At 39.4% G+C, this 121,896-nt stretch overlaps 1 protein-coding gene and 1 pseudogene across 2 annotated transcripts; one reads left to right on the top strand and one right to left on the bottom strand.

Annotated features, from left to right (window-relative positions):
* Window positions 1–4,170: 4,170 nt before the first annotated feature.
* On the bottom strand, window positions 4,171–34,005 carry LOC140502718 (dimethyladenosine transferase 1, mitochondrial pseudogene; annotated as a pseudogene).
* On the top strand, window positions 33,493–76,298 carry GCNT4 (glucosaminyl (N-acetyl) transferase 4). Of its 2 annotated transcripts, none has more exons than XM_072606360.1 (2): window positions 33,493–33,839; window positions 71,393–76,298. In XM_072606360.1, exon 2 carries the CDS (start codon window positions 71,394–71,396, stop codon window positions 72,756–72,758), a length of 1,365 nt encoding a protein of 454 aa, XP_072462461.1. In that variant the 5' UTR covers window positions 33,493–33,839; window position 71,393; the 3' UTR covers window positions 72,759–76,298. The 2 variants fall into 2 exon arrangements, with proteins under 2 accessions (XP_072462461.1, XP_072462460.1); XM_072606359.1 differs by lacking the exon at window positions 33,493–33,839 and adding an exon at window positions 33,955–34,214.
* Window positions 76,299–121,896: the final 45,598 nt, after the last annotated feature.

Below are 121,896 nucleotides of genomic sequence, written 5' to 3'. Positions count from 1 at the left end.
CTGGAGAGCAATTTGGAACTATGCCCAAAGGGCTACAAAAATGTGCATACCCTTTGACCCAGCAATATCGCTACTAGGACTATATCCCCAAGAGATCATAAAAATGGGAAAGGGTCCCACATGTACAAAAATATTTATAGCAGCACTCTATGTAGTTGCCAAAAACTGGAAGTCAAGGGGATGTCCATCAATTGGGGAATGGCTGAATAAATTATGGTATATGAATGGAATGGAGTACTATTGTGCCATAAGAAATGATGAACAAGAAGACTTCAGAGAGGCCTGGAAGGACTTATATGACCTGATGCTGAGTGAAAGGAGCAGAACCAGGAGAACTTTATGCACAGCAACAACCACAGTGTGTGAGAGTTTTTTCTGGTAGACTTAGATTTTTGTAATAACACAAGAACTTCTTACCAAAAAAAAAATAAATCCCAATGGAGGATCTCAAGGAAAAATGCCTGCCACACTCAGAGAGAGAAATATGGAAGTCACTCACATATTGTAGCAGATCATGTTTGTGTATGTGTATGTGTTTGTGTATCATGTTCTGATTTGTTATACGATTTCTTTCATTTATCTTAGTCTGACTACATAGCATGACTATAGTGAAAATATACTCAATAGGAAAGTATATGTAGAATCTATACAGAATTGTATGCAGTCGCAGGGAGGGAGGGGGGGAGTGGGGGGTAGGTGGGGGGGGATAAAATCAATTGTATGGCAGTGATTGTTAAACATTACAAAATAAAAAAAAAAAAAGAAAAGAAAAGTAACTGGGAAGAACCAGAGGTATAGCAGTGGGAGGAGACTGATAGATTAATAAATCATAAGGTCTTTGTATTTAGATCTAGAAAGAGCTGGAGATTACCTTATCCAACTAGTTTATATGTAGCAGCTGTGTTACCTGCTCACACATGTGGGAGATTCAGAAGAGCATTTTAAGGTTCACATGTTGTAAGGGACCACATTCACTTGAAATGACAGCTCATGAGCCCTCATCAATGTGTCCCCTTTTTTCTAGTCAGTCAGAAGTCACAGTTAATTCAAAGCAAAGGCATTGAATGGCAGTTCGGTAAGACGACCTGCATTAGACTATTGCCCCCATGCGCAAAAATAATAATTATCAAGAGATCATAATTGAGGGGGCCATACATAAGAAATATGTATGAACAGGCAACCACACTGCTAACTGATCCTTGTCTCTTCTCCCAAGGGCTCACTGAGCGGGTTCCTAATTTATTACAGTATGATAACTAAACCTGCCCTGATAAGAGCAAGCTGGCAGCTCCTTAAGTCACAGCCACCACACTCCACTAAAAGAATTCAGACAGAATGTTCACAGGCTAAGATCAAAGCCTTCTAATGCAGACAGATAACTATCTAACTTGGGGTTAAATAATAACACACACACACACACACACACACACACACACACACACACAGAGTCTCTGATTTTGGTCACGGAAAATTTTGAGCTAGGACAAAAGATAACCTAATAGGCAAGGTCAAAGTTGTTCACTCATGGAGCCCACATTTCTGTTCTTTTTTTTTTTTAATTGTTATTATGTATATAGGTCAGGAGCAAAGTCTACGGTAAAAAACTTCACTCTTCTTACATCTAAATGAGGAGAGAGACCTGAAGAAATGAAGTGACTCACCCAAGGCCACGTTCCATACCAAAACTAAGATCCCATCTCCCAGGGCATAGGAAGCAATAGTTCAATTTAACTCAAAAAGCATTTACTGAACATTTACCTCTAAAACTGAAGAACTGTCATGTCTTCAAAGAAAGTAAACCTCCCAAACTCTAGAGAGTAGGGTGAAATAGCCCAGTATCTCTTTACAAAAATATAATTAGAAAATTATAAATTTTAAAGAAAACTGAAATCTACTCCACCATATTACATGATAAAGCCAAGATAACATCATTAGAATGTGATATGAGTGACAATCTGAATGTAATCAAGAAAAAAAGAAAGTCAAACCCTAATAACTTCATAATATCACAGAATTTGAGTGAAAATTGGTCTGCCCTTGCTGGCATGTTCCATCATCATATGGCATGGTCTCCAGTGCTCTCATTGCTTCGGCTACCCTCTTCTGAGCGTTCTTCAGTTTGTCTATGTGCTTTCTAAAATGTGATCATCACCCCCAAGAGTAAATATATTTCTCCAGATGTGGTCTGACCAGGGCAGGGTGTAACTGAACAATTAACTCTCCCATTTTACACACTATGCCTCTCTTAATGCACCTGAAGATAGCATGCTTTATTACCAGCCCTCTCCCTGGCTTCCCTCTCTCCCCAAAGTCTTTACTAATTCATTCAAACAATTGTGAATCTACCTAGCCATTCCATCACCCAGTCCATATCTCTCCATCTTGTTTACAAGAATACCATGACAGATCTTGACAAATGCTTTGCTAAGTATCCTGTGTCTATTGCATTCTCTTAAGCTACAAGTCTAGGTAATTGGTCCATAAGAGGATATGTTATTGTGACAAGACCCGTTCTTCAGGAAGTCAAACTGACTTTTAATGATTACTGTTTCCCTTTCTAAATGGTCATAAACCATTCTTTTAATAATATACTGTAGCATTTTACTGAAAGTACAGGTCAAACCTACTGGTTAAGGGTTTAAAGATTCTACTTTTTTCTCTTTTTGGAAAACTGGTTAAACACTTGTCCTCTCCAGTACTTCTGCACCTCTCCTATTCTCAAGGTCTTTCAAAGATTATTGACAGTAACTCAGAAAAAAAACTTCTGACTATTTTTCCTATACCCTAGGACATGGAGGGTCCATATCTGATGATTTGGACTCATTGAAGTCAACTTGGTGTTTTGTGTGTGTATATATACCTTCTCCTCATATCATCAGTTTCAACTTCTTATTTAAGTAATTTTGTCTGACCTTGTCAAGTCAAAGAAGTATCCTCAGAGACTCTCCTAATCTCTTTAAGAGTACCCCTCTTCTCCAGACATCAGAACAGGGAGCAAAAGAAGTCAGTTTCAGAAAGAATGCTGGTACTCAAAAGACCATGAGTTATAAAGGTAGGGGACAGCTCAGAATCTCCCAGCACCAGTGTCCAAAGAGGCCACTCTCATCCTCAGAGAGAAATGAAGCCCATCCAAATTGAGTTTCTGATACAACAGAGAGCAGGCAACAAGGGCTAGGGGTAAGCAGAACAGTATTGAGCCTTCTGAAGATAGAGAATTGATAGTAAGCAAAACTTCAGCAAGGACATCATAAAACAAATTGATAGAGTGATTGAGAAAGACAAAAGCCAACTGAAGGGAAGAAATGTGCCAGCATTACAAGAAATGTTTCCTGTTTTCACTAAGAGAAGGAAATATAGAATATTTCCTTAAACTTTCAAGTTCTTTTGATGTTGTATCTGAAGGCATTCTTTAAAAAATACTGATTTTATATTGCAAATTTAACACTGACCTGACAAATTGGCTTATCATGCCTATATTAAGCATATATACAGGTCATTCATTCAATAAAAATCAATTACTAAATGAACAAGGATTTGTGAATATAATTATGAAGAAGGATTTCTCTGACATAATTCAATGAATCAACATTAGCAAAGCAAAATTAGTGGCATGTGCTGTGAGTGAGGATGTGGAAAGTCTCATACTAGACCTGGACATTACAGTAGTTTTCTATATTATAAGAATCTACTAGTATTATATTCTAAAAGTATATTTCTTATCTAACAATGAGTATATAAAAGTAAACAACCTATAAAAAAAGTAAACTTAATTTTATGTAATTATGCCAAAGTATAATTTAAACAGCAATCTCAAAGCATGTACTTGGAAATACAAAAACTTGTCATTTACTACCTTTAATCCACCTTTTCAACATGTTAACACCAGCTCCTCTATCACAACCTGCACACAACAGAAGTTAGCATTTGTGCCATTTTCATATTTATTTTATAATCAACAAATTGTAAGGGCAATCTCAGTATGAAAGTACTTTGCAACAAAAGAAAATGAGTTATAATTGCCTAGAGAAGATGAAGATAGCATCAAAATCTCTGCAAAGACAGAAATGTAGCAACTCCAAGGATCTCCTGCAGAGTTCTGAAGAACATCTAGAGAATAAATAAAAATGTCAAATAGGCAAGCAAATACATTAGAATTCTTATTTTTCTTATTGGATTGTATTTATTTTCTCTATCAACCTGTACAGTAAAGGAAAAATAAGTCACATCTGAGTACTGGTATTTTTATCAACACTTCGTATTGAAACATTATCACGATGAAAAAGTCTTTACGTAATCTGTGTAACACAATATCTCTATCCCAATTAGAGTGAATGTTAAAAAAAATCCACATCTGAAATTTGACATTATGAATATGCACATTATTATAGTCCAAATGACAGCCACATGTAATCTAAGTCATTATCCTCATCTGTATGCTTTATAGACTTCTTGCTTTTCTTTTGCCTGAGTTCATCTCTGAAACTATAAGTGAAGAGATTTGGGTCATCATCACACATTTTTCTGTAAACATCACAGAGATTCTTGAAATGCAAGATGGAGAGCTGGGCTGGCCATAAAGCAGGGTCCATGTCAGCCAACATTAACATTTTTTCAGTGTTTTTTGAGCATCCAGCTTATTTCCTTCGGAACTGAAAAGTACTCTGAACAACTTTTTCCGCAAAGCTTGAATGGCTGATTTATCCATGGCTGTACCAGGTCCGTGAAATGAACCACTTTCACATCTACCTGTGGTTTGGAAACAAAAGCTTAGCCTGGAATCATAAACGAATGCTGAATCTTGCAGAGATACTGGGCCATGATGGAAAGTTGACTTCATTATTGACTTCCTGTACTGGCAGTCAGTCTCTCAGCCACTTCCTTTTGAAAAGTCATTGTCATCTATGTTCTTCCATAAACAAAAGTCCATCTCCTTTGGAAACATTTTCAAGTCACTTAATGATCAGTGAAGTGGACACACTGAAAGGCAGATTGCCAATAATATACACTCCAGGAGCGTCATCTCCCCACATTCTTTCAGAGTGTTCTGGAAAAGCTTTTTCTACTTTAAATGTCAGCACATTCCCATGGACAATTCCCAGTTTTCCCGGTGCTGCATCAGATAGTATCTATAACCCTGGAATAAACAGGATCATTTTCAACCACAAGATCAGCTACTTGAGGACTTAGAATGAAACTACTTCGTAAACATGAGTATTTTTCAGATTCTCAGTCTTTTGTGCAGTCTTAACTGCCAGCTTCAAGACCCAGAGGAAGTTCTGGGATGGCTGTTTCTGGGCTCAGACTCTGAGAAGTTTCATGAGCTCTCTGGTCGTGGGCAAAGGCAGGAGGCAGAAAGCAGCTAGCTTCGCCTGGACGGACACCCAAGAGTCTGGTGCAGGATACTCCACAGATGGGCCAGGGCCCACCAAAGAGCCACTAAATTAGAATTCTTAAGAGCAAACCCTCAAAGCAAACTAGAAATTAGAGACATTAGAAAAAAAAGAAGAAGAAACTATCTCAGTGGATTCCCTGAAAAATAAAAGAACAGAATTGAGAAGGAAAAATATAGACAGAAGGAAAAATAATAGAACAAAATCAGAAAATAACAATGTGAAAACATATGAGAGCTCTACAGAACAAGAATAATGAATCCAAAGATAGGATAGAAAGAGATAGTCTAAGTAGGGGTGGGGAACCTGCAGCCTCAAGGCCATATGTGGCCCTCTAAGTCCTCAGGTGCAGCCCTTTGACTGAATCCCAGGTGGCTTTGAGAGTGCAGGTTCCCCACTCCTGGTCTAAAGCATAGGTTCCTAAAGTGGTCGATACCATCCCCTGGGGAGCAGTGGAACAATGAGGGAGGGGAAGAGAAGGCAAGGAGGGGAGGTGGTAGTAGTTTGAAATGAGGCAAATTTTTTTTTAACTGTTACAGAGTTAAAGAAAGTACATTCTGGGGAACCTAGAGTAATTTGTTTTTTGCAAAGGAAGCAGTAGGCCACATAAGTTTGGCAATCTCTGGTCTAAAAATTATAAATCTTCCAGAAAAACATCATGAAAAATAAAAACTGACTACCACATGCCATTCACACCAAAAAAATTGCTCAAAAATATCAGAAGCACAGGGTAAAGTTAAAAGTCATATAATCTATAGGACAGCAACAGAAAGAAAATATAAATTTAAGTTGCCACGTAACACTTAGTTAAATTTCACAACTACAGCAACAAAAAAACAAATCTTGCAGACTGAAAGGAAAAATATTCTTCAAGTAGCAAAAAGAAAAAAATCAGAATAACACAGAATTATTCCATGGTTACAAGAAAGCAAAGGGAAAATTGTTATAGGATATTCTAAAGAGCAAGAAAATGGATTGTCACCCCAAAATAATATCCTTCTGCCTAGACTTCAAAGAACACAACTGAACGTTTAGTAACAGGGAAGAATTGGAATCATAGCTTCAAAATTACAAAGCTAACAAGGTATTCAACTTGTAAAATGAATAAACAGCAGGAAGTTAAATACTTTCCAATAACAATGGAAGAATAATAAATGAAATATTTATTTGCATGCAGCTAGGGATAAATAATGTAGAATTATCATGTTTCTGAATTTAGCACCAGAATTAGCATGTTTCTGAAGTTGTTTGATTTTCTTTTTTTAAAAAAATCTCACATCATGAGCAACAGTTATGACAACTAGTATCAATATACTAAAGAGTTGAAAGAGTAAAAATGTGATAAAAAATAAGATGGAAAGAAGGCAAATGAAATGAATAATTATTTCAATGGGTAAAATTTCATCTTTTCATTAATGAATTTTTAAAATGTAGGTGGGAAATATTTAATGAAATAAATAAAAAAAATTTAAAAGGTGATCAAATACCTCTCACAATTAGGACTAAGAATTCTTAGTCAATATTAAATTTAAAAGTTTTCACACAAACAAAACCAATACAATCAAGATTAGAAAGAAAACAGAAAGCTGGGAGGAAATTTTAGCATGTGTCTCTGATAAAGGCATCTCATTTCTCAAATATATATAGGAACTGAATCAAATTTATAAGAAAACTAGTCATTCCCCAACTGACAAATGGCCAAAAGATATGAACATCGGTTTTCAGATGAAGCAGTTTTCATATGAAAAAATTCTCTAAATCACTATTGATTAGAGAAATACAAATTAAAACAACTCTGAGGTACCATCTCACACCTATCAGTTTGGCTAATATGACAGAAAATGAAAATGATAAATATTGCAGGGGATGTGGAAAAATTGGGACACATGCACTGGTGTTAAAGTTGTAAACTAATCCAACCATTCTGGAGAGCAATTTGGAACTGTGCCCAAGGGGCATCAAACTATGTATATACTTTGATCCAACAATACCACTACTAAGTCTGTATACCAAAAAGATTTTTTTTAAAAAGAAAGAAAAAGCACCTATTTATAAAAAAAAATATTCATAACAGCTCTTTTTGTGATGGCAATGAGTTGGAAATTGAGGGGAAAGCCATCAGTTGGGAGATGGAATGGCTAAACAAATTGTGGTATATGATTTTGATGGAATACTACTGTACTATAAAAAATGATGAGCAGAATGATTTCAGAAAAATCTGGAAAGACTTACATGAACTGATGCAAAGTGAAGTGAACAGAACCAGGAGAACAGTGTACACAGTAGCAGCAATGTTGTACAATGATCAATTGTGAATGACTTAGCTATTCTCAGCAATACAATGAGACAATTCCAAAGGATACGATGAAAAATCTATCCACCTCCAGAGAGAGAGCTGATTGATAGAGTCTGAATACTGATGGAAGCATACTATTTTTCATTTTATTTTTTGTGGTTGATATTTTTGTCTGTGTTTTCATTCACGATATGATTAATATGGAAATATCTTTTGCATAATTACACATGTAAAAACTATATCAAACTGCTTGCCGTCTTTATGAGGGGGGATGAAAGGGAAGGAAGAAAGAATTTAGAACTCAAAATTTAAAAAAAGTTTAAAAATTATTTTTACACATAACTAGGGGAAGTAAAATATTAAATAAAAATATAATTGGGGAGAAATATAATTTTTTTTAATTCTTAATTAAGGGGCAGAGCCAAGATGGCAGAGCAGAAAGACAGACTTGTAGAAGCTCCCCCACATAGCCCATAAAATACCTGTAAAAAATGACTCTAAACAAATTCTAAGGCAGCAGAAGCCACAAAACGACAGTGTGAAAGAGATTTCCAGCCCAAGACAGCCTGAAAGGCTGACAGGAAAGTTCTATCGCACAGGGCATGGAGTGGAGCACAGTCCAGAGGGGGCTGCGCAGTGCAGCAGGGACAGGATCTGGAACAGGCTTCAGGGAGCCACAGGCAGCAGCAGTTCCCAGATTGCGCAACCCACAAATGTCACAGACACCTTCAAAGGTCAGTGAGAAAGCTCCCTCACCCAGGAGAAGGGAAAGCAATCTGGACCACCAGCAGCAGCCACTGCAGTGGCAGTGTCCATTTTTGGAGCCCTCTGCCTAAAGCCCCTGGGGGAATTGAGCACCTGATCTGAATCTCAGCCCTGAGCCTGGCCCTCGGGTCAGGAGGAGCACTGGTGTGGTTGAAGTGGAGATGGTTGTGGAGAGGGAATTCTACTCACAGATTCTGGGCAGAAAAGGTTTTGGTTGCTCCCAGACCACTGTGCAGGCCTGGAGAGGAGTAAACTCCTCTCCCTTGATTGTGCCACCTTGAGGAACTGAGAACTTACAGATTCCCCAGAGTATACCCTCCTCTTGATAAAGCACTCAAAAGCCAAGTAACGGGCTGAGAAAATGCCCAAAAAAGGGGAAAAAAATAAAACTATAGAAGGATACTTTCTTGGTGAACAGGTATTTATCCTTTCGAATGAGGAAGAACAATACATACCATCAGAAGAAGTCAAGGCTTCTGCATGCAAAACCAAATAAATATACAATGGTGTCAGGCCATGAAAGAGCTCAAAAAGGATTTTGAAAATCAAGTAAGAGAGGTGGAGGAAAAATTGGGAAGAGAAATGAGAGAGATGCAAGAAAATCATGAAAAGCAAGTCAACAGTTTGCTAAAGGACACCCAAAAAAATGCTGAAGAAAACAACACCTTTAAAAATAAGCTAACTCAATTGACAAAATGTCCAAAAAGCCAACAAGGAGAAGAATGCTTTAAAAAGCAGAATTAGCCAAATGGAAAAGGAGATTCAAAAGCTCAGTGAAGAAAAGAATTCTTTAAAAATTAGAATGAAGCCGATGGAAGCTAATGAATTTATGAAAAACCAAGAAATTACAAAACAAAGCCAAAAGAATGAAAAAAATAGAAGATAACATGAAATATCTCATTGTAAAAACAACTGACCTGGAAAATAGATCCGGGAGAGACAATTTAAAAATTATGGGACTGGCTGAAAGCCATGGTCACAAAAACAGCCTAGATATCATCTTCCATGAAATTATCAAGGAAAACTGCCCTGATATTCTAGAACCACAGGGCAAAATAAATATTGAAAGAATCCATCAATCATCTCCTGAAAGAGATCCAAAAAGAGAAACCTCTAGGAACATTGCAGCCAAATTCCAGAGTTCCCATGTGAAGGAGAAAATATTTCAAGCAGCTGGAAAAAAACAATTTGAGTATTGTGAAAATACAATCAGCATAATACAAGATCTAGCAGCTTCTACATTAAGGGATCGAATGGAGTGGAATAAGGTATTTCAGAAGTCAAAGGAACTATGATTAAAACCAAGAATCACCGACTGAGCAAAACTGAATATAATACTTCAGGGGAAAAAATGCTCATTCAATGAAATGGAGGACTTTCAAGCATTCTTGATGAAAAGACCAGAATTGAATAGAAAATTTGACTTTCAAACACAAGAATCAAGAGAAGCATGTAAAGGTAAACAGGAAAGAAAAATCATAAGGGACTTTCTAAAGTTGAACTATTTACATTCCTACATGGAAAGATAATATTTGTAACTCTTGAGACTTTTCTCAGTATATGGGTAGTTGGAGGGATTATACACACACACATACATACACACACACATACACACACACACACATATAGACACAGGGTGAGTTGAGTAAGAAGGGATGATATCTAAAAAAATAAAATTAAGGGGTGAGAGAGGAATATATTGAGAGGAGAAAGGAAGAAATGGAATGGGGCAATTTGTCTCTCATAAAAGAGGCAAGAAAAAGCTTTTCCAATGGAGGAGAAAAAGAGGGAAGTGAGAGAGAAAAAGTAAACCTTACTCTCTTCACATTTGACTCACTCAATTTGGTATGAAAATCTATCTTATACTACAGGGAAGTAGGAGAGAAGGGGACAAGTGGGAGGGGGATGATAGAAAGGAGGGCACATGGGAGGAGGGAGTAATTAGAAGTAAACACTTGGGGAGGGACAAGGTCAAAAGAGAGAATAGAATAAATGAGGGGCAGGATAGGATGGAGGGAAATGCAGTTAGTCTTACATAACATGACTATTATGGAAATCTTTTGCAAAACTATACATATATAGCCTATATTGAATTGCTTGCCTTCTCAGTGGGGATGGATGGGGATGGAGAAAGGGAGAGAAGTTGGAACTCAAAGTTTCAGGAACAAATGTTGAGAATTGCTTTTGCATACAACTGGGAAATAAGAAATACAGATAATGGGGTATAGAAATCTATCTTGCCCTACAAGACAAGAGAGAAGATAGTGATAAGGGAAGAGAGGTTTGTGATAGAAGGGATGGCATATTGAGGGAAGGGGCAATCAGAATGCAAGGCATTGTGGGATAGAGGGAGAGGAGAGATGGGGAGAAAATTTGGAACTCAAAATTTTGTGGAAATGGATGTTGAAAACTAAAAATAAATAAATAAACATTAAAAAAATTCTCAATCAAACAAGGGATAGAAGGGATCATAAAAAAGAAAAAAGGCAATTTTGACCAAGAAAATTTAGAAGCTTTTGCACAAATAAAGTCAAAATAGAATTAGAAAAAGATAATTAGAAGAGGAATTGGTAAAATGAGAAAATATTTGAATTAGTTGAATACCCAAAATATATGGAGAGCTGACACAAATAAATAGTACTGTGAACACACCAGTCCGCCCTTCTGGTACTTTTTGGTTCCCTTATGAATATAAAGTGGAGGTGATGAAGATATTTAATGGATTATATCTACTAGAGTGCCTGAAGAACTATGGACAGAGATTCACAGAAGACAATGTACACAAGACAACAAAAAAAAAAAACATTCCAAGGATGTTGTAACAAAATTATATTCACTTATTGGACTATGGCCTCTGAGGTCCATTCCAGCCCTGGGATTCCGCAATTCTACATATGCCCTAACCAGGTGACTCATAATCCCATTATTTTGGCAGCTACAATTGTCACCATAAATATCTAAACTGGCATTCTGATTTACAAATCAGTCTCTTGTGAATGAGTTCCCTAAAGCTTGTTTACAAATCAGCTTTCTGAGTCTGCAGAGTTGATTACCACATATTGTCACCTTGACATGACCTCATCAGGTTGCCATCAATGGGGGAAGGTCCTGTTGATACAGCCAGCCAACCCCCTTCTCCTGGTCAGATCTCTACATTTATAGTATCCAGATTACCTGACTCACCTTTAATTGAACAATTTAGATACATCAATTTCATGTTACTAGTCAATCCGCTCAGTGGTTATTTCTAAGGTCTAAATGAGGAAAAAATGTGAGTACTGCATATTTTTATGTAACGTTTTTTTCTCTTCTAGTTCAAATGTATAGAATTATTTAAAATATATCATAAAAATCATGGGCAATAAATATGCTTAGAATTCTTGTTAATACAACTTTAAAGAGATGCATTAAGTCATCTATATTTGTTCCTTTGAGAGATTAATGGCAAAGCTTCAGGGTGGCTACCTTTCCAAGAAGTAGTGCGTAAGGCCAAAGTAACCTACCTACGTTAATGAAACTAACAGTGTCCATTGTTATAAGCAATTCTAAATAATCTCAATGCTGTTCTATGATTTGGCAGAAATTTTTAAAAAATATTTAAACTGTAGATCTTTTATTGTAATCATACATTCCAGTTTGTGATACAGTGGAACTTTATGATTTCTATCTTTAAATTACAAGTTAAAAATTTTAAGCTTCATTTTCTGTTTTAAACAGAATTTGAATTTAAATTTAAACCTTAAGTCAGTATTGCGTAATGGAAGGAGTCCTAGATTGTGAGTTACAAGACTTGGGTCTACTGCTGCTGCTACAAGGTCTTGGCTCTACTATTTACTAATTGACTTTTGAAGAAATCACTCTCTGGGCCTGAGCTTCCTCATCTACAGAGGACAGTGACTAAATCTCCAGGGTCCCTCCCAAATAGGAGGCTCTGTGTACCTATGGGCCCTGTTGTTAAGTCATTGGCAATGATACTAGAGTGGTTTGCCATCTCCTTCACCAGCTCATTTTACAGATGAGAGAACTGAGGAAAACAGGCTTAAGTGGTTTTCCCAGAATCACACAGTTAGTAAGTGCCTGAGGCCAGATTTGAACTCATGAAGATAAGTCTTTCTGGTACCAAGTCCCATGCTCTAGCTTCTAGTTAGCTAGCCATCTAGATGCCCAGTGCCACCCGGCTTGTCTCTTTGGGTTTAGAGACAAACTAAAAGCTGAGAAATTCTCCTGTAGTACTCTGTTTGCTGAAGTTGATCTGTTTCTGATTATATTATTTTAATCCGAGCTAGGACAATGGCCAGCGGAAAATGAGCAGATGAAACAGACTGGAAAGAGACAGCAGAAATAGAGTACATAGGACCTAGAGTGTGGATTTATGAGGGGATGAAGGAAGCCCTTGTGACTTCTTTTTGTCATTTTGGACTTCCTTATCTATACATGTCATTCTCCCCCCAAAAATATAAGCTTATTGAGAGTAGAGACCTCATCTATCTTTGTATTCTTGGCAGTTAACACAATGACTGGGATATAGTAGATTTTAATAAATGCTTGTTTATTGATTTAAGGTGCATTCAAGCTCTAATAGTCTGTGAGTCCATGGTTTTGAACCAAAAGACTAGGAGAGTCACTTAATGGAATTCACTTTGTGGGTTTTCCAACATATACCTACCAGGCAAACAGCCATAGATGCAACCCTAATCAGAACACAGTGTGGCTCCTGATTACCTTGAAACCAGAGAATTCCTGTAACTATGAGGCAGCCAGGTATCAAAACTACGTTTTTCTACTGCCCACAGATACCCCACTGTACCAGTCCTCCATTTACAGAATCATAGGATTTGGGAGTCAGTTAATAGTCAGCCAACATTTACCATGAACTTACTGTGTTCCAGACACTATGTAAGTGCTGAGAATACAAAGAAAGGCAAAAGCACAGTCTTTGCCTTCAAATAGTTCACATATTAATAACACTGGGAAGGTCTTTATTTTATTCTATCTCTTCGACTTATATTGAAATAATTGAGGCCTGGTATGACTTAGAGCTTTGTTCAAGGTCACAGAGTGACTTAGTGGGAACTGGGAAGAAAATACAGATCTCCCAAATCCTAGTCTGGAACTCTTTGTATCTTAGTACAGTGGGAAAAATACCAGATTAGCATTGTGGATAAAAAATCATGGGCAATAAATATGCTTAGAATTCTTGTTAATACAACTTTAAAGAGATGCATTAAGTCATCTATATTTGTTCCTTTGAGAGATCAATGGCAAAGCTTCAGGGTGGCTACCTTTCCAAGAAGTAGTGCGTAAGGCCAAAGTAACCTACCTACGTTAATGAAACTAACAGTGTCCATTGTTATAAGCAATTCTAAATAATCCAGGAAGACTGGAGTTCAAATCTTATATCAAACACTTACTAACTGTGTGACTATGGGTAGGTTGTTTCATTGATCTCAATCTAATTTCTTCCTCTGTGAAGTAGAAATGACTGTAGCACTTACCACACTGTGTTGTTGGGAAGATCAAAGCGGGGGAAAAAAGGCATCTGAAGACCTTTGCAACTCTTCTAAAACACTATATAAATGCAAGTCCTTACATACATGTTCTCACACACACATGTGAATATTATAGCGTGCTAAGGAGAAAAATGAGACTAACCTTTAAGTGGTGGCATCTTTTCCCTACCTCTGGGATAACTAACATAGAGGGGATTGAACAGAGTCCAGCTGTGTGTCGCTTTCTCCCATTTTGTCTCTGCTTTAAAAATGGTCAATGGATAAAATTTCCCTAACTATGCTGAGGTAGTGAGGGAGCTGGGGGGAAGGGGAAGGGAGAATGGACTGAAAAGAGAGGGAGAGATAGGGCTCTGAAGAAAGGAAATTAAAATAGCTATTAATATTAAAGTACTTATTTTTAAATGACAGGTAATAAGACTGTGCATTGAAAATGTTTCATATGACGAGACAGTTCTCCCACCAGAATCAAGGCTTCATTGGAATCCAGAAGACTAATTTAATGTGCCATGACTTCAGCATATCTGAACGCTACCATTTCCAGCCCAGTCCCAGCCAGAAACTATCTAGTTCTAAGACATTACCTTGCACACGTCTGTCAGTTAAAAAAACTTCAGTAAACATTTATTTCAGACCTACTATGTACAAGGCACTGTTGTGATGATCAGTACTGCTGCTGTTGCTGTTCAATCATTTTTCAGGAGTATCAGGCTCTTTGGGACCCTATTTGAGTTCACTGGAGTGGTTGGCCATTTCCTTCTCCAGTTCATTTTACAGATAAAGAAACTGAGGCAAATAGGGTGAAGTGCCTTGTCCAGGGTCACACAGCTAGTAAGTGACTCCAGGCCTGGCACTCTACCCACGGTGCCCCCTAGCTGCCATTCCTCCACTATTCCTATGTGGGCTCCTGATGACCACTGATCTGTACAGCAGGTCTTAAAGTGTGGAGATTGTTTCAGATTGTTACTTCTGCAATAAGGCAAAGTACTTAGGCATTCTGTTCAAATCCTACTTTCAGATCCATGTCCCTGCCACATCAACATGAAGCTTTACAAAGGGCTGTATATAATATTGGTTGGTGATTAACCTCTCCTGCTCCAGTTAAAAAAAAAGTAAGCTATTCATCTACTGTGGAGGCCCTAGACTGACAGAGGAATTTGAATTTTAGTTAGGAAGCATAAGAAGTCTCTGAAGGCTTTTGATCTGAGATGTAAGATGACCAGTTCTGGGAATGGTGTGCTTGTTGTTCATGTGGGTCATGTGTGTCCCCATGGGTCTGCCTAGACATGAGTCAGGGAGGCATGAATCTCTGGAGTCTCTTCCACCTACTTTTCTCCAAGGGAAGATTTCTACCCAGAGTGGAACAGGAGTTTGGGGCCACAGACTAGATACTCTGCTTTCCTCAGACAGGCACTGGGCTAGTATTATTTCTGTCTACCCTCCTAAATATTGTTGCTCTAGGGGAAATCATTTTAAGGCTCAAACTGCTCCCTGAATCACCATTCCTTACTAGGGAGTGAGATATCTCAGCTCAACTGAGAGTCTTAGATTTCATCCAAGAGAAAAATTCCCTGAAGTCTCTAGTGTGGTAAAGTGGAGATAAGGATATGATCATTGTGCCAGTCCTTCAACATATTGGCTTCCTTCCAGAGTCTCTCTACCTTTAGGGACCTCTCCTTAAGAGAATCTAGAATGTGGTCTCTTCTCTCTTGAAGCTGCGGGGCTGAAATGGAATTTGCCTTCTCCTAAGCTCTCACCAATTCTGCCTCCATCACAGGAATGGAGCATCGAGTAATCACTCTGCACTAATGTGGAGTCTTATGCACATGGACTTGAGCCCCTGGTAATATGTATAACAGAGTCAACCTTGACCCCTATTCATGTTATTCCCTCAGTTGTAGGAGGTGGTGGCCTGTACCCAAATCCATTAGCCATTAACAGTCAGATTAGCTTTTATGCACAAATATTTATTTTAGAAGGTATAAAAATAGATCTATAAACTTACTCCCACATGTAGAAAATCAGGGAATCACCAGAGTAACGTGGGAAACATAATCATCCTGACCCTTTGCGCCACCTCAGTGTCTGGGGAGAGAAAGCAGATTAGGTTCATGCTTCGTTCAGTTCCCGTAGAGCACCCCTCTCAGGCTTGGGTCGGGCTTCCACACTGGATCGACTAGCTGCACCATCCCACTTGCCATCCTGGCTCCAAGGCCGTCAGGACTCCCAAGTTCTGTGGAGATCACCTCCAGTGTTTAAAAGTGAGGAAGACAGGAGAGAAGGGAAACAGCTGCCCCCTTCTTTGCCCCTGCTCCTGGGCCTGTTGGGAGCAAGTCCTTCCCTTCTGATTGGTTCAGCTCCTATCATCTGTGCTGTTGGTGAACATGGAACAGGGGCCCAAAAAGAAAATGGCAGAAAAAGTCTGACTGCTCCATCTCATGAATTTTAAAGATGCAGTCAGCCAAACTAAGGAGGCTACTCTCAACCTAAAAGCTACGTATCTAAGTTAATAGTGAAACAGAAACTAGATAATATACATCGGAGACAATATACCACAGAGTGACGGCTTTCTCCCACTGGAATGGAGGTTACTCATCCCAAACAAGAAAGAGCCCCAAATCTCACCCAAAGGGAAAACTCCCCCAAATCTCTGGTGTAACAAGCTGAGGACAGGAATATAATGAGGCTGATAACTCCTCTCATGCCAGCTTCTTCCCAGAGTCTTATTCTCCCTTCAGCAAACTGAGGTGCCGTTAGCATGGCCCCTCTTCCCTCTCAAAGTTAGAAGTCAAAAGTTCCTGAAGTGATTACAGAGGCTGAAGAGCCTATAAGACACTCCCAATAGACTGAAGAATCTGGAGCATTCCTCTCATTCCTGCCAAGCAGGTCATGGATCTCCACCAATGAGGAGAAACTCCCATACCAGTGGACTGTGGAATTCAGACTACCCTGAGTCAAAACTCTTTGCAGTCCCTTGCAAAGAGCAGCTGGTGCAAGTCCAAAACTGGAAGTAAATAGTATGAACACAAGCATCAACATTTTAAAACAATAACCCTGGTTTTCTGGGCATTCTAGCTAAAGAACCTACATGTAGATTTGAGAATTATCAGCACAGAGATGGCGGTTAAATCCATGGGAGGTGATGAGATCAATAAGAAAGGGGATGATTTCCTCCACGGTGACTTCCTTCCCAAGCCCACTCCAGCTTCCAGAAGCTAGATCAAAAAATTTTAACTTGTCCATGACCAAAGCTGTATTCTCTTTGCCAGTACATCCAGTATAAATATGGCCATCTGATCTACAACTGTAGCAAAACTGATGATTACCTGATGGAATTGTTCTGTGCTTGGTCTTCTCCCTCTCCAAGGAGAATGGGATTGTTTGAGGCTGTATCTCTCATCCAGTTGTCTCAGGGTCTGCGACTGGAGCTCAGCACTGATGGTGCCATGGCCCTGCTCGGATCCTGGGGAGGGAACAAAGGCCTGGAGCCTATTGATAGTTGAAGCTCAGGAGGACCTGTCTCAACTCATACATTGTTGGCAATGGTATCTGTGTCTGCATAGCTCTATGGACATTAGATGTATAAGGGTCATGTACCCAGCCTGGGAACAGTCTCTGCAGTACAGTTTTTCCTACATTCTCAGTCTCCATGGTGTTTATTTGTATATATGTATTTTATTTGCTCTAAGGAGGGACTCAGTGGGCTTTTTTCTTTTTTCTCAGTATTAGAGGCAAAATTAGCATAAGGATTTTCTGATCCACTCCCCTCAAATATCTCAGCTAAAGTTTTTATACATTCTTGTCAGGAAACATCTGGCCTTGCCTCTATGACATTATCCACTACCTTTGTAGTTATCTCCCTTAGGCCATCTGTCAGACTCATCACTTTGTCTGATTTAGGGGCTTTCAGTGTCCCAGGTGAACTTTTGCCTGTCAAACCCATCTTCCAATATCATTCTCCTGGGAAATATGGTTCATGTCCAGAGAAAATGTGAGTTTGGGGCCCATGGTATCTGTATACCCCACCTTATTCATAAATGAAGTGAAGTTCTTGGACATAATTGGGACATTCAGTGTCTCTGTAGGAACACCTCCCTTGATTAAAAGGGCTCCTACTTCTTCAAGTAATTTGTCATCCTCAGAGGGTAAACAAATCTGAAATTCCCAGGAATAACTTCCTACTGTCAATTCCTCAGGTATTTCTACATGTTCAAATTCTCAGGTAGAATTAGAAAAACTCTCTGAGCCCTCGTACATGCCTTAACATCAATGGCCTTAATTTTACTTTCTTCGAATCCTTTCACATTCTGCCCAGTATTCTTTTTTTAAATGAATTTATTTATTTTTAGTTTTCAACATTCACTTCCACAAGATTTTGAGTTCCAAATTTTCTCCCCATCTCTCCCCTCTGCCCACCCCAAGAGATCATGCATTCGGATTATCCCTTCTCCCAATCTGCCCTCCCTTCTATCACACCTCTCCCTCCTCTCATCCCCTTCCCCTCTATTTTCTTGTAGTGCAAGATAAATTTCTACACCCCATTGCCTGTATGTCTTATTCCCCAGTTGCATGTAAAAACAATTTTTAACTTCCATTTTAAAAACTTTGAGTTCCAATTTCTCTCCCTTCCTCCCTCCCCACCCATCTCTACTGAAAAGGCACACAGTTTGATATAGGTTATACATGTGTAGTCATGCAAAACTCTTCCATAAGAGTCATGATGTGAAAGACTAACTATATTTCCTTCCATCCTATCCTGCCTCTCATTCTATTCTCTCTTTTGACCCTGTCCCTCCTCAAAAGTATTTATTTCTAATTATGCCCTCCTCCCATTTGCCCTCCCTTCTATCATCCCCCCACCCTCTGCTCATCCCCTTCCCCCCTACTTTCCTGTAGCATAAGAAAGATTTTCGTACTGAATTGAGTGTGCATGTTATTCCCTCCTTAAGTCAAATTCAGTGAGAGTAAGGTTCATTCTTCCCCTCTATTGAAAAAGCTTTCTCTTGCCTCTTTTATGTGAGAATTAACTTACCCCATTCTATTTCTCCCTTTCTCCTTTTCCCAATATATTCCTCTCTCACCCTTTAATTTAATTTTTTTTAGATATCATCCCTTTGTATTCAACTCACCCGGTGCCCTCTCTCTATAAATATAATCCCTCCAACTACCCTAATACTGAGAAAGAAAAAGTCTTCATTGTTAAAGTCTGAATCTACTGCCAATATTAGGGCCTCTCTATGCTTTTGAACTGCAAAAGTAAGACAGTACACCTCAATTACCTTAGCTGCTCTCATTTTAGACATTGCTACATGTGTGCCTTTATTAATACACAAATATCAATGCTCTTAATAACTGTACAGTGTTACAGCAGCAATGGACTAATAGATTGGTATACTGGGCCCAAACAATGCAATAGTATAACAAAAGACACGAGTTCAAATAATGAAAACAGTATCAACGACTTTCTCAGGTATCAACATAGAGCAATTCACATTAACACATGTACAATAGTATTCAGACTTTTAAGCAATACATCATATCAATAAATTCAGCACTTGCATAACAGGATGAAGCCACGCCAATCCTGCTTCGATAAACTTGGTACCTCCAAAAACAATAAAACAGAAATAAATTCTGCATTAAAACATAAATACAGGATATAGCCAGAAAGAAACAAAATTATGTATGATTAAAGTAAAGCCAGTTACTCAGAAGAAAAAAAAGAAAAATACAAACACAAAGTGTTTTCCAGAGTGGGGAGGCAGAAACTGCTGCTGAAACAAAAGCTGAGGGGGTGAGGGTGGGGGAGAAGGAGGGATGGGACCTCGAAACTTGCTAAGTCAGGAAGTTTCCCAGCATCATACTACCTGCCTGAGGCAATGCCTATTCAAAAGGGTAGGTAAGAAATGAGCCAAAGGAAATGGCCTCCCACTATCATGAAAAAATCAGTCTGAGAAAAAATCCAGTTTATCACAAAAAAATTGTTAGCATCCTAACAGTAAACCAGGTTATTTGTAGAAAATGATTTCTATGTATACTCATTCCAAGCCAGCAAAAGTATAAACACACCTAAAACAGTGAACCTTATAGGATTTAAGGTTGGAACTTTGGCTTCTAGCCATCTAACAAAAGCCTGAGATGGTTTGGCCTAAAAGGTATATTCAAGTGGCACAATCTAAAAAACAACAGACTGTCTTTAGGAAAAAGGAATACTGAAGAAGTACAAAAGGACAGAGAGAGATAATTGTCCTGGATTTTTAGAAAAATTAGCAAAACCTCCACAATTTCTTATATAAGTGATCAGAAATTATATTTTTATAGACAGAGCCCCTATCTGTAACACGGCTGCCACCCCTACATGTAGCATGGGGGTTTTGTTATGTGGCTTGAAAAGGGGGTTGCAGGAGCAGAAAAGACATCTCTAGCTTTTCCCCCTGACCCTTACTCAAGGGAGAGTTTCATTCCTACCAGGAGGAAAAGCAGGAAGTTGGGGCCAGATCCTTGGCTTCTTGATTCTGAATGAAAGTGGTTTTCCATTGCACCATATTCTTTTTCAATAAATACCTGCTGATTGATTAATTAAAATGGCATAACCATTCTGAATAATGGGCAGCCTTGAAAATCTTACCATTTCTACCCGTGGTTGTTGTCTTATGTGCTGGAAGAGGACCAAAATGATATCACTATGTTGGGATCAAGGTACAGTGTGTCAGGCTGTGGCTGATGAGACCAATATCAGTATGAAAGCCTCTACCAGACAAGTCAGGCACAAATAGTCCATATGAACATTTGGAGCACAGAGGTCTCTTAATGTGCATGTCTCTCATTTCTTCTGAGCTACTGCACCTTCTTTGTTGTGGGCACACCATGCTAGGTGGTCCTGTGTCAATTAATGTCTCCCACGGCTCACAATCAATTCCAAAGTTCTTTAGAGAGACCTTGAGTGTGTCCTTGTATTGCTTCTTCTGACCTCTGTGTGAGCGCCTACCTTGTATGAATTCTCCAAAAAAATAGTCCTTTAGGCAAATGTACAATTGGCATGTGAAATACACGTCCAGCTCATCAGAGCTTGATCTCTGCAGTAGAGTTTGAATGCTTGGCAGTTCAGCCTCAAGCAAGTGTCCAGTACCTTATCTTGCCAGGTGAATTTCAGAATCTTCCTATGGCAATTAAAATGAAAATGATTCAGTTTCCTGGTTTGGAGCTGGTAGACTATTCAGATTTCACAGGCATACAAAAAGGTTAGCACAACAGCTCTGGAGACCTTCAGTTCGGTAGGCAGCCCAATGCTTCTTTTCTCCCACAGTTTTGTTTGGAGTCTCTCAAACACTGAGCTGCTGTAGGTAAGTTCGTTTAACTTGGCAGTATAATTTCTGTCCTTGGAAGCCAAGTCAAGAACTACTCACTTTAGTGAAAAATATGGATTCAGACTAGACTGAATGTACTCTTTTTTTTTTTTTAAAGTTGTGACCCCAGAATCTTTCAAGATGAGTTTCATCTTGATCAAATCTTGAATGTTCTGGAATCAAACTCACATGAAACTCTTTTCTTCTCAGGGAAATTTCAGGTAGAAAAACAGTCCTCCTGGCCTGAGGTATTTTCTGTAGGGAGTTGCAATGGGCTTCAGCCCACATTTTGCTTTTTTGTGAATGCACATATTGAGCAACCAGACACAAGTACTATGCTTTAAGCTGCCTTGCTGATTATAGTACTATCTAGGTCTATTCCTTCAAACTATACTTCCCTCCACCCCATCCCTGACCCAAGCCTCTCTCTGTGTTAAATTAAAACATAGTCTCAAGGGGGTGGGGGAAAGTTTGTGCTAATGAACCAAAGATTGTGGCAAGGTACTGTCTTAACTTCATCACATTCAGAGTTTCAACATGCATGGGCACATACAAATTCCTTTGGGGCTAACTGTTTATTTCTGTTGACCTGAAAACTTTGTTAAGAAAAAAGGCAATAGGCCAAATGCATACATTTTATGATTTAATTAATTAATCAATTCCCTATTAAAGAAAACGGTAACATAATGCATTGTGGAGCCAGAAATGTTCTGGCTACCCAGTGCAGAAATCTTCTGGCTTATGTACATTTTGCCATGAGAAAGGAACTCTCCTAATTGAGCAAATCATAAATTCAGTAAGACAGGACAATTAACAAAGCAATGTCAGTCAAGTCTTGAGATTCCAAGCTGGGTAAACATATGTCCCAGGTGGTAAGGAAATCCCACCACTAGTAAGTGGCAGGCTTCCTGCCCCAAACAGGTAACTGATGCAGGAAGGGCAAACAATGTTCAATAGAAACCCAGGATGCCTATTTTTTCTTTACCATTAATATGCCATAACATAGTATGTGTCTATAGATAATAAGATACAAAGGAAAGTCCCATTATTCAAGATATGTCATAGGTTAAAGGTCTCCCAAGGAATGCAGAGTCAGCTTTGGCTGGCTTTTGCTGACATAGGAAGAGGCATTCTCTGAGTTTACTTCAGAGAGAACAAAGAGATTATTCTAAAATTTTATATTAAACATTATCATTTCCTATCTCCTTCTGATAAAATGCCAGTAAAGAAGGTGGATTTGAAGTCCTATGAGGTAGACTACCTTGTCCCAGATTTAAAATGAATCCAGAATGCCCTGTTTTCCTATAAATCCCTTTGGGTGCTTTGCAAACTCATATTTGCTCATTCACATTACTTTTCCAGGTATCTCAAGGTAGGAGCACAGATGCCAACACTGAAGTTAAAAACAAATGATGCCGTGTCCTTGCTGAAAGATTAAAATCATTCCCTTCAGTTGTATCAAATGGGAAACCAGTATGCATGTAGGGCACTGGCTTAATGATGTTTTTGAAATGTTTGTGAAATATATCTATAAAATGCCTTTGCCATGATGTCAAGAATCCTCCTTCTACCTTCAGGGTGTCTATTCTGCCTGGCCTCACCACTAATCTTGGCAGGAGAAAAAAAGAAACTGATGGAAAAAGGTATTAGTACCTGTCCACGCTCAACAGACTGGGTAGATGACTGACTGTGAATGTGTTTGTATTGAGGGAGGAGGCGAGGAGAGAAAGGCAGAACTATCTAAACATAGTGTTTTTTTTTATTTTCTCAATTATTGTAAGGAGAGATGGGGCATCTACCTGTCAACCCCAAAGTTATATATAAACTTATGTATATAAACTATAAACTCTAAACTCTACTGCACGTATCCTAGTTATCTCTGGAACCTATTGCCTAAAGGACAGCTGTATATTACATTGCACCTCTCCTCATACCTTGAGGGGATTGAGGAAAGTCTCTCATTTATGCCACTGGCTAGAGTCTCCACCAGTTGTGTGCCCCTCCCTCCCCCAGTGTGAGGGATCCAAGTACTCTAGTTCTATTTAAACACTTAACTCTTCCAAGGTGGCTCTGAGGTCAAAATGAAGTTCAAGAGCCACAAGAAGCATATCAATGCCCCTTCCCACATACAGAGGAAAATTGTGTCTTCTCTTTCTAAGGAGCTAAGGCAGAAGTACAATGTCTACTCCACGCCTATTCCAAAAGATCAAGTCCAGGTTGTTCAAGGACACTGCAAAGGACAGAAAAGTGGCAAGGTAGTCCACGTTTACAGAAAGAAATATATAATCTACACTGAGCATGTACAGAGGGAGAAGACTAACCGTCCGTGTGGGCATTTATCCCAGCAAGGTAGTTATCACAAGGCTAAAGCTGGACAAAGATCACAGAAAGATCCTTAAGCAAAAAATCAAATCTTGTCAAGTAGAAAGGAAAAGGGCAAATATAAGAAAGGAATTATTGAGCAAATGCAAGAGTAAAAATTACATGGCTGTATTTAAATTTCTAGAATGATAAAAAAAAAAACAACACACACACAACCATCAGATTAGGTTTCTTTTCCCCCCAACACTTAAAGTATAAAATCTCCCCTATGCCACCTCAGTCTCTGGTCAGGATCTATCATGTGCCAGGCACTATGCTAAGCACTTTACAACTACAGCTCAGTTGATCCTCACAACAACCCTGGGAGGTAGGTGCTATTATTATCCCCATTTTACAGTTGAGAAAACTGAGGCAAACAGAGGTTAAGTGACTTGCTCAGAGTCACATAGCTAGTAAGTGTCTCAGGCCATATCTGAACTCAGGTTTTACTGATCCCAGACTCAGTACCCTATCTACTGTGACACCTAGTTGCCTCCAAGAAAATATCTGTATCTCCCCTAGAACCTAGCACAGGCTTATGCATCTAGTATGTGCTTAATCAGTGTTTGCTGAATAAGTGAAAGCATGAACAAAAGTTTCCAATTTGGTGACTCACTATTTCATGGACTTTCATAAATGCACAATTTGAATTATGTGGAAAATAAAATTACATTAAATAAAACCTCAATATCATCATTATCTTGTAATTTGACTGTCTTCTTCCTACAATGCCAACATTTTGAGAAATACAAATTAAAACAGCTATGTTCAGCTTACACCCTCTGATTGGCAAAGATGACAAAAATGGAAAATGATAATTGGAAAAGAGGTCCATTGAGTGCCCTGTTTGGTGGAGCTATAACTTACCCACCCATCCTGGGAAGATGACACTCTCCTGTGCAAACTCTTTCACCTAGTGATATCATTACTAGTCACATACATGGAGAGATAAAAGAAAGGAGAAAGAGATCTATGTGTACAAAATATTCATAGCTTTTTGTTGAGGAAAGGACTGAAACTAAGAGAGTACACATCAGTTAAGGGATGTCTAAACAAATTATAGTTTATGGACCGAGTCATCACTAGTCTTCTTGACTTATGTCTGGTCACTGGACTCCAATGACTTTGGAGGAGAGAGGGAGGCTGATGACTCTGCACAGCTCTGCCTTACTTAAATCCAATTCACTCACAAGTGACACCACCCTCCTGATGTCAATGGTCCTTTTTGAAAACGAAGGATGGACAAGCAGCAACCACAGCAATAGTTTATGTCTGTAATGGAGTATTATTGAATTATGAGAAATAACCAAAAGGACTGATTCAGAGAAACCTGGGAAGACTGACATAAAATGATACAAAATGATGCAGAGTGAAGTGTGGGGAATCCCCAGCATTTCTATAACCTTCTGAGGTTTGCAAAGATCTGTACAAATATTATGTCATTTTATCCTCACAAGAATTCTGGAAAGTAGGTCCTATTATTATCATCCCCATTTTATAGATGAGAAAATTGAGGCTAAAAGAGATTAAGTGAGTTGCCCTGTAGCATCATACAGTTAATAAGTATCTAAGGTTAGATTTGAATTCAAATCTTCCTGACTCCAAGTCCAGCATTCTATCTACTTCACCAACCAGCTGCTTATTTTTTCTTTTGTTTTAGTTCAGACCAGTGATCCATTGATTTAGAGAGCTCCTAATGAGGAAAATCCCTCTACCAATGCAACAACTGCCCCATATCTTACACTTGTAGAGAGTTGCCTAGGGACTAAGAAGTTCATTTGCTTGCCTGTAGTCACATACTAAATATAATAGAGGTTAAATTCAAGCCCGGGTCTTCCTAACTCTAAGTTTAGCTCTCTTTCCACTAGCCTCAGAGGCATAATATTGAATTTATGGCAATTAATGATAATGATCATCTGGAGTGGTCCTGAGGAGAATAATCTAATTATAGCTTATTTTAGATTTGAGGATCCCTATAGAGAAATCTTTCAACGCAGCCCCTGGCTTCAACTCTCCTGCGTTACAGGGATCATATTCGTTCGCTATCTGGGTTCCCTGTGAAGAGGATGGGAGATATGTTACTGAGTCATTTCAGTTGTATTCAACTCTTCATGACCCCATTTGGGATTTTCTTGGCAAAGATACTCAAGTGGTATGCCATTTCCTCCTTCAGTTCATTTGACAGATGAGGAAATTGAGGAAAAGTTGCCCAGGGTCACAGAGCTAGTGAATGTCTAAGGTTATGTTTGAACTCATGAAGATGAGTCTTTCTGATTCCAAGTCCAGTGCTCTATCCACTGTACCACCCTCCGCCACTATTCCTACACAGGATGTTGATGCAACTTGGGCCTCTTCTAGCCTTTTCTGCTTTGTATTTTTAAGGGATGGAACATCATTCTTAGGATGGACATAGCTATGGACATAGAGGCTAACTTGTGAATTTGAAAGGTCCCATCAGGTTGGAGCTGGCTATCTGCAGAAGAAGTTTTAGTATCAGAAAAGACAAATGCTGACAATAGGACTAGCCCAAACTTGGTCATTTTACCAGCAGATGTATACTGGGAGTTATTTGGACAGTGCAGATCCAAGGTAAAATATAAAATACCTAATTAATATAATTAGTTCTGTAAGTTGCTATATGTTCTAAAGAGATTTAAGTACTAGCATTCCAAGAGTTAGCAGTAGATTTAAGTTAAATGACTGAATCTTGTATTTAAGTTATTCTTGTTAATGCACACTGTGATTCTTTATTTTTAGCATTTCTTTTTGTGTAGGAATAAATTACTTGTCCCAGACCTGATTCATATTGTACATGAAGTACAGTTCTATTCCTCCTTGTTTTGCTTAGACCCTAAATGTGAGCAATAAACTGAGCTATGAGTAAAATCATCCCTGGGCCACTGGGGTGGGAGAGGAGTAGATGAGTGTGAGGAAAAGGACCCTATTCCCCTTTATTAGAGGCAAGCTTCCCAAGACTGAACCCAGTCCAACTATATGGCTGGATTCAGAGCAGAAAGCTCCTTGGGAAGAGAATGGAATGCCATATTACCCCAGCTCCTACGGGACCAACAATGGTTTCTCAAGGCTATTCAGAATGTATTAGCTGCCATGTCACATTCATGACTCACAGTGAAATAAAAAAACAGATCTTTTACTCATGAACTAATGCCTAGTTGTGATATTTCCCATCCTATACTTGATACAGTTGATATTTGAATATCCTAGATAGATAGACATGTAGATAGATAGATAGATAGATAGATAGATAGATAGATAGATAGATAGACAGATAGATAGATAGACAGACATGTAGATAGATGGATGGATGGATGGATGGATGGATGGATAGATAGATATGTAGACAGACAGACACAGAAAGACAGATAGATAAATAGATAAATATAGGTGACACAGATATAGACATGGATGATATAATTATAGATAGATATATGTATGTATATACAACCTGAATATGCAGATATATAGTCACAAAGTATGATATTTGTAAAAAATGAATTGCAAGCATGGTTCTAGCCATTAGTGATATGTATATTTAAGAAAGGAAAGGATGGAAGGCTTCATGAAAGAGGTAGAATTTGAATTGGATCCTGAAAAATAGGTAGTTTGCCAACAGGTGGAGATGTTGGGGGTGGCATTTTAAGTATGTGAAACTATGTGTGAAAAAATGAGGAAGCAATGAAATGAGGGATATGTTCAAGGGAGAGTAAGTGGTTCAGTCTGGCTGGTGCACAGATTACGGGGAAAGCAGAAACAAGTAAATAAGTCTTCAAGGTAAGATTGCACCAAGGTGTGGAAGTTTATAAATGCCATTGGAAGGAGTTTGGGTTTTCTTTAGTAGCCATTGGGGAACAGTGGAATATCATATTCAGTACTGTTGTTATTCAGTCATTTCAGTTGTATCCACCTCTTTGGGACCCCCTTTTGGGGTTTTCTTAACACAGATCCTGAAGTGGTTTGCCATTTTCTTCTCTAGTTCTTTTTTCAGGTGTGCAAACAAAGGCAAGCAGGATTAAATGCCTTACACAGCATCACACAGCTAGAACAGTGTCTAAGACTGGATTTGAACTTAGGTCTTCCTGACGCCAGGACAGGTGCTCCACCCACTCTGTGACCTAGCTGCCCAGTCAGTGCTAGACTGTAGGAATATTAATCTGGCAGGGTTCACATGGAATGAGAGAGTGAGAATGAAGAAGGGAAGTCCATTAAGAGGATAAATCCTTGGTCTAGGAGAAAGGCCTTATCCACAGGAATGGTAACCATAGGATTACATAGGAAAGCCATGGCAATACCTGGTAAGTGGTTAGATGTAGGAGCGAGCTAGCGTCCCCATTCTGGACACTTCCCTTGTCCATGTATACAATGTCTTCCCTTACATGGGGGATCCAAATGGAATATAATATTCTAGGTTTAGTGTGACCAGGGCAGAGTCAGATGAGACTAGCACCTCTCTTGCTGTGGACTCTATAATACCACTACTCTGGTTCATCAGTTCTCAAAGTGCAATCCAAGGGCCCCTGGAGACCCTTGAGACTCTTTCAGGGGGCCCGTGACATCAAAACTATTTTCATAATAATATTAAGATGTTTTCATTTCTAATATTATGGTAAATATATTAACAAAAAGCTCAGGGTGGTGTGGTAGTTCAGTTATTTTAAGACATAAGAGGGTTCTGAGACTAAAAAATTTTAATGTAGTTTAACATTGACTTTTTAGTTACCATGTCACATTCATGGCTCACCATGAAATACAAAGTTTAGGTCTTTTTCCATGAACCATTACCAGTTGTGACTTTCCCCATCCTACACTCATGCAACTGATGGTGTTTGAATCCAAGTGAATGAATTTACCTTTAGTTCAATATTTCAAGGGATCCATAACCTCATCTCTGTGAGTGCTTCTTCCAGTAGCGCAGATCCCTATTTACTTCTACCTTCTCATCATGTGTAATTCATAGAGGCAACTAGGTGATATGGTACACACATCTATGAGTTGTGTGACCCTGAGCAAGTTCCTTAGCTTCTCTAAGTCTCAATATCTTCATCTGTAAAATGGGGATAATAATAGAGCCTATCTCACAAGGTTGTTGTGAGGATCAAGTGAAGTTATTCATGTAAAGAGCTTTGCAAATCTTGAAGCACTCTGTAAATACTGGCTATCATTATTATTACCCACGTTCCTCAGTAGATCCAACACGCTAAATCTTTCAAACACACTGAAGACATCCATCCTCTAAGTCTGTGACATTAACCTCTATTAAATTTTATCTTATGAAATAATAGCTAACATTTATGTAATGTTTTAGGGTTTACAAAGCACTGTACAAGTATACACACATCTACATAATTTGATTATAGATCCAATGTTGTCAAAGTATTTTTGGATTATGATTCTGGTCTCCAAGTTATCTAACTCTTGCAGTTTCATGTCATCCCTAATACCACCTCAGACCCATCATATTAGCTAAGATAACAGAAAAAGAAAATGACAAATGCTGGAGGGGGTGTGAGAAAATAGGCACACTAATGCACTGTTAGTGGAGTTTTGAACTAGTCCAACCATTCTGGAAAGCAATATGCAATTATGCCCCAAAAGCTATTAAACTGTGCATACCCTTTAACCCAGTAATACCACTACTAGGTCTATACCCCAAAGAGATAAAAGGAAAAGGACCCATATGTACAAAAATATTTATAGCAGGTTCCTTTGTGGTGGCTAAGAATTGAAATCTGAAGGAATGCCCATCAGTTGGGGAATGGCTGAATAAGTTATGATATATGAATGTGGTGGAATAGTGTTGTGCTATAAGATAGAAGAAGGAGATGGTTTCAGAGAGACCTGGGAAGACTTACATGAACTGATACAGAGTGAAATGAGCTAAACAAGGAGAACACTTTACACAGTAATAACAATATTGTAACAATGATCAACTGTGAAAGACTTACTAACTCTGATCCACATAGGATTCAGCATAATTCTGAAAAGTTCGTGATGAAATGTTATCTACTTCCAGAGAGAAAACTGATGAACTCAAAGTGCCGATTGAAGAAGATTTTTTTCTCTCCCTCTTTCTTTTTCTTGTTTATTTCCCCTTTCAGATTATGGCTAATATGGAAATTTGTTTTGTGTAACTTCATATTTGTAAGGGTTTTCTATTTCTTGCCTTTTCAATGGTTAGGGGAGGAGATGGAGGAGGAAAAGACTCTAGAGCTGAAAATAAAATTGAATTTGATGTTATCCCCAAATCTGATAAGCGTTCCATCTATGCTTCATCAGTCAATCAGCCAACAAGCATTTGTTAAGCATCTGTTCTGTGCCCAGGTATGCTACTAGGTGCTAGGTATACAAAGACAGTAAAGAAACAACCCAAGGAGCTTACGTTCTACTAGGGCAAGACAGCAAGTACATATGTAAGTATACACAGGATAAACAAATTTAAAATAAATGCAGGGCCACTAGGGAGGGAGGGCAGGCACTACTAGCATTTAGGGGGAGATAAGGAACACCTTTCTTCAGAAAAACCCAAAACACAAATTCAACAAGTTGTCAAGAATTACATTAAAATGTCCAAAACCTTTAACAGGCAGAGAAATATAAATTTATCCATCTGCATCTTGTACGGACATAGTTGTTTACATGTTGTCTTCCCCAATTGCACTTGAGCTTCTTGAGAGCAGAGACTGACTTCTGCATTTCTTTGTATTGCTAGCACTTAGTGCAGGGACTGGCACATAGCAGGCACTAAATAAATGTTTTTGACTGACCAGCTGCAAGGGCTGGCACTCATCAAGGACTGTAACAGTCTATGAGGCTAGCTTATCAGTGCATGGTCTCAATTTACAAGATGGTAGAAAAGAAATATGGTCACAAGACTAGAAGTGCTTATTGTAAGATGTACAAAAGCAGGTGAGCACCAGCACTCTTGTGGTCTAGTCCTGCTATTTCTGAAACAAGCAGCCCATCCAGTGCCTTGCCCCAAGTCTCAGTTTTCTGCACTATGAAGTATGTTGTAAACTCCACTGACATTTTTAAAATGTCTACATATGGGAAGGACACTAGTCCTATCACGGCAGCATCAGCCAATCTAGATCACTTGTTGCAGAACAAGTCACTGGTCAGAATCCAAGAAGCTCCTACCCTGAGAAGTAAGCCCATGTCCTGACTCTGTATCAGGCCTATGTCCAGCATGTGGACCCCCTAGGACCCCCCTAGACCAACGAGGAGGGGTGGGTTTCTTCTTCCCTTTCATTCATTTATTCATTCGCTCATTCAGTCATTTAACTAGCATTTATTAAGTACCTGGCAGCCAGGTGGGTACATCAATCTACACATTTTGCTATTACTAATTAGATGTGACTTGGAAAAATAAAGCAATAAGATATATAAGATACACCATCCATCACCCCAAATGAGGGATTACTGACCTCTTTGTGGCTAGGCATGAACACCAAGAAGTCTGTCCCTACCCTGCTTATGACTCGTTTTATTTCTCTTCAGATAGTCTTGAAGTATATCTCTGAAATGATGCCACAAGGCTGGAGCTGGAGAAAAGTGATAAAATACATTCATAAACCCCACTCCAATCAGAGTATACCCCATGGAGCTGGACTCCTTCTGGGGTCATCTTTTCCCATTTTTCCAATGGGAAAGACTTTCCAGTGAGAAAACTCATCTTCTTGAATTCAAATCTAGCTTCAGCTACTTAGCTGTGTGTCTCTGGGAAAGTCACTTAATTCTGTTTGCCTTAATTTTCCTCATCTGTGAAATGAGCTGGAGAAGGAAGTGGCAAACCACTCCAGTATCTTTGCCAAGAAAACCCCAAATGGGGTCACAAAGTCAGATATGACTGAACAACATATAACACTGATAATAATAAAAATTTATTGGCTCAGCGCTGAAAAACGTTTTTGGATTAATGCAGAAAACCCGGTGGTCCCTTGATGACTTTCCCCTGCCCTCCTCTAGGGCCTCCTGCTCGCCCTTTTCTTCTTCCTCTCTCTAAAACATGTGGAATCCCTCTCTCTGGGATTTCCTGTGAGGGGTGGAATAGTCCTGTGATACAATCATGCTGTTTCTGAAGCAGCTGGTCACCTAGCACAGTGGCCCAGGCCTCAGTTGTTTGAAGGATGAACTATGCTGTAAACTCCACTGCTGTAAATCCCCAGCAGAAAAGTTGAGCTACTTTTCCATGGCAGCCAGCACATATACTGGTCTAAGGAGGTTTAAGACTGGATCTCAAAGCCCTATTTGCTTTTCTCTGCTCTGTAATTCTTTCCTGAACATAGGTGGCCAAATGACAATCCTGAGATGTGTATTTCCAGCTTCAGAAGAAACCTTGTGAGTTTGAGAATTAAGGAGTTCCTGGGTCCCTTAGGTGGTTCTTGGCTACATTTTGGAGGTTGGCCCCTATATCTATTCCATCATTTTTTAGAGAAGATGACCCTAGTTGGAGGATAAGGTCAAACCCTAACCTGATTTGCCAGAAGACATGGAAAAAGAAGGAATTATTTGTCCAGTACAGAACCAGAGTAGAAGTAGCTCTAAATTACTATATGGAAGGTCTTTAATTCATGGTGCTGCAAAGGCATATATAACACACACAAATAAAATGCTTCCAGACTTCCCTTTCCGTTTGGTTGCTGTAGAAGATGTTAATCAAGAGCTCAACATAGCTTTATTTTCTACCTGGAATACTTAAAGAAAATACTTCAAATACTTAAAACCATCTATAAGTGGTGGCAAACTTGTCAAAAGGCTCGTTTGCTGAAGAAAAAGAAGCTCTAGGGAACATCAAGGATTCATGGTGCACTTTGGGACAGAACTAAGCTGACTGCCAGACCATGTTCTCACCAATGCTCCCCTCCCCCATAGTGAGTCTGAAAAAGAGAAGCAGCAAGGATAGCGCCTCCAAGAGGCCGGGATGAGGCCCATTTTGTAAATGAGGTGGAGGGGAGAATGGGTAAGTCTTCTTGGACGCTGCTGGGCTGAAGGAACATGTGAACCGGCAAGTTGAATCTCCTGCTTCCGATCTATTTCCAGGACACAAACTAGAGTCTGGAAAAGGAGAGAGCTGGAAATGGTTCCTTTCTCTCCCAAAGAAGAGCTGTCTGAGTCTCCTCAACTGAGCAAAGTGCTGGTCTAGATTATGCTATTTATGGACTCTTTATGGAGTCCCTGGGTCCCTGTCTAATTGGTCTCCCTGCTGGTCTCCCTTTATAAGGCTCCAAGGGCTGCCACTCTAGACGCCATCCCACCTCCCCTACTGCCCTGCATGTGAAGAGGAAGAAACTTCTAATACTGTTATGTGATGGCCAAATTTTTTTAGGGGAGAAAAATCCTCGCTAAGTGCTGGCATATGCTGCAAAGCAGTCTGCTACAATCTGGGAATGCAGAGAACCAGCACCGGCCCTAAAGATCTTAAAATTCTCCAGGGATTTTCTTTAATGTGTTTCAATTCCTTAGAGTCCAACAATTAAACTTCCAGACTTCTCTGCCGTCAAGTTAGTTGCTTGCATAGGTAAACATTGCAAAGTTAGTTATTGTAGCCGCACTCTGGGGCTAGAAGTGCGAGTGGGTGACGAGAGATGGCTGGGGAAAGCTGAAAGCACGCTTGTTTAGTCGGTGCCGTCCTTGCCCGCTCTCTCGATTCACTTCCCTCAAAGGGAAGGGTTTTCAGTCTAACCGAAAGGGCAGACTCACTCAGAGACCACTTCCTTCTTTCTCTCTCCTTACGCCCTGCTCCTCCTCCCTCTCTCTCCAGCCCCGACCCTTAGCCTCCTTCCTCCAGCTAGAATCCCCAGGGCCCCAGCTCCAGAGCCAGCGGGTCCCTGTCCAGTGCTGCAGTGCTCACTCGGACTGTTTCCGCACTGCCCTCGGCTGCCCGTTAAACAAGCCGGGGACGCGGGCAGCGTGTGGCCGCTGCGGATCCCGGGGATCCGGGGGGCAGAGCACCCGAGGGGCTGGAGCCCGGAGGCGGGCTCCGTCCTTCCCGAGGTCTCGGTGATCAGAAAGAAAAGCTCCTCCTATCGACCCTAAAGGTCAATGGGAGAACCGAGCCGAGGCGTGGAACAAAGGACGGGGAGAGGTCGAGGCTGCCAAGATGCGTCCCAAAGTTTCTCCTAAAGTGAAAGGGGGCAGCGGGGGCAGCCTGGCTCAGGTGAGAGGGGGCGGGTGGGAGGCGGACCTAGAATCCAGAGCCGGGGCGCAGCTCGGAGCTGGGGGCGGGGCGGGGTGCCTGGCACCGGTTAGGGTGTCCCCATTAGAGCACCCGAGGCGAGGAGGAGGAGGAGACGCCGGCGCCCCTCCTTTTTCCGACACGTCATGGGGTCCGCCGAGCTCCCCCGCCGCCTCCCGCCCACCCCAGGCGGAGACACCGAGGCAGCTCCCTGGCAGTCCGCGCCGAGGACTGAGGGCGGGCGGGAGAGAGCCGGAGAGAGCCGGCGCCGCGGCGGCCGCTGTCGCAGCCGAGAAGCCTGCGCCCAGCTCTGCGGCCTCGGGGACCCGGGGGCTCGGGGAGCCACCGCCTCCTTTCGTAAGTCCTGGGGGTGGCGCCGGAGTGGGCGGGAGGGACGCGTGCTCCTTCCCCTCTCCCTTCTGGGGTCGCCGGGCGGAGGTCCGAGGAAGGCAGCGGGGGCTAGCCCAGCTGGCCCGGGGGGTTGGCGAAGAGCCTCCGGCCCGCAGGACTTTGGCAGAAAACTTTGGTGCGGCGCTCTGCCCTGCGCTGCCCGGCCAGCCCTGCTGTGCCCTCACCAAGTCCCCGGCCCTGCGCTGCCAAGCGGGAGGCGCGGTGGGAAGTGGTACCGCGGAGAGCGCAGACTGGGAGCTGGCCCGGGGACGGCTGTCCTGAACCCCCGGAGCCTGCCGTGCCCGCTCCGGCCGCACCTGTGCCCGGGGCTAGGGGGCTGCCTGCCAGGGGAGAACGAGCGTGGCTTCCAAGAGGAGCCCCCACCCCCGGACTCCACCAAGCTCCCCGCAGTTGGGAAAGAGGGGAAGAAAGGAGGGAAAGGAAGGGAAGGGCGGGCTGGCTGGCGGAGCCGGGGGGCAGCGGACGGCTCTCGGGGCCGCCAACTGAGGTCCGGGGGCTCTCCGCCTGGGGATTTTCGAGGGCGCCTGGCGGGGAGATGGGACTAGAGGGTGTAGACTAGCGACTTACCCAAGGGCTTTCCTTGGACTCCAATTAACTGGCTACCTTGCTGTCCAAAAAAACTGTTTTTGGCAGCCACACCTCCCACCTGAGGCTCCTGAAACCCGCCACTCACTGGAGCATGAATGACCACTTTTCTGTGCTTGCTTTTCTAACCTCGCGGTCTGAACACGTGCATTTGCCATTCAGCTTTCTAAAACTTGCCCCCAGATTCACCCACCCAGGCTGGGGGCGGGGAGGAGGGGGAGTGAAGGAGCGCCTTCGTTCTTTATCTACCCGTCTTCCGAGCCTGGAGAACACCTGATGAATGCCCCCTGACTGAATTCGTTCTTTCCAAGAAACGCACCCCAGGGGGACCTCATCCTTTCTTCCTAGAAAGAACTGTAAACCCACTAAGGTTGGGGTGGGGTGGAAGATAGCAGGACCTTTCTATCACTTCTCAGATATGAATGCTGAATTGCAGGTGAATTATAAACTAAGGGTTTCCTTTGTTTGTTGTTTTTGAGAAAGGAGGAGAGTCAGGGATTAGGAAGTGGTTCTTTAGTCACTGCTTCTCCCAGACCGTGGTAATGTCGTTAATTCTTTTGAGACAGATAATTCAGTTGTCCGAAACTGGAGGAAGGAATTAATTCCCAGGGCTGCAAGTGGCTACCCCTCTGGGTGACTTTTTCTCTCTAATTTCATTGCAGTCTAACCTTGCCTTCCTGTCTCTCACTTGTCTGGACACCTGGGACGCTGGGGGTGAGGTCGGAGGAGGGGGAGGAGAAAGTCTACCTGGAAAAATGGGCTTGAAGGCACAGCGTGGTGTAGTGATTGAAGTTCTGGATTTAGAGTTCAGATTCTGCCTCTGACAGTAGCTGTGTGACCCTGAGCTAGTCCCACCATCTTTCTCCAAGCTTCAGTTTCCTCATCACTAGGTGGCCTTCATTTTTAAATCTATGATCCTCTGAGCTGGCAATAAGGTTTCTCACCAAATATACATTCAGTAACAGGACCTGTACCTGAGTCCTAAGTTCTGTAGCTGAAATATGAATGCATTCATTCGCAGCCTTCCTCTTGCAATTGTAACCTTCAGCAATGGAGAGAGTTGGATGCAGCAAACTTGTGGTTTTAATTTTCATCTTAAGTTTTCATGAATAGGAATTGTTTATTTTCCTCCCAGGGTCCGGCCTAATACGGAAAACTTTATTGTCAAAACTGAGAGAAGAGAAGCAGTGCTTCCAACACCTCATTTTAATGATTAAAGATTAAACAAGCCCAGTATTTGAAGAGAAAGAACATTTGTTCAAATATTATACATGATTTAGCAGGCTTTTACCCTGTTAAAAAAATCATACATGTATAATACTCTTATTAGACCATCCGTGTCTGTAAAATCATACATTAGAGTTAAGCAACCTTTTAAAAATCCCTTGTTAATAACTTCTCAAGAAAGTAAGATCTTCTAAAATAAGTAGATTCTTCCATAATCTTTTCTTTTACTTGCTGTGTCTGCTATAACTCCTTTGTGTGAAATTACTAGGGAAGATGGTAGTGTTGAATTGCTGGTGCTTTATTGTGTAAAGATGACTGTAATTAGCACGTAGAAATGAGCCCAGGAGAGAAAAAGTGATATTGCATTGAATATCATATGAAAAGTTGAAACAAGAAACATTAATTTTTGTTGGGAACAGGAAAGATTTCTTCAATTTGATACTTACATTATTACTTTGGCAAGGGTGATTCACAGGAAGTGGTAAACACTTAGGTCGTAGTGGGTATTTAAACAGATTTAATTGTCTAGTTCCAAAAGCTGAACAAAAAGGTATGCAGGATGATCACATAACTGGGTATTATATTATAATGTTTTATATCCAAATGGCAGAATAAAGTTATGTCGTTAAGATTTGCTCCTGTTCACATTTAATTCATTACTCCTGATTTCTTTGTAGAGTTAGATCACTTCTAACATTTATATACTCAGCAGGAAGAAGTTGGGGGAAATTTGGATTTTTTTTTACACAATGAACCATATTCTTTGAATGAGAACTTAACTCATTACTGAAATGGAGCTCATCTATGTGGGAGTTCCTTCCAGCAAAGCAGATAGCAGCCTTCCATACCTGCCCCATCCTGTACTCATTTTGTCTATGTCCTCCCCAAAGTTTTCTATAGAGGGCCCACCCACTGCTCTCGATGCCTTTCTTGTTTTCTCTGGATATCAGAAAAGTGCCAGTAGAGAATTCCGGTAATCCACCTCTCTATCATGCCTTACTCTTAAACCAATCATATAATTCTGTGGCGACATCTGTTATTCCTGTTCTTCACGATTCTTCATTGGTTATAAGTGACAGCGGGCTCGTACCTGCCGTGCACCTGCCTTCGATGTGATATTGATCTTTAGTTTCTTCAGAAAACATGGTGTTACAGGTTTGGAAGATATAGGACAACACTAGGAAGATATTTGTATTGAAAAGCTGAGCCTTTGCAGTTCTGAAAAGCTCAGGGTCAGTCTAAGTGCTTTGCAGTCTTCTGAAAGTTCTTTTCAACTCTGGGCCCACTCTAGTGGCCACCTGTATTGGCTGCCTCAGATACACATGCCAATAGACAAGCTCTGTGGACACCTGTCCATTCAGATGCATGTTGATATATGGGTAATCCATTTGGTCTTTCCTATGGGGATGGAGAAACCAAACTCCTTTGAGTGATTGCAGATTTCTTCCATGAGACTCTGGTGTGTTAGGGGCTTGATGGAGTTAATACAATATAATTTAAAAAAAAAAAAAACAGAGAAGCTGAAGGCCTCACTGAGGAGGAATCTCTTTTCTACCTGCATTCAGTGCTGGATCATCTCCATCATAGTGGTAAGTGCTGATCGCTAAACATATATCTCTATGTTTAATGTGGTAGTTAACCCGATGTTTACTATCACAGGGTCCTTAAACAGGGTTATTTCTGTTGTTAAATCTTCAGAAGAATATTAAATGATCTCCATATGTGAATAGGAAACACCATGTTGTAAAAAGAACTAGTAAGGTAGTGTTCTGTGCTACTGAATGGAAGGTTTTTTTTCATAATCAACAAATAGTAACCAATATGGCATCTTACTCATCTTTGATTCAATTGTGATCCAATGTTGAATACTGTTTGTGAAAACCTTGTTTGTCCCCTACAAACATCCTCATTGAGGATGTCCTCAATTCACATGTAGATGGCTCAGTTAGATTATACAGATAGGACAATTGGTATGTAAGTTCATTCATTGTAGATCAGTCATTTCTAGCTCTGTGCCCTCCTTTGGGGGTTTCTTGGCGGAAGCTGGAGTAGTTTTCCATTTCTTCTCCAGTATAGGTTTGTAGCTGTGGATGTTTTCTCTCATTTTTTTCCTTTCCTTTTTTGCAATCAGTAGGGTCCAAAACTATGTGCACCTTTGGTGTATTTTGTAAATACAATCACAATCATACTCCAACAGCACAGATCTCTGAATGTACTTGATCTGTTCCAGCTGTTTTTTCCTGTCTGTTTTCTCCATAGTTCCATTTGTATTTCCTCTGGGAGTCCCTCAGGGACTATGATGTCAGGGCCCCAGTGTGGTGGTTCCACTGTCCTTGTTGGATAAAACAATCTTTTCTGTTTTCCTTCTGTTTGTAGTCTGCTTTCCATTTTCACGATAGATAGATAGATAGATAGATAGATAGATAGATAGATAGATAGATAGACAGATAGATAGATAGACAGACAGATAGATTGGTCCTCAATATGTACCAGCCACTGTGCAGAGTGCTGGAAATTCAAATACAAACAAGAAGAAAGATCCTGTTGTTGTAAAAAAAAAAAAAGTTTACATTCTAATGAGGGAGAAATACATCAAAGGGAGATGGAAAGATAGAGGGAAGGGAGAGTGAGAAGGTACCCAAAAGTGGTGTGGGCAGACATTGGATGATCCCATTTTGAAGAGAGTATGTTGGTTAGTATAAGTGCTGCCTCAAATGGAAAATCATAATTCACCGATCAGAGGAAGATTCCATAAGAGTGCAATGACTTTGCATGGTCAGACATCTTGCAAAACTTTCTTTTGATTGGTTTTACCTCCCATTGCTTCTCTCTCTTGGATGAAATGATACTACTCGTAATCATCCATCATCCTTCTTCTTAAGATTTTAAAGCTGTGTTTGTATTGTAACCTGGTTTTCTATTTACCAGACCTCTCGCTCCACTTAGCAAGCAATTCAAATGTTTGCTTACCTGGGTGGGTTTTTGTTTTGTGTTTGGTCTCTTTGTTATAGCAATTTATATTGGTTTAACTTCTGGATGAAGTTATTATAGCTAATGTCATTTCTTTTTCTGTTGTTTTCATGTTTTCAGATTTTTCAATAACTTGTTTAAATAATTCAAGGTTAAGTCTTACTTGTATATCTTATCTCTCTTAAAATTTCTATTCTTCCTCTTTATTAGAAATTCTGATCTGATAAGTTGCCATTGTGACTTTGCACAGAGAACTGCCTAAGGGATATGTCCAATGTAGTATGTCTTCTCTGGGCTGTTAAAATAAAGTCAGTTTCATTCTATGTGTTGTTGTTTGATAGTCGCCATGTCTAACACTCTAAGCCAAATAATTTTGATAAAAACAATTGAAACATAGTTTAGTGTTGTAACCTAGGGTCTTTCCAAAGTAAGAAAGTAATTAAGGTTTTGTAAAGCTTAGTAGTGACCCTTAACATCAGTACGAAGAAAAGTTCTTCTGTGTGGCACATCAAATGTTTCTACCTTCCATAGACAAGGATTATACTATGTTGAGTGCAAAGAAAATTCCTACTCTGTTCCATTCAAATAAGAGTAAAAAGAGTTTTGGTTTGACATCAGGGTGCCTGGGTCTAAATACTAGATCTGCCACTTGTTACCTGTGAGACCTTGGGCAAGTCACTTATGTCTCTGGACCTCAGTTTCCTTTCTTGGCAGATTTGAGTTTTCCACTAAAGCTACTCCCAGCTCTTCCTAAGACCCTCTGAGTGTTTACTGTTCTCCATCTCTTACTTTTCGTAACCATGTTGTATCTGCACACACAGTTCCCCATTCTTAGAAGAGACTTCATTTATCTCTGTCTGGCAATATCCTTTTCTTGCTTCAAAGGCTAATTCAAATGCTTGCTTTTCCATGAAGACTCCTTGACTTCCGCCTTTCTATTCTAGTCTCATGTCACTCTCTTTAATCTTTCCTCTGCACTTAATCTTAGTTTATAGATGCTCTGGTATATCATTGAGTATGTACTTTTTAAAAACTGAGAGTTGCTGTTCTTCTCTTTATGACCATATTTGGAGGTTTCTTGACAAAGGTACTGGAATGGTTTGCCCTTTCCTTCTCCATCTCACTTTATAGATGAAGAAACCGAGGCAGACAGGGTTAAGTGGCTTGCCCAGACTCACACAGCTAGGAAGTGTCTGAAGTTGGATTTGAACTCAGAAAAATGAGTTTTCCTGACTCCAGCCCCAGCACTATATCTACTGTGCCACTTTGCTATCCCCCCAAAAAATGCTCTCTGATGGATAGTTGTTAGAACTGAAAGAGTTCTTAGAGATTGTTTAGTCTTACCTCTTTATTTTACAGATGAAGAAACTGATATCCAGGGACCTTACTTGACTTGTCCTTAATTGCTCCCCTTTCAGTATCAGCTTGTGGGCGGGAGCTTGCAGAGAGTGAGCACTTAATAAATATCTGTATAATTGAATTGAATTCCATAATTTGTCTGTTGAGTTATATACTTTAAAAGTATATAACATAAAATAAAACTGGTTGACGAAACTTGGCATAACAATCTTTAAGCCCGAAATTTGATATCCCAGGAAGAAATGTGGAGGACTGCAGGATTATGTGTTTAGGGAATCTAAAAAAAAAAAAAAAATCACATGACACCTGTCAAAGACAAAAACAGGTAAATTTTGGCTGTACTTTCAACCAGGCATCTTAGAATTCCTCCATCTGCCTTCTGCCTATCTTTCCAGACATATTTTATATCATTCCCTTTCATGTACTTGGGGCAGCCAGGTGGCACAGTGGACAGCTTGTCCTGGAATCAGGAAGACTCACTTTCCTGAGTTCAAATCTGGCCTCAGACACTTCCTAGCTGTGTGACCCTGGGCAAATCACTTAATCCTGTTTGCCTCAGTTTCTCATCTGTAACATGAGCTGAAGAAGGAATGGCAAACCACTCCAGGATCTTTGCCAAGAAAACCCTAAATGGGTCACAAATAGGCACTACTGAAACAACCAAACAACAAGCCACAGAGGCAACTTTCCTGTACTCTTCCTTCCTAGCCAAGCTGACCTACTTCCTGTCCCTCAGCTCTGTCCCTTTGCCTAGTGCCTGGAATGCACTCAGTCTTTTTTCCACCTTTAAGAATTTTCTGGCTTCCTTCAAGCTCAGCTTATTTATTTTTCTGCTTACTGATTATAATCTCCAGCAACATGTAAACTCCTTGGGAGCTGAGTGATTTGGGATTTTGTCTTTGTATCTGCCTAGCAAAGTGCCTTCCACATAGCTGGTGCTTGATAAATGGCTGTTGAATTTAATTGAATTATCAGTTAAACCCAGTAGAAACTGAAATTTAAAAAAAAAATCAAAGATCAGGCCTGCTTTAAGAATAGATAACAGTGTGTAATTTCTTAAAAAAAAAAAAAATTATTCATTTTAAACTTAAATACAAAATGAAAAAAGAAAAAGCATGATAGGATTCAATCTAGAACAATACATTTCCATTTCATGAAAACCCATGTAATACATCCTCCAAATTGTTTTCAAAGAAATCCAGTTTTTCTGTGCTTTCTTCTAGGTTTTCTTTTGCTCTCTACTATGCATATAACTGTTATTATAATTATATGTAAGTGGATAGTGTAAAAGTAAAAGCTTATCCTTTTGGGGACTATTTCTTATGCCTCTTTTTACCATCCTTAGTACTTACTATCACTCTGTACAGTGAACTCTTTTGTAAAATGAAAAGATGAGATCAGATGATTTATAAGGTTCCTTTCAGTGCTGAGTCCTTTGGTAAGATCTGTGACAAAGCAGTGATCAGAAAGTGTTCCGTGATGACCATTTGTTGCTAGAGCTGGAAGAGACCATGGAGGTTTTTAATGTAACTCCATTATTTTGCTGATAAAGAGATTTGAGTCATGGAAGGTATTTACTGGAGTTGCCCAAGACTACCCAGCTCACACGTGAGAGAGCCACACATAGATCCTTGCTCTTCAAACTCCCAGCCCTTTTATCTTTTCACTGCACTATGCTGCAAAGAGCACAGCATCCTCCTTTAATCTTGTTTTCACTGATACTTTGCTTAACATAACCTGCTTTTTTTCTAAAGATTGCAGAAAGATTAGGTTCAGCTCTTCCGTAGTCAAATGATGACAATTTCAGGAATTCTAAATTGGTGGGGTTACTTTACAGAAATAAATACAGAACACCATGATATAAGAAATAGCAGTTGTTGGTGGGTACGCTGTAGCAGTATGACAAAATGACAATACCACCTAATTTACTTATTCAGTGCCATTACAATTGAAATACAAAAGGATTACTTTATTAGAGGCAGAAGTAATAACGACGAAATCCATGTTGAAGAACAAAAGGTCAAAACCCTCAAGAGAAATTATTTTTAAAAGTGAGGAGGAAGGGGACCAAGTAGTACCAGATCTGAAACTCTAATACAGAACAATAATTATCAAGGTCATCTGGTATTTGTTAAAAAAAATAGAAAAAATTGATCAGTGGAACAGATTAGGTATACAACGTAGAAGCAAAAAAAAAACAAAAAAAAGACCAAGCAATGTATTCACAAAGTATGCACCATAATCCTAACTACTGGGGTAAGGACTCATTATTTAACAAAGATAATGGATAAAACTGGAAAGTCATTTGGCAGAAATTTGATTTAGACCAATATCTCATATTATATGCCAAGATGAACTCCACATGAATACAAGACATAAAGAGACATCATCAACAAATTAGAGGAGCAAAGAAGGAAATACTTGGATGGAGACGAGTTCTTCAGTAAACAAAGACTAGAAAAGATCCTAGAAGATAAAATGTGCAATTTATGTTATATAAATTGTTTCTCAGAAATTTGTCAAAATAAAACCAATACAGTTAAAATTGGAAGAGAAACAATTCTGGGGAAAATCATTGCAGTAAGTTTCAATGCTAAAAGTCTGATATCTAAGATTTGTAAGGAACTAATTAAAATATGTAAACAAGTTAAAACAAATCTGAGATCCCACTTTTCACCCATCAGATTGGCAAAGATGGCAAAAAAAAAAGGAAAATAACAATTGCTAGAGGAGTGATAGGAAGCTGAACACAATAATGCCCTGTTGGTAGAGTTGTGAATTGACAGTCATTCTGACAAGCAATATGAAACTGACTAAAAGTTACTCAATTGTACATACCCATTCATAGCACTGTTAGGCTTGTACCCGAAAGAGTTCAAAGAAAGAGGAAAAGGACTCATATACACAAAAATCATTTTAGTGACTTTTTTTGTTAGAGCAAAGAACTAGAAACCAGGGGAGGGGAGGAGTGCCATCAATCAGGGAATGATGGAACAAATGACAGCATATGAAAACTATGAAATATTATTGTGCCATAAGAAATGATGAAAGGAATGGTTGATGAAAGAGAAACTTGGGAAGACTTGTATGAACTAATTTATGAACTATTAAAGAGAAGGCAGAACCTGAAGAACAATTTATACCGTAACAACATTATATCTATATGTTTTTCCATCATTTCAATTGTGTCTGACTCTTTGTGATCCCATTTGGAATTTTCTTGGTAAAGATACTAGTGTAGTTTGCCATTTCCTTCTCCAGATCATCTTACAGATGAGGAAGCTGAGGCAAAAAGGGTTAAATGACTTGCCCAAGGTCACATAGCTAGGAAGTATCTGAGGCCAGATTTGAACTAAAGGAAGAAGAGTCTTCTTGATTCCAGGCCCAATGCTCTATCCACCTTTGCCACTTAGCTGCCCCATGTATAGATATCTATATACTACATAGATAGATACTACATGTATATATATATACGTACATATATATGTGTGTGTGTATACATATATATAGCATATATATGTATATGTTTGATGTAACAATATAAAAAAATAATTTTGAAAGACACAGTTCAAGGGAACCCATGATGAACCAGGTTGCTCACCTCCTGACAGAAAGGTGATAGATTCAGTATGCAGGTGTCGTCCATGGACACAGTACGAATTTATTTTTTTATTCATTATTTATTTACTTTTACTATTTACTTACTTTTGTTACAAAAGCTTGGTTTTTTTGTTTTTCTGTAGAGGAAGGTCGGTGTGGTATTGATAGGCTTGTCCAAAGAAAAAAGAAAAGAAAGAAGATAATTGAAGCATTTTTTAAAAATAATAACTAGCGTTTATACAGTGATTCTAAGTTTGCAAATTGCTTTATGTATGGTATTTCATTTGATCCTTACAACAACTCTGTGAATTGTGCTATTGTCAATATTATTTTCCAGATGAAGAAACAGGCTGAAAAAGTTTCGGTGGCTAGCCCATAGTAGCTAAGTTTCTGTTGCTGCATTCAAATTCAGGTCTTCCTGATAAATAGAAGAGTACAGAAGGAAGGTGAGAAAGAAACACAGATTAGAAGGACAGCCTGGAAAATTACATGTTAAAAATTTTTATTGAGTTAAAAGAGAAAGCTACATGTAATCAAAATTTGTAATTTCATGTACAATTCTTGTTTTCTGTCCTGTTTTGTCTATGGAAATGCTCCATTTTGTTTGTTAAGTTCAGAAGTTTCAGATAAATCAATTAGATGTAATGAGATTTTATTCAAGCAAAGTAATTTTTGCCTCAAACCCTATACTTTTAGTAATCCCAAACAAAACTCCTTTGAACACTTTGAAGAACTTGCATTTTTCCCTGATCTGTTAAATTATTTTTTTTAAATTTAGCTATCATTCTTACTGTTTTACTCTAATTGTTCACATATGAACTGTGTGTTATGGCTTGTGTGTATTTAAAAATTATATAAATCATTAGCAAATATGAAATGGTGCCCGACATGTGCTTTCTTTAATTTTTGTTAAAAAGAATAATCAAACTTCCTATGAGAGAGAGAGTGAGAGAGTGTGATTTTGAGACTATGACCAGTCATTTGATCATAGGAAGAAAAATAAGAAAAGCTCTCTCCCTCCTTTTCACTTCTTCACTCTTCCAAGTTCCAGGTTCCTTTCTCACAAACCAGTCTTGCTCCTCCCTCATATTCTCCCCAAACGCTTTCAAATGCCCTAACCGCGCTGCGTATCTCCGAGTTACTCGCTTGTTGCCCAATTTTTACTTCTTTACGCATAAGCTTTTTAGGATAGTTGAACACTGTGTGTGGTTATGTGTGTATGCATATGTACATATGCAAGGACATTTGTGTTTGGAGAATTGTACTTCTAAACTGTACTTCTAAAACCCAGAATTAGAGCATGTTAGAAATGAAAGAGATATTAGAAACCCTCTGTTCTCCCACAGTCTTTCCAATATTCTTCCAAGACACATTCTAAAAAATGGGAGCCTAAGGGCCAAAGAATTGAGAATTTGCCCAATGCAGCAAAATTGTATGTTCTGTCACAGACAGAACAAGGATGTGAGTCAGGTCATCCTGATTTCTAATTCACTGAATGAATGTCTCTCCACAGTATCATGCAAAACTCAGGCATTATCTAGCAGTTGGGTGGTATAGTAAATACAGCTCAAAGCCTGGAGTCAGGAGGACTGGAGTTCAAATCTGGCCTCACATATTTACTGGATATGTGACCCTAGGCAAGTCACTTAACCCTGTTTGCCCCAGTTTCCTCATCTGTAAAATGAGCTGGAGAAGGAAATGGCAAACCACTCCAGTATCTTTGCCAAATTTTGATCCAAATAGGGTCAAGAAGGGACAGATATGACTAAAAAACAACTATTCAATAATAATGTCCATAGAACTCAGATGAATATAAGGCAGCTTGTCAGAACAGGTCAGTAAGTTTAGACATGCTATGGATGGATCGTCACAGTGAAGCAAACCATACCAGTTGTGAAACTCATCAATCAAGCATCCAGGCATGCTTCTTTGAACTGGAAAAGCCAGGTTGATTCCCAGATTCTAGTTTACATGCATTTCTAGTTCTGGTCAAGCCTGAAGTCATTTCTGGAGCATCTCCCTGAGGAGAAGCACTGGAGCCTAGCAGCAAAGAGTCTGGTTTCATAGAGAAGCCCAGAAAGACTTACATGAACTAATGAAAAGTGAAGTTAGGAGAGCCAGGAAATAATACCCACAACTGCTACCACAATGTAAACGGAAATCACCTCAGAAGAACAGAAATTAACATTGTGAAAATACAAAGATTTCGCATGGTCCCAAAGCGCTGTGGTCTGGTGCCTCTCCTGCTCTATTGCAGAGATCCACGGGTGGGGAAGATTATATTTCATTCAGATTTTTCTCTTGATCAGTTTTCCTGGAATTTTTTCCCCTTTTCTTTTTCTTTAAAAACAATTCTTTGTGATATAGAATGGCTCCCTGGGAAGGATTAAGGGAAGGGATAATGGGGAAATCTAAGTGATGAAAAAACAAAATATTTCATAAAAATATTTTTTTAACAAGTAGCCTTGGAGTCAAGAAGACAAGTGTTCAGGTCCTACCTCTGACATAGATTTTCTGTGTGACCCTGGACAAGTCACATAAACTCAAGGCAACTCTCCAAGATTCTTAAGTTACAAAGAAGGTACTGACCTGAATTGGTAGGAAGAAAAGAAGGAAACAAGCATTTATTAAGCACCTACAGTGTGCCAGGACCTTTTCAGATATCTCACTTAATCTTCGCCACAACCCTGGGAGGGAGGCATTAGTATAATCCCTGTTTTACAATTGAGGAAACTGAAGTAAAACAAAGTGAAATGACTTGCCCAGGGTCATGCAGCTCATAGCATCTGAGGCTGCATTTGAAGTTAGGTCTTCCTGAGGCTAGCTCCAGTACTCTATCCTCACTCCCTCTAGAGAGAAGTTCCTGGTATCACTGAAATCACAGATTTAGTTACTGTTCCTTGATGTTCAGTTTCACCCTAGGAAAAGAAGTCTTAGGGACTGTGATCAAACTAAGCTGCTCTGATCTCCCAGGGGAGGGAAAAAAAGCACATTATGGTTCATACCTCTCATGCTTCTGGTACTCTGATCTTCTATCATTCTGGTGTGAGATGTCTTGGATTCGGAAGAGCAGAGATTGCAAAAACATGGAGTTTTCGTGTGTTTTTGTGTGGAGAGTTCCCTGCTGTTGTTCTGGCCCCCCACAAAGAGGAAAATCTTCCCATGAGAACATGGACAAATGACTTTGACTAGCTGTTTGTGTCAGAAATGTTTCATTTTTGCAAATCTCTCCTGGCACGTGGAATAAATACTTGTTAATTTATTAATCAGTTGAAGGGAAAATCTTCCTCTTCTCAAATTCACCCCCCCCCCAACACACACCCCATTCTCGTAGGATGAAAAAATGAAAATTGGGACTGACCTTAAAAGTCATGGAGTCCAAGTCTTGAGACCCAGAGAAGTTAGTGACTTGTCTAGGGTCACACAGCTAGCAATAATAAAAATGCTTGCTTTAAGATTTGTAGAGTGCGTTACATTATTACCTTATTTCGGGCCTGTACAACCTGAGCATGCCAAAGGATTTTGGGTGGTCCATGAAAAATGTAGAGGAAAACATCCTTTGTATGTAGAGGAAATCCTTTGACTGACTGCAGTTTGTACAGGCCTGTCTTATTTGATCTCCACTAAAACCCTGTGGGCAAGTCCGTCAGTCAACAAGTATTTACTAAGGATTTAAGACAGACACCGTGCTATGATAATCCTCATTTTTCAGATAAAGAAGCTATGTTGTCAGCTTAAGTCACACGGTGAAGTTAGCAAGCATCTAGTAAGTGTCTGAGCCAAGACAGGAACCCATTCCTTCCTGCCTCCAAGTCTGGCATTTATTCATTCAGTGTAGGACCTAAAGCTTCCTGGAGCAGATTTGGGAGACCTTTCTGACTCCAGGTCTACTTCTTTATCCATTAAGCCATCCAGCTGCCATTGGCCAAGTGTCTGAAACAAGTTTTGAACCCAGCTCTTCTCAGCTGCAAATCCAGTCCTCTCCCTACCCCAGCAGGCTGCCCTGCTCTATCACCATGTCACCGCTCCTCTGACTATCACTGTGCTTCTTTGCTCAGGATTGCTGCTGCTTTGAAGAGCAGTGATGAAAGGCTTGTGTTTGGTTAATGAGTTTCTAAGCTCAATAATTTTTCACTTGAACACCATTGGAAATCTTGTAGGTGAAGGGGTTCTTTATTGAATTTATGTTTGAAAGAGAGGTGTTCATTCAGTCTTCTAATATGAAGCAGAGGATAGCCTTCAGGGAATGATCCTAGGCCTGATACGCTGAAGTTGCAGGTGCTTTGGGCAAAAATACCTTTCCAAGGGCTGGCATCTGATTCCTCAGTAGGTACTGGGACGGGGTTTTGTCTTCATCTATCAGATAACCTTCTGGAACCTCAGAGAAACTTTGTCAAAGGGAATATTTTGTTTGCTTGCTGGCAGAATGACAGCATTGTTTTGGCTTCCTTGGAGATAATTTTATCCAATAAGGATGAGAAAACAAGTCATTTTGAGTTTGCAGCTTCTAGGAAATGATCACAGCTAAAGATTGGTCTTAGGGAAAAACTGTTTATGGCTTCTGCAGAGCAGTCTCAGTTGATTTTTACTGATTTTAACAACACACAGTTGGCTGTGATCCTCACAGAAGCCCTTTAAAGAAATTAATTGACTTTGAAATATTGAACAGATAGGCCATAGAATTATAGATCTGAAGGGAACTACCGAAGACCATTTAGTTACGGTATTGTAAGTTTGGAGGTAGAAGGGAGCTTTGAGTTCATCTAGGGCAGCGCCTTAATTTAACAGATGGGAAATATTAACTATATTGCCCAAGGTCATACAAGCTGCCTGATAGAATGCAGAGCTGGGACTCAAACTCAAGCCCCTAATCCAGGGGTGGGGAACCTGTGGCCCTCTAGGTCCTAAGTGTGGCCCTTTGACTGAATCCAAATGTCAAATCAGCTGCAGAAGGAAATGGTAAACCACCCCAATAGCTTTGCCAAGAAGATCCCAAATGGGGTCACAGAAAGTCAAACATGACCGAAAAAGGACTGAATAACAAAAATGCACCAGGCATGTGACAATTATTATCTCATTTGATCCTCACAACAGTCCTGGGACATAAGGGTTACAATTATCCTCATTTTACAGATGAGGAAATTGAGGCAAATAGGGTTGAGTGACTTGCCCAGAGTCACACAACTAGAAAGATTTGAACTGAGGAAGATTAATCTCTCTGACTCCAGGTCCAGCACTCCTCTGTATCACCTAGCTTCCCTTACTCTAAGTACATTCTAGTAAATAAATCACTGGAACCAGATGACATCCACCAAGAGCTGAAAGAACTAATGGATGAAATTGTGGAACTACAGGCTAGTGTTACCTCCTGTTAAATAAATGAGATACTAACCATAAGGTTAACTTCTTTTTCATTAGAAGGGATTCAGCATTGACCCTGGGAACTGCAGGTGTGTATGACTCTTGCTTCTGGACAAGTTCAGAAAGGATAACTGAACAGAGTACAAAATTCCAGTCCATATAAAAGTATACGGAAAGACAAAATGGACTAGGAAGGGAAAATTCATTGACTCATAGAATCTTAAAAGTTGCAATCAACTCTAGAAGTCATCTATTTCAACAAAAAGAAGTTTTTATTAAGGTCTTACAGTAGAAGCTATCAGACTCATTCCATCACCACAAACATGAGGCAAATATTTTGTTGTGGAAAGGAAAGTGACTTAAAGATAGGAAACAAAAGGTAGCGATAAATGAGTCCCTTTGTGGATGGCAAAGTGAGATCTCTTAGGAATCAATTTTGGGACTAATTTTATTTAATGTTTTTAGAAATAATCCAGAAAAGGTGGCATCTGCTAAATCTCCAGACTTATAGAGGACTAAAGTTTTTCTGATGAGTTTACTTACAAAATGCAGGCTGCAGAGAGATCTCAAGAGGCTGTCATGAGTGACATAGGAGCATCATTGTAGGAAAGTATAAGAAGATCTGTATAGGGAAAACAATCCAGACTGTACTTATAAAACAATGGGTCTTAAATTGTGAGGTATAAATCAGAAATAGGAGCTAGCCGCCACTGTAGGTCTGCAGTTGCTGGTCCATGGCATACATACCAAAGTCAGCATGTGATTCATAGTGGTGCTTGGTGATCAAGGATAGAGATATTTGGAATGGGAATTTCCTGCTAATGCAGTGAGCTAGCCATCACTCAAAGGCCACTAATCAGGAACAGTATGGAACATATTCATGGTATAGGTGTGGTGTGGGTTGCTAGATAACTTCCGAAGTGCTTTCCTGCCCTGTGATCCTTATAAACATTTTATTGTAAATAAGAATTTGACGGGGATGAAGCCAAAATGGTGGAGTAGAAGGATGCACCTCTAGAAGGTCTCCTCCCACAGCTCATAAAATACCTGTAAAAAATGACTCTAAACAAATTCTAGAGGAGCAGAAGTCACAAAACAACAGAGTGAAAGAGATTTCCAGCCTAAGGCAACCTGGAAGGCCCTACAGGAAAGGTCTATAGCACCAGACACGGAGCAGAGTGCAGCACAGCATGGGCCATGCAAAGACAGGACTGGAGCAGTCTTGAAGGTGCCATGGTCAGCTGCTGCAGGTCCCAGATTCCTCAACTCACAAACACCAAAGACAGCTTCACAGGTCAGTGAGAAAGCTCTTTCATTTGGGTGAGCAGGAAATGCAGTGGTCTAGCCCTGGCCCCAAGCAGCAGCAGCTTCTATTATTGGATCCCTGACCTAAAGCCCCTGGGGGAATTGAGCAGCTGATCTGAATCTCAGCCCTGAATGGTGGCCCTGGGGTGAGGAGGAGTCCTGGCTGGGGTGGTGGAGCTGGTGGAGGCTCTGGAGAGGGAATCCTGCTCACAGACCAAAGTGCAGGCCAGGAGAGGAATAAACTCCTCTTCTTTGATTGCACCACCTTGGAGGACCTGAGAACTTACAAGTCCCCAGAGTATACCCTCCCCTTGACAAAGAACTCAAAAGTCAAATAACTGACTGGGAAAATGCCCAAAAAAGGGAAAAAGAATAAGACAATAGAAGGTTGCTTTCTTGGTGAGCATGTATTTTCTTCCATCCTTTTGAATGAGGAGGAGCAATGCATACCATCAGAGGAATTCAAGGCTTCTGCATCCCAGACCTCCAAAATAAATATGCAGTAGTCTCAGGCCATGGAAGAGCTCAAAAAGGATTTTGAAAATCAAGTAACAGAGGTGGAGGAAAAATTGGGAAGAGAAATGAGAGCAATGCAAGAAAATTATGGGGAAAAAAAGAAAATTATGAAAAGCAAGTCAACAGCTTGCTAAAGGAGACCCAAAAAATGCTGAAGAAATTAACACCTTTAAAAATAGACTAACTCAAATGGAAAAAGAGGCCCAGAAAACAATGAGAAGAGTGCTTTAAAAAGCAGAATTAGCCAAATGGAGAAGGAGGTTCAAAAGCTCAGTGAAGTAAATAGCTCTTTAAAAATTAGAATGAAGCAGATGGAAGCTAATGACTTTATAAGAAACCAAGAAATTATAAAACAAAACCTAAAGAATGAAAAAATAGAAGACAATGTGAAATATCTCATTGGAAAAACAACTGACCTGGAAAATAGATCCAGGAGAGACAATTTAAAAATTATAGGACTCCCTGAAAGCCATGACCAAAAAAGAGCCTAGACATCATCTTTCATGAAGTTATCAAGGAAAATTGCCCTGATATTCTGGAACCAGAGGGTAAAATAAATACTGAAAGAATTCACTGATCATGTCCTGAAAGAAATCCTAAAAGAAAAACTCCTAAGAATATTGTAGCCAAATTCCAAAGTTCGCAGGTCAAGGAGAAAATATTGTAAGCAACTGGAAAGAAACAATTTGAGTATTATGGAAATACAATCAGGATAACACAGGATCTGACAGCTTCTACATTAAGGGATCAAAGGACTTGGAATGATATTCCAGAAGACAAAGGAAGTAGGACTAAAACCAAGAATCACCTACCCAGCAAAACTGAGTATAATACTTCAGGGGGAAAAGTGGATATCCAATGAAATACAGGACTTTCAAGCATTCTTGATGAAAAGACCAGAGCTGAATAGAAAATCTGACTTTCAAACACAAGAATCAAAAGAAGTATGAAAAGGTAAACAGGAAAGAGAAATCAAAGCTGAACTGTTTACATTCCTACATGAAAAGATATTTGTAGCTCTTGAAACCTTTCTCAGTATTTGGGTGGTTGGAAGGATCACACACACATAGACAGAGGACACAGGGTGAGTTGAATAGGAAGGGATCTTATCTAAACAAATAAAATTAAGGGGTGCAGAGGAATATATTGGGAGGAGAAAGGGAGAAATGTAATGGAGCAAATTATCTAATTAAAAAGGCAAGAAAAAGCTTTCTAAATGAAGGGGAAAAGGGGGAGGTGAGAGGGAAAAAGAAAAACTTATTCTCATCACATTTGGCTTAAGGAGGGAATAATATGCACACTCAATTTTGTATGAAAATCTATTTTACACTACAGGAAAGTAGAGGAGAAGGAGACAGGTGGGGTGTGGGGGAAGTGATAGAAGGGAGGGCAAATGAGATGATGGGGGTAATTAGAAGTAAATACTTTTGGAGAGGAATAAAATCAAAAGAGAGAATAGGATAAATGGGGGGAGCAGGATAGGATGGAGGAAAATATAAGTAGTCTTTCTCAACAAGACTATTATGGAAGTCTTTTGCATAGCTACACATGTATAACCTATATTGAATTGCTTGCCTTCTCAGTGGGGATGGGTGGGGAGGGAGGAAGGGAGAGAAGTTAAAACTCAAAGTCTTAGGAATGAGTGTTGAAAATTGTTTTTGCATGTAACTGGGAAATAAAAAATACAGGTAATGGAGTATAGAAATCTATCTTTCCATACAAGAAAAGAGAGAAGATGGAGAAAAGAGAAAGAAGGGGTGTGATAGAAGGGAGGGTAGATTGGGGGAAGGGTAATCAGAATCCACAGTGTTTTGGGGTGGGGGAGGGGAGAGATGGGGAGAAAATTTGAAACTCAAAATCTTGTGGAAATGAATGTTGAAAACTAAAAATAAGTAAGTGATTTGGAAAAAAAAAAGATGACCTCTCAAAAAAAATTGACCTTTCAATTGAATAAGAATATATTAAACTTATTACGTGCAGATCACAAAGAATACAAAGACAAAATGAACACCAATGCCTGGACTTGAAATGAGTTTGCTTTCTGCTTTTCTAGTTTGACTAGAGAAATATTTGTGAAATATTATCACTTTCATTATTAGGACACAGTGGCTAGACCTTAGAGTCAGGAAGACCTGAGTTCAAATCTGGCCTCAGGCACTAGTTGTGCGACCTGGGGCAAGTTGTATGACACCTAACCCTGTTTGCCTCCATTTCCTCATCTGTCAAATGAGCTTGAGAAGGAAATGGCAAACCATTCCACTGTCTTTGCCAAGAAAACTTCAAATGGGGTCTGAAAGAGTCAGACACTAATGAGCAGCAACACCTTTGTTATTGGTTCTCTTATATATAGTGATTTTTCATTGTCCATTTAGATTAGAAATAAAATTCTGGCAATTGATCATGAAGTATGTTTAAATAATAGCTAGCATTTCAATAGCACTTGAAGGTTTGCAAAGAGCTTTACACTTATTATCTCTTTTGACCCTTGAAACAACCCTGTAAAGTAGGTGGCATTATCATCTCTCTTTTACTGATGAGGAAACTGAGGCTAGAGGATGTGCTCAGAGTCATAATTAGAAAATGTCTGAGGAGGAATTTAAGCTCAGGCCTTCTTGATTCTGGTGCTAGGACTCCAGGCATTGTGCCACCAGCTTCAGTACCACGAGACTGACTGTGCTAGGTGCTGGGGAATAATACTTTCTCAAAGGCAATATTAATAAATCAAAATAGTAAATTCTGGCCATAATATAGAACATAAAAGCCATCCAAATTCTGGGGAGATCAGTCTTTATACAAAGGTTTTTATGACAATGAAAATTTCCAAATTTGAAAGTGAAACAAAGGGAGAATTAGATATGCTAAGGGATTTTTCCCCCAAGAAAGAACTGTAAAATAGCAGTTTTCAATGAGCCAAATTTTGCCACTAGCTACTTGTCTATTTTTCTGTCATCAGTTACTCACTGATTTACTCACACCAGTGAGTAATTGATGACAGAACTTGGCTCAACATAACTTCTCATCCTCCTTTTTAAAAATCACTTTCACTTCCACTTTAAGATTGACATTTAATGGATGTGTTGATCAAAATACAAAAAGTTTGTGAAAAAGGGGATGGGGGGCGTCATAAAACTCTCCAGCACTGTGTTCTCAAGATTCATTTTTATGACTCCAGAAATACTTTCAGGGTGACAAGGTAAAAAGCACTGGTATCCCCAGGGATAGAGTGTTGGGCCTAGAATCTTGAAGATCTGAATTCCAATCCAGTCTGATTTTTACTGTGGGTGTGACTCTGGGCAAGTCACTTAACCTTTGTCTCTTATTTCCTCATCTATGAGATGGGACTCACACTTACTAAACTGTGTGACCCTGAGCAAGTCACTTGACCCTGTTTGCCTTCATTTCCTCATCTATAAAATGAGCTGGAGAAGGAAATGGCAAACCACTCCAGTACTTTTGTCAAGAAAACCCCAAATGGGATCATGAAGAATTGAAAACAACTTACATGACTGAACCAAAATGGGAATAAAACTAGTACCTAGTCTAATTCCAGAGTGACTGTGAGGATCAAAGAAGATAAAGGTAAAGCACTTTGCAAACCTTAAATCTCTTTGTAAATGCTAGGGTTTTTTTTAAAGGTTAATATCTGTTTCCTGGGGCCACATGTAGCCCTCTAGGTCCTCAAGTGTGGCCTTTTGACTGTGAAGTTTCAGTGGCCTCAAGGTCATGGATTCTCTACCTCTGCCTTTAAGTTAACTCAGTTTACAAAAATAAATAAAATGGAAGGATTTGTAGAAACCTGTGAAAATGTTGACTAGGTCCAAAAATGGTATAGATGCAACAGGATGAAAATACAACCTTCTGCTCCTACGAAAGGATATTGCCATGCTATTTGCTAAAGTTGTTGTTGTTATTGTTTCTGGTTGGGACATCACTGGAAAGATTTCAATTCTTTTATAGGCTTTAAATCTGGGAGCTCCTTCTTCCCCCTTCCCTTGTTTTTGCACCTTCCCTCTCCTAGCTACCCGCAGACTATTAAGTTAGTACCCAGTTGCTTCTTTTAATTGTACAAGAACTACATTTGCCAACCAAATTACATAAAATTGTCTGGTGAGGTCCCTTTTCTTCTTGTAATGCAGTAAGTCAGCAGATCCACTCAGCAATTTTTCGTCATCTGGAGTAGGTTTTTGAATGCTTCTCAAGAAAGGAAAGAAACATCCTTGATTAACTTTCTGGTATGGCTGAGGTTGAATGCTTGTGGTTGGGACTTGCTTTGTCCTTGAGAAACTTTCAATCTTTATTTTAACCAATATGTATCATTGTTGGATTGATAAGATAAATGCGTTTGTGATATGCTCATAGTCTCCCAAAGTTGGCATCACTTGGATGCCAACTTGAATGATCCAGGAGGGCAGTAGTAGCCTCAGGTGCAACTGGGACGCTCTGAATAAAATTAAGGGGCAGTGAAAGTATAAGGGAAAAAGAGAAGAAAATTTTGAAAAACCATTTGTACATATTTCATCTGTTGTATAACAGAGTTAAAGTTATAATGATTATTTTATTTTCCAAGTAAACACACAGAATGCAAGTTATAACCAACTGGTGGTCAAGTCCACCAACAGGTCTTAACAAGCAAATATTGGCAGCTTAGCGTGCATGCAAATTTTGGGAAGTTCAGCATGCATTGGCAGGAATATGTGCATGTAAGGACATGTTTGCAATACTATATGGTTATAGGATATAATATTGCATCATCAAAATTTCAATGCAGGAAAAACTCCACAAATTTACAATAAGTTATTAAATTTAAGCTGCAACATTTTTTTTAAAAAGTATTTTGTATCTTTTTGAAAGGATGCAAATTTTAAAAAACAACATTAAAAGATTAAAGAAAGTAGATTTTCAGGGGAAGGGTGGTGCTGAACAAATTTTTTTTGTAAAGAGGGCAGTAGTCCAAATAAGTTTGGGAACCTCTAGTCTACATGTATCATACATATTCCGCTTTAAATATGGCCAGTGGAGAAATTTTAGCTACTTATTGATCCCCCACTACCAACAGTTCTCTCCACCCCAACCCCAAACATGTATACACTTATGGACCACTACTTAAGATCTTCTAAGTGACTGGACTTTGGGGAGAAGGATATTTTTTCCACAAGCATGGCATGAACTTTATCAACCCATTGATGAAGCTTAGTATTAGAAAAGACATATTCCCCAGTTGATAAATAGTCAAAGGATATGAACAGGCAGTTTTCAGATGAAGAAATTAAAGTGATCTATAGACATATGAAAAAAATGCTCTAAACCCCTATTAGTTAGAGAAACTCAAATTAAAACAACTCTGAGGTACCTATCAGATAGGTTAATATGACAAGAAAGGAAAATGATAAATGTTGGAGAAGATGTGGGAAAATTGGAACACTAATGCATTGTTAATGGAGTTGTGAACTGTTCCAACCATTCTGGAGAACAATTTGGAACTATACTCAAAGAGCTATAAAACTGTGCATATCCTTTGATCCAGCAATAGCACTAGTAGGTCTGTATCCCAAAGAGATCATAAAAAAGGGAAAAGGGCCCACATGTACAAAAATATTTATAACAACTCTTTTCTGGGGATAAAAAATTAGACATTGAGGGGAAGCCCATCAACTGATGAATGACTAAACAAGTTGTGGTATATGAATGTATAAAATACTATCATGCTAAAAGAAATGATGACCAGGCTGATTTCAGAAATACCTGGAAATACTTACATGAACTGATGCAGTGTGAAGCAAGCAGAACCAGGAGAACATTGTACACAGTAGCAATAACCTTGTGCAATGACCAACTTTGATAGACTTAGCTCTTTTCAGCAATGCGATGATCTAAGACAACTCCAAAAGATTCATTATGGAAAATGCTATCCACATCCAAAGAAACAACTTGAAGTCTGAATGCAAATTGAAGCATACTATATTTTCTCTTTTTTTGTTGTTGTTTCCTTTCTTTCTTGTGGTTTTCTCCTTTTCTTCTGATTCTTCTTCCACAACATGACTAATGTGGAGATACGTTTAATATGAGTGTACATGCATAGCCTATATCAGATTGCTTGCTGTCTTGTGGAGCAGGAGGAGATAGAGGGAGGGAGAAAAAATATTTGGAACTTAGAATCTTATAGAAGTGAATGTTGAAAAAGAAAGAAATAAAATACAAAGAAAGAAAAGATATATCCAGTGCCAAAATGTTAGAGTTTAGCCCCATAATGGAGTCATTCAGCCAGGGGGTGACTGGCCTGTATGATGCCTGGCCTTGATACTAGCCATTCCAAAGCTATCTGTGTCCCCAGAAATAAATAAAACCAGAGCCTAAGATAGCTGCTGAGAAGGATGCCCATCTGAGTACTGACCTCTGCGCCTCTGGTCTAAAGACACTTACCTTTTAGCACCATGTGAACTTTTCAACACTGAAATCAATTTTTCCCTGGCATGTAGGTAGTATGCATATTATGTGGTACGTGTACATGTGTGTATGTGCATATGTGCATGCATACACAATGGACTAGTGGATAGAAAATTAGCCAAAGATATATATTGGCTGTGTGACCTTGAGCAGATCACTTAACCCTCATTATCTCCAGGTACCTCTGTATATCTCAATTTCCACAGTAGGTATAGGCCTACTTTGGTAGAGGGATTTCCCTCATCAGGAATTCCTTATTAAAATGAAATTATAAGTCTGGTAAGAGTACATGTGCACATATGTACATACAAACATACATACATATTTAAGGATATGTCTGTGTTTTTTTAACCAGATCTGTGATTTTATTGACATAAGAAGCTCCTGATGAGGATTCTTGACCTTAGTACACATGTGGCTCTATGTGTGTGTGTGCATACATCTTTCTGAGTCCCTAGTCAGTGCTTTCAGGATTCTCAGAGAAGCCTGCCTGTCCCTTTTCGTATCATGATTCTGTCTGAGTTCACTCTGCCCCGCCTGCCCCATTGTTTTGTTTTGTTTTTGATAGAATCCATTTCTCATAGTTTTATAGTTATTGCAACCATAAGTCCCAGAGTTTTTAGGACAGATCTGGTTTCAAATATTGTCCCATTGTCCTCGTAAACCATTGAAATGTTCTAGAAATTTCTGTATTTGGACAGTAAAATTATATTGAAAATGTACGCAAATCCCAAGAGAGAATCACAGGCTGAAAACATACTCATAGAAAGGGGCTTTCTGTCCCTTATTATATAGATATATGGCTTTGTAAGTGTCCTTCTGGCCAGCTTTATTGTGTAGTGGTGACGATCAGGACGTGTCTAGTAGTAAATGAAATCAGGTGCGTATGCTAATATAAAAACCACCAGGCAATTGGTGGTAGTGAGGCAAAGCTGATTTGTAGAAAGTGATTATAATCAATTATTTCCAAGTGGTTTGTGGTTTGCAGTGTGTTCAAAATATTTAGTCACAGAAATTTAAGTTTTAAAATCAGTTTACAGACAGGAAAAGAAAGTATACTTTTAATAAGACTTTGTTAAAGGCCTATCCTTTTAAAAGAAATATGATAATCAGTCAGTAAGCATTTATTAGGCACCCACTATGTTCCAGGTGCTGAGAATGACAGACGCATAATATTATTCACCAAAAACGGGCAAAATAAACATTACTCACTTGTTCAGTCATTTCAGTTTTGTTCAACTCTTTCCGACCCCATTTTGAGGTTTTCCTTGCAAGGATACTAATGCGGTTTGCCATTTCCTTCTCTGGCTCATTTTACAGATGAGAAACTAAGGCAAACAGGGTGAAATGACTTGTCCAGGGTCACCTAGCTAATAAGTGCCTGAGGACAGAGATGAACTCGTTAAGATGAGTCATTGTAATTTCAGGCCCTTATCAGTCACTTCGCTTGCCCAGTAGCAGTCACAGTGAGAAGTTTTAAAAAACAGTTTTAAAAAACAGTTAAAAAACATTAATGAAACCAGTGTTTCATTAAATAAATGAAACAAAAGATAATTGTAATTCAATTCAACATGCATTTATGGGCAGAGCCAAGATGGCAGATTAGGGGCAGACATCCATCTGAAGTCTCCCAACGTTCCCCTCTAAACAACTTAAAAAAATACCTCAAATAAAATTTTGTAGCAGCAGAGCCAGCAAGTTGGAATGAGACATTTTACTGACCTAAGAAAACTTAAGAGGTCCCCAGAAAAAGTCTGTGATACTGGGGTGGGGAGGCCTGGTAGGAGCCCAGATATGTGGCCAGCAGTAGTGGCCAGAGCACCAGCAGCTTCCAGAGCTCTCAGGCCAGAGATAGTAAGGGGGTCTGACAACTGCTCAGAAGGAGATTACAGAGGACCCTTTGCTGGCACTGGCTATAGCTGGCAATGAGAGTCAACTCTTGCCCATACATGGTTTAGAGTCACAGTTCCATTGTAGAGAGGACCACCCAGGGATGATCACAAGGGGGCAGGGGCTCTGGTTGCAGTTCCAAAGCAAAGAAAGCACTAGCACTTGTGGCTGCAGGAAACCAGGATCCCTTCCTGAATAAAGACCAGAGCACAGATCCAGGAGAGCAGTGACCACACCTCACCCAAAATTACACCCCAAACTCACAAACTCCCAGAACTAGCTCTGAAAATAGCAGCAGGAAGCTTGGGACAGTACCTCCTCACCCTCAGGGGAACAGAGCCCAGTTTTTACCCAAACTTCAAAGCCAAGAAATAGGCTATAAAAATGAACAAACAACAAAAAAAGAATTTGACCATAAAAAATTACTATGATGTTAGGAAAGACTAAGACTTAAACTCAGTAGAAGACAACTATGTGAAAACAGCTACCAAGAAAGGGTTCAAAGAAAAAATATTAATTGGACCCAAACCCAGCGAGAATTCTTGGAAGAGTTAAAGAAGGAGGTGAGTGGTAGAGGGAAAATTGAGAAAAGAAACTAGAGTGATACAAGAAAATGGTGAAAAGAGAAATAACAGCTCGGTGAAAGAGGTACAAAAAATACTGAAGAAAATAACACCTTAAAAAACAGAGTTGGCCAAATAGGAAAAGAGGTACAAAAGCTCCTTGAAGAAAATAATTCCTTTAAAATTATAATTGGGCAACTGAAAGTTAATAGCTCCATGAGACATCAAGAAACAATGAAATAAAGTCAAAATAATGGGAAAAAATAGAAGAAAATATGAAATATCTCATAGGAAAAAAGAACAGAACTGGAAAATAGAACAAGGAGCGATCATTTTAAATTATTGGACTACTTGAAAGCCATTATGAAAGAAGGAGCCTAGGCATCATATTTGAAGAAATTACCAAAGAAAATTGCCCTGATATCTTAGATCCAGAGGGTAAGATAGAAACTGCAAAAATACTGATCACTTTTTGAAAGAGATCTTAAAATGAAAACTTCCAGGAGTATTATAGCCAAATTTCAAAGCTCCCAGGTCAAAGAGAAAATATTTCAAGAAGTCAGAAAAAAACATTCAGATACCATGGAGTCATAATCAGGATCACACAAAATTTGAGTGTTTTTGTGTTAAAGGAACAGGTTTGGAATATGATATTCTGGAAGGCAAAGAAGCACAAATAAAACCAAAAATAGCCTACCTAGCAAAACTGAGTTTAATTCTTCAGAGGTGCATGGGAATGTGGACATTTAATTAATCAGAGAATTTTCAATCATTCCTGATGAAAAGACCAGAGCACAATAGAAAATTTGACTTCAAAATATAAATCTCAAGAAAAATATAAAAAGGTAAACATGAAAGAATAAACCTGAACTGTTTGCATTCCCATATAGGATGATGCATATAACACCTAAGAATTTTATCATTATTAGGGCAGTCAAAGAGGGCATGTACAGAGGGCATGAGTATGAACTGATTATAGAGGAAAGATCTTTAAAAAATGAAGGGGTGAGAAAGAGGGATAAACTGGGAGAAGGGGGAAGAGAAAGGTAGATTGGGAAAATTTTCTCACACAAAAGAGATGTACAAGGAAGAGCTTTTATAATGGAAGGGAAAATAGGGTGGGGTAGCAGGCAATTCTTTAACCTTGCTCTCATCAGAACTAGTTCAAAGAGGGAAGAATTATGCCCAAAGGGCTATATAACTGTGCTTACTCTTTGACTTAGCAATGCCACTATTAGGTCTGTATCCCAAAGAGATCAAAGAAAAAGGAAGAAGACCTATAGGTACAAAAATATTTTTGTAGTGTAGCTCTTTTTGTGGTGGCAAAAGAACTGGAAATCAAGGGAATGGTCATCAGTTGGGGAATTGCTGAATAAATTGTGGCTTATGATTATGATAGAATACTACTATGCTATAAGAAATGACCTGGAAGTGATTTCAGAAAAACCAAGAAGAACATATATGAACCAACACAAAGTGAAGTGAGGACTGGGACGTCATTGTGTATAGTAACAGCATTGTTGAAATGACCAATTGTGAAAGATTTGACTACTCTGATGAATACAATGATCCAAGACCATTCCAAAGGACTCCTGATGGAAAAAGTGCTATCCACCTTCAGAGAGAGAATGCATGAACTCAGAGTGCTAATTGAAGTATAATTTTTCTCACTTTATTTTTCTTGCTTTTAAAAAAATATGGCTAATATAGAAATATGTTTTACATGATTTCACATGTATAATTGGTTATACTGCATGCCTTTCAGTGGATGGGCATACAGAATTCTTGGCCAAGCCATCCTTTCCTGTCCTAGTCAGACCTCTCCACATTCCTCCCTCACACAATGATCGTATCGGGACTTTATCCTCCTTTGCTACTTCCAGACTTTTGCTCTGACACCCAGCAACCTCTACTCCTCTAAGATTCACTCTGTCCAAATTTATTACTGAATTGGGATCTGGTGGCCATTATCTACTGGTTTCCAGGTCATTCTCTGTCCTTTTCAAGGAGCTAAGTACCTGGTTCATAATCTTATCTACTACATTTCCTCAAACGCGTTGGGCTCCTTAATCCCCCAGATTCCTACAATCTACTGTATTCTTCCATTCCTCCAAAACCACACTAATTTTTTTACTCATAAGGGTTCATTTTACTTTATCAATAATTCTGAAATCCCTTTATGCAGCCATAATCCTTTACCATTCCATCCCTCCCTATGCCTTACTCCTCCCAAATTATTTGGATATTTCAAGACAAAAGGTCTGAATTAAGCTGACATCTGAAGGAAGGAATTATATGGTAGTCTTTTCCCACACTATCTAACTTTGTACACATTTAGAGAAAAAATGGTGCTAAGAGCTTGAAGGGGTCTTCCTGATCCAAATCAATAATCCTTTAAGCACGTGCTTTGAGCAAGGCATAACTCTGACCTCTAGTCCTTTCCTCAGTACTCTGCCAGGCCATCAACCTTTCCTTGCTCAACTGAAATGAGTCTCTCCAAAGCTCCCAGGGATCAATTCTGATGTCCTTTTCCCGATCCTCATTCTTTTTGACCTTTCTGCAGCATTTGACCCTCTTGACCATGCTCTCTTCCTGAATACTCTCATTTCTCTCTTGGTTCTTCTACCCTTCTGACTATTCCTTATTCTCCTTTTATTATTGCCTTCCTTTTGTCTTTGTAAAGCCAATGCCTTACTCAAAGCAGGTACTTAAATCATTATTGATTTGGATCTCTAAGATCCCTTCAAGCTCTTAGCATCAAGTTTCCTCTAAATGGGTAAGCAATAATTAAAAGTCAGCGTAGGGAAAATAGAACCATAAAATCCCTTCCTTCTTGTGTCACCTTAATTCAGACTTTTTATCTTGAAGTATCCAAATAATTGTTTCCAGTGTCCACTTCAGTTTGACAACACAGGTTAAAACTAAGTGATACTTTCAGTTTTATTGATTTTGTAGCCAAGAATTAAGAATATTTGAGGCAGGAAGGAACAATAGTCTACTATATTGTAGCTACTGGACTGTGTGCTCCTTTTTGCTGGGGGAAGGGTGAAAGGTTGAGAACAGTAATTAAACTCCCCTTTCCTAGTACCCAAGAAAATAACCAAACCAACAACCATTGGACAATCTTTAGCTCTGGCCCACTCAGAACTGAAGAATCATCTACGGTTCTTCTGGATGGCAGATCATAAGCACTCAGCTAGATTTGAAGAAACTGTCTCCAACTACACTGGGGAATTATCAGAAGGCAAAGAAAGTCTTCTTTATATCCTCCAAAGTAACTAGCACAGTGGTTGCTCAGTAATTCTAATTATTTGATTAAATGGAGCCAAAAATTTAATTTCCCCATTTTCTTTTAAATCTAATTTTGGTAACCTCCTATGATAGCAATAATGGTTATATTTCTCTTGTATGACTCACAGAGCCTAGCCTAGGATTGGCCCATAGAAAAAAGTGCTTAATAAATACTTATTGATGAATTCAACCTGAATATAGCCCATGTGAGTAGGGGAGATGTCATAAATCTGCAAGAGAATGCCTTCTGCATGCCTCTGGAATTGTATTTAGAGAAAAGAATATTAATTCCTGTCCCCTGCCCCAACCCAAACTGCCCACTCTCAGATGCCATGTTGCTGCCATTCTTGGTTATGAACATAGTTTCCAAACAAGTTCTCCCATACCCAGCCACACAAGAAATGTGGCAGTAAGTGAATGGAACTCATTATCTTTTCCCCCAGACCTTCCTATCTCCCAAACTTCCCTACTGCTGTCAAAGGTAGAACCATCCTTCCAGACGCCCAGATGGAATAGTCTTGGCATTATCCTGGATTCCCTTACTGTCCCTCACCCCATATATCCAATCAGTTGTCAAATCTTGATTTTCTATATCTGTTGAGTCTGATCCCTTCTCTCCAACCACGTAGCTACTGTCTTAATTCAGATGATCATCACTTCTCACCTAAATTATTATAATGGCTTCCCTGCCTCAAGTGTTTCACCATTCCAGTCCAAATAACTTTCCTTAAGCACAAATCTGATCATGTGATTCCTCTTTCATCTGACTCCAGTGTCTTCCTATTGCCTTTAGGATAAAATGAAAACTCTTCTCTTTATCTTTTAAAGCCGTATACAACCCGGCTCTGGCCCATTTTTCCAGTCTCATTGGACATTACCTCCTGCTTTTTCAATCCATCCAAATATGTTTTCCTGATGTTCCTCACATATGACACTAAACTCCTGGCTCCCTTTGCCATGCCTCTGGATTGGTCATTCCTAATGCCTAGAATGCTCTCCTGCTTTCCTGGCTCATTACTCCTGATCTGCTCTCTTTCTTTAAAAGAGAGCTTAGGTGCCTTTCCTGACACTTGTCAACTGCTAGTACCCTCCTTGATTACTTTGTATTTAACTACTTTGAATATATTTGCATTTATTAACTTTATATTTGTACTGTATGCACATTTTTCAGTTTTATTGATGTGTTTAATTTTTACATTTTAAACATTTACAGATTACTTCCACTTTGTGAGCAGTCTTTACAAAACAGTTAAGCAAAATTAATGATACCTTGACCTCACTGGAAAGTTCATGCAACATTTTATATCTATAGTACCCTACCTCCTCCCTATTTTAAAAAATAAGCAAAAATCTATTCATTTTTTCTCCCTCCTACTCCCCACTGCATTGAAAAAAGTTACAAATATGCATAATCAAGCATAACCCTTCCCCAATGGCTATGTGTATGTGTATCATTCTGTGCCACAAATTCACTGCTTTATAAAGGATAACATGGTCCATTATAGGTCTCCTGGAATCATACATGGTCACTGGATTGATCAGAGTTCTTACAGATTTCCAAGTTGTTTTCATGTATTGTTGGAAAATTATTTTCCTGATTCTATTTATTCTACCCTTCATTTATAAAAATCTTCAAAATTATTCATTTTTGTAATACTGATGTTGTGGTCTAAGTTCTTCTGTTTCTGCTTACCTCACACTGTGTTAGTTCTATGTCTTTTTAAAGTCATCTATTTGTTCATTTCTTACAGCATAACGATATTCCATCTCATTCATATCCAGCTTATTTAGTTATGTCTCAATTGTTGGAAATCCTTGTAGTTTCTCATTTTTTGCTGCCACAGAAAGAGCTGCTATAAATATTTTTGTATATGTAGGACCTTTTCTTCTTCTTTTGATCTTTTCTGGGTGTAGGTGGTATAGGTGGGTATAGGTGGGTAAATGCACTATTTAGTAACATTTTGTATATAATTCTAAATTGCTTTCCAGAATGGTTGTACCCATTCACTGGTGTACCAACAGTGAATCAATATGCCCGTTTTCCCATAGCCCTTCCAAAATTTATTATTTTCCTTTTTTGTCATCTTTGCTACTTGATGAGAATGAGGCAGAATCACTGAACTGCTTTAATTTACATGTAAATTTATTTTTTATATGTCTTCAGTGTCTTCTTCAATAGATTGTAAGCTCATTGAAAGTAGGAATTGCTGGGGATGGAGCCATGATGGCAAAAGAGAAGCAGGGAGTTGCTAGAACTCTCCCCCCCCAAACCCAGCCAAATACCTGTAAAAAATGACCCTAAACAAATTCTACAGCTGTAGAATCCACAAAATGGCAGAGTGAAGCAAATCTCCAGCCCAAGACAGGCTGGAAGAGCTATGGGAAGTATCTATCATGCCAGGCTGGGAGTACAACACAGTCCAGAGTGGGCTGCGCTGGCACAGATGGGACCTGAGCAGGCCTGGGGATTAGAGGGAAGGTGACTGAATCACTGGCACCTGTGGTGGTTTCCAGACTTCACAACCCTGAAACACTGAGGACAGATTGGAAGATCAGTGGAAAAAAATCTGTCAGACCTGTGTGAGAGAGTAGAGTGGTCCAGCCCCAGCCTCAGGGCAGTGGAGGTGGTGGAGGAGCCCATGGCAGCTGCAGCAGCAGCAGGAGCAGTGGCAGCAGCTGTTTCTGGAGCTCTAGGCCCACAGATTGTGGGGGATTGAGCAACTAAGAATATACCCTCCACCCCCATTGGAAGCAGAGACTTACCTTGACAAAGCTCAAAAGTCAAGTAAATGGAAGGAGAAATAAGCAAAAACCAGAAAAAGAATCAGGCTGTAGAATCTTACTTTGGTTACAAGGAAGACCAAAATATTCAAAGAGAAGAAGACATCAAGGTCAAAGCTCCTACATCCAAAACCTCCAAAAAAAAAACGAATTGGACTCAGGTCATGGAAGAGCTCAAAAAGGATTTTGAAAACCAAGTGGGAGAAGTAGAGGAAAAATTGGGAAGGGAAATGAGAGTGATGCAAAAAAATCATGAAAACCGAGTCAACTGCTTGCTAAAGGGGACCCAAAAAATGCTAAAGAAAATAACAACTTAAAAAATAGACTAACCCAAATGGCAAAAGAGATCCAAAAAGCCAAAGTGGAGAAGAATGCCTTAAAAAGCAGAACTGGCCAGATGGAAAAGGAGATCCAAAACCTCACTGAAGAAAAGAATTCCTTAAAAGATTAAAATGGAGCACATGGAAGCTAATGACTTTATGAAAAATCAAAAATTATAAAACAAATCTGAAGGAATGAAAAAATAGACAATGTGAAATATCTCATGGGAAAAACAAATGACCTGGAAAATAAATCCAGGAGAGACAATTTGAAAATTGTTGGACTACCTGAAAGCCATAATCAAAAAAAGAACCTAGACATCATTTTTCAAGATATTATCAAGGAGAAATGCCTTGATATTCTAGAACCAAAGGGTAAAATAGATACTGAAAGAATCCACCAATCACCTCCTAAAAGAGATGCCAAAAGGAAAACTCCCAGGAACATTGTAACCAAATTCCATAGTTCTCAGGTCAAGGAAAAAATATTGCAAGCAGCCAGAAAGAAACAATTCGAATATTGTGGAATCACAGTCAGGATAACACAAGATCTAGCAGCTTCAAAGAGATAGAAGGGCTTGGAATATGATATTTCAGAGGTCAAAAGAGCTAGGATTAAAACCAAGAATCACCTACCCAGCAAAACTGAGTATTATACTTCAGGGAGGGAACTGGTCATTCAATGAAATAGAGAGCTTTCAGGCATTCTTGATGAAAAGACCAAAACTGAATAGAAAATTTGACTTTCAGATACAAAAATCAAGAGAAGCATGAAAAGGTAAACAGGAAAGAGAAATCATAAGAGACTTACTAAAGTGGAACTGTTTACATTCCTACTTGGAAAGATAATATTTATAACTCTTGAGACTTCTCAGTATTAGGGTAGTTGGAGGGATTTTATATATATAGACAGAGGACACAGGGTGAGTTGAATGTGAAGGGATGACATCTAAAAAAGTAAAATTAAGGAATCAGAGAGGAATATATTAGAAGAAATAGAAAAGGAGAAATAGAATGGGGTAAATTATCTCTCACATAAAAGAGACCAGAAAAAGCTTTTTCAGTGGAGGGGAAGAGGTGGGAGGTGAGGGGGGAAGAAGGCGGTAAGTGAAAGGGAAAGAGTGAACCCTACTTTCATCAGATTTGCTTAAGGAGGGAATAATATGCACACTCAATTTGGTATGAAAATCTATCTTACACTACAGGAAAGTAGGGGGTAAGGAGATAAACTATAGGCAAGGGGGATGATAGAAAGGAGGGCAGATGGGAGGAGGGGGTAATTAGAAATAAACACTTTTCAGGTGGAACAGGATCAAAAGAGAGAATAGAATAAGTGAGGAGCAGGATAGGATGGAGGGAAATATAGTCTTTCACAACTGTTATGAAAGTGTTTTGCCTGACTACGCATGTATAACCTATATCAAATTGCTTGCCTTCTCAATGGGGGTAGATGGGGAGGGAGGAAGGAAGGGAGAGAAGCTGGAATTCAAAGTTTTAAAAACAAATATTAAAAATTGTTTTTACATGCAGCTGGGAAATAAGACATACATGTAATGGGGTATAGAAATTTTTCTTGCCCTACAGGAAAATAGAGGGGAAGGGGAAAAGAAAAGGGAGGGGTGTGATAGAAGGGAGGGCAGATTGAGGGAAGGGATGAACAGAATGCATGCTGTCTTGGAGTGGGTGGGAGGGAGACATGGGGAGAAAATTTGGAACTCAAAGTCTTTTGAAAGTGAATGGTGAAAATTAAAAATTCATTAATTAATAAAAACAGTTTTAAAAGAAAGTAGGGATTGCTTCATTATTTATAATTGTCTTCCCAGTGCCTGACACATAGTAGGCACTTATTCAATACTTACTGATTGATTGACAGATTCCCTGGCCCTGTTTCTTCATCTGTATATTAGCCCTCCCAAAAGGCAGTGTAGTATAATGGAAGAACATCAATGTGGAGTCATAAGAAATCTTGATTTGAATCTCACGTCTGTTGCTTGCTGACTTTGTGACCTTGAGAAGGACACTTAACCTCTGTGCCACAGGCTACCTTTCTGTAAAATGGGGACAGTAATAGCACCAGTGTCACAAGATAATAAGGATCAAATGGGGTAGTGGATGAAAAATACTTTGCAATCCTTAAAGCACTATCTACAGATGTCAACTCTTTTCGTCCTCATTTTATTTAATTAAGGATACTACAGTTAGTGGAGAATCAACAGATAGCTTAGTGTTGTGCAGAGCAGGTGCTTAGTAAACGTTTATCAAGTTTGTTAAGAGAGTGAGAAGAGAAAAAATGAAAAGTGTAATTTGTCAGTATAAAAGTATTACTGCTTAGCCATCTATATAAACTGCTTTTTGTACGTACCTAATTAACACTAAGCGCAGTATTTCTTCATGTCATTTAAAACATATAGAAGTTAATTGGATTATAAAAAGCTAGCCTGGAATGTTCATCCTGAGTAGTTTGCTGCTCATGTAGCCTGGTCATCTGCTTAAACCAGGTTTGTACTAATTGGTGTCTAATATGCTTTCTGTCTCTGAGAGCAATAAAATAAATTAGAGGACATAGTCGTCATTCATAAAGCATTCAAGGAATGTAAGTAGGAATAAGGAGTAAGGAGAGGGCCTACGAGTGGACTTGTGAAGAAATGTACCGCGTGTGCTTCTTGTACTTGTGGGGGATAATTTGGTTGGCTTCCTGGTAGTATCTTGGTTCAAATCAGAGCTTCCTTAGCTGAAATTTAAGTGAAAGTTAGGGAAAGAAACTTGCAGTTTGCTTTTTCAATAATGGGTATTGATGATTACTTACTATAAATTAACTGTCAGTTTTCATACTCATTGTTTCTAATGGAATGAGTTAAAAGTCACATAATCAGTTTTAATTTAATGAGCTTCTCCCCTAAAGGTCATCGGTCCAAATGGGTTCATACCAAGGATGCAAGGATGATTTAATAGGAAAGCAGCACAATTAATTATATAGACAACAAAAATTAGAAAATTTTTTGACAAATGTAGGAATAGAAGGACTCTCCTTTGATATGATCAAAAGTATATATCTAAAATCAGGAGCTAGCACGTTTTGTAATGGTAAATAACAGAAGTTTTTCCAATACAAACAAGTGTAAAGTAAGACTATCCCCATTCCCACTAATATTTTACATAGTTTTGATAATGTTAGCCGTAACTAGTTACAGAAATAATAGACAAAGGCAAAATTAAAGATTTGAACATCAGGAAAAAGTTATCCAAAAGAGTTAGTAAATTTATTCCATAAATCAACAAATAATTTTTAAGTACCTACTAAGCCTCTGCAAAGGTAATGGAGATTCAAAGACAAAAATTAAATAGTCCTTGCCTTCAGGGAGCTAATGTTCTACAGGAGGAGACAACCTAAACATAAAGAAATATTGTTTCAGTTACGTCAGACTTTTTCTGACCTCGTTGGGATTTTCTTGGCAGGGATACTGGAGTGGTTTACCATTTCTTTCTCCAGTTCATTCTGCAGATGAGGAAACTGAAACAAACAGCTTTAAGTGACTTTTCCAGGGTCACACAGCTAGTAAGCATCTAAGGCCAGATTTGAACTCAAGGAGATAAGTCTTCTTGACTTCAGGCCTGGAATTCTATCCACTGTTCCACCTAGCTGCCCCAAAGAAATATATATGAATGAATGAATGAATGAAAGGTTAATGAGGGAAGCAGAGCTAATAACTAGGGGGATCAGGAAAGGCCTCATGTAGAAGATGGAGTTTGAGGTGAATGTTAAATGAAATTAAGGATTCTAAGAGTAAAGAAGGAAGGAGTGCATTCCAGGCATGAGGGAGAGATGATGCAAAGGTAGAGGGATGAAAGCTTGAATGTTATAGGTGAAGAACAAAGAGGCCAGAATGAGTGGACATAAGGTTTGAGAAGGAGAAGAATGTATAACCATGTTGGAAAAGTAGGTTGGGGACATGTTGGAAAGGACTTTAAAAGCCAAACAGAGCAATCTATATTTGATCCTAAAGGGAGATAGTCACTAGAGTTTATTGATTAGGGCTAGTACTTGATTCCAGCAGATACATGAGAAAACTACTTCAATAGACCAAATGATTACCCCTGAACAAGGGTTGTAGTTGTGTGAGTAGAGAGAAGGGGACAGATATGAAAGATGTCATTGGAGGTAGAAACAGTAAGATTTGGCAAGTGATCGGATACATGGAGTGGATAGTTGAGGGTTATGGCAAGGCTGTGTACCTCATTGACTAGAAATTTGGCAGTGCCTTCGATTTAGGAAGTGATCTAGAAGGAAAGAAAGATATTTAGTTCTGTTTTAGACATACTGAGTTTAAGATACCTATTTGAAGTGTCCAGTAGGCAGTTCAAAATGGACTCCCACAGTCCAAAAGAAGGACTAATAAGATATATAAAGAGAGATCCAGATTACAAAAGATATAAGGGATATGGTATTGACCTCTAGAAGTTTACCATCTCTGCTGTTGTTTCCATTTAATTACTAATTTTTTTTTCCTTAAAAGATGCAGCATGGCATGTGGAAAGATCATTGAATTTGAAGTCAAGAGAGACCCACATTCAAGTCCTACCTTTCATACTTAATAGCTGGGTGAGCATAGACAAGTCACCTAGTTGACAACAAACCTCAGTTGACTCACACTTATAAAATGGGAGTGATGATTTTTGCAACAGGGATTGATGGATTCATGTGTTTAAATTGCTTTGAAACCTTGAAGAACTACCAAAACGTCAATTGTGATTATTTTCACAGCTCAAACTCTGTTAAGATGGAAAAAAGCAAACGGTTCTTTTCTTTCTTCGTTGTTTTGATGTTTTTTTTCTACCTAGGTTGGATATTGTAGCATGCACTTGTATCTAATGATCTTTACTACTGCCACTGACTTTTTCTTTCTTCTTGCAGAATGAAGGGATACGTGTGTTCTAAATACCCTCTGCGACAGAAGATTCTCATCCTGTTCTTGACATTATGGTTGTTCTCGTTATTGAAACTTTTAAACGTGAAAAGATCCTACTTCTCTGGAAAAGGTATTTACTTAGTCGAGCGATCTTTAAGCACTTCATCTTACGTAAGAAACAGGTATACCTTTGTCAGAGGTGAATCCAGGTATAAAATTAACTGTTCCCATATTTATGAGCAAGAACCTGTGGAGATTGGCAAGACATTGGAGATAAGGAAGAAAGATATCGTTGATTTAGATGATGAAGATGTCATAGAAATGACCAGAGACTGCAAGGTCTATCAGACCATAAGAAGGTACCACCTGAAGCCTGTGTCGGTGGAGGAGCAAAGATTCCCTATAGCTTATTCTTTGGTAGTTCACAAAGATGCCATCATGGTTGAAAGGCTGATCCATGCAATATACAACAGTCACAATGTTTATTGTATCCATTATGATCAGAAATCACCGAACACTTTCAAATTAGCCATGGATAATTTAGCCAGGTGCTTTGCCAATATTTTCATTGCTTCCAAATTAGAGACAGTGGAGTATGCACACATATCCAGGCTCCAAGCTGATTTTAATTGCTTGTCTGACCTGCTGAAATCCCACATTCCATGGAAGTACGTTATTAACTTGTGCGGACAAGATTTTCCTTTGAAATCGAATTTTGAATTAGTAACTGAGTTGAAGAAACTAAATGGGGCAAATATGCTAGAGTCGGTGAAACCAAGTAGCAGCAAAAAGGAAAGATTCACTTATCACCATGAACTCAAAATTGTGCCTTATGACTACATGTTAATGCCTGTAAGGACAAACATTTCCAAGGAAGCTCCACCCCACAACATTGAGATTTTTGTGGGTAGTGCTTATTTTGTTTTAAGCCGAGCTTTTGTTAACTATACTTTCAACAACCCCCTTGCTAAGGACTTTTTTGAGTGGTCTAAAGATACATACTCTCCAGATGAGCATTTCTGGGCTACCATGATCCGAGTACCAGGAATACCTGGGGAGATTTCCAGATCAGCACAAGATGTCACAGATCTACAAAGTAAAACTCGACTGGTCAAATGGAATTACCTGGAAGACCATTTCTATCCTCCCTGTACTGGCTCTCATCTCCGTAGTGTATGTATCTATGGGGCAGCTGAATTAAGATGGCTTATGAAATATGGACACTGGTTTGCCAATAAATTCGACTCTAAGGTGGACCCAGTTTTAATAAAATGTTTGGCTGAAAAGCTTGAAGAACAACAGAGAGAGTGGGTCCGTTTATCTTCAGAAAAATTATTCATGGTTGAAAGTCCCGTGTCTGCATCACTGTAGAGCCACCATGATAGAAATATTGAGATGATGTGATGATTGCTTTTAATAAAGGCTCTTAATATATGATGATATATAACATCATTATAATTATATAAATGTTATTCTCCCATATTTTGAAAGATGTGTGATATATGGGGATGGAAAGAAGATTATCGCAAGCTGGCATATAGTGGTCATTTGCTTGTGTGTATCACACCTTTTGCAATTCCACTGGATGGAATTTTTTCAACTTTCAAAATATTTAAGCATCAGAGGACAAGCTATAATAATGAAGCATATCACGCCCTTGGGAAACTTTCCATCAAATTCCTATGTGGTATCTTTAGAGTGACCCTGAGACCTTCATGATAGTACCTAATTACTACATTTTGCATGGTCTAAAGATACATCCTAGTAATTAGATAACTGTGAAGGAAGTTGGGCCAGAGCACACAAAAGGGAACAATGCATTTGGAGTGGTCTTTAAGTCCAGTAATTAACATTCCATTTCTCTCTCATTTCTGTTGCCTAATTCAAAAAAAAAAAAAAGCTTTTAAAAGACTAGGAGGGTGGACTGTCTACTACCTCAGAAGAGCTCAAAGAAAAGTCCAACTTCCTGCCATATCATAGTTTGCAAGTGATTTAGTGCACCTTATGCTTAGGGTGCCTGAAGACACTGTTGAAAGTGCCTGATGGCACAAGTGTGTTGGGGAAACTCCCGGGATAGAGTTGAAGATCCAAGGTGTTCCTGGGATACTTTGCTCCACCTTACTCAGTGATACCATTGGATGGCACAGTTTTTTTATTCACAACTATTTCTTTTAAACTTTCACTTTCATCTGATAAAGTAAAGGTTAGTTACTGTCTTGAAGCATTAATTTTGGGAATCCAGGACCAATGTGCAGTTTTGTTAGAATAGATGCCTTCTGTGTTTGTGATGTAACTTGTGGAACTGTCATGCTTAGAGTCACTGTGAATTTTCTGCAAAAGAAGATGTGAAAAGTGGAAGCTTTCTAGAGTAAACAGCTTGATGACCATTTTTATTATGCCCATAGTAGTTGTTCCAAGAAGTGATACAGTGGAGCCATGGATTTGGCATTGGGAGATCCAGGTTGAAATCCTGGTGCTGTCACTTATGTCACAAGGTCACTTATGACCTTGGGCAAACCACTTCACCTTCTGGATTTCAGTTTCCTCAGATATGAAAATGGAGAGGAGGTATTGGACTCAGTGACTTCTAAGGCCCTGATAAGTTGTAAAACTATAGAAACATCATCTCTTAGTGTGTCTACAAAATGAAGAAATGTTTTCCAAGCAAACAGTTAAAATATCCGAGCTTCTTACATCATGCTTCAGTGACCTATGATAATGATATCCACCTAATGTGGATAGCTCCCCACCAGTGCTTCTTACAGTCTCTCCCAGCCAGGACCTAGTGTAATCTTCATGAAATTTGTGTCTTGGTGGTCAATCCTTTGGTGATAAACCTTTCTCAGTTTTTCTAAGTTGAACTCCAGATGACATGCACAAAGTCTGTCCTTCAGCTATGGTCAAAGCTAAATAAGGACCTTCCAGAGTTTGTCTCCTGATCTCGTTGGCTTTTGAGAATCCAGGGTCAGTGGACAACTGACTCACTCTATTTGGTAACATCAGAGTCAAACTAGAGGGGGGATCTGGAGTCATAGTGCTGAGAATTTCTGCTCCTTAGAGCTGGTTAATGCAGTTTTCATTAAGATAAGTAATTAAGATGCAAATTATTTTTATGTAACTGTCATAGAAAAAGGAGGGAAATGTGGGAGAGGGTACAATGAATGAGGAAAGCTTAGAGAGTCGTACCAACCTCCCCTTGCAAAGTTGCAGAATTTAGGTCAATGCTTCTGGCTGTTCTTAGTTCAAAGGCTGCCTCAGTAACTACCTAAAAGAGGTAGTTATCTATGCCAAAAAAGCCTAGTCAGGTGATTGTAATGGCGATACTTGATTGTATTATTACTGTACAGTTCTTTCTGAGTTTTGTTCTGTAATCATATGTAAGATGCACTTTTATTTGTTTTATGGGACATTGTGCTTGCTGCTAAGTAAGAGGACATCTCTCCTCTCTTTTTCCCTCACTCCTTTCTTTTTCTCCATATTCCTTCCAAGCATTTAGACCAAATATAGCTTACCCAAAGCCTCTGATCCTCAAAATGTCACCCTCTGAGGTACTTCATTGATTCCTGCAGAGGTTCCTTTTGTAAGTCACTTCAAGTTCTAAATCCTCAATCCGTAACCTAGACCAGTTTCTCATCTCTTAAGATAATTCTGTGCATTGAGAAATTCTGTTATTGACTAGTCGCTTTATTGCCACATACACATGGGAACAGAGCCATTCATTCTAGCTCTAATTCCAATGACCCTGTGGCTTGTTAAATGCAAGGGACTGTGCTAGGCATAAGCTGAGGTACAAGGATAAATAATGCCTGGGCTCTAGCCTTAAAGAGTTTATATAATCTTAGAAGGAAGATAATGTCAACATGTCCCTTTCTCCAGTTTTTTCTGCACAGGTTGTCAGATTAATCTTCCTAATTCACCGCTCTGATCATATCACTCCACTGTTCAAAAAAACCTTCTCTAGCTCCCCATTGCCTACCAAGTAAAGTATAAAAATGCAGTAGCTGCTCTTTCTTTTCTTATTAATCTTTTTTATACTTTGGGTAATCAGGTTGAATCTGTCTTGTCTGGGAAGCTTTTACAGTGAGCTGAATGTTGTACTCAAGACTAAGACATACTCCCTCTTTTTCAGTCTATTCTTTCTGGCCTTTTGCAGTTCCTCTTCCATCGTTCAAGGATATGGGAAAACCTGCAAATACCTTTGCTTAACATGTGCCCCACTCCCTCGTTCTTCAAATGCTCCTTTAAAACCTGACTTCTGTTATGAAATCTTTCAACATTTATCTCTGTCCTGATGTTACCCTTCCAAGGATTAGGGATGTGAGTCTTTTAAATTATCCTACGCATAGTATTTATTGGATTTTGACTGTAAGCTTTTTAGAGATGTGAACAGGAATTTTGGGATCGTAAATGACTTCTGTATGGGTATTAGATCATGTTAATAATAAAAGATGCTACTGTCTAACTTATGTCATGTAAATAATGCCATGTTGCAACAGCTTGATGATAAATGTCAATGTTTACTGTTTTCAATGCTATGAATTGAGATAATTTCTATATATGTGAAATGGAAAGTGTCCTCCTGCCCCTCCAAATGTGACAACAGATGTATATTTTAACACACTTCATAAAAAGTAACTTATCAGGAATTTTGAAATTACAGAGTGCTATGTGTAAACGTATGCAGTGTTATGATATACGTGTTCATAGAAAGTATAACCAGGGTGATTGGCACTTTGTTTTGCTTGAGCATTTTCAGGCTCATTTCTAAATTCTCTCCTTGTAGGTTACCTTTCCAAGAGCACATCTTTTCAATGAGATGCATTTTAAATCCATTGTTAGTGCATTTTTGTATTATACCCCTGCTGAATGTTAATTTTCTGATATTTTAAAATAAAACGTGTTTGAAGTGAATTGAAAATTGTACTTCATGAGGCTTTTGAAGCAAACCAATGAATACCAGAGGCCGTCTCTGTGGAATCATTTTGTAGATATCTTTTGTCTAAGGTTGGTCCTTAAAAACAGACCAATGTTTAAATAAATAGAAACTGAGGAAAGAACATGATATGTATGCTGGGCCAGCATTCCTATGAATTCTTCATCATTTCAGTGGGCCCTAAGAGCTAGAACAGAGTGACAAATTTGGTAGATGAAGGGAGGATGAGAAGTGTCACCTAGAAGAGTCGATTCAACATATACCCCAAGGCTTCCATGTGTACTCCAGGTGCATGTATGTATGCATGCATGTATGTATGTAGATGTGTGTATATATGATTTTTATTTACACCTTTTATTTTTATATTATATTTATTTCTAGATATGTCACATTTCTCTCTCTTCCTCAGAAGTCATGCCTTGTAATTGATTAAAAAAGAAAGGGGGTGGGGGGAAGCAGCAAGACCGAACACCACGTTGACCATCCAGAGATATTTTGAATGCAAAGTCATGTAAACAGCTGGACTCCTCAGATTCCCCTCCCCTTAATCTTTTTTGTTCCATCAATTACGCAGTGAATATGTAGTTATGATCTAAGATTAGGGACTAAGGAATATAATCTGGGAAGATGGGGGACCCTAAATGCTCTCATTGTGAAAAGTGTATAAAGCAGTGTGAGACTAGAGGAACTATTAGGCCTGAGATATCAACACGTCAAAGACAGATCTATGAGACCTGATCAGATACTAAAAGAAAACCTTGGCACAAAACAGCAGAGAAGCATTATCCTTGTTATCAGTGGCCTAAAGCAATTCAAACACATTAGGCTGAGAACAAACACTGGTGGAAAGACAACTTCTCAGCCTCTGAAATTGTGTCTTGCAGAATAGCAAGAGGGATTTCATAAAGAGTAGAACTGGATCTGTGTTTGACTTCTGTAGCTTGAGTTAAAGGAAAAACTCAGGGGTGGGGAACCTGTGGCCTCAAGGCTACAGGTGGCCCTCTAGGTCCTAAAGTGCAGCCCTTTGACTGAATCCTTAATAAAAGGATTTGTTCTGTAAAACTTGAACTCAGTCAAAAGACCTAGAAGGCCACATATGGCCTTGAGGCCGTAGGTTCCCCATACTTGAGTTAGATGGTTGACTAAACAAGACTTTAGGGAGTAGTCAGGAGAGGGTAAAAATGGCCTTCCCTTTTTTAAGGCATTGCCTAGTATTCTTTTATATACATGTGCATGTATTTTTTCCAATTATATCTAAAAATAATCTCTAACATTTGTTTTTTTTTTAAATTTTGAGTTCTAAATTCTCTCCCTTCTTTCCTTCCCCCTTATTAAGAAAGCAAGCAATTTGATATAGGTTATACACGTGTAGTCATGCAAAACATTTCCATATTAGTCATGTTGTGAAAGAAAACATAGATACCCCAAAAGAAAAAAAAAGAATAATAGGTTTTAAAGTATGCATAAATTTGCATTCAGACTTCATCAATTTTTTTCCCTGGAGGTAGACAGTATTTTTCACCATAAGTCCTTCAAAATTGTCATGGATCATTACGTTTCTGGGAACAACTAAGTCGTTCACAGTTGGTCATTGTACGATGCTGCTGTTACTGTGCACAACGCTCTCCTAGTTTTGCTTGCTTGACTTTGTGTCCGTTCATGTAAGTTCTCTCAGGTTTTTCTGAAAAGCATCCTGCTCATCATTTCTTATGACACAAGAATAGTCTGTCACAATCATACACCACACCTTGTTCAGCCATTCCCCAACTGGTGGGCATCCCCTCAATTTCCAGTTCTTTGTCACCACAAAAAGAGCTGCTATAAATATTTCTGTACATATAGGTCCTTTTCCTTTTTGTTAGGTCTCTTTGAGATGCAGACCTATGGGTGCTATTACTGGGTCAAAAGGTATGCACAGTTTTTTAGTCTTTTGGGAATAGCTCTAAATTATTCTTCAGAATGGTTAGATAAGGGGTGAAGGTGGGGTGGGGGCAGAGGAGCATTGCACGCTCCATCACCTCTTACCCCTTCCCTCCCCTGCCCCCGCCATGCCCTCAGTGTCAACACAAATAACACAAACCTAAGAGGTATAGCTAAGACGCTGGATGATGGTGAGGAAGGAGTCAAAAAAGATGTCTGTACCTGGAAACATGGGCCAATTATGCTTGAATCCCTCCCAGTCAAAATCAGCTCCATAAATACTAAATGAGGGAGAGTGACTAGAAAGGGATCTGATGATTTTACGCATATTCCAAGCTCATCATGAGTTAACAACAGTGGCCCCAAAAGTGAAGGCAATCTTGGGATATGTTGAGAAGCTATGTTCTAGGACCAGGCAAGTGAAAGTCTCATTGCCCAGGCCAGATCTGTCTGAATTATTGCGTTCAGTTTGTTTTCAAATTGTGTTCAGGACACAAAATTTTAGAAAAGGCATTAGGAAGGAGGAGAGTGTCCAAAGGTGGGCGATAAAGATGGTAAAGGGCCTAGAGGGAGATCATGGCACAAGAAGAGAGGTTAAACTGTTAAACTATGGCACAGTTAGGGATAACAAAATAACTGGTCTTCAGGCATTTGTCTCATAAGAGGGATTAGATTTTTTTTCTGTTTGTGCAGGAAGAGGAGAACGCGAGTCCTGGGTAAGGTAAATCTAGGATCTGTATTGGAGCAGCTGGATGGTAAAATGAACAAGAGTGCTAGGCCTGGAGTCAAGAAGACTCATCTTTCTGAATTCAAATCCAGTCTCAGACACTTCCTAGCTGTGTGACCCTGAATAAGTCACTTAACCCTGTTTGCATCAGTTTCCTCATCTGTAAAATTAACTGGAAAAGGAAATGCCAAACCACTCCAGTATCATGGCCAAGAAAACTCCAAATGAGGTCATGAAGAGTAGGACATGCCTGAACAAGAACATTTGGAGGAAAACACCCTAATTATTAGCATTATCTAAAATTAGAATAGAGTATGTTAGTCGATAATGGCTTTCCCTTCAATGAAGATCTTCAGTCAAAGGCTGAAGAGGAGGGTCTTACTCTGGTATGGTTTGGATTGGATTAATGACTCTTATGACTCTGAGATTCTGGAATCTTTAAAGGTGCCATTCTGGACTTGTTTCTCCTGATTTAGTCTATCTATCTGTCTGTCTGTTTATCTCTTTGTTCCCTCCCCCAAGGGCCCTTTAAAAACATGCAGTTTCATTATAACACCACCATGACCACCACCATGGAGTCCACACCCTATTTGGATATCCTGGCAGCACTTCTAAAACTACGGGTTGTGACCCATAGGTCATGACCCACAGTTTAAAAAATGCTGAAAGGGTCCGATTCAAAAAAGTTTAAGAAGCCCTGCCGATAGCGTTCATCTCCTCATTAGCATTTGCCATTCCACCTCCTCATAGAGAAGTACATTCACAAGGCTTTTATCTTGGAACATTGGTTCCATATAGCTGTTCTATATTTAATTAGGTTTATTTACCTGACTCCAGTTAAACCGGAGGTATCTTATATCTACAGCATTTTGGGTGTGGGACAGTCTGGGTTTGGTTTTCCACCACATTATAAAATGAAGTCAAGCCATGGTTTTGATCCCAGTATGATCTGACATGATTTACTCAACATAATAGCCACAAACTGGTCCGCAACTCAGGTCAAATGTTTTGCAAGTGTGTGCCATTGCTTATAAGGGATACTCAGCAAGAGAATGTGACCATATTATTGGAAACATAGCAGCACCATAAGAAAAGTAGCAATGGAAACAACCCAGAAACATGGAACATATTCTCCTACAAACACATATAGAAAGAAATATGATTATGAGGGGTGTTTGGAGTCACTTTTATGTGGGAAAGTCTGAGCCTGCCTGTACTTCCTCTTCCTTCTACTAATAACCTTTATTCCAGAGAGATGCGTACAAAATGGCTAATTAATGAGGTTGTAAAAAAGAGCATTTGTGGATGTATGGATGGAGGAATGGTGTGGTTACTGTATTCTAAAAAAAAAGTCAGATCTAATCCTTCCAAGAACATTTGCTTCAGTGAAAGAGATCCAGGTACTCCTGAGAAATTTAGATTACCATATCTGAGATTTTTATCACTCAAAGAGACCTCAGAAGTTGTTGAGTCCAATTTCTTCTTGCATATGGAGCCCCCAGAAAATATCTTCAGGTACCAAGCTGCTCTATGCGTGTACATATAGCCAAGACTCTGGTTTGAGCTCTTATCAGTGGGTTTACCTTTACTAATCAGCCAAATATCAAAGTTGATTTCCAAATCTATAGCATTTGATGAGATAATAAGAAAAGTAGTGATGGAACTTCACCCCAAAACTGAGAGCTTGTTCTCTTACAAATACATTTACTAACAGTCAAAAAGAGTAGATACAAATAGAGGTCGTGCATGTGGACACATAGTGTGGAAGAAAGCTCATGCTTCTTAATGCAGGACTGCCAATGTCTTCTATTAGTGCCCTGCCCCTCTCTCTAGGACTGCTCCCCATGGATGCTGACCTTTTCTGGGCTTGCACATGACTGCCATGTTGCATCTCTGCTTCTCTCTACTGGGTGTTGGATCTCTTCCATGGAGTGTCGCATCTCTGCTTCTACCTGCAACTCTGACTTCACTTCCTGCTGGGCTTTTTACTTCTCTGGTTTTGCGGTCACTTCAGAGAAGTGTCTCCTGATGGTAGCTTCTGGGCTTTTCTTCAGGGCCACATGTTGGCCATCTCAGCTCCATACTGCTAGGATATAATGACTACAAGGCTTCTCCTTGATGAGCAGGACTGACCCCTCTTTAGTCCTGCCCTGGAGTGCATACTGTCCTCACATCTACTTCTTGGAATCGCTCATTTTCTTTAAGACTCCTTTAAGTTCAACTGCCACCTTCCAGATGAAGCCTGTCCCAAACCTCCCACCTGTTAGTTCCCTCCCTTCGGAAACTACCTTAAATTTGTTTTGTTAATACTTATGTATACTTATTAATAGACATGTTGTTTATAGAATGCCAGCTCCTCATGAGAGTGGATTTTTATTCTGTGTCCTCATTGCTTAGCACAGTGCCTGGCACACAGCAGGACCTTCTAAGTGCTTGCTGATTGATTGAACCCTCAACTGTAAAATGTGGGGGCTCCATTGGACAGTCCCTGTGGTACGGTCTAGCACTAAAATTCTATTGCTTATATGAAATAGAAGATGCAGCTGCTAGGATTCAAAGACAGGCTTTAAATTCTTTCTTTTATTTATTAAATTTGACTTTTTTTGTATCTTTTTCCCAACATCCAAAATATGAAAGAGAAATAAATAAAGCCTAGATGAGCTCTGGGTGAATAAGGCTGAAGACTGCGTCTGATGTTTTCTTGGCAGATGAATTGGCGAAGTTATTTCAAAGCTTTGCTTGTTTTTGCAGCCTTTGCTCCCTCCAGATTATAGCCTCGTGTTGCTACAGCTTGACTTTTAGCAGAGCAAACCTCTTTACTCTGAAACCGAATGTTAGTCTTTGCCCTTCCATTTCATTGCTTTGGAATCATTTTTTTGATTTTCAAGTTGTCGTGAGAGCCAGTGAGCTATCCAGCCCAACAAAAGTTACACCTGCTGGCCCAACCTGTGTTTTTAGGGGGCCCCACCACTTCCCCTAAGTCTAACTAGTGTTCTTAGAACTTCCTTTGAACGTTTCTATGAATTTGAAAATGAGAGAAACATTAACTGATAGAGCATACTTCTGGGCCATCCATCTCAAACTCAGACTTTTAGGCTGGGTCTCCTGAGAAACATCTACCCCAAGTGCAAGATACTCTGGGTTGCTCTCCTAAAAGTACAGCTCAAAAGCCCCCATTGGTGTATTTACCTTGTTTCTATTCAGACAGAGGACATGATTAACTCAAAACAAAGACATTTACCAAAACAACACAATATCTCCTTCATTCATCCGGAGTTCACTCTGCCACACATACATATGGTGGCAGTGGGAAAAGTGAAAACAGAGTTCACATGTATAGTCACAGAAGGAAGAAACATGAGGCCAAGGCACATACAAAGAGATGCAGCTCACTCCTGAGCATGCTGTAGGGCTGCAAGGGCACTGATGTCATGTTCACTGCTACCTGCAGCACTGGCCTTGCATTCTTCACCAGATGAGGCTTTAACACATGCTACAAGATGCTAGTCCAGTGGATGCTGCTTTAATTCTTAGCCCTAGTCAGCATCACCTGTAGCTTGGGTCTCAACTGCCATCCTGGCCTAGGAAACTACCATATCCTTTTCAAAAGAACTCTAGGGCCAAGAAGAGTCTCAGCTCTGGGGTCTGCCAACAACCAGGCAGACCACTAAACTTGACTCAGGCAATCAACTAGCATTAAGAACCTACTGTGTGCCAGTCTTTGGGGATACAAAGGCAAATGACAGTCCTGTTCTCAAGGAGTTCACAGGCTAATGGGTGAGACAATATACAAACAACAGGTATAAACAAGATGTAGACTGGAAAATTTTGCAGTAATATCTGAAGGGGAGGCACTAAGGTCAAGGAGGTCTAAGTAGCGCTTCTTCCAGAAAGTAAGATTTTATCTGAGACATAAAGAAACCAAGGAACTTAGCAGCTGAACTCCTGAGCAAGACTGGCCCCTCTCTCTGGTTCCTCAGTCAGTAAGTGGGCAAAGGAAATTGTCTGCTGTATCTCAGCCATTTCCTGACCTTTTCAACTGCTAATGGACCACTCCATTAGCACCTTTACAATCTGAGAATAGGCCTCTCAAGGTGCCCACTTAAACTCTAAAAAAGGGCAAAGTCTAAAAAGGCCTTTCCAGAATATCCTTAAGTTATATCCACAATTTCATCCATTGGATTCAGAGCGGGATTCAATTTATCAGGACCCTCTGATCATCAAGTGCCCTGAAACACTCATATTCCATTAAATGGAAGTTTAATGACAAATTGAAATGAATGGCCTAGCAGTCTTGGCTGCTATCCAAGTTTCTCTTTGGAAAAGACCCAGCAATGCAAATTGGTCTTTGCAATCTCCAGGAAGTCAGAAACAGAACAAGATTTGCAATTGAGAAAGGGGCTTGGTCCACAGCGATCAAGAGGAATTGACCCAGCTGTGCTATTTGACATGCATATATACCTGGAAGTCCTCAGGCTACAGGCTGGTGAGAGGCTGATCTCCATTCCCAGGCCCTGCTCCTTTGTTCTTCCGGCTGTTGGTGCTTGTTGATGGCAGCCAGATGGATGAACTGTTCCAGTCCTAAGGGCATTCTTCCCCCAGCTCACCTTGAAAAGATTAACTCACCTTGGTGCTTGCTCCAACCTGGTTTGTGAGAGCAGAGGAAGGTTCAGCCAAAAGCATCTTACACAGGTTGGTACTGGAGTGAACATACCGTAAAGACGGGGATGTGCTCCTTAATGTTTAACAACTAACTGGTGTTTGGGGGGCTGATGTGCAAGACACAGTTTTAAGTGCATTATTAACATTTTCTCTACTGCTTTCTAAAGGTTAATCAGCACAACAATAAATCAAGCCCTGATTTGTAGCATTTGCCAATTTCCAATTTGTAAACACCCTGAAAATTTAACAATCAGCTCAGCTTGTGTTTGTTCCAGCATGCCTCCTGATAATGTTTAATATAAAATTTTGGAATAATCTCTTTGTTCTCTCTGAAGCAAACTCAGAGAATACCTCTTCCTATGTCAGCAAAAGCTAGCCAAGGCTGACTCTGCGCTCCTTAGGAGACCTTTAACCTAAGACACTATCTTGAATAATGGGACTTTCCTTATATCTTGTTATCTATAGACACATACTATGTTATGGCATGTTAATGGTAAAGAAAAACACAGACATCTTAGGTCATAATTTCTGTTGAACTTTGTTTACCCTTTCCTGTGTCAGTTATCTGCTTAGGGCAGGAAGCCTGCCACTTACTAGTGGTGGGATTTCCTTCTTTATCACCGAGACATGTGTTTACCCAGCTGGAATCCCAAGGCCTGACCAACATTACTTTGTTAATTGTCTTGTCTTACTAAATTTATGATTTGTTCAACTAGGAGAGTTCCTTTCTCATGGCAAAATGTATATAAGCCAGAAGATTTCTGCACTGGGTAGCCAGAACATTTCTGGCTCCATAATGCATTATGTTACCGTTGTCTTTAATAGGGAATTGATCAATTAATTACTTAAATCATAAAATGTATGCATTAGCCTGTTGCCTTTTCTTAACAAAGTTTTCAGGTTAACAGTTATGGCGCCCAAACGTGGATTGGAACTGAGGAACCCAATGGACATTTCCTCATCTCGCCAACACCAGGACTCCGGCGCCAATAGGAACTATTTTTCCTAGAGTCCTGGACCTTGACGGGGTTGGGGTAAGTCCTTCCATTCCCAGCTTCCAAAGGACTCAAAAATTCCCTTTAAAGATAACCACAGGACAGAGACCACTCTGCGTGAAAACGCCTCTGTATTAATTAGGTCTCCTCTGAAGATCGATCTAGGGAAATCAGCTAGCTATGGGTCAGTCAAAAACTAGAAGTAGAAATCCGGCTGACAAGACCCCTACTTCTTGTATGTCAAGCCGTTACCAACCTAATGATCACAGGTATTACTAGCACTAGTGTCAATCAACTAAAGATAGCCCTAAATTACGTTGGCCACCACAGGGGCTCTTTTGGACCGGTCAAAGTTACTTTAAGTTTAAAGGCCAACAAAACAACTAGCCAGTAGCGAGAATGTTTCCTCTTGGGCTTGCTGACTTGGCTGAGAGAGAACAAAAGACAGGTAGCCTCTTCCCAGTAGGGCTGGGAGCTGCTTCAGCACCTAGCCGTGTCCTGGCAAAAATCCTTTCTTCTTCAAGGGCTCCAGTCTGTCCTTCCCTTCACTCCCTCCGTCCTATTCTTCACCCCTTTCTTCCCTCCCCCTCCCCTTGAAGGCCTCTGATCTGGGGAAACCGATGGCACCTAGATGCAATCTTTCCCCCTCGCCTTCCCCTACCTTAGACCTGAGGAAGGCAGCCTCTGTTCAAGCCTCTGTTGCCTCCCTCCTCCCCATACCCCCTCCCCGCTTTCCCGTAAGGGCTCTGGTCCTGAAGAGGACAGTTACAATCCACCTAAGAACTAGAGGCCTGAACCTATTCCCATGGGGCCTGTTCCTTTAAGACAGTCAGAAACTTTGGGGCACCAAGGTTCCCCACACCTCCAAAGACCGCAGGGGTACTCTGAGCAAAGGCTGCAGGATTCCCCTTTATTATCAGACCTTGGATTCTTGCAAAGCCTTTCCTCAGAATGATAATAGCCAATTCATGATGGGGATTTTTAGCAAGCTTCTAATTGCCTTCTCTCTCTGGGTTGTTTTTTGTGAGCTACCGTTTGTATTTGTCCTATTGTCAATTTGTCTGTTGGTGTATGTCCCTGTGCGTATCATGTGTGCTGTGAATGAGTGTGTTATCTTGTAAGATTTAAGTGCAAGCAGCCAGACTTCAAGGGCTGCAGCTAGGGAAATAAATTAACAAACAAAACTTTGAGACTTTTCCTTGTCATTCTGGTCTGGCCAACCTGGAATTACAGTGGAAAGTTAGATCATCTTAGGGAAAATCATTTTAGCAGATTTGTATGTTGTGTAATTAATCAGAAATATTTTGGGAACTGATCATTTGAAATTACGCCTAAGATTGTGAGTAGCCCACCTTTCTAGGTCCTAATTCCGCCCACCCTGTCCCAGCCCCTGCATATCGCCTTAGGGGCTCAGTAAATCCTGCCGCTGTGGGGGGTTGGGGGAGATGGAAGAATCAGGCCTGTAGCGAGCATTCTCTACTCTGCCTGCGAAAGTCACCACTGGGACATCAGTTTCTCCGCTCTTGGTAAGCTTCACTTCTCTGTTCAGTTGCAAAAAGTATTTTATCTCTGTTTGACCCATTTTTCTGATTTGTAAAAATAATTGTGCTTGTTGTTATGGGATCAAAATGATAAAATGATTGTAAAATGCTTAACATAATGACTGGTATATGTTACATACAACATTATTATCTCTCAAATGTAATTGTTACCTTTGAAGTGGTTTTAATTGCTAAAAGTAATAAGATCAATAATTTCTGGAAATGCAGATTATACCATCTGTAGTTATTGTTGTGTTAAAACTGTATTTCTAGGATTGTATTTCTGAATTTCTCTTAGATTGTGAAAACGGAGTGACCACTGTAATCTAGAAATAGTGTTAGACAAAGCAATTTTTAATTTGAATTTTGTTGAAATTAAAAGATGTTGGGAAAATTGTGTAACACCAGTTGTGTTACTTTATCAGTCCTGCTAACTTTGTCTTATAATGTTTTGTAATTGCCATTTAGAAAATCAGGTATTTTCACCTTTATCTGTTAAAAAAAAAAAAGTTAAAGCTTAACAATTTGGCTATCTTCTATGAAGTTGTAGGATTGTTAACTAAGTTATTTGGGATTACTGTTTGAATGTTGAAACCTAAAATTGTTAAATGATTCCTACGTATGGAAAGGAGGGAATGGAGTGAACTCTATTTAAATTCCTTCTGTTCATTCAGAACAGTCCTCCCATTCCTGTGGGTAAGATCATCAGTCCTAGTAAAGGAATTTGGTTGGTTAATGTAAATTCTAAATAATGAATATTACTTGCATGGAAGTTGTAATAATATTTGACTTTTACATCAGGACAAGTTTTAAATCTGAGAAGGAAAGATGTTAAATGGAATCCCTTATGTGTGTGTGTCCTGGTAAATCTTTATTGCTTGTTGTAACTCCATAAGAGTGAAAATAACTTATCTGACTCTAAGCTGTGATTAGTGAGACTTGCTGTTTAAGGTAAAGGCATTTGGGACCATAACTATTTTTGTTTTGAGTTTGAATTTGGGTATAGTTGTCTCCATTAAATCAGTATCCGAGACACATGCCACAAAGGAATATTTCTCATCTGACTAAACACTGACGGGACAATTCTAAATTCAATCTAGGATGAGAGCCCCCTGACTCAGTTTCCCTATTGTGTTCCTTTAAAAAGGAATGTTTCTCACCTGTCTATTCCTGAGCCTGGCTATGAAACAGATACTGCATGACTGAAGAATTTCACTCATATCTGAATTCAAACAGAGTAAAGGATGGTTTATCCTGTCATATTTGGTATGTCACATGTCCCTGCTTTTTCCTTCTATAGCAAATTTCTATGGTCAATAACAAGTGACCAACAAAACATGTGAACCTTTTTGTAATCTTACTGGAAAATCTAATATTATTTTTATCTGAAATTAGAACATATGCAGAAATTTATGTAAACTACTTAAGACTCATCTTAAGATGTTCCCATTGTTTAAAATGATTTTTTTAAAAGCAACAGTGTTTTTCTGTGAGTCAGTCTCTTGTATCTAAGAATACTGCAGTAATTAAGAATTCAGTTTGTTATAATACTTTGGAAATTCATATTACTTAAGAACATTTTTGTAACAACTCAGCTTTAATGAATTCCAGTTTTAAAGGTTTATTTTTGCTTAAGAAAAAAAAAAGAAAGATTAAGTATTTTAAAAGTTTCCAACTAATTTTCTTCATAAGAATTTAGTGAACATTAGAATAAATTTTAAACTGTTTTTTTAAGAAGGGAAATACTTTTAGAAGAAATGTTTTGAAAAATCATGTGTGATTCTTAGAAGGCCTGCTAAAACTTCAAAATAATATGCTGTTAAATTAAGCTGTTTTGATCTGAATTTGTAGTCATTCTATGGCCTACGTCAGAGTTAAAGTTTGCGTTTGAATTTATTATGTAAAAGATTTAATTCCTGAAGTATCTCATTCTTCCAGAGTGAGTAGAATTAGGGAAGAATAACAACTTATGAAACAGACATAATTCCATCAAACTATAAATTTAGTCATTAACCTCTTTGTTTTGTTTAAGCTGGAATGAGATTCCAGTACAGTTATGCTAGTAAAAAGTAATAACTTATGAGCTATCTTGTCTTGTGGTTAAAATGTAAAAGCAAGTGGAAGAATAGGATTGAGAGATTTGGAAAGACAAATTAAGTTCTGATTGAAACTATGAAAGGTAGATAAGATTTGGGAATAAATATGGGTTACCCAAACCCCTCTTGCTCCTAGATAGTTGTTCTGGATACTTTTGTGTCAGTTTCAGATAGTTTAAAGTGTGAAGAAGTATTTTATCTGAGGGATACCAGCCAATATTTATTTGCTATATAAGACTGGGACTGCAATTTACTATTGTTTGAAGTTCTGATTACAAGAATACTTGTCTAAGTTATCATAAAGCCAATTGACATGTGCTGCAGGCTAATGGTGGATGCTTGGAAAGGTTTTGAAGACGACCTTAGACACAGCCTAGGTAGGATCTTCCTAACTTTCTTTTCCAAATGTGTTATTTCCTTTCTGATAAAGGAAATTCCCCACCTGATCACCTCTAAGCCCGGCTTTCAGCACCTGGTAACCTCACGATTACATGTCAGATAATGGCTTATTCCTGGAATCAACTAGAACTAAGGAGAGTCTTTCCTTCTATTAACATTGTCCCTCTTTTTCTTTTATAGCAAATCTTTATGATTAAGAAGTTCTGTAAGTACAATACTAAGTCTATCAAATAATAAATGGAAATTGGAACATCTCTGAGTTATTATAATGGGGTGCAGGAATGAATAGCTTGCAACTTTAACCTATATTCCTGGCCAAATAAATAAATATAATATAGACATAACATCGAGGAAATGATTAGATCAGGTAATAAGACAAAGATGTAATGTGATAGATGTCTAATTAAATAGAGTAGCAAATTTTGAGTAAAAATAACAGGATCAGCCTGATTCCTCTAAGAATTATATGCAAATGGATATGAATGACTTCTAAAATTTGTCATGCTTTTGATAATAAGATCTCAAATTTGGATTTTTGCATAAAATTTGTATAGGATAGTGTAGTAAAGTAAATGAAATTATATATTCTCCGTTAAAATATCTGTCCAATAAGTTAAAAGGCAGATGAGTTCATTATATAGTTGAACACTCACATTTTAAAAGATTCTTATTCCAGGTACAAGATTTAGGTAAAGATAGAAACAGTAAATAATGTGAACCAAAATTTTCTGAAATTTCAAAAGTGGAAAACAAATTTTAAGTGATTGTACTAATTTATATTGTCAGAAGTATCTGGGAACTTCTAGACTTGAACCAGAAAGGCAGAATTTTCTTTTTGAACTATTCCAAGAATAAAACCTGTTGTTAAAGAAAGGATATCTAGGTATCAGATAACTACATGAGAAATCTGGGATTCAAAGTTTTGTTTAAATGAAAATTAAGAATGGATTACTGGGATACAAGGAACTTAATGTTAATTAACTTTGAAATAATAATTGCATTGATTTGTGTGGTTCATGTTTAATTTTCTTGTTTATATTGGTGACATGTAAATCTCCCTTTCAAAACTAGTCTATTGTGAGCCATCTAAGTTTTAATTTGTACCTGACCTAATGTAAAAATGCAGTTTGTGATCTGTAAAAAAACTTCACTGTGTTGTTTGAACCTAGCCCTGCATGGCTGGGAAACTGAACTATTGCTAAGTGTCTTTAGCCATGTTAACTATGTTATATTGTTTCATCTCAATTGTCAAATCATGTTTTCTGGGAGACCCTGTCAAGTTTTCTGTATAGACTCTTGGATCCATCTGTCACCTCTGTTGCTCCTGCTCCTGAGTGGATCATGCCCTCCAGTTTTGAAGAGGCCTGAAGAAGATGCCGTCAGACATACTTTCCCAAGAGCCTGGACCAGACTTGCATGAAGAGTAAACTCTCACACTACTGGTTATTTAGAGGTTTCTTCCATATCTTTGTTGGTCTACAGGCGAAGCCTTCGGCTTGCCTTTGACCAAAAGGAGGGAATGATAATGTTTAATATAAAATTTTGGAATAATCTCTTTGTTCTCTCTGAAGCAAACTCAGAGAATACCTCTTCCTATGTCAGCAAAAGCCAGCCAAGGCTGACTCTGCGCTCCTTAGGAGACCTTTAACCTAAGACACTATCTTGAATAATGGGACTTTCCTTATATCTTGTTATCTATAGACACATACTATGTTATGGCATGTTAATGGTAAAGAAAAACACAGACATCTTACGTCATAATTTCTGTTGAACTTTGTTTACCCTTTCCTGTGTCAGTTATCTGCTTAGGGCAGGAAGCTTGCCACTTACTAGTGGTGGGATTTCCTTCTTTATCACCGAGACATGTGTTTACCCAGCTGGAATCCCAAGGCCTGACCAACATTACTTTGTTAATTGTCTTGTCTTACTAAATTTATGATTTGTTCAACTAGGAGAGTTCCTTTCTCATGGCAAAATGTATATAAGCCAGAAGATTTCTGCACTGGGTAGCCAGAACATTTCTGGCTCCATAATGCATTATGTTACCATTTTCTTTAATAGGGAATTGATTAATTAATTAAATCATAAAATGTATGCTTTTAGCCTGTTGCCTTTTCTTCAACAAGTTTTCAGGACAACACCACTAAGTCACTAATATTGAAGAGTTATTGACCAAGTGTTGGCAAGCAAGTTTCTGTCATCTTAATGCTGGGTGATGGGGTGATGGGGCCTGGACCTCTAAAAGGAAAAGACCATGCTTTTGAAAGCAGCCCAGTCCTTGAATTTTCCCACACATTTCAGTAGCCCCATCACTGGAATTATAGTCCTTTCACAGTGGCTCTTGACCTATCCCAGACCACTTAATAGTCCTTTCATTGTCCCACCTGACCCAATGAAGGCTATTTACCACTCCTTAATCCCACCCGGATCTTTTCACTAATACATATATACACACACATATAGACATACATGCACATACATACACATACATACATGTATGTATATATGCATATGTGTGTGTATATATATATGTATATATATATATATGAATATGTATCAGTCTTACCCCCAGTTGTAAGTTGAATCTTCCCTAAGAATCTCGTTGTTCTTGTTAGCATTACAACAAATTTGTCACTTTGACTGGAAGAAGGCTTGAGTTCACAAATTCATTTCGGGCAGACTCCTGTACCCTGACATTTCAGAGTACCCAGAGACCCCAAACTGCACAAATGGGAAGAATTTTTATGTAACTTCCCTGAAATCTCACATTACTTATTCTTAATTTAGTTGATGTTTTGATTCTGAGATATTCGGGGAACAGAACATGTCTTGAAGATATTGTATGTGTTGTTGTTGAGTTATTTGAGTCACATCTAATTCTTCATGACCCCAAAGATACTGGAATGGTTTGCCATTTTCTTCTCCAGCTCATTTTACAAATGAGGAAATTGAGACAAATGGAGTTAAGTGACTAGCTCAGGGTCACACAGCTAGTTTGTGATCATCCTATAGTGTCTCGGGATGAATTTGAACTCACATCTTCCCGACTCCAAGCCTGGAGTCACCCCTGAAGTCTATCCACTGTCTCACACCTAGATGTCCTGTGTGTGTTTGTATTTGTGTTTATGTATTAGAAAGAGCGGTGAACTTGGAGTCAAAAAGCCTGAATTTGGTGCTGGTTCTGACACAATGAGTGTCTATGAACAAGTCAAGAGACTCATTTGTAAAGTTGAGGTGATAATACAATGTTGTGAGGAAACTACCTCGTAAATCCTTAAAGCATTGCATTAATGTAAACTGCTTACCACCTTTTGAAACCCAGAAGAAGCAGTGTCCTGGCCTTGGAATAACAAGGTCCTGGGTTCAAATCTCCTCCAATACATACTGGCTGGGTGACCTCTGGCAAGACACCTAAACTGTCAGTGCCCCAAGAAACCGTAAATCTATCCTTTGCAGAACAGGTGTTGATTTGCATTTGTAGGGGCTCTTTTCTCTTTGGGAGTTTGCTACATCAATGAATTTTCAGATCTAGACCAGATAAAAGGAACTTAAATATCTGCAAGAGAGGGAGAAAGGGACTGTATAAATTACAGTGAACACCACCAGTACAACAGTCAGCTTACTGGGATGGAAAATGGCAGCAGGAGTTAGCATAGCAGGGCTTCCATTTGTCCAGAGCATTTCTTAAATCAGAGGCATTGGAAGAGAATAACCTCTTCTAAACACAGATCACCAACGGGAAAGCCAGCAAGACTTCTCAAATCTAGTCTTAAATTGCCAGCCTTTCTTATTTATAATCTTACTTAATCCTATTACAAAAATTTATCAGAAGAGAACTGCATATAACAAAGTGCTTACCATGTAACTCAGAGAGTTTATTCTTGGGTTATTAGGAAATTAGCCTTGAGTAGAAAATTATTGAATCAGGAAGACCTGGGCTCAGGTTTTACATACTGGCTGCGAGACTCTGGACAAGTCACCTAACTTTTCAGTGTAACAATCAGAGACCATAAATTGCAGAGGAGTTAGCCACCTGCATTGGAAGAGAAAGATTCATCATACAGTATTCCCTAAATCAATGAATTCATAAGAAAGAAAGAAAGAAAGAAAGAAAGAAAGAAAGAAAGAAAGAAAGAAAGAAAGAAAGAAAGAAAGAAAGAAAGAAAGAAAGAAAGAAAGGAAGGAAGGAAGGAAGGAAGGAAGGAAGAAAGGAAGAAAGAAAGAAACGAAAGAAGGAAGGAAGGAAGGAAGGCAGGCAGGCAAAAAATAACAACAATGAAACCACAAAGGAAGATTTTTGAGAAATGGACAAAACAATCCTTAAGGGAAAATTCCTGTCTGTAAAATGTATTTATCAGCAAAGAGAGAAAGAAGAGGTTGCTAACTGGGCAACTTAAAAAAAAATACAAACAACCTAGAAAAGCAATAAATCAAAAAGTCCAAGTAAATACAAAAATAAAAATTCTCAAAATCAAAGAATAGCTAAAAACATTGAAAATGGAAAATTCATTGAATCGAGAAATAAAACTTGAAGACAGTCATTTAAAGACTGATAAAGTAGACTACTAGCTAATTTTATTTTTGAGAGAAAAACCAGATGACCAAATCAATTTTTTTAAAAGATCATTCACAACTGTTGAAGAAGAAATAGAGTAAGTGGTTATAAAACATTGTGCCCAATAATATACCAGCAAAACTGATGGAGTAAATGATCACCTTATAAAAATACCCAGATTAACAGTATAAAAAATAGAGAATTTAAACAATTGATCCAAGAAAAAAATTGAACTTCATAAACTCTCAGAGGGATTGAAAAGTGAATTAAATATTATATAAATTGTTTGCAGAACTAGAAAGCAAAAACATCCTATCAAATTCTTTCTGTGAATCAAAAATTACTATTCAGAGCAAGGAAATGATATTCAGGGAGGATTCAGCCAAACGTAGCTTTCCTGTGCTAACGGTGGTCATGCTGCTGGTCTACCACTCAGAAGCCTCAGAGAACAGCTCCATGATGTGACAGGACCAATATCTACCACAGTTCATCTTCCCATCCCAATCTCTCCCCTCTTCCCCTCCCAACATGAGTTAGAGCAAAGGCAGGACTTCACTAACTTGGGATGAGGCAAAGTTCAAGCAGTTCTTCCTTTGACTCAGCTTCAGGGTAGCCTCTGGCTATGTTGACATGACTTCTGCTCTGCCTGGGGGCCTAAAAGATCCCATTCAAGCAGGAGGTCAGTGCCTTTCAGACTAGATGGATGCTAGAAGACTGAAGTTATCACCCTCTGCTCTGCTGAACAGATGCACATCCATACATAATCAAGAGGGGGCTGAGACTGTGGAAGCATAGTGCCGCTTTCTTCATCCTTGTTGCCTATTCTTGCTGTGTTAGAGCTAAGTAAACCTCCTTTTGTTAATTGTTCAATGATCTGTGTCTCATGTTGTCTGATCATCGAACTGAACCAAGTACTGGCATCAAGCCCTCTTCTAACACATGAATATTCATTATGTAACTTTTTTTCCAACCTAGGGCATGAGGAATCTGTTGCAATGATCCAAGTCTTTAGTCTCCTGAGTCAATAAAGTCTCCAGGATAATTTCCATATGTTTTAGGGAAGAAATTACCCTATTCTGAATGGGAGAGAACCTTGGGATATTACTCTTACATTAGGCAAGATGGAGACACTATTAATGTGATTAAGGTGTTTCTCTATATGTATTCAGGAACCAACTTCAACCATTATATTCAGTTCAGCAAGCACTTTTTTTTAATTGATATCTTTTTGTCATACAAAAAAAAAACCTATTCATTTTCGAATATATTCTTCCAATCTTATCTCCCTAGAGAGCCATCCCTTGTAAGAAAGAATGAAAAAAATAAATGGGAGAGAGTGGCAGGCAGGCACTCAGCAGTTTAGCAAAACTTACTAATGTGTATATGCCATGTTCTCTATCCATAGTGCTAACTCCCTCCCTACCCCTGTATACACATGTACATCATGGAAAAGGACAGAAGATACATTTTCTGCTCTTTATCAGAGACAATCTTGATCATTAAAATCATACAACATTCTTGTTAATTTTCTTATTCTTTCCATTTGCATTCTTGTATTTATATATTTGCATACTAATTATCTGCAAATTAAGTTATGATTATCACTCTGTACCTCAGCTAAGACTCTGGCAAATACTGTTACAATCCTGATCACCAGGTCACTAATCTGGAAGAGTTATTGACCTAGAGAGAGTAAGCAAGTTTCTGGCATTTTAATAATGGGTGCTTTCTTATACAACTGGGAAGAGTTTATTGTATATTTCCGTGAAATCTCACATTACTTATCTTGCCTTGGTTGGACTTTTGTTTCTGTGATAAACAGATAAGTTTACAAACAAGATGCGAGAGAGATAGAGACAGAGAGAGTATTAACCACTAAGGGAATCAGGAAATGCTTTCCTTAGGAGGAAACACCTGAGATAAGGAGGGAGAACATCCTAGTGAAAGGGGATAGCCTGGTGTAAGGCAGGAGGAGAAGAAGATGCCAATTTTCTAGAAAAACAAGTAAGCCAGTATGACTAGAAGTAGAAGATGTAGGGAATGTGGGAGGAGTGATGAGAAATCTAGAAAGGTAGGCTACAACCACACTGTTAAGGATTTTAAATGAAATCTAAGAAGTTTGTATTTTCCTAGGGCTAATAGGGAGCCATTAACAATGTTGGAGTGAGGGAGAGACATGGTCAAACCTGGGCTTTAGGAAGGTTGTTTCGATAGGTCTATAGAAGATGAACTGGAGGAGAGACCAATTAAGAATAAGTTTGCAATAGTTTGAGTAAGAGGTTATGGTCATGATGGTATACTAGAAAAGGTCATAGATTTAGACCAAGAGGACCTGAATTCAAATACTGGCCCTGACAGTTACTAGCCCTGTGACCTTGAGCAAGTTTCTTCTCCTATCTGGATCTATAAAATAAGGTTGGACTAGATTACATCTGAGGTCCTTTCCAGTTCTAAATTCATGATTGTATGAACTATTAAGGTGACTTTGTGAATAAAGAGAAGGGGAATTATGGGAGAAATGTTGTGAAGGTAGAATCATTGAGACTTGACAAATGATTGAATACAGAAAGTGAAGAAAATGTCGAGTCTAGTATGAATCTAAGGTTGGGAACCCAGGTGAGTGAGAAGATGGTGGTTTTCTCAAGAGAAATAGGGAAGTATGGAGGAAGTATGGGTTTGGGATGAAGATTATTAGCGCTCTTTTGGACATTTTGAATTTGGGATGCATACAGGACAGCCAGATGGAGATGTATAGCAGGTAGTTGGTAAGTAGAGCTCAGGAAAAAGGATAGATAGATAGATAGATAGATAGATAGATAGATAGATAGATAGATAGACAGATAGATAGACAGACAGACAGACAGATGATGGGTAGATAGATCCCTTTGTGTGTACATATATAAGTGTGTGTGGGTGGAGAGAGAGAGAGAGAGATTTGGAAGTCATTTGCATAGAGACAATAATTGAACTCATCAGAACTCATGAGACCACCTTGAGAGATGATGTAGAGGAAAAGAGAAGATCTAGGGCAGAACCTTGGGGAACGTCTATGGTTAAGGAGTCATAGATGATGACCCAGCAAAGGAGATACAGTCAGAACAATAGGAGGAGAAACATAGGGGAGCCTTAGTGAAATACCAATAAAGCTAAGGGAGGAGAGAGCAGCCAAGAAGAGAGGGCAGTTAATGGTGCCAAATATGGAAGAGAGGTCAAACAAGATGAGGCCTGAGAAAAGGACATCAGATTTAACAAGTTCTACCCGAATGTGTCACGGGTAAGACTTGAACCTTCATGACAAATTCACTTTTATCACTGCAGATTAGCAACTGCTTTGCAATGAAAAGTCTTGGAGAGTTTACAGCCCTCAAAAGAGCAGCTTCATTCATTCAAAAGCCATTGAGAAGTGAGAGGAACATGAGAATATGGAAGCAATAAACGTAGAGGATTTGGCTGTGGACGGGAACAGATGAAAGATGACAAAAAACCAACCAACCTAAAATTTCATCAACAAAAATCTCTGCAAATCTTGGTTTTATACATGGTATTCAATACTTGTGTGTGTTGTACTGAAGACAGGCAGTGATGTGATAACAAATGCATGCAGAAGGATGACAGCATTAATAGGGGAGGAGGAGGAGGAGGAAGAGGAAGAGAAGGAGGAAAAGGAGAAGGAGAAGGAGAAGAAGAAGGGGGAGGAGAAGGAGGAGAAGAAGAAGAAGGAGGAGAAGAAGAAGGAGAAGAAGAAGGAGGAGGAGGAGAAGAAGGAGAAGAAGAAGAAGGAGAAGAAGAAGAAGGAGAAGAAGAAGAAGAAGAAGAAGGAGGAGGAGGAGGAGGAGGAGGAGGAGGAGGAGAAGGAGAAGAAGAAGAAGGAGAAGAAGAAGAAGAAGAAGAAGGAGAAGAAGAAGAAGGAGAAGGAGAAGAAGAAGAAGAATTTAACAGTAAACATTGGCAAGTTTTTACCCAGCCACAGGCCATCCTAACCAGCCAACACACATATCCAGTGGCCTTGGCAAATATATCCCTTTAGTGGAGAAAAATGATTTACTAGGCTTCCAAAGTTTGATCAAAATATGCCTAAAGAACATTCATCTCCTTTTTTTAAAAAATCTTGTATTTACCCAACAATCTTTTGGCTTTAATTAGGTCTCCCTAGTGAGAAGGCACTGTACTCATCCACCATCATAAACTTCTGGTCTGAATGGCAGTCACATTTCTCATCATAAATTATATTAAACTGCTTTTCTGAAACGCATCAATGTCTTACGAATCTGAGCAATTCAAGCAGCTTTTTTCTTTTTAAAAAATTTAATTTAGATAATTTTTTGAAGCACAGAAACTTTTTTATTCTTTTTTTATTCTAAATTCTCTCTCTCCTATCCCCTTTTCAGCTCAATGAGTTTCTGCATTAACCATATATATATATATAAAATCAAGAAAAAGACAGAAAAGAAAATATACTTCAATCTGTAGTCTGTCCATCACTTCTCTATCTGGAGTGGATAGCATGTTTCCTCATGAGTCCTCTGGAATTGTGGTAGATCACTGCAATGATCAGTTACTAAGTCCTTCAAAGTTGATTATCTGTACAATATTGCTTTTATTATATAGAATGTTCTCCTGGTTCTTCTCAGTTCATCAGTTCATACAGGTCTTCCCAAGTTTTTCTGAAACCATCTTTTTCATCATTTCTTACAATACAATCTTATTCCATCTCATTCATATGCCATAACTTGTTCAGTCATTCCCCAATTGATGGGTATCCCCTCAATTTCTAATCCTTTGCTACCACAAAAAGAACTTCCATAAGTATTTGTGTACATGTGGGTCCTTTTCCTCTAACTTTGATCTCCTTGGTGTATAACCTTAGTAGCAGTGTTGCCAGGTTAAAGAGTATGCACAGGTTAGTAGTCTTTTGGACTTAATTCCAAATTGCTTTCCAGAATGGTTGGACCAGTTCACAGCTCTATCAGCAGTACCTTAGTGAACCTGTTTTCCCACATCTCTTCCAGCACTTGCCATTCTTTTTTTGTCATCTTATCCAATATGATGGGTATGAAGTTGTTGTTTTAACTTGCATTTCTAAAATTATTAGTGATTGAGAGCATTTTTTTAATATGGCTATTGCTGACAAGAAGAGAACAGTGATTAGCAGGAGAACTGAACATCTAAACTTAACTCAAAGGCGATGAATGATTTACAGGAAAGCTGAACTCCCCAACTGAACTCTGAGACAAATGAAACATTACTTAGGAAATTAACAAAAATTACAAAAAATATTGGTAATGAAATAAATCACAGTAACTATAGAATCAACTACATAAAATAGAGATATCAGTTTGATTTTCTCAGTAGTGAAAGTCAGAGCTGTCTCACCAAAAGCCGTGAATGCTTTATACTGACGTGCTTCTCCAAACTGTAATTGTTCAGACAAGCCGCTCAGTGCCCTGAAGCCTGGGTTCAAGTCCTGATCTTGACACCTACTGACTGTCAATCTCTCACCACTCCAGTCAATTTTCTAACGTTGTAAATTGCAGAGAAGGTACAGATCTGCCTTAGTAGAGGGACTTTCTTCACTGAGAGTTCCCTACACCAATGAACAAGGGCTCTGTGGTCCATGCCGCCCTCACCCCCATTAAAAAAAACCCTTAGGCAGCATTCCCTGCAAACGTAGGTGTATCAGGTTTGATTCTTTACTTTGACTCCAGAACTCATGGCAGTCATATGCCTTCCTTAATGATGGGCAGCCTCCTTATATAGGATAATTCTTTATTATTTTTCTCTGGGATCAAGCTTCTGGCAAGCCATGGGATAATCAGACTGAGTGATGGACTAGGCAGCAGGTAGACCTAGACCCAAGAGGGCTGCTAATTTCATGTGTGTGACCTTGGACAAGTTAATCAACTTCAACAGGACTCACTTTCCTAAGTTTGAGCTGACAGTTCTAAGGTAACTATTGTTGCAGAAAAAGCACTGGATGGGTAGCCAAGAGACTTAGGCTTAGTTATTCAGTTAATCAACTAATAGGCATTTATCAAATACCTATTAAGTTCCAGGTACTGTGCTAAGTGCCAGGGATACAAATATGAAAACAGTACTATTACATCCTACTAGAAGATAGAGTATGTTCATAGTAAATATTAGGGCTATAGAAGATCAACACAGTTATTTCAGGAAGGTGGCACCAACAAATGGGAGAATCAGGAGAGACTTCTTGAAAGAAATTGTCCTTGAGTTGAACCATGAAAGCACAGACCTTGGAGTTCTAAGAGGTGGAAGTGAGACAGAAAAGCATTTGAATTGCAAACTCCTTGAGAGCAGGGACCATCTTTTATCTCTTTTTCCATCCTTGTAGCTTAGCTTGCCGACCTTTATTAACATTTTATCTTGAGAGCTTATTCAAAAGTCCAGAGAAGCAGGAAATTGATAGCAACTATCGTAGCTTTGGCTGAAGAGTTGATTGAGGAGGAGCAACCAGCAGGAGCAAGGCTGTGGTAGAAGGGCTTTTAAATGCCAGTATTTGGATTTTCTCCCAGCATGGGGGTTCTTAACCTGGGATAAATTTCCTGGAATCCAGGAAATTTAAGGGTAAAAAATTTACATCTTTATCTTAATAGAATTGGTTTCTCTCTTAATCCTTTTGTTTTATGCATTTAAAAACATTATTCTGAGGGGGGGATGGTCTATCAATTTGGGGAGGGGGCAGGTTGCTCCAAAGAAGTCCATAACACACAAAAGGCTAAGTAATGAAGTCACTCAAGGCCTGGCTATTTCATTTGATGGCTGCCACTTGCTTCTGAATGGCATTGAGAAAGTCATTTGGTTTCCCCAAGCCTCAGTTTCCCCAAGTAACAATAACAGTGCCTTTCATTTATATAGCTAGCACTCTGATGTTTGCAAAACACCTGATAAATATTAATTTCATTTTATCCTCATAACAACTGTGGGAGACAGCTGCTGTTGTTACTCCTATTTTACAAAGGAGGTAACTGAGGCAGACAGAGGTTAAGTGACTTGGGATCACAGAAGTATCGACAGCCAGATTCAAATCTAGATCTCCTTTATTGCAGGTCTAGTGTTCCATCCACAGGATCTTCCAGCTGCCTATACACTGAAGGAAGTAGCGCTTGTGATCCTGGAGGTCCCTTTCAGTTCTGATATTTTATGACTGCCCACTGCAAGGAAAAGAGGAATACATATTTCCAGTTACTTTAAGACAGACTCAGCCATGCTTTCCTCCATGGAAACAGAAGAGTGATCTGCATCTCTAGAAAAATTACTATAATCAGTCACTAGGTGACTGTTCCTCATTGTATCCTTGTTCTACCCTTCAGTGGGGGGTGGCATGGGAATGCATGGGGAGAGCAATTTGACATTTCAATACCTCTCCATGGAGCAGGCAGCAATACTTCGGTCTCCTCCCTTCTCATTCTCCCCCTTAATTTGCAGGTGTGCAAGAAATGCCAAAGGTATCTGTCTCTACCTTCATGCTAATTCCCAGTCCCTGAAAACTGAGGCCTTTGGGTTATAAAAAATACACCTCAAGGTTTCCCACATCCTAAAAGGAGAAGGAGGAGGAGGAGAGAGAGGTAGTCTTCCCCTTCTGTATGCTGAAAGTCATAAAAGATAAGCCACGTCTAGTAATAATCCTCAAGGCAGCTTTCCTTTTCCCATCGGTGAGTTCTTCCCAGGGCCTCTGTTTTGACGAGGGGCCCAAACTGGCCAGTCTTCATTTTCCTCCCAACCTTCTCCCTACTCTTACCCCCATATTTTTCAGTTCCCTTTTGTACCTTGTCTCCCCCCATGTGAACATAAACAGAAACTGTCTTTCTTTTTGTTTATGTGGGCATGCCCACATCACCTAAGATGGAAGTACCCACATGAGAGATAACAGGAACCTTGGAGAAGATACCCAGCAGTGGCCGACCACCTGGATGGAAGCAGCTTCTTTCTATCAGGTGCATAGCTAGAAATGACTGTTTTCACAACTACACACTGGGACATGAGATGGTCTTTCAGAGCCAAAGGTTTTGTTCATCTACATCATGGACACTATACAGTAGGGAAAGAGTCTGCTCCCCTCCAAAAGGTAGGCCAAAGCAGAATATCTTCTCCCACAAGCAGGTTCCTGACATCTGGTATGTGGGTACCACCATCTTAGGTGACATGGACATATGCTAAATCCCCATTAGGCTTGTATCTATGTCCCTAGTGCTTGAATTAACTGGCATAGAAGGTGCTTAATAATCCTTGGTGCCTTCCCTTGCATAACAAAGGGACTCATTCTGCTTACTACATAGAGAAGCAAAGAAGCAGAAAGGAATCTCACAGACCCAATTGTCTGTGGAACATTTTAATGTCAAGGAAAAAGACAATCTACAAAAAACCTAAGAGCTTACATAGCAGGCCCATACTGTGATCCAAGATTAGAAGACCCTTTCGCCATAGCAAGCTGGATTCTAATTAAAAAGACATCAAAGAAATGTTGAGGCATGCCAGGCCTTTTTAAGCTTAATTAAAGGTTAGAAGAATGAAAAATGTAGTACAGAAGGCTGGTACTAGAAGAGACTTCCTAGGTCATCTAGTTCACAATAAGAAAACTGAGACTTAGAGGGAAATGATTTTACTGAACGCATATGGTTAGTTAGCAATAGAGTCGGGGGCAGAACTCAAATCTTCGGATGCTATGGATCTTCCCACTGTGCCATGACTTTCCCAGATGGGCTCATTCTCCTAATCAATGAATTTTGAAAACAATAGCAATTTGATGTTAAAATTTACAAACCAGGTGTGTTGGTGACACCTATAATGGCTGCTATGAGGGGAGGCTAAGCCGATGGGCTATCCCATCTGGCACTAGGTCTGGCACCAATATGGTAAACCCCCTAGAGCGGGATTCCATTAGGCTATTTAGAGGAAGGCTGAGCTGGCCGAGATCAGAAACAGAGAGGTCAAGGCACCCATGCCTATCAGTAATGGATCAGGGGCATGAGTAGCCTCTGCACTTCCAGCCCAAGTGACATAGGAAGACCCAGGATTATGGGGAATTTTTGTTTTTAAAGAAAGAAAAACTAATCATGTTTTCATTTACCTCATCTAGACACTAACAGTAATTAATAAGAAACACATTGATTTAAGACCTGGAGATGATTCATTTGGCAACACATTGTTGAAAATTGGCCCCTCTGATCTCCAGAAGTCTCCCAGTGAGGAAAACCAACATTATGCTTTATCATTCAATAACCAGTATTACTCTGTAATCTATCCTATTCCCCATTTCTAGGTCTGGCTCCAAAGATAGTCTGTCCTAGTGGAAACTAAAGGCCGGATGAATAATGTGATCAGTTCTAGCCTCCAGGGCATTTGCTAACTAATCAGTTTTATGAGGTTTGTTTATAGGTAAACAAAGAACCCACTAGGGCTAAGCCACTCCCTAAGGGGAGGTTCTCTAGTCCTTGCCTCTCCTTATTAAAGTTAGGGGTAATTTGGTCTCCCAGGGGAGGCTAAAGTGAGGGCAGTATTGTGGCTGGGGTGGTTCTGATTTTATGGTCAAGATTACTGGAGGCAGCAGAGACCCATAAAACAATTAGCATTCCTTAATTGTGTGTGTGTGTGTGTGTGTGTGTGTGTATGTACACATATACATATACATATATATCTATACACACATATATATGTACACATACATATAGATATATGTATATAAATATAAATATACATTCCCTCCAACTACCCTAATACTGAGAAAACTCTTAAAGGTTACAAATATTATCTTTCCATGTAGGAATGTAAACAGTTCAACTTCAGTAAGTCCCTTATGATTTTCCTTTCCTGTTTACCTTTTCATGTTATCTTGATTCTTGTGTTTGAAAATCAAATTTTCTATTCAGCTCTGGTCTTTTCACCAAGAATGCTTGAAAGTCTTCTATTTCATTAAATATTAATTTTTCCCCCTTAAAGCATTATACTCATGTGATTCTTAGTTTTAATCCTAGTTCCTTTGACCTCTGGAATATTTTATTCCAAGCCCTTTGATCCCTTAATGTAGAAGCTGCTAGATCCTGTGTTATCCTGATTGTTTTCCCACAATAGTCCAATGATTTCTTTCTGGATGCTTATAATTTTTTCCTTGACCTAGGAAACTCTGAAATTTAGTGATAATATTCCTAGGAGTTTTCCTTTTGGCATCTCTTTCAGGAGGCAATTGGTGGATTCTTATAATAATTGTTTTACTGTCTGGTTCTAGAATATCAGGGCAGTTTCCCTTGATAATTTCTTGAAAGATGATGTCTAGGCTCTTTTTTGGATCAGGGCTTGTAGGTAGTACAATAAGTTTTAAATGATCTCTCCTGGATCCATCTTGAAGGTCAGTTGTTCTTCCAGTGAGATATTTCACATTGTCTTCTATTTCTCATTCTTTTGGTTTGGTTTTATAATTTCTTGATTTTTCATAAAGTCATTAGCTTCCATCTGCTCCATTCTAATTTTTAAGGAATTATTTTCTTCAGCAAGCTTTTGGACTTCCTTTTCCATTTGGCTAATTCTGCTTTTTTAAGGCATTCTTCTCCTCATTGGCTTTTTGAACCTCTTTTGCCATTTGAGTTAGTCTATTTTTTAAGGTGATATTTTCTTGAGCTATTTTTGGGGTCCCCTTTAGCAAGCTGAGTCAGTTTTCATGATTTTCATGCATCACTCTCATTTCTCTCCCCAATTTTTCCTCTATTTCTCTTACTTGATTTTCAAAATACTTCTTGAGCTCTTTCACAGCCTGAAACCAATTCACATTTTTCTAGGAGGCTTTAGATATAGGATCTTTGACTTTGTTTTCTTCTGGTTGTATGGTTTGATCTTCCTTGTCATCAAAGTAAGATTTTGCAGTCTGAGTTTTTTTTCCCAATGTTTCCTCATTTCCCTAGCCAATTACTTGACTTCTAAACTCTTTGTCAGGATAGTTTTCTGTTTCCAGAAAGAGGGGTGGTGGTATACTGTCCCAAGCTTCAGGGGTTTTGTGCAGTTGTTCTCAGAAATACTTGTAGGGACCTGTAAATTTTCAGCTATTCTAAAGTTGTATGATCAAAAGGGAAGTGTTTACTCCTCTCCTAGTCTGTGCTCTGGTCTGTGAGCAACCTCAAGCCCTCTTTTCTGCCTTGGAACACTGAGGAGTATTCCCTCTCCAACACTGCTACAACTTCCACCACTCCTCCTCACTCTAGGACCATGACCCAGGACGGCAACCCCATATCCAAGCAGGACAAAGCAAAGGAATCCTTCCTCAGCACCAGCAAAGATATTCCTGCAATCCCACTCTGATCAGCTGAAAGATTCCCCCCACAATCTGTGGGCCTAGAGCTCCAGAAATAGCAGCTGCTGCTGCTGTGACTGCTGCAAGCTCCGACAGCCCTGGGCTGGGGCCAGACTATGTTACTCTCTCACACAGGTCTGACAGGCTTTTTCCACTGACCTTCCAAGTTGTCCTCAGAATTTTGGGGTCGAGAAATTTGGAAAGTGCCAGAAGTGTCAGTAGTTTAGTCACCTAAGGCTTGCTCAGGTCCTGCCTGTGCTGGTGCTATCCACACTGGACTGTGCTCTGCTCCCAGCCCAGCACATCAGATGCTTCCCATGTACCTTCCAGACTGTCTTGGGCTGAGGATTTACTTCACTCTGTCATTCTGTGGGTTCTGCAGCTCCGGAATTTGTATAATGTCATTTTTTACAAGTATTTGGATGGATTTGGGGGAGAGCTCAAGCAAGTCCCTGCTTTTACTCCACCACCTTGGCTCTGTACCAACCCCCTTAATTGTCACAGAGGAGGGTGATTAACCACACCTGAAGGCCAATCAGCTTTCCCCAGCTGCAGCTAATCTTAAGACTTTCCAACTACTCCACTCCACCCCCTCCTTTTAAGTATTATTAGGGTCTCCCTAGGGGGCCATCTCAAGTCATCCTGACCTATGTCTTCCCTCTGGACTCCAGTGACTCTGGAGGAGGGAGCGAGGCTGATGACTTTGCACAGCTCTGCCTCATTTAAATCTAATTCACTCTCAAGTCAAGACATCAACCTCCTGACGTCATTGATCCTCTTTGAGAACGAATGATAGACAACAAGGGTCTCACTAAATAGGGTCTTTTTGATCCCTTTGTGGTCACTGACCTACTAAGGAGACCAATCTTATCCATTTTATGAACAGTTATAAGGGTCACTGTTAATTAACTGTAGTTTTGCCAGGGGGAAGATCATGCCTCAGTTTACCTTACCTCAGCGTCATTTTACTTTCCACACTAGTTCTATGTAATATTAGGGATAGAGGCCGGAGCTGTAATTTTGTTGGTATAGAAAATTCCCTTCAGAAATGTAGTTAACAATTATATAGCACTAACTACATACCAGGCACTGTGTTAATCCTGACAAGTATTTACAATTGTTATCTCGATTGATCCTTACAACAGTTCTAGGAGGTTAGTACTATTATTATCACCATTTTACTGATGAGGAAAGTGAGGCAAACAGCAATTAAGTAACTTTCCTTAAGTCATACAGTGAGCAAGTGTCTGAGGACAGATTTGATTTCAGGTCTTTCTTCCTGACTCCAGGCTCTGTCCATTATGCTGGCTAATCTTTTCATAAGAATCCCTGTGCCCTACATTATAGATTTAATTTTAAAATATCATATTAATATGTTTTGTTGTGTTTGTATTTTGTTAAATATTTCCCAATTACATTTTAATTTAATTTGGAGTATTAAGCTCCCTTGCCTAGGTTCCTACAGCCAGTATTGTGTCAGAAGCTCCCAAGACTGCTTGGCTTAGAGATCAGCTCTTTCCCCACTAGGCTCTCCTGTAGTAATCAAACTGACTAATTTGAAAAAAGAACTTACAGATCCAAAGCCAGACAAAGGGAAGAGGCACTCACAAGTTTGGGGATTTACTTTCATTCCAAGATATTTTTCTTAAAAGGAGACATCAATATTTTTTTAAAAATACATCTTATTGATGCCTTCTGTGGTTGGGATTTCCCATTACCCTTCAGCCAGTCAATCAGTTAAAAAGCATTTATTTATGGTTTACTATGGACCAAGTGGGGTATCAAAAGATAAAAATTAAATAGCTTCTTCCTTCCAGAATCTGACATTCCCAATAATAGAGAAGATACATGCATATAAGCATATAAAATATACATACACACAAATGCATATATATATATACATACATACCATGCAGCTAGGTGGCACAGTGGATAGAGTGCTGGGCCTAGAATCAGGAAAATTCATCTTCCTGAATTCAAATCTGGCTTCGCACTTCCTAGCTGTGTGACCCTGGCAAGTCACTTAATCTTGTTTCCTTCAGTTTCCTCATCTGTAAAACAAGCCAAAGAAGGAAATGGCAAATCATTCCAGTATCTTTACAAACGGGGCTGCAGAAAGTCGGACATGACCGAAATAACTAAAAAACAACCAAAGCGTGTATGTGTAAAATAAATATTAAATATCAAGTCAGTGCCAGATTTAACCCTCTGTTGTGACAAAGAAAAATAACTAAAATCATCCAGTAGAGAAACCATATCTGGCAATGTATACAATATTCTGTCCTAGTAGCCTTCCTCCTTTTGACCAATATCATTTTGAAAGTCCTAGATTTCTTTTCCTTTCCCTCCCAACTCAATTCATTTTTTTTATTAGATATATATGAATCCTTTTCAAATGCTGCCTCTGTGGGAACAAGCTTATTGGAGTTTCCTTTTTTGCAAGGATTTTCTGATGAGCTCAGTAGCAGGATCTGCCCTCTGCTAAGTAGAGGCAGAGTCATTGCTGTTTGTCCTTCCTTTCTGAAGAGGACCGATGACTTCACAGAGATGTCTGGATGTCTGGACTCCTGGGTGACTGATGCAAGACTTCCCAATGTCATGAGCCTCACTCTTTCAGAGTCACCCAAGTCCAGTCACAAGACAAAAGTCCAGATGACTGGCAGAGGAAGGAGTAGGAAAAAGAGAAGGAGTCACACTGAATTTTTTAAAAATTGAACTGATGAAGCAAATAAATGAATAAATCTAAAACTTCCAAAGTGATATTTTCCCCACTTTTGGAGTCTAATAATGAGCCAGGTGTCAGGCTACAAGAGGAGGAAGCAGAGATCCTGCCATGTCCAACTACCAGCGTCTGTAGCCGCAAACTGTAAGGTGGGTTATCTCTATTGTCCCTTCCAGCTCCTGAGATCCCACGGTGCTGACCCCCAAACTAAAGAGTAAAGCCCAAACCATGGCAGGACAAGAGATCGGGACCTCATCTACGCTGGTATTGCCGTGAGTTGGTGAGGCAATGCCAGCCTGAGATGAATGAGAAACTCGTGTTCAGCAGTTCCTCAAAGTGTTTTTACCTTCCAGTGGAGGCTAATGAGTTAAAGGACCTATTTCTGTTTTTATGCAGTCTCCTATGAATCCTTTCCATCTCATGCATTTTCTATGGTAGAGAAAACAAGGGCTGTCCTATATCTATACATACTTTGAGAACTTAGTTGGGAGTTGGGGATCCTGTTAGCCATACTTGGGAAACCCTCGATATGAGCTATTAATTATTATATTTATAATAATAATTATTATTATTATAAGCCTTATTTAGGGTAAAGAACTGGAGAGAACCTTACTCTCTTGGGAATCAGTCCTTGGGATCAGACCCATGTGAATCCAGAGTCCTTTGTGGGGAGGAATCTGGATCACAGTTTACACTGGTTCCAGGGGTGGGAGGGTAGTGAGAGCAATACGGTATACTAATCTCTGATATCTCAGAACTTAAAATCCTCCAGCAAAATCACCCCTGCTGGAGTCTCTGGCCTTGCTTAGGTCTTCCTATATCTTCTCAAGAGTCTTACCTTCTGAGCTCATTTTCCCTGAAATCTGATTCTCACCTTTAGGCTGCCTTGTGACTATCACAATCTCTTAGCCTCAGATCCAAATAATGTCACTCTGAGCCTTGACAACCTTTGTCTCTCCTCTTTAGCATGATGCTTTGTTCTGGCTGTGCTTTCTACAGGGGTGCTCTGCTGGGGATCTGCATCCTAATACAGAGACAGAAGATGGCAGCTAGGTCATGCCATTGACTAATATTGGGTATCGAGTCTACTATCACCTGCTATATTTTTCTCACAAAGCTGTTTCCTAAAATCATAGTTTTAGATTCACATGTGGAAGTGACCTTAAACTCTGGGAAGTAGGTGCTATTATGATTTCCATTTTACAGTTGAGGAAACTGAGGTAGACAGAGGTTAAGTGACTGGCCCAGGGTCATACAGCTAATACATGCCTGAGGCCATAGTTGAACTCATGATATGTCTTCCTGATCCACTGCTCCCCCAGGCTGCCAGTCCTTTCATATTATAGATGAAGAAATAGACACCAACAAAGGCTAAGTGACTTGTTCAAGACTAAACGGTATGGTATTAATTATTAACAATGATAATATTCATCTCCTCTTACCTTTTTCAGTGGAGTTCAGAAAACTATTATCCTTTTATATTTAATATTCTATAGATTGTTACATAGGTAGATACAATGTAGCATTATAGGATAGTACACTGTAACATAATACTATTATTGTTTGGTTGGTTTTCAGTCATGTTCACCTCTTCATACCCCATTTGGGGTTTTCTTGACAAAGATACTGAAGTGGTTTGCCATTTCTTTCTCCAGATCATTTTATAGATGAGGAAACTGAGGCAAACAGTGAAGTGACTTGCCCAGGGTCACATAGCTGGCCAGATTTGAACTCAGGAAGCTGAGTCTTCCTGATTCCAAACCTAGTGCTCTATCCACTGTGACACCTGGTTGCCATAACAATAATAATTTAAATGACAGAAACACAATACTATAATGTTATACCGTTATTACCACCATCTGCCATATTCCCAAATTCATCTATTTAATCATTCATTCCATAAATGTACTGAGCATCACCTTATATGTGGTACTGTCCCAAACCCTGAAGGAAATACATAAATGAATAAGATATTGTCCTGTGATGCGTGCTATCCACCTCACAGGTGATGGACTCAGGATGCAGAATGAGACATATAGGCTTGCACATGGCCCCAAGAGGAATTTGTTTTGCTTTATTATGCACCCATCCAGTGCTCAGACTTGATGGAACAAGGTCTGAGGGTGGGAAGCGGAGCACAGAACGCTGACCTCATCCCTGACTTCCCCTTTCTCAACCTTGGAAAGTTTCCCAGGTACAAGGCTTTGAAAACTTCCAGGTACGTTGCAGGTACTCTGAGTGCATGGGACTTTTTTTCCAACATGGGAGGGAGCAGTGCTGAAACAGTGGGAGATGCTGCTGCTGATCATTATTATATGAAATGAAATTAATTATTTCAAGGGTTTGGCTTTTGTTTTCCCCAGCGAAGGGGAAGGTGGAAGAAAAAGAAAATAAATGCTTGTGAATGGGGGCTATTGTTATCACTGTTTTTTAAGATATGGTCTCTGGCCCCCATCTAGCTTACAATCCAGTTCAAGGAATTTTCATAGCGCATGTGGATCTAAAGAATCCTTTGGAAGAATGCAAAAACACACCCACTACACTTTCACAGAGATGAATGGATCCTATTTTCAAAGGCATTTTTCTCCAGATGAATCCTTGACCTTACCAATCTATGTAACATCCAGGAAGCATTCCGAGGAGTGCTTACGTCAGCAGATGGTAAAGGGTTTTTGTTGTCGTTTACTTTTTAACCTTAAAAATTTTTTTTAACTCCCACATTGGCACTCAGGTTTCAGAACAAAATTTACTCTAGCTAGAAAATATAAAATGAGCCAATGAGTGCCCTTGTCATTAATTTATCAGGGATCTTATGAGATTTCTGAGATCTAGAACCATCCCCGAAAACGAAAATAACAGTCGTTAGTACTTACGTGGTGCTTTAAAGTTTACAAAGTTCTTTACACGCGTGATTTCACTGAAGTTTCCCAACACATCCTTTGAAGGAGGTGCTGCACGTATTATACTCTTTTTCCAGATTAGGAAACTAAAGCTAATGATGCTGAAGGAATTATCCATGATCAGTTAGCTAGTGTTACAAGCAGTATTTGAACCCAGAGCTTGCTGATTTTAAGTCTCTCACTAGCCTGAAAAACAAATGCTTTTTTCCTTCTGGCTCAGGGAGAAGCACCTGGTCCACGTGCTGTCGGTTGGCATGGGAACATAGAATCAGGCATGTGGTGCCCCCTTTCATATCATTAAAAATCAGACACCATCCTCATTAATCTTCCTTCTAGTGACCGAACTTCCAGCCTTCTTTGCTTCTCGGCTCAGATGTCTGACTCCTAATTATCACCTTAGTTGTTTTTGACATACCCTCAAGTCCAATCTCGCTTACTTATTGATAAAAAGAGCTTTTCCCTTTCTTTTTTCCTTCTTATTCCAACTGGCTGAGAGCCCTTGAAGGCTGTTGCTTGAATAACAGAGAAAGGTTCTTCGGGAATCTTCTGAAGTATTGTTAGGTTTGGGGTCAGAATTTTTTTACATTCATGGAACTCAATTTCCAAGGATTTCATATGACTTCAAACTTGCTACTTTTTCTGATGGGCATATTTTGGAGAGATAAGAAGAATCCTATGGGATTATAAAAAAAATAAATATCCATACATACATTGGATATGAAATATATACGTGTGTACCAATAGATAGACTATATTATAGTATGCATTTTATGGAACATACTCATTTCTTACTGTCTTTGATTTCTCTGCTTCTGTTCATGGCTACTGAATGCTGCTATATGAAAGATCTGCAACTAGCAATTTTTGTGTTCTGGGCAAGCGGCATGAAATGCAGGATGTGAGGCACGGAGAACTGAGGACATGCTCACCTGGATGTGGCTACTGGTGTGAAGAACTCCCAGAGTTCCTATTTGACCTTATTATTCTTTACTAACTAAGTACCGTGGTCCTTCATTGCTGATGGACTGCATATGATGCCCACACCCTCTAAGGATGAGTGCCCTAGGACAAAGCTTTAGTTGCCCCCTCCTTGGTTTTGGTTCTGTTTGACAATCACCCAGTGATGTTACTTGGGTCTACTCTAAATTCCTCGTAGCTATCAGTCCTTGGTCAGTAATCCTTGGCTCACAAGAGCCATTCTAAATGATTCCACCTTGCCTTGGGGCCATCTCCAGTTGTCCTGATCTATATCTTACCACTGAACTCAGACAGCTATGGAGGAGAAAGTGAGGCAGGTGACTTTGCACAGCTCTACCCTCACTTAAATCCAATTCACTTGCAAGTCATGGCATCACATTTCTGACGTCTTGGTCCTCTTCAAGAATGAAGGATGAACAGCAACCACATTGCCCTCAAACACCCTACTACAACCCTACTTCCTCACTCTTGGTGATGGCATCTAACTCCCCTTAGCTTTTCTCCTCTCCATCACAAAATTTCTCTGTACCTGCAACTGCCCCTCATGCTTAACCCTCATCTCTGAGATGAGTGAATAGCCAAGAGACAGAGTTTCTGGGTAATTAACAGTCTAGTAACTAGGTTAGCAAATAATCAATAAATTGATGGTCAGTGGTCTGTCTCAGTAACCAAAGACAAGACCTTGGAGATCATTGAATACTTAAATACCTTTGAAGAAGTGGGCACCCCTGACAAGAGGAAATCAACACTGAGTGGTTAATGTTTGAGGAGATGTTTTAAAAGTTTCAACTCCTCTTTCTGAGAACATGAGTAGCTATCTGGACAAAATCCACACAGACTACTCAAGTGGAACTGTATAGGGCTTTCGATGGCCTGAACTTAATACTTTTATGGCTGGAATTCACTTAGATTCGGTTTTATTTACACTTTAATCAGAAATAAAGTCTTCTGGGTGGATGGGGTCCTGCCCGACATAGAGAAGGATGTTCCTGCAGCACTAGACCAATCTCATCATCAGTGCAGTCCTTTAGAGACTGACAGGTTGACCTACAAAGACTGATCCCTAAATGAGGAAATAGGGAAAAACATTCAATCTTAACTTAATAATTGGTCATAATAGAAATTAATAATTTCTCTCAAAATATCCCACATTCTTGTGCCAAGGCTAATTTATCCATCAGGCTCTTGATCCTGACTCCATGAAAATTCTTCTGGGACTTTGCTCCAATGTTTACCCCTTCTGGTGCAATTTCATCCTTTTCACTTTCACTGGCTCTTTCCTGTTCAAATCTCTCCTCTTCTGAAAAACAAACTCTTTCAACAGTTTATCAGTAAAAAGGCTAACTCTTCCACTTGTACCTATGAAACTATCCCCTTTGTTTCCTCTAGATATTGTTCCATCAGTCATTTCCTCTCTTGCTCAACTGCATCTCTACAATACTTTCTTTTAATCCTATACTCTCAAACTACCATACTAAAATCTCTGGTTCTTCTTTTCACTTAATACTTAAAACCTTGTAGTCTGGCTTTTGTCCCTTCCAACTGATTGATGTCACACTCTCAAAGGTCACCAACAGATCCTAATTTCTGAACAAGATGTCAGTCAGGAGAGCAGTGTCACAAAAGCCAAGGGAGGAGATACTATCTCCTTTAGAGAGAGCTATGTCAATTGAAGGGTGAGGACACAAAGAATGAGTGGGTAGTAAGGAAGGGACCAGAGTGAATGTTGATTATCAGTGAAAAGGCAGAGATTTTAGTACAATAGTTTGAGGGAGCAGGGTCAAAGAAAGTTTTGCCTTAGGAAAGGGTAAACAAGAGTTTGCCTACTGGTAAGGAAAAAAGTGAGTATTATGGAGAGGTAGAGTTGAGCAAGAGAGGAAATGATTGATGGTGCAATGCGTAGAAAACAAGAGGGGATAGTTTCATAGGTCCAAATGGAAGAATTTGTCTTACCAAAGACAGAATCATTTCTTCTGAGCGTGAAGAGAGCAGGAAAGTTTTTTTTTAATTTAATTTTTTTCCATTACATGTAAAAACAATTTTAACATTCATTTTTAAAAACTGAGTTCAAAATCCTCCCCTGCCTCCTCTCCCGCCTCCTTAAGAAGGCAAGTAATTTGATATAGATTATATATGTTCAAACATGTGAAATATATTTCTATATTATACATGGAGCAAAAGAAAATACATACACCAAAAAAAAACAAAAAAAAATAAAGAAAAATTTTTTAAAAGTATGCTTTGACCTGCATTCAGACTCCATCAGTTCTTTCTCTTTCTCTGGAAGTGGATAACATTTTTCATAAGTCCTTCAGAACTGTCTTGTATCATTATACTACTGAGTTGATCGGCGTACAATATTGCTTTTACTATATACAATGTTCTCCTGGTTCTGCTCACCTCATTCTTCATCAGTTCATATAGCTCTTCCCGAGATTTTCTGATTCCATCCTGCTCATCATTTTTTATTGGATCAAAGGGTATGCACAGTTTTATAGCCCTTTGGCCCTAGTTACAAATTGTTCTCCAGAATGGTTGAATCAATTCACAACTCTGTCAACAATGCTTTAATGTCTCAATTTTCCATATCCCTTCCAATATTTATCATTTTCCTTTTCTGTCATATTAGTTAATCTGATAGGTGTGGAGTAATACCACAGAGTTACTTTAATTTACATTTCCCTAACTAATGGTGATTTAGAATATTTTTTCCATGTGATTATAGATAACTTTGATTTCTTCTTCTAAAAATTGCCTGTTCATATCTTTTGACCACTTAGCAGTTGGAGAATGACTTGTATTCTTATAAATTTGGCTTAGTTTTCTATATATTGAGAAATGAGACCTTTATTAAAGAAACTTGCTCTAAAAATTCCCCCCTCTACACACACACTTTTCTGCTTTCCTTCTGATCTTGGCTGCATTAGGTTTATTTATGCAAACCCTTTTTAATTTAATGTAATCAAAATTATTCATTTTACTTCTACTGCCTTCTCTCATTTTTCATAAATTCTTTCCTTATCCATGGATATGACAGTGTGATATGTCACACTCGCCTGATTTGCTTATGTATTATCCTTTCTATCTAAATCATGTACCCATTTTGACTTTATCTCAGTATATGGTGTGAGATGTTGGTCTACACCAAGTTTCTGCCAAGCTGCTTTCCAATTTTGCCAGCAATTTTTGTCAAACAGTGTGCTTTTGTCCCAAAAGCTAAGATCTTTGCATTTATGAAACACTAGGTTAGTATGGTCATTACCTACTGTGTACTTAATCTATTCCATTGGTCTACCACTCTGTTTCTTAGCCAGTACCAGATTATTTTGATAATTACCAAGAAATAAGAAGATTTTGAGGAAAGAAGGTGGTGGGAGGGGTCAATAGATATCATGGGATCGTAGATTTAGAGCTAAAAGAGACCTTAAAGGTAATCAAACCCAGCTCTTTCATTAGGCAGAAGAATAAAATCAGGCCAAGATTTGCAAAAATGACACAGCTAACTAGTCTGAGGTAGGCTTGGAACGCACCTCTTCTGACTCCAGGTCCCACGTTCTGAGCATCTGAAGTCCTCACTACTCAAGGTCATTCAGCAATTCCATGGCAGAAATCAGGACTGTTCTAAACAAGGCTCAGATTCCAACTTTGACTCCCTTTAATATTTCTCAGCTATGTATCATATTTTAAAATTTTAAAAGGAAAAAGAATGGATTATTCATTTTTTAAGGTTTAAATACCTAAAGTTAATGCGGCAGCTGGAGAACAAATGACCTGCAAAGAAGGCCTCAGCAGGAGGGCGTAGCTGCTGGACTGCAGTCTCCTTTCCTTGCCATTAACAGCTTCCTATGAATAAACACTGCTTTCCCCTGGCATTTGGGCTCCTTAGCATATATTTCCAATCAGCGCTTGCCTGGTGCATAATACAGCAGCGAGGGAGGTATTGTTGATTTCAAGATCCAAAAAGTTTATTTGGCTTCGGTAATTTACGAAAATGGTTCATTGCTTTCCTTAGATTCTTGGGCAGCTTTTGCCAGGCTCAACAGAAGAAAAGGTGCCCATCTTAGCAGATGTCTTCACCACCACCTTCCCCTCTCCTGTTAACACACACTGCTCCTTCCCCTCACTTTGGAAAAGCTTGCCAGGGGTCTGTCCTCCCTGATTTGGGGGCATTGGTTCCTGGCTGCCTTACAACAACATGAGGCCAAAAGTATGACTTGGGAGATGGCAAGTTCCTGAAAACAGCTAGAGGACAAAGCTGCAGAGCCAGCTGGGCATAGGGTATGTCAAACACAGGCAGCTAGCTCCCTGCAGGTCAGATCCCCCAATGACTGAAGGGCACTCACTTCCATGGTGATCTAGGTTGTGAGAAAGGTGGGGCAATCCAGGAGGTGGAAATAAGGAATGCAATCCTGCCACAGGCTTAAGAATGAAGGGGACGAGCTGTATGGCAGAGTACTGTTCTCTAGGTAATTGACTTAAAACTTCATAATAAGTAGTTCTGGAGCTTTAAAATTATCTTGTGTTTTTAACTGGGGGTATCCAGGAGCTCTGCAGGTAACTGTGTTAATCATTTACTAAAAGACTTTCCATGAGAAAACATGTACGGTTAGAGGAATGGACTCTGAGGTTGGCGAACCCTGACCAACACATTTTTCTCCACGCACTTCCCAACACAAGATGACTTTGACTACAAAATCTGCTTTTTTTTTTAAATAAAAGAAATGTTTTAACAATGATATTCACTGATTTTGACCTTGTTAACCACCCCCTCTTCCTGCACACTACCTCCTCCCATAGCTCAGGTAACACCATCTCTCTCCTCCTGTTCTCCTCCTCCCTGTCTGACCATGTCTTTGACTGTTCATCCTCCTCCTATACTCTCTCCCTTGATAGTCTATAAGTTCACTGACCACCTTACACAGACATCTCCCAAATATACGTGTGTGTGTGTGTGTGTGTGTGTGTGTGTGTGTGTGGGTATACCAGGTGTCCCATTACAAGGTGTCCCATAAGTCCTAGTGAAGTTTTAAGCTTGAATAGCTATTAATGAGAGACAGAGAGAGACAGAGAAAGAGAGACAGAGAAGGAGAATTGCATTTCCATATGTATATAATGTGCCAGGCTGGAATCAGGAAGACTCCTCTTTGTGAGTTCAAATCTGACCTCAGATGCTACTAGCTGTGTGACCCTGGGCAAGTCACTTCCCCCTGTTTGCCTCAGTTTTCTCATCTGTAAAATGAGCTGGAGGAGGAAATGGCAAACCTCACCAATAGCTCTGCCAAGAAAACCCCAAATGGGGTGATGAAGAGTCACATCCAGCTCAAAGGGCTGAACAGCAACTTAACTCCTCATAGTATGCCATAAGTTCCCAGAGGGCAGGGACCAATTTGCTTTTGCCCAGTGCCTGGCACAGAGGAGATGCTTTATAAATGTCAGTTGCCTTGTTGAATTGTTATCTATCATTGTATTTAGAGTCATATATGCCCAGGCTCCAAGGGTCTAATATTTGAATTCCCAATCCCAGATCATGATATGGTTCCAGCTCAAGTCTTACAGAACAGGTTTTTTATTTGTTTAATTTTTAAGCTCTGGGATTCTCAGCAGTCAATTTTTCCAAGGCTGAATTTGTCAGAAGGTAGACGTTTTATACCTCAGAATGTAGGGCAGCCTGAATACAAGCAATCCTATCAGGACACAAACATTCTAGAAAGAATTCTATCTTCTCTGGGTGATGGCTGGCCCTCTGAACAACAGACCTCCAGAGCAGAGAACTCCAAGATTTTTCGCAAAGTAATTTTCAAGCGACAGTTTCACATTCCCTCTCCTGGTGACATTAATCTACTTTCTGCCAGGTCTATACCCTCTTCTCTTCCCAAACTGCTCCATGTTCAGTTCAGCCTGCCTCCAGAGGGAAACAAAGACACATTTTGAAAACAGTGGGGGAGGGGGAAACAATAAAGGGAAGGGAGTGAATATATTTGTTTGTAGTGATAAGCCTTGAGTCACAAGTGGACTTTCTTGGTCTGTCCTCTAGTCTCTGGATCCATTTATTTTTCTTTCAACCAAGAATTTCGGGGCAAAATCACCTGCAGCACAATTAGCAAAGAAGATTCTTCTGTCCCTTCTTTTTAAATATTCTCCTGTACCTCCCTATTCCTGCCATATGTGAATGTCACAGACCTGGCCCCTCAGAACTTGTCCTCCTTGTACTCCACTCTCTTTACTATAGAGGGCCCCCTGCCTCCTTCCTATCTTTGGGAATAATGCCTTTTTTATATTGCAACCCCCACCTCCACAATATTTTCTCAACCTCTGAGGAGTGACCATCTGCATCCCATTAGCCCTTTCCAGGTTCTGACATTTCTATCACTTGTAAATGGGAGTCCACTTGCTTTCTTGGCCTCTCTCTCTCTCTCCTCTCCCTCTCTTCCTCCTGTTCTTCTTCCTTTCTTTTCTTCTTTTCTCTCTGTCTCTCTCTCTGTCTCCCCTACCTCCAGAACTAAAATGGATCAAATAGTCTATTTAGCAAATGTTATTTGATGCACCAGGGCTCAGACACAGACCTTAGTTCGCTGTCCATCTTTTTTGAAGGCGAACTGCTCAAGAGGCTTAAAGACACCTGCCTTCTAAAGAAATAAATTTTACCCCTTTGGGACAGTTCAGAAATTTGGACACCTCTTTTTTATATTGTCAATTTATGTTTACTTATCTCTCCCTTTGCCTGTCCTCTAGATACTGTCTCCATTTCTACTTTAGATCAAATTAGATCTATCCATCAGTTTTTACTCTACTTTTTCTCTTGAGTATCAACAACCTGAAGCATGAAAAACTAAAAATCAAATCTGAATTACAAAATGGATTCCATTATAGTAGGAAGTGAAGCTTACTTGTGCTTCACCTGAGTATACAAGGTCATATCTAAGTGTCGTTGGACAAAAGAAAGGCAATCATCTAGACATTTGCATTTCAGCCCAAAATTCTTGTCTCCCTGAATGGCCTCCCTTTGCCTCAGATGCAGCTCTGGCTTAGCTTCTCAAAACTAGCTTCTCAAAATAGTATCTCTTTGGGTAAAAATCTGTGTATTCCAGTTATGTTCCTCACCATGTCTTTAACCATTTGGAGTTACTGTAGGTGGTAGTCAAGACATTTCCAAACTGCTGGAACTATCATCCATGTTGTTTCTCCAGAAAAAGAACCATCTCTTTGCTTTGGGAAATTTTCACCCAGAGTATACTCTGAATCAAAATTCACATATTCATTCTCTGATTCATTTGTATATTCTCCATCAGGACACCAGGGCTAAAGGTACCTCGGGAGAGAAGGACGGAAGGAAGGAAGGAAGGAAGGAAGGAAGGAAGGAAGGAAGGAAGGAAGGAAGGAAGGAAGGAAGGAAGGAAGGAAGGAAGGAAGGAAATCTAAGTAACTAGTGAAGCTTGGGTTTCTGATGGCCATTTACTTGTCTTGAGCTATTGAACTATTGCACAGGAATTTCAAGATTCCTTCTCTTAAGAGGCATTGTCCTTCATGGCTTTGGGAAGACAACCAACTTAACATGGAAGAGCAGAAAAGAACTGGACTAAGCCTGGAGCAGGGAGGCCAGGCTGGGTCACAGGCTATTTTCTCACTGACTCATCATGTGATCTTGGGCACATCACTTCACCCTCCGGATGTTTGCCTCCCCTCTGTAAATTGAGAGAGTTGGACCAGATGATCTGTAAAGCTCCAGTGGCTCCAAAATTCTATTATCTCCTATGATCTGTGAGCAGCATGACCCCATCTGCATAGCAGAAAAAAAAATGAATCTAAGCTTCTCTTTAAAAGCTTCAGTGGATGAGAAGGGCTTGGCTGCCTAATGCGACCAGGGATAATAGCATGATGGAAATGTGATTAATGCAATGAACCATTTCAATGGGTCTAGCCTGAAATCGTATAAATGGATGGGTCACATGCTTATAATCCTTGATTCTGCACTTTTACCTACTGTTGAGGAATTATTTTAATCTGATACTATGAAGATTTACAAATATGACTTCCTAACAGCCCTGAGAGAACATTACTGAATGAAGGAAGGAAGCCGCTTTCAGGCTTTCTTGTCTATTAGCTTTGCTACATAGCCACATCCCCTCACTCAATGGTAGTTACCTCCCTTGAAGTGAATATGTCAAAAGGCCTAGCCTAAAAAGGCCAGGGTCTCCCATGGCATCCTGGGCCATCTCCAGTCACCCTGATGAATATCTGGTCACTGGACCCAGATGGCTCAGGAGGAGAAGTGAGGCTGGTGACCTGCACAGCCTCCCTCACTGAAAACAAAGTCAAGGGCAAGTCATGTCATCATTTCTCTGATGTCATGGTGTTCTTTGAAAATGGAGAATGAACACAACATCCCCTCACTGGACCTCAGTTTCCTGATCTGTAAAATGAAGAGACTGGAATATATGATCTCTAAAGTTCCTTTCATCTAAGTTTTATAATCCTGAGACTTTATACAGTTTCTTTCCCCTTAATTAAGTTAATCAGTTCATGTAGATGCAAGAAGATGTGTTACTGGATTTTTTTTCAAGTCATTGTTTGATCAGAGCTAATAACAAACTAATTTATCATGTGAACTGGCCACATTTCCATTGCACAACCTTGTGGCCCATTAATAGTAGGTCAGTTCATTAAGGTCAATTCTATTTTCTGACTATGGGTTGTCCTGTATACATTTGCATGGGGACCTTTGATTCAGCTTTTCAGCCATGGTAGAAAAATACTAGTTTTAAAGTCAGAGAGCCTGAATAGAGATCTAGCTTGGTGACCTACTTAAGTAGCTCTAGGAAATTGGGTAGGTCACTTAGCTTCTCTAGGTTTCGGTTTCCCCTCTCCTGGCCAGATTGTGAGCTCATAGGCTTGCCATGCTATCCTGCTTACTCACAAATCACCACAAAACTGCATCCCAAGAAATCGGTATTCAAGAGGCAATCATGAAAAAATGCAATCATTTTCTCCCCCTCACTGATACTCTGCTAAGACCCATTCTTCAATGGTTAGCACATAACCAGCTCATTTTACTCTCTATCACAGTAGTACTGAAGCCCCCAGCTGTCAAAGAACAAATCCCTTTCCTCTACTCTAGCTGTCCACCCCTTTGTCCCCTACTCTTCCAATGTCCCACTCTAGATCTCTCCACCCTTCCTCTGTGCCTCTGGAATGCTTAATCCAAAACACATTTTCTTTCATCTTAAATCTCATCTTTTCTCACTCCTTCCATCTTCTGGCATTCACTGAGACATGGCTCCCTTTGACAATACTGCTTCCCTGGACATTCTTTCTTCCACTGGCAACATTTTCTCTCATACTGTCGCATTCATTAGTCATGCTGAGGGAGTCACAACAGTCCTTGATCCCTGTTGCCACTTTCTGACTCCTTTACTACCACCATTACACAGCCAACTCTTCTCCTTTTAAGTTTGTGCTGTATAAATTTATCACCCAGTCATGATCCTGATAGCCATTGTCTACTGATCTCACCCCATACCTCCAAGACATCCTCCCTCTTTTCTCAATAAGTTCAGTACTACACTGAACCAGGGTTCACTCTTGTCCTTTCTGCCACTCCCACCTTTATACTAGAGGACTCCAATATATAGATTGATATTCTCTCAAATACTCTAACTTCACGGTTCCTCAATATGCTTAATTTCTGTAAGTTCTTTGACTTCACCGTAGCAGCAATACCACTACTGGTATCACTCCCACGGTGATTAGGGAAAAAGGAAAAGAACCTGTATGTTCTAAAATATTTATAGCACCTCTCTTTGTGATGGCAAAGAACTGGAAATTCTAGGGATCCACATCCATTGGGGAATGGCTAAACAAGTTGTGGTATATGGTTGCGATGGAACAATACTGTGCTATAAGAAATGATGAGCTCAACGGTCTTAGAAAGGCATGGAGAGATTTACAAGAAATAATGAAGAGCAAAATGAGCACAACCAAGAGAACACTGTATACAATAACAACAATATTATTGTTATTAAGAACTGAGTGACTAAGTCATTTTGACTATTATAAATACCCAAATTAGCGACAAAGAACATATGAAGGAAGAGGCTATCTGCATCTAAAGAAAGAAGTATGTATACAATGGTTTTACAAATATATACATATTTCTGTCTATGGTAGTCACTTCTAGGGTTGAGGAAGGGGGGAAGGGGAAAAATGGGGAAAAAAAGAAAGTTACATGATAACTTTATTATATTTAAAAGGAATGCACATTGTACATAATAGATTTGAAGTTTTATGTACAATCATCTTTTTTTCTATTCTACTATGGAAAAGCTTGTTTTATTTTTTAAGTTCGGAATAGAAAAAATGAAATTAAGAAAAAGATTGCTACATTCTTGATCTTGCCGTCACCCACAAATGTGCCATGTTCATGTTCATGAACTCTGAGATTCCTTTATCTGATCATGTCTTTTTTACTTCCATCTTTCTTTGTGGCTTTTGACCCCTAAATCTGTTCTTTGCCCTCATTGGAACCTTCAACCCCTCTGCCCCATCAATACCTCTCTAGGTCATAATCTTTACACTAGCTAAATTTCCATCCCTTCTCAGTCTCAATCCTTTCGTGAAGCAGTTAGACTCCACTGTCTTCTCTGCTCTCAAATCCATTTCCCTGCCTTGTTCTATGACTGGATCATATCTTGTTACATTCCAAGCTCCAACCCTGGATCACTTTCATCATCTGCATCATTCATTCCCGTTTATGTACTGCTGAATGGAGCTGAAGGGTATCATGAA

The sequence above is a fragment of the Notamacropus eugenii genome, chromosome 4 (assembly GCF_028372415.1).
Source record: "Notamacropus eugenii isolate mMacEug1 chromosome 4, mMacEug1.pri_v2, whole genome shotgun sequence".
Taxonomy (NCBI): domain Eukaryota; kingdom Metazoa; phylum Chordata; class Mammalia; order Diprotodontia; family Macropodidae; genus Notamacropus; species Notamacropus eugenii.
Note: the sequence above shows the minus strand (reverse complement) of the source record. Positions and strands in the feature narration are given on the sequence as shown.

Excerpts from the sequence above, each read along its gene's own strand:
- GCNT4 (XM_072606360.1), top strand. The coding sequence starts at position 71,394 with ATGAAGGGATACGTGTGTTCTAAATACCCTCTGCGACAGAAGATTCTC.